Genomic DNA, 144,179 nt, shown 5'->3' on the forward strand with positions numbered 1-144,179 from the left:
TTGAATTTGTTTGGACTGGGTCATTTAGAAACCATTTCAAGTAGTTCTACTGTGAGCATGGGTCACAGTAGAATTCTACTGTGTATCCATGATTGAGAATTTCCGACATACAAAACCCCATTAAATCTCGCAAAAAATATTCCAAAATAGGCGATATGTTTATTTTACAGCAAGGAAATGGATGCCCACAGACATTAACTTTCCCAAGATCACACATCTTGTAAAGCCAAGTTTTCTGCCACTTTACCAAAATGACAGGTTTCTTGAACAGAGGAGACAATCACTCTTACCAAATTAAGGGAGATACTAAACCGAAAAGCAAGAAAGACTGAAGATTCCTACTTAATAATCAAATCCCCTTGGTTGACCTTGCTATCCCCCGTGAAACTTTTCCAGCCATATCAGTCCTTGTTTGTTGATCTCCTCACTTTATTTCTACTACACGAGTAACTGACTAATTTTGATGGTATTCATACTTATCCTTACCATATATTTGTTTCTACATTGGTCAAGTCCTCCTTGTACATTTCCTAGTTGCCAACCTGGTGCCACAGCGGGCAAATCATGGGAACAGCCCTGGTTTTGAAGCCAGACCCACCTGAATTGGCCTCCCGCATGGACTTAGCTGTGTGGCCATGAGACAAGGCATTTTATTCTTTGAATTTCAGTTTTGTAAGCATAAAAAGGGGAAAAATAAAACCCATACTTTAGTAAGGTTTAGAAACACGACACTCAGTAAGTCATAGCTAAGTCACCGTCACCAATGGTAGCCAAGTGTGTGGTGCAGCAGGAAACACATGGAGAGCAGTAAGTCACATCAGACCTTTGGAGTCGATTCCTTTACCGAACTCAAATGCCCTCACATTTAGGGAGAAACAGAAAGAATTAGGACTCATGAAATCGAGCTGGGGCTGGCACTTCTGTCCCTCCCAACAGGTTTCCAGAAGGCTACTTACACACGATGCACTCGCCAAACCACTGGAAATCATTCTACTCTATACTTTTTTCCACCCTGCCTCACGTCCTTGCCCTATGACCGGGTTCCTACCCCAACCTCTGCCCCAACACTTAGGGGAGGAGTTGCGGGCCTCTTTTTACAGTGGATAGGATTCCGAAGGGGAGAGTAAATCAGTAAGGCTCCACCCATTTCACAGGAGGCCTAGAGAGGGCGCTCCCCTTTCCCCTCCCGCCTGACCTGCCAGGAGGTGGGCTGGCGCAGAGGGAGGGCCCTGTCCCTTGTCCCTTTAAGGAGGAGGGCCACGCGCCGGCCGAGAGTGCGGCATAGCCCCCACCCGCCGCGCCCTCACCCCAGAGCAGCTGCAGCCCCAGCCGCGGCCGCCCCTCCGCCAGCCGAGTCAGCAGCTCTGACCCCCGGCAGCAAGTCGCCACCATGGTGAAGATCGTGACAGTGAAGACCCAGGCGTACCCAGACCAGAAGCCGGGCACGAGCGGGCTGCGGAAGCGGGTGAAGGTGTTCCAGAGCAGCGCCAACTACGCGGAGAACTTCATCCAGAGTATCATCTCCACCGTGGAGCCGGCGCAGCGGCAGGAGGCCACGCTGGTGGTGGGCGGGGACGGACGGTTCTACATGAAGGAGGCCATCCAGCTCATCGCCCGCATCGCCGCCGCCAACGGGGTAAGGGATGCGCGGCCCCGCGCCGCCGTGCCCCTTGGCGCGTGTGCGACGTGCGGCCTGCGGCGCCCTCCCTGGCTCGGGGCTGGTCGCTTCCGCGCGGTCGCCCTGGTCTCCACCTCCCGCTCCTCCCCCTCCTCCGCGTTCTCTCTTCTGGCCTGGAGGCCCGACGGAGGTAGCCAGGCTGGGGAAAGCGGCCGTGGGACCCGGCAGAGCTCCTCGCCTGACTCCCGGGGGGCAGGGAGGCACGGGCGCGGAGCCGGGCGTGACCTTGGGAGGCCCGCCCGACCCTCCGTCTCCGCCCGCCGCCTTCCCTCTCCCAGTCCCCCGCCCCTCCCAAGGCCTCTGACATTTGCCTTAACCTTGCCACCCGGGAAGATACGGTTACGGCGCAGAGTGCCGTCGCCTTAAGTAGGAAAGGTTAGACAGCCGCCGCCTCGCCCAGAGCCCCCTCGTATCCCGCCCGCTCCCCTGCTATTCTCGGCTGGGACTGGCGCTTCCCGCTGGCTCGGAGCCCGACACTGTGGGGCAAGGGTGGCGAGAGCACCCATCCCCCTGGGGCGTCAGGCTGGCAGATCTCAGCAGGCGATTGCCAAGCTTCTCTTCCCGCCCCCTAGTTTGCCTTGGTTCCGAACTCCTGCCCTTTACGCGGCCTGCTTGCCGGGGGGCAGGCTTTTGAAAAATCTAGTCTTTGCCCAGTGGTGCCCGGGATCTGTTCCACCGACGGGGCTGGAGCTGAATTTTCATTAGAATGGCAACAACATACCCAAAGGCGCCCTTACGCAAGCAAGCAGTCGTGGCAGGCCAGGAAATGAACGCAACACCTTGGTTCCGCCCCGGGCCAAGGAACATTAACTGACTTGATTGGGCGGGTCCACTCGGATAGGTGAAACTTTAAAAAAAGGTTTTTCAGTAAATCTGATATATGAAAATGTGGGGCCGGGCATGGTGGCTCACTCCTGTAATCCCAGCACTTTGGGAGGCTAAGGCGGGTGGATCTCCTGAGATCAGGAGTTCGAGACCAGCCTGGCCAACATGACGAAACCCCGTTTCTGCTAAAAACGCAAAACTTAGCCGGACGTGGTGGCGGACGCCTGACATCACGCCACTGCACTCTAGCCTGGGTGACAGAGTGAGACTCTATCTCAAAAAAAAAAAAAAAAGAAAAGAAAAGAAAAAAGAGAATGTGGATTGATAAGTTGAGGCTATTCACTTACTTTTGTAAAACATTTCTAAGGAGTCTGAGGACCAAGGTTTCTTCCTATATTTTAAGTGAGATTTGACTTATGGCCAATTCTTCTGGAATGCATCCCCTGAAATGGATATTTCTATTCATTTTAATAGTACTTTGTTTATCTTATATTATTGACATTGAGTACTATTTGCCAAGCACCATGGTAAGCACTTCATTTCTGGGTCTCATTTATCCTTCTGCAGCCCTATAAGGCAGATGCTATTGTGGGTATCTTCAAGTTGCCAACGAGAACACTGAAGCTTAGGTAGGTTAAATAATTTACAAAAACTATAATGGCAGCACTAAGAGTCCACTATAAATCTGCCAATCCCAAGAACTTCAACATCTCCTGAGAATGAAGGGACCCTTGATCTCAAAGATCTGTTTTCCAGGCTCCAAAATCTAAACTGGACCCTATCTACATCTGCCTCCCCGGGCCAAACATTTATAAGCATCAGTGAGGGAAGATTGTCTAGATTTGTCTACTTTGTGCTCCTGAATTTTCGGACAAGCACAAATTCCCATGAAAGAAGGACAAACAGTAGCTGTATCCCAGTAGATCCCTTCATCTCCCCATTACCACCTGTGCTGAATTTGCATTTCATTCATTCATTCAACAGATCCTGTTGAATACCATGTTCAGAGAAATGTGTGGACTAAAAGGATGATGCAGACACAAGATTTGTCCTTAAGGAGCTTACAGCAGAGTGGAAATTTTAGGTGCCAGATGGAAATTTGTCCATTTGGGAGTAGTGTGGGGTGGGAAGGAAAGAATTAGTTAAGACTAAAAAAAAGTTCTTAAAACTTCATCACCCTTTAGCCATTGCCCTATTGGTCTTCTCTCAGCCAACCTTTGTAAAAGCTTTCTGCATTCCTATTTCTCATTCTCACCTCTAGTTTACTCGCCATTTCGCTGCAATCTGGCTTCTGCCCCCTTCACTACTCCAGTAGAATTGCTCTTGCCAAAGTTACTAGTGACTTGCCAGTTGCTAAATCCATGGAATACACTCTCGGTTTTATCTTCTTTGGCCTTTCTGCTGCATTTGGCACTGCTGATTTTGTACTCTTAAAGTTCTTCCTCCCTTGGCCTTGCTTACTCTCCTGATTCTGCTCACACTTTTTGTAAGTTCCTTCATGGGCTGCACATTGACTCTTCCCTAGGTTTCTTTTTTCTTTCTTTCTTTCTCTCTTTCTCTCTTTCTTTTTTTTGAGATGGAGTCTTACTCTGTTGCCTAGGCTGGAGTGCAGTGGCGCTATCAGGTCACTGCAACCTCTGCCTCCCCGGGTTCAAGCAATTCTCCTGCCTCAGCCTCCTTCGTAGCTAGGATTATAGGCGTGCACCGCCATGCCTGGCTAATTTTTGTATTTTTAGTAGAGACTGGGTTTCACCATCTTGTCCAGGCTGGTCTTGAACTCCTGATCCACCCTCCTCGGCCTCCCAAAGTGCTAGGATTACAGGCGTGAGCCACTGCGCCTGGCCTATTCCCTAGGTTTCTATGCTCAGCTTGTTCTCTGATTTTGTTCACTCTGTCTACTCACCCGGGATTTTAATATGCTACTCTTTCTCTTGTGATATGATTCAGTCCAGATAGCATCTTCAGAAAGCTTTCTTGACACCCCATCCCTACTGTTTTGTTTAATTTAATTTAATTTAGGAGAGCTAAATAATTAAACATGAGGCCAAAGTACTTAAGAAAGTGGCAGTCTTTTATTGCAAATATGCGCACACTCTCGGGCGAGGTTCTCTGGTCCTCAGGTGTGAGGGGCCAGGCAAGTCACCCGGGCGCTCTCGGGTGAGGGTCTCCGGTCCACGAATGCGGGGGCCGAAGAAGTCACGTCGGCTCCTGCCATTGGCGGACTTTTATGCATTGGTACTGGAAGGGGGAGGGCAGTGGGCAGGATAAGGGTGTGATAGGGGCGTCTCCATAGGTGTGGCCGGGTAAGTTTCGATCTCTTCGGATTGACGTCACCTGGCGCATGCTTGGTTGATCTGCATCTTCCCGGGCGGGGGCTGCATTTTCCTGCGCACGGGAAAGTTGGTGAGGAAGAACCTGGAAGCAACATGGATTGTGCCTTCTTGTTCACCTTCCTCCATCTTGTCCTTTCTCCCTCACCCAGTCACCTACCACCCTTCTCCACCTATTAAGTGCTCCTTTCCCATAGATAATTCTAGAATAGATATATTAAATTCTAGTGAAATTATCTGTTTACATGTCACAGCCTCCCGCTAGAGAATAGGCTTCTTTAAGACAGACCTGTTTTCCCTGTATCTGCAATGCCTAGGACTATGTAGCATTCAATGAATTCTTGTTTATTTGCTCTGAACGGTGGGTCACTTTTGTATTCTAGCACTTGATTTAAAGCCAGCATATAGTTGGTGACCAATAAATTTATTCACATCAAACATTTATTATGTGTTCGCTTTGTATCAGACATTGTACTTGAGGTGTAAAATATTTTTGCCCTTGGGAAAGACATAGTCTGGGAGGGATGGTAGATAGGAGTCAACAGACAGCACAGTGTGTCAGGTGTTGTGATGGAGGGATGTGCAGGTGTTTTTAATGTCAATGACTACTTGGGAAGGAAAGATGAAGGGAGGGAGGCTCCATAGAGAAGTGGTAGCTGAATTGAGTCTTAAAGAATGAGTTGGAGTTCCCAAAGTGGGTTTGTCGGGTAGGAGGAATTCTCGGCAGAATGAATACAAATTGAGGGAGTTTAGATTAGAAACAAATACAAATTTCTAATCTTTTTTTGTTTCATCCGCAAAGATTGGAATAATACATACCCAGAGAGCCTGTTGTGAGGATTAGATGAAACAACATATTTAGAAGTACCTCACTTGGAAACTGTTCGAATGACAGGTGTGTTATTGTTTTGCTGGTGTTAGGACACTAATCCAACCTGATGCAGGTATTAGCCACCCAGATGGTCTCCCACCTTCCTCTAATCCTCAACAGCCCCAACCAATATAGAGGGGTTCCATGTTAGTCAGAACCCAATTGGGTACAAATGACAAAAACCTTACTTAGATTACTCCAAGTGAAAAAGGAATTTATTGGCCCATGTTACTGAAAAGTCTAAGAGAATCCCAACGAATTCTGTAGTTGAAACTATTCCTGGTCTCTAAAAATCACTTTTGGGTCTAATGATCTGCAAATGACCAGCATTAGAAATTGAGGAGAGTTTAAGCTCACAAGTAAATAAATGTGTGCATATTTTGAAGGATGATTTATCACCACCCTAAGCAAAATAAAATAAATGCCTTTGTGGGAGCTTGTAGGTAGGGTATTCTTTGTTGTTGTTGTTGTTGTCAAGTTACAGGGATTCTTTTGTCAGCGACTCCTTTGCTACTCATTTGTGGAAACTATGGAGCCCCTCCTCAGAATATATATATTTTTAAATTTGAGACATGGTCTTACTCTGTTGCCCAGACTGCAGCGCAGTGGCACGATTGTGGCTTACTGCAGCCTCAGTCTCCCCAGGTTCAGTTGATTCTCCCACCTCAGCCTCCCAAGTAGCTGGGGTCCACAGGTGCATGCCACCACGCCTGGCTAATTGTTTTATATTTTTTGTAGAGATGGGGTTTCACCAAGTTGCCCAGGCTGGTCTCGAACTCGTGGGCTCAAGTGATCTGCCTGCCTTGGCCTTGCCTCCCAAAGCGCTGCGATTACAAGTGTGAGCCTCCGTGCCCGGGCAGAGTGATTTTATTTTTAAGTGAATAAAATACAAAGCATTACAAAGGAAGCAAAATTATATTGAAGTATAATCAAAATGTTAGAAAACTAGATTTGTTATATATCAAGATACATGCTTCTTTACTGACATATTAGATAGCAAGATTCGTGGAGGATCTAATACTGCCTTACTTCAGAGTAGTGGTGAGTATAAGTGATGTTTTGAGACATCTGCAATCTCAGTATTTTGAGATAACTAAATAGGATATGAAAATATAATTTTTATTGATGAGAAATTCCTAGATAGTAGCAATAATAGTAGCAGTAGTAGTACTAATACTGTGGTTTGCTTCCTACATTTATAATAAAAGGAAATGTTAAATTTCAGTTAGATGTTAGTGAAAATAAAGATTGTTTTGTTTATTTTGTCATTCATATTCATGGACCCCATTGAATTCTACCCAAGGACCTCTTGAGGTAGGGGGAGGGGATGTAAGTATCCCAAGTTAAGAACCCCCACACTAAACAATGATCCTTTTTTAATGTCAGGTGATGCCTGCACCAAAATGGGCCTCAAACACATGACCCAGAGGTTGAGGGTCTCATGTTCTCAGAGCAAACTAGTGGGACTTTGCAAACTTCGCCTTATAGTGGAGGAACTCCACTGTCTCCCACTTGAAGTAAACCACCCTTTTCTGAATTTTCATGGGGTCCATCTGCAAACACTGCTGAAGGAACATGTTTCTGGCTATAGGAGTTCAATTTCCTGAGAAGGAGATAAAAGAACACTGAGCAGGAAGGGGAAGGTTTTGGGACTCTTGGGTAGTTGGAGTTAGGTGGAGGCACCTTGCTACCTTTACTTTAAACCTTATATCCCCGGGGCAGGTATGACTTGGCAGAGAAACACCTTCAAGTCACTTTTTTTTTTTTTTTTTTTTTGAGACGGTGTCTTGCTCTGTTGCCCTGGGCTGGAGCATAGTTTCAGGATCTTGGCTCACTGTAACCTCTGCCTCCTGGGTTCAAGTGATTCTTCTGCCTCAGCCTCCTGAGTAACTGGGACTACAGGCGCGTGCCACCATACCCAGCTAATTTTTGTATTTTTAGTAGAGATGGGATTTCACTGTGTTGGCCAGGATGGTCTGGATCTCTTGACCTCGTCATACGCCAGCCTCAGCCTCACAAAAGTGCTGGGATTACAGGCGTGAGCCACCGCACCCAGGCCAAGTTACTTTTTAATATGCTGTAACCACCCCCCACCTTTTAAAACAAACAAACAAAACAAAACAAAAAACACTTTTTAAATTATGGTGGGGCCAGGCACAGCGGCTTACTGCACTTGAGTGGGTCACTTGAGCCCAGGAGTTCCAAACCAGTTTGGACAATATAGTGAAACCCCTTCTCTACAAAAAATAAATAAACTTAGCCTGGTGTGGTCGCGGGCACCTGTGGTCCCAGCTACTTGAGAGACCGTGGTAGGAGGATCATGTTCAGCTTGCGAGGTCGAGGCTGCAGTGAGCTGTGATTGCACCACTGCACTCCAGCCTGGGGGATGGCAAGACCCTGTCTCAAAAATAAATAAATAAATATAAAATGAATTATGGTGGGCTTTGAACAATTGTTCTCCCCTTGTTTACACTTTCTGATTTTGAATCAGCACCGAATGCCAGGATGGATAACCTATTGTCCTTTCCATCCAGGAGCATACAATCCTTTGGGGGAGATAAGACAGAAGAAACACACAGACATACAAATAACAGAATTAGAAAACATGCTGAGCTCAGAGAGAGAGAACATTTTGGATAGGGAAAGAAGTGCCTGCACCTAAAACCAATTATGTCTTGAAGAGCGGAGTGTGTGCTATAGAAGACAGTGGCTGCCCTTCAGGTGGGGGACCTGCCGAGAGAGGTGAGGAAGAGGCAATAGGCAGGACTCTTTTAGAGCCAGGCACTTAGTCACTAAACTATCTTTGTTACATAAAATATTTAAATCAGTTTGCTTGGGAGTTTCTCTTTCTTGGCTTCACTAATGCTCTTGCTGAAAAATCTTTTTCCTTTACTTTCTTTTTAATCAAATCTAATGCCAATGAAATTTTGTAGAATAGAAAAAGCATTCTCCCTTTTTAAGATAAAGAGTTTGTGCCGGGCACGGTGGCTCAAGCCTGTAATCCCAGCACTTTGGGAGGCCGAGACGGGCGGATCACGAGGTCAGGAGATCGAGACCATCCTAGCTAACACGGTGAAACCCCGTCTCTACTAAAAAATACAAAAAACTAGCCGGGCGAGGTGGCGGGCGTCTGTGTTCCCAGCTACTCGGGAGGCTGAGGCAGGAGAATGGCGTAAACCCGGGAGGCGGAGCTTGCAGTGAGCTGAGATCCGGCCACTGTACTCCAGTCTGGGCCACAGAGCCAGACTCCTTCTCCAAAAAAAAAAAAAAAAAAAAAAAGATAAAGAGTTTGTTTTGTTTTGGTTTTGTAAACAAGATAACATACGGAAGAGTGCTCTACTGTTTTAGAAAGAGTGACTCATTCAATAAATATTTATTGAGCACCTACTAGGTTCTGGGAACTAGGGATACAACAGTGAATTGAACAAAGTTTCTGCTCTACAGAGCTGTGGGGTTCTAGTTGATCCTGACAGATGATAAACATGTCAAATGAAGATAAATTCGCTGAAGAAAAATAAAACCCAGTAAAGGGGACAGCATTAGAGGATGGGCTGCTCTTTTTAGTGCAGCACTTGGAAAGGCCTCTCTGATAAACCTCATGAGAGCAGAGACCTGAATCAAGTGAAGGAGTGAGCCATGCACATATCTGTGAAAAGACTTCCAGACACAGGAAGAGTTAGATGGAAAAGATAAACACATATAATCATTTAATATTATAAAATTATGCCTCAGGTATATAAATGTAGCATACATTATATTGTACAAAGGGTCCCAATATACTATGACATTTTACATATAGATTATAAGTATTATTATATTATAAATTTATCTTGGGATAATAAGATGTATAATCAGCATTGATCAAATATTTAACAATAATTTTTTTCTCTCTTGGACTCTAGGGTAGAGAAAACTTTTCATCTACCCTCTTAGGTTATATACTGGGGGGCTTGCAAATTAAATGTAAAAGACAAATTAGCAACAAAAAGACATTTGTGGGAGTTTACAGAAAAATGTGACAGGAGGCAGTTAGACTTGGGGGCCTATATATCATCTCAGTAGGGGAAGGCGGAGGAGGAGAAGAGCATTTGCTGGAAACCATGACTTTAGGAAAGATAAATCAGCCCTTAAGAGAATAGGTAGGAGATATTGTAGTTTTATGCCAGTGTCTATTTAGTTATGGCAATAAGAGTAGATCTTCCCTGGTTGTGAAACTCCAGAGTTCCTTTGGGGCACGCTGCTTTTAAGACAGATGAAGGAGTTTAGTAAAAAGCCCATTTTTAAATGACTGCGGCTCAAAATAATTTTTATGTCACAGTGGTATAGTCTGGACCCTTTCAGACTTTAGAAGAGCTTTTGGGAGAATGATTTGAGTGAGCTACACTTCTAAGAAAGTGAAGCAGGAAAGTTTGAACTGATCGCTTTATTCTCCTCCAAGTTCCCTTGAGGCCCACACAGACATAGCCAGTTATTCTGTTGACTTTGAAGCTGTGTGCACAGTTGGGATCCACCTTTGAAAAATGTCTCCTGAGTGTGTTAAGTAAGTAATGGCTAGCCAAGGGCTTCAGTTGGGAGGACTGTGGAGAAGACTTTTCTCCCCTGGGGTCCTCAAAGGGGAAAGAAATCACAAGGGGGCAGCATAGGGAGTTGTTTGGAACGGGAGAGAAGGCTGTGCTTAGTGTTGGGATATGTGGATGGATATAAGCTGGGTTTTGTTTTGTTTCGTTTTTTAAACTTCAGCTGTTAGAAGTCCTCCTTCCCGTAGCTTCTCCAAATCACCACTGAGCTGATTCCCCAAGGCATAAAGAATTAACACAGTGGGGAATGCTAGTTAAGTCATGCCAATAAAGATTTAATCATGAATCAGAAACCCTTGGAAAATTATGTTTTCATATTGGAAAGGTGTTCTTTTTTTCTCCGTTTGTACCCCAAAGTGTTTTGAAGGTTGAAATGCGATAGGTGGTAGGACAGAAATATTTGGTTGACTTGTCCAGTATGCTAATGGTGTTGGAACAGGGACTCCAGTCTTCTGATATTTCATCTGGTTGGTCTTTTCCATAAATAAATATATCCCAGAGTAAGTACCTCTGGGGATTGTTATAATATCCTAGTTAACAGCATGGAGAAACTGGCTTGGTCTATGTTAAGTAGGAGTTTCAGAGCTTTTAATATGTGAGTCCTGTGAGTTTGTAAAAGGACCCCAAACAACAATTTTGGGAAATACCAATCTATACCATGCTGGGTTGATAGGACCATCTATGCTATACAAGAATCTTCACAGATTTAAGTTAAGTTTCTTCTTTTTAAACTGCCATTAAGGGCATGCAGGGAAGGTGAAATTTTGTTTTCATGTCCATATATACCATATGGTTTATTTTGGCAACTAATATATGAATTTGTTCTTGGCTGCTTTGAGTGCCCGTGAAACACAGCACTCCTTTCCAGTGGAGGCACCCCAAATTCCTTCCAGTTACCCAGTCAGTACTCAGTGTTCATGGTTCTCTCCATCAAGCCCATGTGTGGCTCCTTGTGTAAACTTCAAGACAAATTATCAGGCCCCCTGTCCCCACTACATAACTATGTATAACTATATATATAGGGAGAGAGTTACATAACTCTGTGTGTGTGTGTGTGTGTGTGTGTGTGTGTGTGTGTGTAAAGAGAGGGGATATAGTTGTATATTTACATATGTGGACCAGTCAGTAGCCATAGTAGTGTTACATTGTCGCATTGTGCTGGCCCCAGCCATCACAGTCCTGTCCCGGCAGTGGAGTAGGTCCACAGGGAACCCTGGTTCCACCTTCAGGGAGGAACTCTATCCACCTGCTCGTGTAGCAGTGGACATTGGAGAAGGCCCTAAAAGTCCTTTTAGGGCCGTACAGCTTATGTAACCTGCTTCCTGCTGATGAAAGTTGGAGGATAAGAGGCAGGGGTGACTTTTGCAGGCCAGGCTCGTGGCTCTTTCACTGTACAGTACCTTCACAAATTTAGTAGGCTTCTGGCCTATCCTGACCAGTTCCATGTGCTGGTAATCACAGTGAAAGTTCTCACCTCGATAGTTTTGAAACCTAAAAACTTTGACTTGTATTTATTGGATGCTCTGTCCCTCCCCTGATTTCTCTATTACTGATGGTTACCTTGAGCTAGGTGGAAAAGATAGGCTAGTATGAAGACAGTATCCTTAATCTGATTTTGCTGGTGGGCTAATTCCCATTGTCTGACAGAGAATCCTGGGGAATATTTTATTTATTATTATTTATTATTTTTATTTTTTTGAGACAGGGTCTCACTCTGTCATCCAGGCTGAGTGCAGTGGTGTGATCATGGCTCACTGCAGCCTCGAATTCTCAGGCTCAAGCGATCCTCCCACCTGAGCCTCAGCCTGGGACTACAGGCATGCACCACTACACCTGGCTAATTTTTTGTATTTTTGTAAAGATTAGGTTTTGCCCTGTTGCCCAGGCTGGTCTCCAGCTTCTGAGCTCAAGCAATCCACCCGCCTCGGCCTCTCAAAGTGTCAGGATTACAGGTGTGAGCCACTGCACCTGGCCCTGGGGAAGATTTTAGACACAGCCTTTTCTGCTAAGCCTGCAGCTTACCGTATAGCTGATTTAAATTGGTTCCACAAATAGTTGTCATCTCAACTCTGCGATGCCACAAATTCCTGGATTTGGGCAGCATCATTTGCAGGCCACAGTTAAAAAAAAAAATAAATAAATAAATTCCCTTAGCAGAGCCCATTAAAGCCCTTACCTGCCTTTATTTCTGTCTGCAGAATGGCCAGCCCTTGCCTGAGCTCCCCTTTTTATTGTAGCAAGGGGTAGTCAACAAGCACTCATGTTCTGAGTTCTCCCAACCATTTGTCTCAAGCTACAAATTTGGTTGGCCACGGGTCTGCCTCCTGTGCTATCAGAGGCAACAGATTTTTGCATGCCATAAAAAGCATGCTGATGCCACATGTTTTAGATGCTGTTTTGGTACAGAGTACCAACTTTTCTGTTAAAATATAGGTTTGGCTGCTGTTAGCAGAGTTTCCAAATAAAGTGCTTAAAGGTTGATAGTAATGGAACCCTTCCTTTCCTATCCTGAGTGTGGGCAGTCCAGGGCTGATGTGTGGCTCCATCATGGAGGGGTACCCATGCCCCTGTTCTTCTGTTGCACAGCCTTCCTTGGAGTGTTGCTCTTATCTAGGTCTGGGGTGGCTGCCCACCACCTTACCATCATGCCAGCCAACATGCCAGCAGGGGGAGAAAGATTGAGGAAGGCATACCTTTCTCAGAGTTTGAACATACCCATCGCACTCATGTCCCATTAATCAAAACTTAGCCAAGCTCACCTCTAGCAGCAAGGAGTGCTGCGAAATATCAGTCTTATTCTGGGTGTCATCTGTCAAGCTAAACATTGGGGATTTGACAAACTAAATGAAACGGAGAATTGATGTTGGGGAACAACCAATAGTTTATACTATCCTAAGCATTCCTTCCAAATTTGGTGAAAATCACTGTCATTTTCAAGTGGTAGTGTTACAGAGAGAAGACAGAACTTAATTTTATATGGGCAGCTAGATTTTTGGAAGAGACCTTGGCTGTCAGTTATTCCAACCCCACATTAGAAAGGAACCAAGGCACAAACATTGCCATTGTGTGAGAGTCTTAATAAACTACTTTATTGAGATATAATTCACATACCATATAATTTACCCACTTAAAGTGAATCATTCAATATTTTTTTAGTATATTCACAGAACTGTACAACCATCACCACAGTCTAACTTTAGAATATTTCCATGATCCTAAAAGAAAACCCCTTACATTAGCAGCCAATCTCCCTCGCTTCCCTACCCCTTCAGCCTTAAGCAGCCATTAGTCTATTTTCAGTCTCTACGTTTGCCTGGGTAGATTTTACATGGACCAAACGTCCAATTTCGGTTACAGGCAAGAGAAGTTACATTTACCAAGTGAAAGCACAGGAGCATGAGAAGCAAAGTAAGGGCTGTGTTAGGAGCAGCAGAATTAGTATCCCATGCTTCTGTGCGCCTTGTCCTGAGCATCGCAGAGTTAAAGATGTCCTCATTCGCCAGGAGCCGCCAGTTGAATGGGGAAGATTGACACATACAAAACCAGACAGTAACCATTAGGTGTTATAAAAGCTAACACAAAAGGAAAAAGAGATGGCCGTGGGAGCTCAGGGCCAGACTGGGATGGACGAGTGTGCCTGGGATGGGTGATATGCCTGGCGAAGGTGTCCTGCAGAAGATGAGTGTGTCTTTTCTCGGCAGACTCTCTGTCCACAGCAGACCAGGCTGTCAAAAAAAGGACGCGACATTTCTCCAAGAGAATAGCTTCTTCATTTTCATGAGGGTAAGCAATCAGATTTCTTTTTTTATAAATATATTTGAACTTATATATCCAAATTAGTATCGTACCCTGCCAAATCGCCGCTCTGGGAACCGCGCGTGCACTCCAGTGATGCGTCTAGTGCTGAAAGCATTTGAAACTCCTCTATGGGAATTATCTTTCAGCCAGTCGGTTTATGGGTCACCTAGGAAAACCAGTCACATTATTTTATAGTCATGCCTCATTTTTCACCTAAAGTGATGTAACAAGATTTGATCACCCACTTTATTCATTAGACATGGCTCCAGCCAATTTTTGTCTTTTTCCAAAGTTCAAATCTACTCTCAAAGGATGAAATTTGTCATGACTGAGGACTTTCAAAGAAAGTGCCACAGACAGTAAGAACAGTTCCCCACTAAAAGAGTTAGAGAGATGTCAGCATTGTTTGAATAAATATGTTGTTTCCCAAGGTGATTGTTTTGAAGGAGATAATGCTAATTGAGATGAATTTACTCTGGCATAACTGTTTAAAGGGAGTTAGTGTATTTTATACTGTTCAAGCACGTTGACCTGTAGAGAGGAGCTTAGGAGACAGTTCTTGCCGAGGCAGAGTCCAGCATTCTGCTTTCTGCAGCCTACCACAGTGGTCTGGGGATACAGTTCTCCTCCATTCTGGTAAACATTTAAACCTGCTTTGGTGAGGCATTTAGGAGCTGTACAAAATGGGAAGGTTTGTTAAAATACAAACAGACAAAATGGCCAAATACCCAGCCCAGACTGAGGAAGAGAATCCTGTCAGCTCTAGACCACAGAACCTGAAACCCCAATGCTAAGCCAGTGCCCACCTCGAGTCTGTGAAATTGTCCCCTGACTTCAGAGGCCAGAAAATGGATCTGGGGTGGCATAACTGGGTGGGGACAGGGAGAGGCCTTTTGATTTAGCAATAAAGCTATTAGGTTACACCACCTCCATGGGGGCTTTGAAAAATGCATTCCATGGAACAAGACGAAGTGCATTTTAAAGGAAGATTTGGAAATGAAGCAAAAGGGAAATAAGTGTAGAAAACTCAGATGGGATCAGGGATAAGATTGGCACCTGCCATGAAAGCCCAGCTTCCTCTCTGGGCTGGGCCACACAGTTCACTCCAACTGCTTTGTGTTCAAATCCATGAGAAAATCACTTATCCCACAGTTCGCCATAGATAGCTCCTCCATATGTAGATGTGGTATTCAAAAGAATAATCATAATATCTGCCTTGAAGGATTCTTGTGAGGATGAAATAAAATTTGTGAAGCACTTATTGTAGGGTCTGACCTTGTAAGTGGTTAGTAAAGAGAAGATTCTGATGATTCTACAATTATTGTGATTATTGCAAATACTGAGGCCATTGGAGGGCAGAGGGAGGAGACAAGAAGATGGGCCTAGGGAGGGTCTTTGTGCCTCCTTCCACCCTCACTTTTTGGCTGTCCTATCCTGCCTCTGTCCACCACATTATCCCTTGGACTTTATCTGTCAGGCAGAGGTTCACAGTTGCTGTAAATCTCAGCCACAGGCCCACTGATCTGAGACCTTCACCTGGTTTGAGTCACAAGCTAGCAGTGGCTAGCTAAGGATGGATATTTCAGGATGGATCTGTGGAATGGTTACTGGGCCCAGGCCAATGTCTTGCTGCAGATGGGAAGCTGCAAGAAATGTATGCTGGCATTTCTGGAAACCTCCTGGGACATGTGGATATGTTCATTTGACAAACATTGTGAAACACTTTGTGTGCCAGGCACTGCGCACAGTGGTTGTGGATATAGGATGAGTAAGACAAAGTCCTTGTGCTTAGGGTGCTCATGCTGGTGAGACAGACACTCCATGGGTAGTTACAACAACATGGTGTGAATGCTAGAACAGACAGTCCCTGACTTACCATGGAATGATGAATAACAGTTGTTCAACTTTACAGTGGTATAAAAGTGATACACATTCAGTAGAAACCATACTTCGGATTTTGGATTTTGATCTTGTCTCAGGCTAGCAAAATGCAAGATGATATTCTAGGAGCAAGCCGCACCTCCCAGTCCACCATGCGGTCCTGAGGGTAAACGACCAGTAATGTACAATACAGGGTACTGTATTTAATAAATTACATGAGATCTTCCAACATTTTATTATAAATTAGGCTTTGTGTTCAATGATCTTCCCTAACTATTGGCTAAGGTAAGTGTTGTGGGCACATTTCAGGTAGGCTAGGCTAGGCCATGATGTTTGGTAGGTTAGATGAATCAGATACATTTTTGACTGATGGTATTTTCAACTTACAGTGGGTTCCAAATGGAAGTCAGGCCACTTGGTGGCTACCTAATTTTACCACGTAACTTCAGTTCATAGTAGTGGCTTGCAAGTGAAGACTTTGAGACTTTGCTTCAAATCTCAGTTTCATAATTAACTGTACAATATCATGTATTCTGCTTAACTTATCTAAAACTGTTTTCTCACCAGTAAAGGGGGATTAATTCCAATATCTGCTATATCAGAGAATTTTATGAGGATTGAATGAAATAATGTCATACAAAGGTTTTGTGAACTCTAAGGTGCAACTCAAATATAAATTATTTGGTTGTTTTTAAAACTCCACTATTGCTTCAGGAAACTCACCCCACCAGGCTAATTTAAGCTTTTTGCCAAAACCAAATCTCTACACACAGTTTTGTCTAGTTCTCTCGAGGTCCAAAACTCAGATATGCTAAAGAATAATAAAAAAAAGTTACAGGCATTATGCCATTTTGAGACTCTTACTAGAATATCAAAATTACATCTTTTATGTTAAAATCTATGTTAAAAGTATATATAATCTTTGGTGTGAGATCTGAGTTTGATTCCTGGACATGCTAGTTATTAGCTGTTTAATCTTGGGCAAATTTGCTTGAGCTGCTTCTTTACTCATTTGTGAAATTAAAATAATACGTTGGGGGGTTTTAATGGGAAATACAGACACTTTAAACTTCTTGCGAAAGATTTCCCAGCTATTACCCCCTCATTTTAACTTCTCTTCTTCCCAGATTTGCCAATGACCTGTCAAGATGCTCTACACCTGTTAGCTTATAAATTTCAAAACAGAAATGTCTTTCTTACAGTGAGTGTTTCATGTACAGAGCCTTGGGGGAGGGAGAACTTGTTCTATATAACTTTAGGTTTTCAGTAATATGTCATCAGCCTGATACTCACTTTTCTTAAAAGAACAAAGCAGCCAGCCCCAAAGTAAGCAAAATTGATCCTGAGTGGCTTAAGTACTGGTTACGGTGTTTGGTGTTTGTACGCCAGGTCTACCCCTTATGGTTTTAGGATAGTGGTTCTGGTAAATAGTTGGTTGGGGACACTTGCTCCAGAAACCTCCCTGAATAAGATTTGATGGGGGTACTTTCCATCCCTGAAACATTTACTAAGCATTTCCTTATTGCTCAATACAGTGCTGTGTATTTGGGGCATGCAGCAGTGCGTAAAACAGTCTCAGCAAGTGGGCATTTCAATATAGTATGAGAAGTGCCTCGTTAGGGTGTATTGAGGGCCCTACGGAGGGGAACACGCAGGGGTGGTCAGAGGAAGCTTCCCAGGGGAGATGTGTTTAAACCAAGTCCTGAAGGATGATGAAGAGGAAGCCAGGAAAAAGTGCAGACACGGGGGTATGAAGAAGACATTCTATGTAGAGGGAGCAGCACTTGCAAAACAAGGAGGTCCTTGTAGAAAGTAAAACCACAGCCTTAGACTGTAAAGCAGGACTCATCCTAACTCCAGCATTGCAGGAAGGGAAGAGGGAGGCTGCCAGTGACTCAGCTGCCATCACACAGGTCCTTAACCCCTAAGGCTTTCTTTTATATACAGGCCAACCTAAGGCCCAGTCTGGGAATTATCCTAAGGCCCAGCCTGGGTATTCTCTTATGGCCCAGCCTGGGTATTCTCTTATGGCCCAGCCTGGGAATTCTCTTATGGCCCTGAGGGAAGGAAGGATCTTGGAGACAGGATCAAAAACCTAAAAAGCTATCTGTAGGCCGGGCAGGATGGCTGGCGCCTGTAATCCCAGCACTTTGGGAGGCCAAGGCAGGCAGATCACGAGGTCAAGGGATCAAGACCATCCTGGGCAACATGGTGAAACCCCGTCTCTATTAAAAATACAAAAATTAGCTGGGCATGGTAGCACATGCCTGTAGTCCCAGCTACTCGGGAGGCTGAGGCAGGAGAATCGCTTGAACCAGGGGAGGTGGAGGTTGCAGTGAGCCGAGATCACACCACTGCATTCCAGCCTGACAACAGAGTGAGACTCCGTCTCAAAAAAAAAAAAAAAAAAAAAAAAAAAGAAAATGCTATTTGTAAGGAGGATTGGGTTGAAGTATTTGCCCAGTAACATATTAAGGCTGTCAGGAGCTGGGCATGGTAGCTCATGCCTGGCCTGTAATCCTAGCACTTTGGGAAGCCAAGGTGGGTGGATCACTTTAGGTCAGAAGTTCCTGACCAGCCTGGCCAACATGGTGAAACCCCATCTCTACTAAAAATACAAAAATCGGCCAGGCATGGTGATGCGTGCCTGTAATCCCAGCTACTTGGGAGGCTGAGGTAGCAGCATCGTTTGAACCTGGGAGGCGAAGGTTGCAGTGAACCGAGATTGCGCCATTGCACTCCAGCCTGGGGAACAAGAGTGAAACTCTGTGTCAAAAAAAAAAAAAAAAAAAAAGGCTCTATCAGTTTGCTTTGACTCTTATCTTTCTTTAACCAGCAGGTTACATGACACGTAACACCATCTGTGTGTGACCTCCTCTCTTCACTGGGGCAAGCCTTCTAACTTGGGTCAACTGGCCTGAACCCATATGTAGAATGATTGATGTTCACTAAGTTAAATTATACATTTACAGATGCAAAAAAAAAAAAATAAATTAGACATACAGTGTGGTTGTGTTGTATCCTACTGCTCTAATATTAGGAAAGGGGCTGGGATGCTAGGTCAGCTATGACCCTCTTTTCCTTTTGTTTGCATTGGTCTCTATTTCTCTCTTACTCTCACCACTTTTCTACCTCATGTTGAGTAGCGCCATGAAGATCCCTCCTTCATCACTCTGCCTGCAGATATCCTGGGAAGCAATATAAGCTTTCAGCCTCAACCATGCAGACTAACCAGCTCTACTTCCTTCACTATTGCAGTTTCTAGTTCTGTTCCTAATTGCTGCACAAGACTTTGTGCTATTGAAACTACTTGGAATGCCAGTTCCCAGGCGGAGTGCCCTCTGTTGCAGACACCTTGCGCTTTGGGAATTTGTCTGTGATTAGGGGAGTAATTTTCTATTTGAGGTTGGTCTCAGGGAGGGAAACCACTCCTGACTACTGCCTGAAAACGCGCCTCCGTGCTCAGAAACACTAATTACAGGGGTCCTTTGATGCTCTCACTTAAATATTTTAGTTACTCACACATTTATTGACTATCTATATGTGCCCAACCCCATTCCAGGTACTGAGGTTAAAAATGAGTGAGATGCAGTCTCTCTCCACACCACTGAGCAGAGGAGGAAGCTTGTTTGTACATATGGAGCCATGGCCCATGCAGGGTTATTTAGTGCTAGAAACCAAACACTCTGAAGCAAAGAAAAAGTGTAGGGGGTTGGGGGGCAGGGTAGGGGAATAGTCTACCCAGAGTGCCTGTCACTCAGAGCAGCCACTCTGCTGCAAACGGAATTGGCCTATTATTATTGTTATTATTATTATTTTTTTAGCACTTAGCAGTTTCCTAGGGCTGCCATCTGCCATAACAAACTGTGCGGCTTAAAACAATGGATATTTATTCTCTTGCACTTCTGGCAGCTTAGAAGTCTGGAATCGAGGTGACCGCAGGACCATGCTCCCTCTGAAGGCTCTAGGGAAGAATCTTTCCTTGCCTCTTCCTACCTTCTGGTGGTGGCTAGCGATCCTTGGTACAGTGTAACTTCAATCTCTACCTCTGTCTTCACATGGCATTCTTCCCTATGTATCTCTTCTGTCTCTGTCTCCAAATTTCCCTCTCCTGAATCCTGTCATTGGATTTAGGGCCACCCTAATCCAGTATACTCTCACTGTAACTTGATTACATCTACAAAGACCCTATTTCCAAGTAAGGTCACATCCCCAGGTACCTGGGGTTAGGACTTCAATATATCTTTTTTTTTTTTTTTTTTTTTTTTTTGAGGGGGTGGGAGTAGTGCACCATTCAACCATGACATCTATGCTGTCTCCACCAAATGCAGGTGGGTTTTGTACAGGCACCAAAGCACATATACTTTGCACTTGGGCAATAGCCCTTTGGGAGTCACTTGGGATCTATTTCCTCTTAATTTTCTTCAAGTTTAAACAAATTTGATCGTCCAAAGGAGCCATACATAGCCCGATGATGAGAAACATGAGCTTTGGCATTAAAACTGGTATTGAAGCCTGCCTTTCCAATTTATTGTGAGTCCTTGAGCAACTCATGTAACTTCTCTAATCCTCAGTTTCCTTATCGATAAAATGGGAATAGTGAGAATCCTACACCACTGAGTTGTTATTAAGCCAGCATGGAAACCTACATGCAGTGATATTCACTGTGCTGAGCACTTTACATGATCTCATATAATCTTTCCAACAACTCTTAATTGATTGGTATTTAGACACCTGTTTTACAGATGCAGAAATAGAAGCTAAGTGATTTGCCCAAGATCTCCAAGATACTGAAGAGTATCAAGAGTTGGAATTTGAACCTGGATTTCCACTGTGCTCTATTCCTCAAGACCCTTTTAATAGTTATCTAGCACTATAGTCTAGGGGTTCCTAAACTTTTTAAGTGAAAGTCCAACTTTTTATATCCCTAAAGCCTAGCTCTCACTGAAGCCTTGATTGGGGCCAAGAGAGAATGCCTTGCTGCTGCCCCCACGAGCCACCGTCCATCTCAGGAATTCCCACAGATGTCCACATTTACCCACATGCTGTTTTAAAAGCTTTTGTTTATTGAGTATTTACTATTCACCTGGCTGCATATTACATTACGTGGAAAGTTAGCATGATAGTTACGTGTCTGCGCTCTGGAGACAGACTGTGTATGAGCTGGTGTCTTCTTAGAGCAAGCCTTCTCACTTGGGTTGGCCGAATCAAATCTATATGTAAAATGAACAATATACAGTTCACTAAATCAAAGCCCATCTCCACAGTCTACCTGACCTTGGACAGATGACGTAATCTCTGTATCCCCCATTTTCCTTATCCCTAGGATAAGTGCTGAGAGTAATAAGCCCCTATACAGTTGTTGTGAAGATTAAATAAGTTAATGCTTGTAATGCACTTGAAACATGACCCAGCACATTGTGGCCTACTGAATTTATCTTCTACTATATACAGCAACCTTTGAGCAAGCATCATTGTCCTTACTATTTTACAAATAAAGAAACTGAGGCCAGAAAGGCCATATACCACTAGAAGGTTTGAGCAAAGCCAGGATTCAGACTCAGGCCTGTTTGACTCCAGAGCCTAGTGGTTAGAGCAGGAACTGTACTTGATTCATCTTTAAATCCTCCTTCTGCTACCTGTCCCATTCCCCCAGTGCCTGGACCATGGGGGATGTTTAATCAGTATTTATCTCACAGATAAACCCATTGCATCTGTGCCCTCCTACCTGGGCTTACCTGCTTTCGAGATCAGCGGATGTGTTAGAATGAGGTGATCAGTCCTTATCAATACCTCTTTCTGTTTTTAGTAGTTTGGATAACATTTATTGAGTGGCTACTATATGGCCAGGCATCGTGGTAAGCATTTCACACATACTTTTCCTCATCTACTTTCAGAACCTTTTAAAGGAGGCTTCACTCTCTCCATTTTATGGAAACTCTGGCTTACAGGGACCCCATAGAAAAGCATGTTCCCTCTTTGTGGTCACCTTCATTCATGTCCTTTACAGCTGGACGTCCAATTTTGGCCAGACCATATAATTGAAATGATCTTAGTAATGAGACAGACAGAAAATAACCTCACCATTTCTCTCCTCCTCTTCTTCTTCTTTTTTTTGGAGACGGAGTCTCGCTCTGTCGCCCAGGCTGGAGTGCAGTGGCCGGATCTCAGCTCACTGCAAGCTCCGCCTCCCGGGTTTACACCATTCTCCTGCCTCAGCCTCCTGAGAAGCTGGGACTACAGGCGCCCGCCACCTCGCCCGGCTAGTTTTTTGTATTTTTTAGTAGAGACGGGGTTTCACCGTGTTAGCCAGGATGGCCTCGATCTCCTGACCTTGTGATCCGCCCGTCTCGGCCTCCCAAAGTGCTGGGATTACAGGCTTGAGCCCCCGCGCCCGGCCTTTTTTTTTTTTTTTTTTTTTTTTTGAGACCCAACCTTACTCTGTCGCCCAGGCTGGAGTGTAATGGCGCAATCTCGACTCACTGCAATTTCCGCCTCCGGGGTTCAAGTGATTCTCCTGCCTCAGCCTCCCGAGTAGCTGGGATTACAGGCCCTGCCACCACACCCGGCTAATTTTGTATTTTTAGTAGAGACGGGGTTTTGCCTCAAGGCAGATCACTTGAGGTCAGGAGTTCTCTCCTCTTCTTAAAAGCCCCAGAGTCTCACCATATTTTAATTATTTGATGGAGGGCCAACCACTGCCTGCCACAAAACTTAAAGGGGCACAATTTCCCTTGTGATCTTGGTGAAGGGAGCCCCTAGAGTTGTGCAAGGCAGCTTTGGGCAGAGGTGAGTGAAGCAGGCACTGCTTCAACCCCTTATGAGGCTGCTGGCAATCTTGCTTGTTTTTCCGTTTTCCACCACAAGAGGGAAACATACGACCATGAATGATTTGAAAATAAAGCGATTCCTTAACTGATTCTCTTTTTACCACAGAATTTTAATAATTGTGCTCCTGGTAAGCTAGAATGGGGAGAGTTCTTCTGTTAGCGCCAAGTGAATATTCTTAAGGGATTGAAATTCAGATTGTCTTAAGAAGTCTCCAAAAAGGAAATAAAAGAGACATAGAAAAATGTTATATGAACCATATAAATGGCTGTTTTTATAGGTCAAAATGGTTGAATATGGGTCATTTCTGATAAAACAGGAGACTTCTTCACATGTGCTTTACTTATGAAAAGGGGTTCCTAAGCCTGGCGCATCTTCAAATTGAGGAGGTTGTTTTCAGATGTAACCACATGGGTTCAGAATGGCAATTGTGCAGATGGGGAATGCCTTCCATGGCTTCTCTTTGCCCTCTGAGTGCTCATAGCTCTCTTGCAGGCTTCCAGATGAGTACTTTTTCCTCCATTTTAAAATGATTTGTTGACTTATCTGTCTCTCCTTCTGCACCAAAAGTTTCCTGGCAGCTTGAGTCTTCCTGAGGTGTACAGTGCCTGGTGAAATGAATACAACACATCGGTTTATATAGGAAATGTTGGGTAGATGCATGGGTGAACAGATGGACAGCCAACTGATGCATGCTAAAGGTTGTACACTCTCTGAGGAAGCTGTTTTGTTTGTTTTTATTTCCAAATCTACTTCAGGAGTCTTTGTGTACATGGGATTCTGTAGAGCTCGAAGCCATCTGGCCCTTGTAATTCTTCTGACCTTGTACCTTCTTCCAGTTTTAATGTGTTTTCTCCTTTTCTTTAGAGAACATTTCCTAACTCCACTAAAATGCACACAGCCAATGGCCCGTCCCAATAGCTGGGTATGAAACACGCCTGCATGTTTTCGGATTCAGAGCAGTGCTAAAGGCTAATGCCTGTGCAGGGCTCACAGAGCACTGGAACCAGCTGGTGCTAAGCTCTTTACATTTGTAACCTCTTGTCTCTTTATACAGCAAATCTATGCAGTAGCTACTACTTTCAATCCCTGTTTCAAAGGTGAGAAAATAGAGGCACGAGGAGCCTACGTCCCTTGCCCACGGTCCCCTAGTCAGAAAATGGTACTCGGCCTCTCTGCTGGCTGTGGACTGAGGGAGCTCAAAGGAGAAGGGGAGGAAGTGTTCTCTCTTCCTTTTCTTGCCTGTACGGGACAGCAGGTAAGGCCTGGCTCACAGCTGGCAAACAGGACCCAGGACCCAGCTGGCAAACAGGACCCAGGTTTTTAAACATTTACGGAGCCCTGGTCAGCCCTGTAAAGAGATGTAAGTGGCCATAAGTAACAGAAGCCCAGTTAGGGTTCAGTCAGCCCTCATGAAGCCTGACGCGCAAAGACTGCACACAGAGAGAGGGGCGTCTCCTGCAGCCCTGAGACACAGGCAGTGGGGCAGATGGACTTCAAGACCCTGAGACACATTTTGGGAGACCAGGCGGGCAGATCACTTGAGATGAGGAGTTCGAGACCAGCCTGTCCAACACAGTGAAAGCCTGTCTCTACTAAAAATTAGCAGGGCATGGTGGCACACACCTGTAATCCCAGCTACTCAGGAGGCTGAGGCATGAGAATTGCTTGAACTTGGAAGGCAGAGGTTGCAGAGATTGCACGACTGCACTCCAGCCTGGGTGACAGAGTGACTCTGCCTCCAAAAAAAATAAATAAATAAAAGACCCTGAAACAAGAGGAACCCAGGCAGCGTCTCCTGTTGATCTCAGCACATCTGTTTCATTTTCTTCTCTCTCTGCTGACCCATTTGTCAATGGAAGTTAGGTTTCTCAGTGTGTTATTATTATTTTTTTTTTACAAACTCATTTAATCAGGTATCTATGAATATTTCAAATTTTTAAGTCAAATATTTGTTTTCTTTTAAAATTCCTGGTCTAATAAGGAAAACTTTTCAAGTATTCAAGTTGTTCTCATGTAGTCAAATAATAACAGCAGATCCTTGTACAGGGCATACTGTAGCAGCTCTGGTTTCAGAACTATCTGTAAATTACTTCATTCAAACATGACTACAACAAGTAAAATAGAGCTGCTATCATTATCTCCATCTTGGCAGATGAGGAAATGGAAGCACAAAGAGGTTAAGTAACTTTTTCAAGATCATATTACTAGTAACTGGTGGAATAAGGGTTCAGACCCTGTCTCTTTGGCTTTAGAGTCCATTCCCTCAAGTACTACAGTATACTGTCTGCATCTAATGACTTAAACTTATAAATATAATACAGTCCAAGTTTTCTGGAATGTTCCACTAATGTTTATAATTTTGGTAAAATTCTTCTAATACCTCCTTAAACTTGAAATCCTGTCTAAATAAGTAACACAACCTGCACATTATGAACTGGACCCACACGGCTAATCTTTAGATAAACTCATATCCCACATTTCTTAAATGTATTTCAAATACCAAATATACCTAGTTTTCCCCCACTTATTCCAAAAATATTAATACTATGTTTATTTTATTATTTGTATCCTATGTGATATACTTCATCATCTGTACACTTAATTTTAAGAGAGTATGTTTTAAAATGCCAACTTAAAAAACCATTCTCTCACCTGAAGTGATGAGGGGTTACCTTTCCAGTTGAATTGGGGTGACACCAGCTGGGTGAGGTGTGGCTTGGCCAAGGGTCTGGATGTGGAGGCACCGAGTCCAGAATACCAGCGCCAAAAGGAAGTCTCCAGTGGCTTGTGTTCCCAGCCCCTGTTCCCCGATTCTCAGGTCTGATGAATCTGCAAGCCCCACCTATGTGAGAAGATTCTGTTTCGAATTCTTTTCTGATTCTTCCCGTACATCGGATCCACAACTCTTAGAGATGTATGAGTGATCCAGAGTCGGATCCTGCATAGCTGTCACGGACTCTCACATATTGTCAGGTTAGTAGCAGTTCTGTAGATATTCTCATGACTCAACTGTTCTTGCCCCACAGCTCATAAGTTTACCTGTCTTTCTGGTTCAAGGGCTAACCTAATCTGACTAGTACACTTTTGAGTCCCAATTCTAGATTCCAAGGAGAGAAAACATGAGTGGTCCAGCTTTAGTCAGGTATCTACCCCTTTTGCTCATGGCCTGGAGTCAGGGTCCTGGAGTAGAGACATGGCCCCAGGCCTTCACTCTCATTGAATAGTTGGGGGACAGTTCTCAGAGAAGGGAGGGGATGAATAGAAAGCACAGTATGGAAAAAGGGTCAGAGGAAAGAGGTTGTTCAAGGAGTATCTTCACGGTAGGAGAGAGGAAAAAAGAAATCAGTGCTCCAACTGGGCCAAGAACTCAAAGTTAAAGTTGTATGTAGAAAGCTGGCAGAGGAACAGTGCTGGACGAGATCACATTGACTGGGACCCTCAAAGCCAACCCAGCTAAGGATGGAACCCTTTTTGCAAGCCTTGGTTAATCTTTTTCCGGTCTTCCTTCTCCAAGCTATTCAAGGCACCACTGCCAGCCAGTCAACTTTCCAAAAACATATTGGTTTATATTCTTTTTGCTTGAAAATTTCCATAGCTCTGCAGCACTTACAAAATAAAGTTTAGTACAGTTCACAAGGCTCCATAGACTTGCCCCAACTATTTCTCCAGTCTCCTACCTCTCACTGCAACCTCTTGAGAGCCACAACTCTGTAAATACACCTTCAGGATAGAACCAAGGCCACCACGCTGTGATGGCTCCTTTCTGATGTGAACTTTATGAGAACAGAGGCCCATCCACCTTTGTTTCTATCTCCAACCCCACTCAGAACGTGGAAAAAAAATTTTTGTATCTTTACATCATTTTCCAGTTCATAAAGGCTTTCCTAGACATTCAGTGAGGCAATCTTCACAAAACCCTTGGGAGAGAGGTATGATTTCATGAGGAAATTGAGGCCCAGAGGGACGAGGGGCTGGCAATGATTTACCTTATACCAGGCACGGTATCGGGTGTTTTCACATGTGACCTGTTTTCAATTTTCCGAACAACCTTTAGAGTTTTATAGGCTCAGATGAGTTAAGTAACTTGCTGTAGATTGTACCTCTCATACATTTTACAGTGAAAGATTTGAGCCCTAGTTGTGTCTGGCCACTGAACTTGTGCCCTTTCCAGTAGAATGCAGTGCCTTGCCTGGGGCTGAGCATTTACTACCTGCTTAGTTACTGGTGGCTGGAGAAATGAATGACTGTTTTCCACTCTTGGGGACAAACACTTCAAGCCGTCTGTAACAGGCACCTGCAGCTATCACAACCATAGGGCCTTGAGCTGGGGGGTCTGATTAACCCTGCTGCTTTAAGCCAAATTTCTGCCTTTCTTTCTAGTGCTTATGCCTGGAAATAGGGTTATCAGGTCCATCCCTTATGCCCACTCCTGGGGCATTTGCTAAAAAAGAACTCGGTGTGAAGAGGTGAACCCATTCAGGCCAGCCCTCCTATGGGGCCTGGGACATCATTATTAACTGTCCATTAAATATTTTTTAGAGAAACATAGAAAAGAAAGAGTGAATAAAGGATTGGTAAGTCTACGGTTTCTGCTGTGTTCTACTGGGAAGGTATCATTGCTGATGCGAATGGGAGCTGGAGTCTTTGTGAGGCTGGGAGCGAAGGGGTTCATAACTCTGCCATGGTGAAATTGATTGGGCCCAAGACCAGTATGAAAGTTCCTTGTCTGAAGGGAGTAATCCTTAAATCCCTCATATGGTTTAAATGTAATTTGTGTCATTGTGAAGGAGTACTGGCAATGCAGGCGAATTCATTAGGCCAAATTGGGTTCGCTATGCTCGACAGTAACGTTTCTGAAGATGAAGTTCAACCTTTGCTGGAGAGCTGAAACAAATGAGTTTCTTAATAGCTGCCCCACTTAGTCTGAGTGTCTTAGGAAGCTTAATGTTTTTAATGTCTCTTCTTTTTTACTATACTTCACAGTCCATCTAACATTGCTGCTTCTGGTAATATTTTTATATGGGGTTGAATTCTGTAGTGTTCATAAAATTATGATCAGGCCCATTTTTAGAATAGAAGCTTTTCTAGGGCAAGGATTGTGTCCTTTTGGTGTAGTATTGCATATTGACAAACACCATGCCTGGCATGTGTCATTGCTTAAAATGTTGCTCTCATAGTTCTGCCTTCAGAAAGAACTTCACTGAGAGACTGGCAGGCTGCCAGCAGAGACGATGCTGGAGTGTGGTATATTATGTGGGCAGAGAGGCTTTGGTATGGGATGTGGGAACATCCTTGTGCCCAAGTACCCCCAAATTTACCCTGGGATTTCAAGATCTCATTAAGAAAACTACCAATTACGTGGTTGGTTGCTCTGTTATTCCAAAGAAAAGATTATTGGAGTAATATTTCATAAATCTGGATCTATTATCGAATATGTCAAGACACACATGCCAGCCTAATTTACAAGCCCATATAAAACCAGAGAAAACTTGGCACAGAACTTACAAAATAGGAATTTAGAAAATCATTTATAGTAGAAAAACAGTGGTTATGTAAACTGTTAATAAAGCATGCTTGCTTTTTCAATTAATTTCTAAAGAATTTGACTTTTTAAAACAAATTAAGAGCCCAAAATAAGCTGTAAAAAGTAGTTGTCTTTTGGCTGACAGGTTTTCAACGTAATAGATGTGTTTTGTGAATTGTGTTAATGTTATGTCTCGAGGTATTTCCTGCACATGAGCCAGGCCCATTTGTCATTTGAAGGGGACCAGGCTCCCTTGCCAGTGGCCTACTTTCCACTCGTGAGCCCATTATTCCTGCTGGTCTTCTGCAGAGCAGCCTTGGAACACAGGCGCATTCTTGACAGAGGGCAGTTGGCAGCTACCAGTGCCTGTCTACTTTCAGATGCTGCTTGACAAGTTAGTATAAAAAGACTCAGATTTTGTTGCTCAAGGGATGATTCACTTTTCCCTCGAAAACCTTAATTCCTCAGTGCATGCGTGGTCTGTTGTCCAGGCTGGAGTGCAATGGCACCATCTTGGCTCACTGCAACCTCAGCCTCCGAGGTTCAAGCAGTTCTCCTGCCTCAGCCTCCTAAGTAGCTGGGACTACAGGTGCACGCCACCACGCCTGGCTAATTTTTGTATTTTTAGTGGAGACAGGGTTTCACCATGTTGAACAGACTGGTCTCGAACTCCTGACTTCAGGTGATCTGCCCACTTTGGCCTCCCAAAGTGCTGGGATTACAGGTGTGAGCCACCATGGCTGGCTGAGAACACACATGTTTGTATTTAAATAGATCAGTAATAAAATCTTGGGGATTAAATGGAATTGGATATGAAATTTATTTAGGTAAAATGTTTTTAAACATCCTAGACTCTTCAGATACAAAGGACTTAAACTGCTTCCCTAAAAACATTTTGTTAAAAGTCAAGTACACTTAAAACTGAAAAAACTTTAAAAATTAATCTTATGTTCATATTTTTCTAAATAATAACTTGATCCAAACCTGTGCACTCAGAAAAACATATATATATATATTTTTTCCGTGTTTTGCTTACATTTTTAAGGACTTGGTGCATCCTCATGCCTGCTTTTTTGTATATTCAAAGGAATGACCAAGCTGTTGGTTATTCAGGGCAACTTTGGAGGTATCTGTTTTTCTAGAACTGAACACTGTTTTGTTAAATCTTTGGTCGCCAATGAATAAATCTGTTAGATGATTTTTTTCCTGATAGATTGCATGTGTGAAGTAAAAAAAAATTCTTAGGTATCAAAATGACAGTGATGTAAGAAAACCAGGGGTAACTTGAGCTCCCTCACTTCCATTTTAAGATTGACCTTTAGCTTGCTAGGTGGCATGGAGCAACTCTAGCTGCAGATGGCCTTCTCAGAGATGAATGCCCGGAGAGGCTCTGGTTTAAGGGGTGTCAGGAGCAGTGAGAGCCACACCAGGGTGTCTTGTTCACAAACCTGCTTCGTGGGACTGCTTTTGCCCTCTTTGCCTGGGCTCTGATTGTAGAGCCTGGCAGCCACCTGGTGTTTACAACTGAAGTCGGCTGCATGCAGCACTCCTTGGAGCTATCTCTACCCTAACGGGGAAATGAGACAAAAATAATTGAAGGGTATTTGGCTTGGTTAAGTGGGCAGAAGTGTCCTCATCAAAACAACTTTGAAGACCTGCTGTGTGTGTGGGTGCGAGTGGGTGTGTGGCCCTTAACTTGTTCACAAGGGACAACAACAAGGAATTAACCAAGCTTTCTCATTGAGAGTGATCGTCCAGGCAAACCCTCTATTTTAGTTACTCATACGACACTGTTGCAGCTTCAGGTTGGACAGACCTGTCTTGGAGTCCCTTGACTGCTTTCTGGACACCCTCACTGAGCCAGTCGGTGGAAGTGAAGGATGAGTGATTTTGAAGAATGGATTTCCGGGACGTATAGAAAAATGGAAGAAGGTCCTCTCCCTTTGTTGACTTTTGCTACAGCTCCCTACCACGATCAGAAACCAGGAACAAGTGGATTACGGAAGAAAACCTATTATTTTGAGGAAAAGCCATGCTATCTGGAGAATTTCATTCAGAGTATATTCTTTTCCATAGACCTAAAAGATCGCCAGGGATCATCACTGGTGGTTGGTGGAGATGGGCGGTATTTTAATAAATCAGCAATAGAAACGATAGTGCAGATGGCAGCTGCCAATGGGGTGGGTATATGATAAGTATTGTTATGTTTCTGGCTCTCCAAATAACCTCTTAATTTTACAGAAGTATACAAATGTACAAGGATTTATATGTGGTATACACTTCAATTCTACTAACATCCGGTTAAGTTTCATTGTAACTTCAGTGATTGTATGTTGTGAAAATACTTGAGAAATTACATTAACCACACCGGGATACAGGAATGTTAAGTTCAGCTTCTTAGGTATTATGCTCTGTTCTGTTGCTCGACAAAGTACCTGTTGCTTTTTAGACATTTAAAGCACACTGCAGGTCTTAAGCTGTTTTATCTACATTCTAACTAGCTTCAAGGGGCACCCTGTCCTATGTAAGAGGGCTCTACTGAATGGTGGAGAGAAGAGGATTTTGTTTTCTTTCAATGGCTTTCTTGTTGAAGTTCAGTCACTTGTCAAACAGGAAAACAAAAGCCAGGGCATGCTGTTGTTTATGGATCCTGGTAGTCATGCAGAAATGCTAGGAGGAGGTTGGAAAATGTTAGGTGTGAGCCTTTCGAGAGGACCTGTTACAGGGGCACCTGCTTATAATGACCTTGGACACAAAGAAGCCCTGTGCATGGTGAATTTGTGCAGCAGGGTAGAGATAATAACTCCTGTAAGACTATAGTATGAGGAGGCTCTGCTAAACCTCTGCATCATGGAAAACTGTGTTGGCTGGATTAAGTAAATGAGAAGGAATATTGTACCAGAAAGCATTGATCTTGATAATCTAACAGTTCGCACAGCCCACTGGTTTACAGGAAGGTGGGCATCAGAACATTGATGTTTTTTGCTCTGCAAATTCCTCTCAGGGACCAAAAATATATTTTTAGTGTTTTAGATAATGATTAGCAATTAGTTGGAGCACATAGTCCTTCAGTACCGCAAATTTTAAAATCTGTTGTATTTCTTCTCTGGAAGAGATTCTGATTCTGACAAGATAAAATTTAGTATTGCAACTAAATGTGTTAGACATTCATTTTCAGTGTATTTTCAAAATACGCTGAGCAGGTATGTTTGCGAAAGCCAAATTAAAACAAAGCAAAACAAAATAAAATGTACCACCACACGAAATTTAAAAGTGTTTGTAGATCCTATTGTTTATAATGAGAGTTTTCCTGATACTCAGTTTCAGATTCTGAATGCCTCTCATGTAAAAGTTGCTGATAAAGCACTCAAATATGAAATTATTATGAAGCATACACATTTTTAAGATAAAATGTGACATGCCATAAATTTTTTCTTTGAGGAGAGCTGCAAAGGGAATGGTATTAAGATGCTTTTAATCTTTGGAGAGGGAACGAATGGAACATTATTTCTCCACATATATCTAGACTGTTGAGTGGATCTGGTACCCTGTCCCCTTTGCTGTGATATATTTGGCTCCATTTCATTTTTGTGTGGAGCTGAAGGATGTGGAAGAGGTGGTAGGAATGTGTAATTCAGGCAGACTCTACAGACTTTCTCAGATTTGCCCTCTGAAGGTTTACTAAATAATACATTTAAATGATAATAATTGACTAAATATGGTAGCTGCCTATTTGTTAGAGCTGTTGGCAGCCCAAGAATATTTTCAAGTCTTTTCAAGGTAAGCTTAGAGGTGAGAGCCACCTTATTAAAGATAGCACTGCATTTAAAACAGTCATGCTAACCAACTGAATTGCTTAAAACATTAGTGGACTGATAAAGCACTTCAATCTGATGCACTTTAAACCTATGAAATTTTAAAGGGTTTGATTTCTTCTCTGTCTAACATATCCTACATTCTGACTGTTTTAACATGGCTTTGATTGTGGGTAGGGCTGCAGGGAGGAAATCTAAAGGGAGGATAATTATTGCCACAGATTTTGACAAAAGTCAATGCTCCTTTCTCATCTTCATTAATAGCCACTGTGCCCACAAGCTGATTCTTGGAGGGCTTTTCAGCCCACTGAGCTAAATGGAGATCATTTTATTTTTTTTCCCTTTACCATACTTTATCTGGTGCATTTATGGGTTATAAGTTTCTCTTCATTTTTATTTATATAGAGCTCTCTGCTTTTGAAGGACATTTTATTGCACAAAATAAGATATTGATGGGCCCCTTTTAGAATATTGATATCTCATTCAGTCCCCAGAGCTCTCAACTGAGAGGTAAGTTTAGAGGTAAGAGCAGGACCCACGTGCATGATTACAGGACAAAGAAAATGGAACTTGGTTTTTTAATGAAACCTAAGAAAATACCAAGCCCTGTTTTCAGTTAAAAGGAATATTTAAAGTTTACTCCTTGCCATGTTTGACTGTTAGATGTTTGGAGAACAACGAAGTACCCGTTTTGGTGGGGAGGCATGAGTTTTAAGGAAGGAAGTCGTGGGAAAGGAAGGCAGGCAGGGGAGGCCATTTGAGAATGGACTCTTAGTGCCTGGCTGAGGGAGTTATCTCTACCTTGGGGGCCAGGAAAGGTAAAATATACGTAACATCAGATTTACCATTTTAACCATTTTCAGTGTATGGTTCAGTGGCATTAATTACATTCACAATGTTGTACAACCATCACCACTATCCATCTCCAGAACCTTTTTTAAAAAATCATCCCATACAGAAACTCTGTACCTGTTACACAATCATTTCCCATTCCCACTCCCGCCAGCCTCTGGTAACCTCTGTACTACTTTCTGTCTCGATGAATTTGCCTATTCTACTTCCCTCATAGAAGCAGAATCAGACAATCCTTGTCCTTTTGCATCTGGCTTATTTCACTTAGCATAATGTTTTCAAGCCTTGTCCAGGCTGTAGAATGTGTCAGAATTTTATTCCCGTTTTTTTTTTTTTTTTGAGTTAAAAAATATTTATCCTTATGATCTGGCAGTCACATGAGAAAAAAAAAGAAAACAAAAAATTATCCTATATATGTCCTTCCAGTCACATCCATACCTATAGATTGCAATGTCATCTTAGAGTACAGTGACAAATTCTTTAAAAAGTTTTAATTGTGGTAAAAACACATAATAAAATTTACCATCTTAACCATTTTTAGGCTTCAGTAATGTTAACGAAACATTGTTGTGCAGCATATCTCTAGAAATTTTTCATCTTGCCAAACTGAAGGTCTATGTTCATTGAACAATTCCCCATCCTTCCCTCTTCTGAGCCGCTGGCAACCACCATTGTACTTTGTGTTTCTATGGTGTTGACTTCTTTAAATACCTCATGTAAGTGGAATCATATAGCATTTGTCTTTTGTGACAAATGTGAGCAAGTGTGGGAACAGATCAAAAGTGCCATGGGATGTAGAAAGCACTCTGTAGCTCCATAACAATCATCAGTATTGATTCCACACTATCTACAGGTTCCTATAGTCTAAAAAGCAACCTACTGACAGCATCCACCCCGGTGATTACCATTTCCTGGGGAAGGCAGGATATAACCAATATATTAGGGGAGCTATACCAAAAATTGTTCAGAGATCAACATATGAGAGCCAAGAGGTAACAAAGTGAACCAGCTGCTTCCTGGGAGGCGGTTGGGAGGTGGCTGGTTGGAAGTGAACCAGCTGCTTCCTGGGAGGTGGTTGACAGTTTTCAATGAGCTATGGAAGGGTGGCAGAGCCAACAGTCCCAGAGAAACTCTCCCCAGGAAATCCAGGTATCTCATGGACATTCTCAACATTAGAAACACATCTTCCACCATCAAGTTGTTTCTTCAATCATATTTATCTTGGGTGAAGCAAAAAGAAATAACAAACGGAAAATGTAAAAAAATCCCTGTTTTTTAAGAGGAACTGACAACACCTCAACCTTCTTTTCCAACTTTAGTCATGTTGAAACAGATATAAATTACTGTCATTTTAGCAAAAAAGATTTAGGAGCGGTACTTTACCATCTGTAAGAGCTATGGGAAGGTAAGTTAAGAACGCAACAGAAGTCCCACCTGTTGCCCTTTCATGTAGGTCGTTCTGACTGGTTTACTCAGGAATAACTCCAGCATTCTTGTCTTAGGCCCAGGAGGTAACCCAGGTACACTGTAACAGGAGTATGTGTGTCTTGCTTTGAGGAAACCCACTATATGAAAAAGCCAAGCTTGACTGGAAAGATAAATTGATGAGTCATTTTTCAATAATCTTGCCATAAAATTTGCCTTTTTTACTTCAAAAAGATTTTTACTTTAAAAAAGCCTTGTTTTTGGGCAGAATCCCTTTAACTAGCTAAACCTTTTCTTTTCTCCCGTTGTGGATTGAAAGTATGATTGAATTGGATAAAAATTTGGGTTTTCTCATATTCTTTCAATGTATCCAAATTGTGAACCTGATCTGGAAAGGCTCTTTTTAATGTGCTGTGTTTTCATGCCAGAGCCTTCTAGTGCACACAGACCACACACTCTTCTAAAACTACAAAATCCCAAAAACCATCTGAAGGAATTTGTTCAACATTGCTGATTCTGCTTCAGTAATATGGTGGAGACATCCAAGCTGTAGATTTTTATTAAATAAAATCTTTTCTTGTCCAACAGATTATTATTATTATTATTATTTTGTCCATCTGCCTGTTATCTTGGTGTTGTTTTGAGCAGTGACTCTGGATGTATTGATGTTAAAGAGTGTGTTCTGGATTTCTTCTCCTAGATTGGTCGCTTGGTTATTGGACAGAATGGAATCCTCTCCACCCCTGCTGTATCCTGCATCATTAGAAAAATCAAAGCCATTGGTGGGATCATTCTGACAGCCAGCCACAACCCAGGGGGCCCCAATGGAGATTTTGGAATCAAATTCAATATTTCTAATGGAGGTGAGTTTGCTGTCATTTTGAGGACAGGTAAGTTTATCTTCAGTAGGATACACCAATAGCTGGAGCCTGGGGAGACCAGGGTTTTGGTTCTGATCCTTTGTAGGGGGCAGGGGGGTGCTCTTTGCTTCGTTTCAGTGACAGTGAAATGCTTCTCATTTGACTGTACGTGAATATGAAGAGCCATGTACAACTCATCCCTAACATGATATTTTCTTTTAGAAAAATCCTGCCACTTTGCTGGCTGAATGATGAAATGGTAGATGTGCTAGTGAAGAGGAACTGATGAGCTTTGGATTCTTTGTATTTCCATGTGAGCTGCATGAAGTGACCCACTGTTTGCGGTTTGATTTCCAGGTCCTGCTCCAGAAGCAATAACTGATAAAATTTTCCAAATCAGCAAGACAATTGAAGAATATGCAATTTGCCCTGACCTGAAAGTAGACCTTGGTGTTCTCGGAAAGCAGCAGTTTGACTTGGAAAATAAGTTCAAACCCTTCACAGGCATGTTTACTTTCCTCCTCTTTCTGCCCACTCCTATTTCCACGTTGAGCGATTTTTCTTTCAACGTTTTAGTACAGGGTCTTCAGCTTTGGAAAGACTTCCTTGAGTGGTCTGTGAGCTTTGCAAGTGTTAGTTAATTAACGCGTCTGGAATTAGGTTTGGGAGTCCAGAGACCTGGGCTCCCTGGGCCCTGCCAGGGATCAGCTGCATGACATCGGGTAAGTCATTTCCAACACTCTAGGCATTAGTTTTCATGCCTTGACTAGAAGACCTGTAAGATTACATTCATAGTTAACTTTTATTGACTTCTTGCTACATACCAGGGTCTTTACACACATTAATCCATTTTATTCTCACAGTAGATCTGTCAGGGCAGCACTGTCAGCATTCATTATTACAGATGAGGAAACAAAGACTGAGAGAAGTTAAGTAACAGGCTCAAGGTCATAGTCAATGAATGGCAAAACCAGGACTTCAACTCAGGTTTTAATGATTCGCAAGCCTACATTTTCGATTTTAGTTGTCCTCATTCAGTAAAATCAATCAGACCATTTTGGGGGGACCAAATTGCAACTCTCTACATAGGCAGCTGTGGCTAACATTTTGTTGTTGAATGCCAGGTATTATAATAATTGACAGAATAAACATTTATAAAAGTATTCAGATTACTAAAATGAGGATGAGATGATTGGCAATGGACTTGCATTTTGACTTTGCCCTAACGTGTATTCTTTCTTCTGAATTGCAACTTTATGGAACGCATTTTATTAGTCAGTTAGTTCCTGGCCAAAGGATGGATTGCATTTTTTGTTTGAACCTACTCATGGAAAGCTGACAATTACATACTAACAAAGATAAAGTGCCACTTTGATGCATCTCGAAGACATTCTTGAGGTTCAGAAGATACCACTAGAGAGTTTCTTAAAATCTTCATATTTTGAAAATGTTCAGAACCCCTGAATATCCAACAGTTTTGAAAATGTTCAGAAGCCCTGAATATTCAACAAGAACAACAATACTAAGTTCTTATATTTGCTTTATTCCTTAAGCAGTACATGTGAAAAGTGATTCATTAAAAAATTTCTTTTTCCACTTAGTACCATTAAGTCTTGATGATAATGGACTTGGAAAAAGAAAAGGAACTAAAAGTAGGCATTATATTTTCTGCTCTCTGTAACACCAGAACACACCTCTCAAAATGATGAATGGGGAAGCACTGTGGTGGCCTAGCAGAATTTATACAGCCTCTGTTGAAAATCCCCTGTGTGCCTCATCCAAGCTGTGTGGGCAAGTTTCTTAACGCTTCACACATTGAGTTTCCTCATCTATCAAATAGGACTAATAACATTTACCTCTCAGGAAAATTGTTAGTGTTGGATAACTCTTGGTAGTATTGGATAGTATTGGATATCATTTAACAGTCATATTATTTGAGCTGTTCAATAATTGTCCCTTTAAAATAGCAATAGCAGGTTTACAGCCATATAATCACATCAGAATATAATCTTTCTAAATGTGGTTAGTCCTTCCATCTTTTAATGTTGCTTGTTCTCACAGTGGAAATTGTGGATTCGGTGGAAGCATATGCTACAATGCTGAGAAGCATCTTTGATTTCAGTGCACTGAAAGAACTACTTTCTGGGCCAAACCGACTGAAGATCCGTATTGATGCTATGCATGGAGGTATACAGTCATTTCTTTTCAATTCCCATCTCTCAAGGATAGGAAGTTGCTCTCTTCTGTGTGTATCATGATGCTTTAACAAGCCTTTTCTCAAGTCTCTCTGATGGTTTTTAAATAGAGTTATTTTGCAACCAGAGCAATATTCACACAGATCAAAATCTAATTGTATGTAGCAAAAATAGTAGAGACACTCCTCGTGGTAAGCTCATGTGAAGGTCAGCGTTTCCACATTAAGCATCAGGTTCTGAGTAACATGCAACTGCTGTTGTGGACTCTCCCTCCCCCTCAGAAGATACCTTACATTCTTGCTGCACGCCCCCATGTATTTCTGAGAGGACGGTCATTTGGGAGATGTGGTAAACATACTCCTGAGCCCCACATCCCCACTCACCTGCCCCCACATGCTCCTTTTCTTAGAAGAGGGCAAGAGCAAGCTAAGGATTAAATTCAGGAACATCAGGATGTGTACAGCTCTGTCTTCTTCCTCCGGGGGTTGTGTGGTCAGGTCCATAGAGAGGGCAGCTATCACTGTGAACCAGAACCACGAGGTTTTCTCAGACATGTAGGTATATGAGAATCCCTGAAACTTATACACATACATCTGCCTGCTTGGCGAACCCTTTTAGTGATGCAATTCAGGGATTCCTGTGACACTGCAAACCACAGTTAGAAAGTCTTCTCCTGGTGAGCTAAAATCTTCCATCCTTGGAACTTCTCCCCTTGGGTCCTAGTTGGCCTCTGGACTCCCATAGAATGGATCTACTTCCTTACTCAGACAAAAGCGATTCTGTCATTTTAAACCATTCAACAGATGTGTATTGCAGACCTGCAACATGCATGCCTGGGGAATAGGCAGGAACTGGGCAGATCACTTTCTTCAAAGAATGTGCAATGTTTGGGGAGATGAGGTGGGTAAAAAACTAACCCCTGGGTTGGGTACGGTGGCTCATGCCTGTAATCCCCACACTTTGAGAGGCCGAGGCAGGCGGATCACGGGGTTGGGAGTTTGAGACCAGCCTAACCAACATGGTGAAACCCTGTCTCTATAAAAATGCAAAAATTAGCCGGGTGTGGTGGCACATGCCTGTAATCCCAGCTACTCAGGAGGCTGAGGCAGAAGACTAGCTTGAAGCTGGGAGGCGGAAGTTGCAGTGAGCCGAGATCACGCCACTACCCCCCAGCCTGGGCGACAGAGCAAGACTCCGTCTCAAAACAACAGCAACAAAACAAAAACTCTAAAAAACTAACTCCTGCCAGGCCAACAAAATGAGAGTTGGAATTTCAGGTATTCTCTTTGGAGTTGGAAGAAGGCATAATTTGACTAGGGGTATAAAGAAAGGTTTCCTGGAAGAAGTGGCAGCCAACTCAGTTCTTACGAAAGAAAGATCTAGAGTGATGAAAAATCAAGCAATGGTCATTCTCATGTGGTCGGTGGCTGTGATGAAGGCATGAAGGCTTAAAAATGGATGTCACATTAAGGAAACGAGGAGAGGCCTGAGCTGGCCAGAGAATGGGCATGTGAGGAGGGCATTGGGTAAGAGGAGCTTGTCAGGAGATAAGACTACTTTTCACCAGGTCTTTTGGCTGTTCTTCTAACACTTTTGTTTCTGTATCGCTCACAGCCCTGGCTGCCTTGACCTCATTCTGTGGTGTGTCAGTAACCTGCTTAACAGGTGACCCCTCATAGTACACTTATTCCACAGTATTCTGACCTCTGGGGCATGTACTATATTGGGATTAGTATCATCCTTGATGAAAATGCTCTCTTAGCATTTCAGAGATGTGTGTTCTTGGTGGTTATGTAAAATGTCACCGTAAACATATGTACCTGGCTTCTCCTGTTGTTTGTTGTTGGTGGTGGGTTTTTCGTTTTGTTTTTTTTTGAGACAGAGTCTTGCCCTGTTGCCCAGGCTGGAGTGCAGTGGTGCAATCTCGGCTTACTACAACCTCCTTCTCCCAAGTTCAAGCAATTCTCCTGTCTCAGCCTCCTGAGTAGCTGGATTATAGGTGCCTGCCACCACACCTGGCTAATCTGTGTATATGTGTGTGTGTGTGTATACACACACACATATATATATATATATATATATTTTTTTTTTAGTAGAGACAGGGTCTCACCATCTTGGCCAGGCTGGTCTCAAACTCCTGACCTCATGTGAGCTGCCTGCCTCAGGCTCCCAGAGTACTGAGATTACAGGTGTGAGCCACCGTACCCAGCCTGTTTGTGGTTTTTTAATCAGTTTGTCAGCTAGCTTGTCATAGTAGAAAGATAACAGCTCTGAATCCCAATTCCCACTTTTTCTAGCCATGTAAGTTTGGGCAAATGTCTTTACCTCAGAACACCAGCATTCCAATGTATCTGTAAACTGCAGGTGATAATCATAATGTAAACTTTTGTAACATATCTGCCAGGGACTATTCTCAGTGCTTCATAACTCTTAACTCATGTAATCCTTACATCAATCCTGTTAGGTAGTTAGCATTATGACCCTCATTTTGCAAATGGAAGAGACTGAGGCACAGAGAGTTTAAATAACTTTCCCAAAATTATACAGCCCATGATCAGCAGAGCTGGGATTTGAACCCAGACACTCTGATTTCAGAGTCCAGGCTCTTAAGCTCCAAGCTACCACCTTCTGAGCTTTTCCGAAGGACTGAATGAGAAAGCACAGGTGTACAGTAGGGCCTTCATAATGGTTGGTTTCCTTTCTTTTCCCCACTCTGCCCTTCATGAACTGGCCCCACCTTTTCCAACATAATCTCTCCTTGTTCCATTTTCGAGAACATTCTTCTCCAGTCAGGTGTATCTCTCCACTAGTCCCTGAACACATTTCACATGTTCTTGTTGTTTCTCATGCCATTCTTCTCCCCAGAATGCATCCACCTCAGCCCTGAATCCTCACATCCTTTCAGGACTTTTATTTTCTGATTCTACATACTTTTATTCCACGTTGTATATAGTTGTGGGACCGTATGTAAAGAAGATCCTCTGTGAAGAACTCGGTGCCCCTGCAAACTCAGCAGTTAACTGCGTTCCTCTGGAGGACTTTGGAGGCCACCACCCTGACCCCAACCTCACCTATGCAGCTGACCTGGTGGAGACCATGAAGTCAGGAGAGCATGATTTTGGGGCTGCCTTTGATGGAGATGGGGTGGGTATAAGTGCATTTAAGTGAACTCTGGTGCAGGCCAGGCCTGATCCTGCAGATGGGGAAAAAGGTGGGCTGCTTCTGCCAGACCCTGGGAGTGACTGTTAAGGATCCCTCATTCTGACCCGAGGTCAGAGCTAAATTATTAGAAGACCCTCTTGAACAGGAATAGGAGTCATTGAAATGAAACCCACGCATTTAATTTCAGACATCCATACTTGCTAACAGTGGCATGATGATTAGGTTCTGGTTATGATAGAATGACTGGTATTTCATGAACTGGGTGAGTTCTAGATGCCTGTCTTAAGGTAGGTTTCTGCTCTCAACCAGCAGCTGGCTACTTACTTAATCTCTGGACAAGGTTTTGGTCTTATAATACACCCATTCATTGATTCACATGACCTGAATATTGAAGCTGCAATTTCATGGCCTATATGAAGATGATATTGAGAGAATTAACATTTTAATCATTCTCTACAATTAAAATGTTTAGAAATAAGCTGTTTTATTTACAAGGGTGACTATGTACCGGACAAGGAAGAGATGTGTCTTAGGTTTATATCCCTATATCTCACTGATGGTAGACACTGTACACATTTACTTAGTTGAAAATATGTTTTTGTTGTTACTAGTGTTCTTTACCATTAGCTAGAATCCACTGTTTCCTGAAAAATAATTTTTCCCTTATCAAAATGTTGGGAAATTAAAGGGGTTCCAGCAGACATTATTTTGTAGTACATCTTTGTGATGCAGTGCATGCTGGGAGTGTTTTTTGGCCACCCTCCCAGTTACTGTGGTACACAGACTGTGGTACACAGTTTACCCAGTAGACCTACCAAACTATGTAAACAACCAATATTTCTTCTCTCATTGCGTTTTCTCCTCCCCTGGGAAAAAGATGATTGGTTCCAGAGTCTGGAAAAAGTCTAGGAGGTTAAAGTGAGCTGGCCTCTGGAGGGAGAACAGAGGACTCAGCTCAAAAGGAGGTTGTGCTTGGACTTTAATTGAAAACAGTTTTAACTCTTTGGCATGGAGGTGCCTTTGGCCCAACGGTACTGTATAAACCCATTGAAAATAAAACCCAGTGTTAAAAAAGCAGTATGGAAAAGAGATCAATTTCAAATTTTATGGTTTTAAATTTTATAAAACCCCCATGAAAGATAGTTTGATTTCTTCTAGTTTGATTAAAAGGTCTTTCTTTGATCCTCTCTTCTCCCCAAGGATCGAAACATGATTCTGGGCAAGCATGGGTTCTTTGTGAACCCTTCAGACTCTGTGGCTGTCATTGCTGCCAACATCTTCAGCATTCCGTATTTCCAGCAGACCGGGGTCCGTGGCTTTGCACGGAGCATGCCCACGAGTGGTGCCCTGGACCGGTAGGTCTCTCCATTCCCTTGACCTTCCTGTCTCGGGTCGTCCCAGTCTTCACTGCACCCTTCACTGTGCCTGGAACACGTGTCCTTCCCTTTCAGCATCGGCATCTGATGCATAGAGTGTGCTGAGCGATTCCTGTGTGAGGGGATGGGTGGCTTTTTCTGGATTCGATGCCCCTCTCCGCACTCCCTTGGCACCCTGGGCCTCCTCCTCCTGGCACTTACCACACTGTGTTCTAGTAGCCTGTTTTCTCTTTGGCCTGCCCTGCTAGACTGTATACTTCTGCAGAGAAAGGACTGCCTTGTTCACCATCCTGGACTCTGCCTGACCATAGTGTGCCTGGCACATGGTAGGACAAACACACACACGCATATACTTTTTTAAAGTGAATGAATAGTTGAGTGTTAATGAATAACAATGGAAATACTCAAAACATCATTTTGGAGGATCACTTTCCTTTTGCAGTGTGTACAGAGTGTGGGTGAAAGAGCAGTTTGAAGTATTTTTAGAGTTTCAACAGAACTGGATCGCTCATGCCCACACAAACACAGTGAATGTTTATATATCACTTCATTGTACAAAAGCTTTGAGGTGGCTTGTTAGATCATACTTAAAAAATTGAAAAATAAAAGTCATAACAGATGAGGACCAGGAAAATATTAGTTAGAATATGTCAGGTGTGCAGGAAATGTTTGATGAATAAAAGGTAAAGAATGAATGAATGAGTAAAAGGTCAAGGCCAGAGAGGAAAGTAGGCTGTGATATATATCTAGGCTCTTATAGTAATAGCTAATATTTATTGAACATTACCTTGTTGTAGACACTAAATATTTTGCATGTTTTAATTCATTAATTCTTAGATGAACCCCATGAGATAAATCCTATATTTAACACCATTTTTCTGGTGGAAACACCAAAGGACAAAGAAGTAACTTACCTGAGGTCACCCAGCTGGTACATGGCTGACTCGGGATTTGAACCCAGAGCCTTTGCTCCCACCCACTGGGCCAAGCAGTTTTTTTCTGTAGAGGAGAGATGGTTATAGAATTGGTGCTGACTTTGCTTCGGCTAACAAGAAAATAGCCACTAATATCCATATAGTGGTTTGTAGTTTGTATAGCGTTTTTTACATTCACCATCTCAATTGATCCTCCCAGCAGACTTCATTTTAAGGAAGAGGAAATGGAAAGTCAGGGAAGCTAATAGTCTTGTCCAAGACCTCACCAGCAAATTAGAACTAGCATTTGAGCCCAGCGTGTCTACCACCAGGTCCTGCATTTGAAATTATGAGCTGGTTTGAGGTCACACTGTCATACATTAGGCCTGTCAGGTCCTGGAATACCTTCTGTGTCACGCAAAAACAGTGTAATTCCAATTTTTGGAAAAATTGATAATCCACATATAGAATCATAACTGAAGTACCTCATTACCCAGATAAAAGTTTTTTGTACTTTCATAGTTTTCAAAATCATAGATTTGATTTTTTCTTCAAATATCAGAACACAAAGCTGACATTGCTTTCCTGGAAATAAGGCAAACGTTCTGGGAAGCAAATCTCACTCAAACAGTGAATGGAACTTATCAGGTAACTTTTCATGTTCAAAGGGAAAGGAATTTTTTTTTCTAAGTCACTCAAAGGTTTTAAGTAGTCTAAAGATACCTAGAGAGAAATAAAACACATGTTAGAAGGGAAGGGGAACCACTAATCAGTGTGGGTGAAGCCAGTACATAGGGGAGACCCCACTGGGCGTTTCCCCTGGGGCGACTTCTTATGAGACAAAAGCAGCACTCACCGGGCAGCTGAATACTGGGCGGTCGGTCATCCTGGCTTTGTGACCTTGGTCTGATCACATAACATTCTGGGCCCTGTTTCCTTCTCTGTAAAATGCTAACTGCCCAGACCCAGTATGTCATGATTCTGTGATTATGGGTATATTAAAACACCATTATTCTCTTCTTTATAGATTGTAGAGATGCAGTCTGTATCCAAAATGTGGGTTTAAACAGCCTAAACAGCAGCCCTGAACATTTTACTATGGATGCTTCTTCTAAAATATTAAACTCCGTGATCTGAATTAATTCTTTCTTCTTCCACCTTCTCTGAATCCACATATAATAGCCCATTGTGCACAAGGTTTCTCTTATGATTTTCCACCAATCTTAGATTTATGTGTGACTGCGCAATGCTAAATGGGACCCTTGATTACAATAACTGTTGCCCTTTTCCGTCCCTCACATGGCTACGCTGACAGTCCTGCTGTGATGTAACTTTGATTTCATGCCTTTGAAGGGTGGCTAATGCTACAAAGATCGCTTTGTATGAGACCCCAACTGGCTGGAAGTTTTTTGGGAATTTGATGGATGCGAGCAAACTGTCCCTTTGTGGGGAGGAGAGCTTCGGGACTGGTAAGTCACACTCCTGTGCTAGCATTTTCCTCCCTGTAACCACTATTTCCAGTAAAAGCTTAGACTGCTAAGGTAGCACTGAAATAGCAACAATAGCTGATGTGTCCTAAATCAAGGTACAAATTATTTATAACAACCCTGGTGAAGTGTACACATTTGAAAAGGGGTGAGCACATTCAGCCAGAAAGGCTGATTTTACTTTCAGAAGATCACATGGACTCAGACAGGAAGCTGGGGGGCCTCCTCGGCAGCGTGGTCATTGAGTCTGTAGGGATTAAACAGAGTGATAAACAGATTTTTCTTCCTTCAGTGGTCAAAGAAACCTTCATAGATGTTTTCATTTCTGAGAAGAAATACGGTGGAGCAAGCCAGTTTTTTGTTTTTATTTAAGAAGAGGTTTCAGCACAGCATTAAATCTTTCTCTTTTATAGGCCCAAGTTTTCTATAGCAGAATAATCAAGGCTAAGTGAAGGAAGACCATGAGGGTGGAACTAAGTTGCTAGGTGATCAAGAAATTAAAAATACATCTTTGTGCCTGAGGATGTATGTGTAATTGTATTAATATTCAAGTGAAAGAAGAGTACATAGTATTCTCGGGGGGTGACCCAAGACCCATAGACCCCACTCTGTGCGCTCTTCTTCCTCCTTTCTGCTTGTCCAAATATTGACCCGAACTCCCACCTCTTTCATGACCTTCTCTGCTACCTCATGCTGCCTGCATCAGTCTCTCTTTTCTAAACATCTGTTCAGGTGTGTGGCCCTGTCCCATGTATCAGTCTCCGGCCAGGTTCTAAGGTACTTAAATGACTACATCTCTTCTCCTTTTATTCCCTCTACCCGATATTTTTAAGTAAATGCACTGACCTTGATCCTATGGTGCTCTATTGTCATGCTCTAGTGAAGAAAAGAAGATCAAAACCAAGCATTCTCTCAGCTTTGCAACTGAGTTGTAGTTCATGCCAGGTTAAACAGAACAGAATACTGATTTCCTTTCCTTTCCTATAAGTCTGGAGGTAGAGCGGGTAGAATGAGCTGCTAAATTGGAGGTACATATTTACAAAGTTCTAAGCAACTTGGTCTTTTTGAGAGTGGTAATATTCCTTGGCAATGAACTGCCTTGACAGAATTGGAAGGTATGAAGTAGGCTGGATGAGTCTTGGGGTTGAACAACTTCCACAACAAAGGCTAGACAGTTTCCCAAAGTTGTAGGTGCTTAAATCAGAGATTACAAGGCCACTGCTTAGTCCTTTTCTGCTTCATATAATGTGCACGGTGCCATGCTATTCTGAGGGTTACTACGTGAATGCCCAATGAGCCTATGAGGTGGTCTTCTCCCATGAAACTCCCCACAGTGTCATCTAGTTCAGGCCTGGCATCAGTCATTCTTTATGAATGAAGATGTCTTTGAAGGCAGCAACTGTGTCAAAACCTTTGGTTTCCTGTTCCCATGTACTTTTATCAGTGTGGAGCCTAATGAAAAGATAAAAGTCTAGAGTCAGGTTTCCCAGAGCATGTGGGTATGCGGAAGAATACTAGTTCCATGAGAGGGTTCTAGGGGTCAAGAAAAAGTGGGGAAATTGGACCACACTTCTCTATTTTGGATATTCACAATGATATTAGCATTTGAAGATTCCAGAACATTCTGCCATAAAGAATCCTGTTAGTACAGTTTTGCCTAAACATAGTTTACCACTGTATATAATAATATGATGATATTATATAATATCATCACTGCAATAATGATAATTATTATCATCATCATTTCATAGTAAGTACAGTAACTTTTTTTTCCACAGACTCATGTGGGAAGCCTTGGGCAAGAGGGATCAGAGCCCCAGAGATAAGTAGGAATCCCTGGTGCTGACCGGCAGGGAATAGGCCTAAAGACAGGATGGCACAAGCTGCTCCTCTTACATGACAGGTCTTCAAATACAAGAAGCAGCTCTCAGGTCCTTCCTTCCTCAGGCTGTCCATCTTTGTTTCCTCCAGTCATTGCTCGTTTCACATTGTTTATAGACTCAGCGCCAGCCTCTAGGTGCTTCTGAGTTTACCAGTGCCACTCTTGGAAGGTGATGCCCAGAACTGAGCCCAGATCTTCCAGGGTTGGCCTGGCAAGTGAAGAGTAGGGTAGGATGATTATTTCTAGTGATTGGGGCACTGTATTTTTCTTGACATAACTTTCCTTTATGTTAGTTTTTAGGAAGTTGCATAATACTGTTTAGCCCATGTAAGGTTGTGGGTAATTAAACCCTAAAAGTTTTTACCTAGAACTATTTGCCAAGGGAAGTCTCTCATGTTATGTTTGTGGAATTGATTTCTTTGAACCAAAGTATTAGACTTTAGACTATTGTAAAAGTTTGTTCTCATTTATTAACACATTCAACAAATGCCTAGTACCAATCATGGTTTTAGCTTCTCCTTGGTATATTTCATATCCAAAGAGAGAATGCACTTCATTATCATGAGGATAATCACAAGCTCTTTCTCTCTCTCTCTCTCTTCAAAAAAAGAAAATTGTTGTGTAATATTTCTCAGATAAACATTTAAACAGCCAGGCTGCATAGCCATGGATCTCCACTGTTGTGACCGAGTGCAGCTGGGCTTACTTAACTGAACTCCTGATCTTCTTATTTATAGAGGAGTTAATTTTTAGCTACCGTGTCCCTTGCTAGTGAATGTTTCCAACAGTTCTTTCATAGTTTCTCAGGGTAGACATTAGTGACTCTATGAGCTTTGAAACATTTGTATTCTATAGCTTAATTGAGCACAGAGTGCTTTATTTCTGTATTTTTCCAGGCAATAGCAGAGAAAATTTCTCAAAAACACTTCCTTGACCTTTCAGGGTGGGCCAAATCCCCTGATTATTGACTCTTGTGGCACCATGTACCTCTTCTTTGTTGTATTTGTTGCAGCTGTGATTTTACAATTACTTACGATTATTTGATTAGTGTCTGTTGGCTCCACTAGACTGTATGTGCCATGAGGACAGAGATCTTATGTGTCTTATCCTGCATTGTATCCCTTGAGCCTCCCGTAGAGCCCAACATAGAACAGGTGCTCAATAAACTCTTGTTGAATGAGTTCATGAACACTGTTCACTTGGCACTTTCTATTTAGACAAACAGATTCCTGCTGTTGGAAAAGAAAGAACTTTAAAAGGTATCTGATGTAAATTCCTGTATGATGCTGGAATCACAGTGACTGGTCAGTGCTTTCCAGCTTAACCACCCACCTCAATGGGGAATCCACACCTCACCTCTTGGCGTAGTCTGGGACTCTTGAAATGATTCAACACCACTTCTACCCCACAGTCCAGGGTTGGGAACCCCAAGTCTTTGTGGGAGAAATGCACTTTTGCAAAAGAAAAGAAGTTTGCTTGCAAAGAGGTGCAAAGGAGTCTAACTTCAGGACTGGCCCACCGAATAAAACAAACCACTAGTGTCTGAAGAACAAGCTTGCAATATTACTAACATTACCAAGTATACATTAGTCTGTTTGTGCTGGAGGAGCAGCAGCTTTCTCATCTGGATATGGTAACCACAGAAGCTAGGACACTTCTTCAGAGATCAGCATTACAAACACCAGGGATAAATAGGGACAACTAGACAGGATGAGCCTGTTGTTGTTAGTTGATCTCATGGTACAAAGCTGTTTTTCCTTCCAAACCGTGGATGATTATGTACATGTTTATACACAATGGCAGAGGGCAGACTGTCAGTTCCATCCTATCTTAGAATTGTTGGGACATTGAAAGTGAAGTCACTGAATAGTATAGAATACAATGCATTTGAACCCTTCCTCAGGAAAATAGGGGGCTTGGGAAAGATCGATGGGAAACCAGGTTGATGATGAACTTGGTATCACTGGAGATATGTAAGTTATGATCCGGTCAGGTCTAGAGGTTAGCAATATTTTTTTCCCTGCCCTATCTTTAAAGGTTCTAGTGCTAATGCATCATACAGGAGTGATAACTTGAAGAAATGTGGCATTAACGCTTTGCAAATTTCTTTTAATTTTAGTTTCTTATGAAAAGTCCTTCATGTTTGTACATTTTGCATTGATTCATTCCTCAAATATTTATTGAACTTTGACTTTATCCTGGATACTGAGTTAGACTCTGGGTCACATGGTGAACAAGGCCTTCTCATAGAGGGCTCCATGAATGACAAGTGTGCAAAGCAACAGAAGGTGAAGTACAGGGGTACTTCGGTAGCTTTATTCTCAGGGTGCCTAACTTGGTTCTGTGGTGTAGGAGATCAGATTTTCTTTCTGGTTTTTCTGCCCATTCTAACTTGCATAGCTACTGAGTACATTTCCCTGCAGGCAAAGCCCACAGGGGAAGATTGTAGCACCCCATGTCTGGGCATAGCCTAGACAGAATACCCCAGTAGAACTAGGCTTATACACTAAATATAACTGACTCAATTAAACTGTTATCTGCCTGTCTTCCTCACCTATATGTTTGTTCTCATCTGTGAGGGCAGGAGACACACTTATGCATCTTGGTATCTTCTTATGTGCTTGGTACATGCTGGCACTGATTCACATTTGTTGAGTGTAAAGTGAAGTTTGTATTAGGACACAGTTTCTGCTTATCAGACACTTACTACCTTCTTCCAAAGGCACCTTATGGAAAGGAAACCAAATTCCAGGGGCAGTAATGAGGCAGGTCAGGCCTCATTGCTAAGTGGAAGGCCTGACAGTTCCTGGGGACAGCCTCCTGGGAGCTGGAGTGGTATGGAAAAGGCTTTCTTTCCAAGTGAAGTCGTTTCTGCAGTGGAAGGCCAAGAGGACAGGACTGTAGACACAGCAGGTCAGCTGAACCTCCCAGTCAGTCAACTGGGTCCCGGCCATTCTTTGGGCAGACTGTCTTAACAACTGACTTTGGGCCAACCCCTGTTGGGGAAGTACAACTCATAGTCTAGGGTGGGGCGTGATCACAGGGAGTGGTATAAGCACAGAGGGCATGGGGAGTGCATCCTGGATAAGACTGAAGTTGAAAGTAATTGCAGAACATGTTAGCCAGGCTAGTAGGTGTATCTGGGATGGGCTTTCCAGGCAGTGAGAACTGTATGTTCAGGGGGCTGGAGGAGAGAGAGAAATTGACAGAAAAAGAAAGAGACAGACAGACACTGGTACTTTCAGAGAACTCCATGCAGCTGTTTTTCAGCTGTCATGTCCCCATCCTCAGGCCTGTCACCTGGCAGGGGCTGGACAGCTCCTGAGATGCCCATAGTGGTAACTGTAACCCAATCCCTAAACGGTTAGCTCTTGGCTCCCTCAGGAATGGTTGACATTTTTCTTGGCTGAGACCCAGGATGTGCCCTGACTGAGTCGAATTTATGCTTATCACAAGGTGCTGATTAGGCCAAAGTAAAGTGACAGGTGTTTGAAGATGCTGAAAGGGTAGAATTCCTGTCCCTGAGCGGAGCAAGGGTGAAGAGATCCAGTGCAAAACCCACCACTGTCTTTTGTGCCAGCTGGGACTAGCAGTCCTTGCCTACAGTGTTCTCCCTTTCTCACAGTTAAATGAGCTTGACTTCGTTTTCTTTCTAAAAATTAAAACATAATGAAACAAGTATTTTATGTTCATTATGAAAAAATAAGGAAGGAGGGAAAAAACACTGTAATCCCAGTGCCCAGAGGAAAGAGCATATTAGGTTATATTCTTCCATTTTCTTCTCCAATATGTATAATCAAGGAGCATTATTTTTAAAAGCATAATAAAGTCCGTGGAAAATGTAATAATTTTCCATAAAAGCCTTTTATTTTTCCCTTTATTCAAAACAGTATCTAGTAGTTACATCACACCTCACAGTTTATAAAAGATTTCTACTTGCTTTTTCATAGTAATTTCTCACAGTTACGAGAGAGAAGTTAGCGTTATTTCTGTTTTGCAGTTGAAGAAACTGAGGCTTAGAAAATGTACATGATTAGTCCAAATTCAAGTAGCTTACAAGTAACAGAGCCTCAAATTCACGTTTTCTGATTCTTAAGTATCAAGCTTTATCTACTGAGCCACGACTGCAAAAAGAATAGCTTTAGAAACACGTACATGCACCATTGGTATTTTCCACTGGAAACTTGGCGTCATTCATCAGAACCCTGAAGAAAATGAAATTTGCTCCACCTTCCTGAGTATTAATAGAATTACCTGGACCTTTTGATACATCCAAGGTGATTAGTGATGAACCAGAATATCCAAAGAGGCTGAGGATTATACAATTGGAATCGGATATTTGTTTATGTTACCCAGGGCAGGTATTTTGTTTATAATATTAGGTGTATGATTTAGTTATCTCCAAGTAACTTGGCCAGAGTTGGGTAAGACTTTTATATTTTATTTCCATTTCCACACAAAAGAAAAAATCAAATTCCTTACTTAGGTCAGGAAAAGCACAAAGGAACACCGCCTTCTATACTTTCAGTCTAGCCAAAAGAGAAAAAAGAAAAAAAATTAAGGAAAAAAATAATAAAAGAAGGAAGAAAAACAACCCAGTGGAGCACAGACAAATTCCAAGCTGGTATACTGCTGTCATGAATTCCCAGTGTATTGGGGAAGCTGCCAGAGTCTTGCTTCTCAGGATAAACTGTTGCCAAAACGTATCATTTGCAAAAGCCGTAAGAGCCAGAGAGCTTTTTGCTCCTTAAAATAGCAGTAAAGGCAAATAAAAGTCTAAAGATAGTAAAATTAGGTAAACATTTTTGAAATATGTTATATAAAGCACCAAAAATATTGCCTACTCTCACTAGTTTTGCCGGCATCCAGGTTTTGAGCACAGTTAACTTCTAAAAGTAGTATCCCATTGAAGAGAAAAGTCTTTTGAAAGAAAAAGTCATATGTTTTAAGAACCAAAAATAGAAAGAGAAAGTGTTGGAATACATTGATTGGTTGATTCATTCACACAGTCTTTCATAATTAGTTATTTACCATATTCCTTGTGCTATGCTAGCCACCAGACTTAATTACAAGGATAAATAAGAGGTGCCCCTAAGAAGCACACAGTTAGTGGGGAGAAAGGCCCAAAAACAGATGGTTGAGACTCAAGGAGGCTGATGTCACCCCAGATGTTCTGTGCAGGTTGCTATAGGAGAAGAAAGAGAAGGGAGCTCATGACTGCCTAGGGAAGTTGGGAGCTAGTCTTAAAAAAGAGCGGACATTTGAGCTGGGTCTGAAAAGATGAAGAGAGAAAGGAAAAACACTTAACACGTGCCTCCTGCATACCCAGCATGGTGCTAGATACTCTGACAATTCCAAGAAGAGTAAGACCCAGCGGGAAGTACAGTAGGGCAGGCACATAAAGAATTCAACATAAAATAATGTTAAAGCATGATTATAGAGCAGTTGTATACAGTTCTATTTAGAAATCAGAAAACAAGGCTCCATGTAGACTGCTTTCTTTCAGAGTAAGGAGTTTAAGGGCAAAAGAATGAGAGTTGTGTTCCATATCAAGCTCTTGGAAAAGGGTGTCCATGCATATAAGCACAACCAGAGAAGCCCATTTTAAAATTTTGTTAAAGATTTTAGCAAGGACCTTAGCAGAAGACAAATGTATCAGAGTTTGTTTAACCAAACCTTAATGGTTAAAGAACAGTGTCTTAGAGTTGGAATTGCTGGATCCATGAGTAGGTCCAGTTTTAAGGCTTTGATACTTTTTTGCCAAATTGCTGTCCAGAAGGATTGTGCCAGTGTCCACTGCCACCAGCTCTATGGTGGAATCCTGTTTCCCGTTTATCCTCCTGGCACTGGCTGTTTGGATTTTTACACTTGTGGATTTTTATACCTTTTGTCAAGCAAGTAGCAGTTTCTCATTGTGGTTTTAACTTTAATTTTTCTTCTTAAACGTAACACCAGCTTTTTATTATGCTAATTGGTTGGGGGTGTGTGTGTGTGTGTATGTGTGCTGTTTGGCAAATCGCCTATTTATATCCTTGACCTATTTTTCTATTGAGATTATTTTTTCTTATTCATACATAAGAATTTTTTCTATATTGAATGTATTAAACATCTGTCTTAAAATATATCGAATGTGGCCAGGCACAGTGGCTCACACCTGTAATCCTAGCACTTTGGGAGGCCGAGGCGGATGGATCACCTGAGGTCAGGAGTTCAAGACCAGCCTGGCCAACATGGCGAAATCCTGTCTCTACTAAAAATGCAAAACTTAGCCGAGCGTAGTGGTGGGCACCTATAATCCCAGCTATTCGGGAGACTGAGGCAGGAGAATCGCTTGAGCCCAGGGGGTGGAGGTTGCAGTGAACCGAGATCATGCCACTTCACTCCAGCCTGGGCGAAAGAGCGAAACTCCATCTCAAAAGATAAAAGTATATATATATAGTATTGAACATCTACCTTAAGTGCTATCCACTTTTAAACAACCATATCTCTTTAATTTTTTAAAGTTTGTCAATGGGCTTTTAATTTTGTCCATAGTAGTTTTACAGTATAGAAATGCTAATTTTTAAGTGGATAAATACATCAATGTTTTCTTTTATGAATACTGAATTTACATTATTTATCACCCCTAAGATTTATATATAAATATATAAAAATACATGTATATTAAAATAATATATACTAGTATTTAAAAGCTTTCAAGTTTCACATTCAAATTTTTATTTCAACTGGAATTATTTTTGTTATGGTGTTTTATAGGGAAGAAAACAATATTTTTTGTTGTTGTTGTTGAGACGGAGTCTCGCTCTGTCGCCCAGGCTGGAGTGCAGTGAGGCGATCTCGGCTCACTGCAAGCTCCGCCTCCCGGGTTCACGGCATTCTCCTGCCTCAGGCTCCCTAGTAGCTGGGACTACAGGCGACCGCCACTGCACCTGGCTAATTTTGTTTTGTATTTTTTAGCAGAGACGGGGTTTCACGGTTTTAGCCAGGATGGCCTCGATCTCCTGACCTCGTGATCCGCCTGCCTCGCCCTCCCGAAGTCCTGGGATTACAGGCGTGAGCCACTGCGCCCGGCCAAGAAAACAATTTTTTAAAGCTATTTATCCAGTTATCCAAACGCCATTTAAAAAGTAATCCACTGTTTTCCCACAGCCTCCAAGTGAGACCTTTGTCATATACTCAAGCCTCATATGTGCTTGGATCTTTTTCCAGATGCGCTCTTTTGTTCTGTTAAGCTACCAGACTATTTGAATTATTGAAATTTTATAATGGTCATGTTCTTTTGCTGTTTGTTCATTTAAGATCTACTGTGTTTTTCCTTCACATTAATACTTTATAACTGATATATCAAATTCTACCTAATTATCTCACTGACATTTTTATTGACATTTGCCTTAAATTTCTAAATCACTTTGGGAAGCATCAATTTCTTTTCAGTATCATGTTGCCTACTTAATATGTGACTCCTCCTGTGTACCCAAGTTCTCAGTCAGGCTGTGTGATTCCGTTAGTGGGGTCTGCACACCTACTGTTGAGTCCTGTATTAGTCTGTTCTCACACTGCTCTAAAGAACTACCTGAGACTGGATAATTTATGAAGAAAAGAGGTTTAATTGACTCACAGTTCTGCAGGCTGTACAGGAAGCATGGCTGGGAGGCCTCAGGAAATGTATATCATGGCAGAACAGTGAAGAGGCAGCTGGCACCTTCTTCACATGGCTGCAGGAGAGAGAGTGTGAAGGGGGAAGTGCTATACACTTTTAAACAATCAGATCTCATGAGAATTCACTTACTATCATGAGAACAGCAAGAGGGAGCTTTGTCCCCCATGATCCAATCACTTCCCACCAAGTCCCTCCCTCAACATGAGATACGGGTGGGGATGCAGAGCCAAACCATGTCAATTACCTTCTCAGGTACTGGGAGAAAGCACGTTTCTCACAGCAGCTTGCTCTCCCCTTGCCAGGTTCTGACCACATCCGTGAGAAAGATGGACTGTGGGCTGTCCTTGCCTGGCTCTCCATCCTAGCCACCCGCAAGCAGAGTGTGGAGGACATTCTCAAAGATCATTGGCAAAAGTATGGCCGGAATTTCTTCACCAGGTGAGCCACAGCCCAGCTAGGGGACAAGGTAAAGTGGGGAAGTGGGCAGAGAGAATTCTCATGCATCCACAGCCTCTCCTGTCTTAAGTGATAGTAAAACCTAATTCATCCAGCCTCTCCCAATTGGAGACTTTAAAAATAATTTGGTCAGGGATGAAATGAAGTCAATTTTTATGTCAGCCATAAAGAGTGAGGCTTTAAAAATGTAGCTAACATAATCAAAAGAATAAATGCTTTATAAGCATTTTAAATGTGCCCATTGGGTGGACATGATCATAACATTGGATTTGGATTCAGAGAAATGGATTAGAATTTTATTTCTTCCCCTTACTAGACTGGGGAACCATTTAGCTTTTCTCTGTACTCAGTTTTGTCATCTGTAGAAATGGGAATAACAGTCCAGCTGTTGAAAGAATTAAATGAATAATGAGTCTGAAAATGTTTTGTAAACTCTGGGGTACTGGAAGCCTAGAAACGTTTTTTCATAAATTATAGAAACAGTTATGCTTAGTCCACATCAACTTTTCTGCCTTGTGAAATAGGTCCCCAGGGGCTATATGCTTGTCAATATTTCTTTCATTTATTCAACAGATATTGACTGTATACCTGATTTCCATCGGGTACATGGAATTCAGCAGTGAACAAAATACTTAGAATACTTAGTAATTATTCTTTATCATGCATACTTCTATTTTTAAAAAGCATTCAAAAATGTGTTGACAGTAGTACTTTTCACTAATTCCAATTTGCCTTTCCCCCAGTTAGTGTAAAAATCTAAGAATTTTTCTGGACCTCAGTATTCCAATTATAGAAAGAAAATATGATAAAAAGGATATTAGATGAATTCTTTATGTATAAGAAATGAATAGGTATAATTTCTCTGGACCTCAGTTGCCTGTTCTACAAAATGGGTGAGTTAGACTAGATAATTTAAAAAATATATCCCAGATTTTATAGTCCATGATCTCTGTATAGCCAAGAAAGAATTCAACTAAGTAAATTAAGCTCCTTAATCAGAATTCTTTTATTAACTTTGGACGAGTCCATTGATCTCTTTCTCTCTCACATTATTCTTTTGTGGAAGGAATAAGTACTAACTACCTGACACCACACAGTAGCCCTGGGAACCAAGGCAAAAAAATCTCTACTTTATAACAGACAGAAAAACCTGGTCATTCAGAACAGCAGTCATGAACTCTCTAGAATCTAGAGTATCATAAAAACAGGGCCATGTCTGTTTTTGTGCCCTAAGCACCCAACTTATAGTAGAGACTGCATAAATATGTTTTGAATAGATAAATGAATGAGTTAACAGGTGAACAATAGCCAGAGTAGAATAAGATTAGGAGGGGTTGTTCAGAGAAAGGCTCACACCCTTGAATTAGTCACAAACCTCCATATAAAAATGATTTTAACATATTTTTATTAATTATCAAATTAACTGCTAACCAAGGATTACAAATCAAGTCCTTAGTACCTGCATTTATGATTAGTTAAAACTCCATTATACCTTCCACTTACTGAACAAAAGTGCTAGGCACTTTTGCATGCATTGTCTCACTTTAGCCTCAAAACAGTTATTGATAAGGTAGCTGAGATTCTGAGAGATAGGGCAACTTGCCCTGTAGTCACACAATTAATAGCCAATAGAGGCTGAATTCATAGCTCATCTGTCTGATTGCAAAACCCAGACTCTTTCTATTCCACCCCTCTGTGCCTAGGGTTTAGAAAACATTTCTCTGGAACACCCAGAGGTCAAAAATGTAAAGCACAAACACCTGGTTGTAATTTCTTGTTGTTTATCATGTTAACTGGGGGAAAGAGCTGACTTTAAGATTAAGGGGACTGTTTGGCCTTTGATTCATAGAATCCTGGAGCCAGAATAGGCTGGCCTTAATTCCCCAGCATTTCTCATGTCTCAGAGGTGTCATCTTGCATATATCGTATCTATTTCACGATTACAAATAAACATAGACTCTGCTATCTTGAGCTTCTAAAAAATAACTCTCTCAAGAGGGTATATGCCACTAGGTCAAGAAAAGCCACCTGTACAAGTCTTTAACATCATAAGAAAGAAGTCAAAAAGAATTCTTGAAGGAAAACTCATCTTCATAGAATTTCATTTGTGATGCACGTTTTTCCTTGGCCCTTTTTCATCCACACTGGGCCTCCTCTGTCAGGGTGAACCTAAAGGACCTTGGACCAAAATCCACTCCCACTGAAAGGAAGGAGGCAGAACTTAAAATAAAACAAAACTAAAAAAAAAAAAAAAAACATTGAAAGAGCATCAGGATAAACAGCTAATGCATTTGGGGCTTGATACCTAGGTGATAGGTGCAGCAAACCACCATGGCACATGTTTACCTATATAACAAGCCTGCACGTTCTGCACATGTATCTTAATAAAATTAAATTTAAAAAATAAAAGAGGCATTTTAGGTATAAAGAGTCAGTGTTTGGCATCTTCATCTGGTCGGTGAAAACTTGGCCCTGCTTTGGGAAACTCTTGTAGAGCTGGAACTCTCCTTAGTAAAAATCTCAGCAGCCTAAGGCGGGCCTCAGGCTGGGAGCAGGCCCTGCATTCACCCTAGAGAAGCCCAGGGAGCTTGGAGAAGTGCCTGAGTCACTTGCTCCTTTCAAGGGAGCTCTCCAGAGATAACATTGCTTTTCATTTTACGTCCTCAGGATGTGGTGATTAAACGTTAGATAGCATCTTTCAAAAGCCTTTGAAACCTCTTAGAGCTTTATTCTGTAGAAATGCCAAGATGGGTGTTTTCTGCTTATTCAGAAGCTCATAACCCTTCCCTGAAATCCTCCAAACCCTTCCTTTCATCCCTGGCCTGTTCCATCCCCAGTGACTGACAGGCCTGTATTTTTTTTTTTTTTTTTTTTTTTTGCCAGCTTCTGAAGTTAGATAGTTTTGAGGGAGGGCCAAACAAATGGTGAAGAAAGTGCTGACTGATAGGCCTTGGTGTGATCTGCAGTCAGCCCGTGGGTCTCAACTTCGTGACTTCTTCCAGGTATGATTACGAGGAGGTGGAAGCTGAGGGTGCAAACAAAATGATGAAGGACTTGGAGGCCCTGATGTTTGATCGCTCCTTTGTGGGGAAGCAGTTCTCAGCAAAAGACAAAGTTTACACTGTGGAGAAGGCCGATAACTTTGAATACAGCGACCCCGTGGATGGAAGCATTTCAAGAAATCAGGTAGAAACAGACCTGTGTGTAAATGGGGGAGAGACCTCAGAGCTTCATCTCTGACATCTCAAGGCAAAAATGAAAAAGTTCCTGTTGGCCATTTTTCTTTTGCTGCCGTGTTTTTCTAGGGTGGCTGTTCTTACCTGGTTTTCTGCTATCCCACGTGACTCTCACATGCACTCGTTGGGACAGTGGTTTATTCCCTGGTTCTATGCACTGTCCGGTACCCTCATTCTCGGATCCTTAACCTGAACTCCAGAGGGATTTTTGCCAGATATATGCAAGATGATGTGTCCATTGTACATGCAAAAAGGAGCCCCAGAATCTAAGAAAGAGGGAGAACTGTGGGAACTTAGATATCAACTCCTCTCTTTTCTGTCAGCAGGTTATAGCAGAGTGACAGCATGTAAGTGGCATTATCCTTATATGTTTCTCTCATATGTTCTAATTTCTAAAGAAGAGAAAAATAGATGAGGCATTCCCAGACTTAGAAACGTTGCATCGTCATTCGCAGCACATGACTGGCACCCCACCTGACACAGCAGTACCTGGCAAGATGCCACAGTTTAGGACCCGGAGCATCTCTAGATGTGGACAGGATTGTTAGTGCTTCCCTTACTGCATACCGGGTACCCTAGGCTGCAGGCTGGGTCAGGTTTTCTCCCAGCTTCTTACGCCCAGGGTTCTCTCACCTCTGCTTCTGTTGGCTGTTTTTGTCACAGAGTAGACTCATCTCTCGTAATTCATAATAGAATAGAGGGGGATGAAAATTCTATTACAACTTCCCAGTTTACTTTTTTCCAGTAGACCCAGATTTTTGGCCTGGTCCTTGTCAAGGCATCGCATCGGGTTCAGAAGGGCCGGGCTGTGGGATTTACTGGAAGCTTCCCTCTGGGGAGTAGGCAGTGAATGGATGGATGGGCCACAGCGACCCTCAGTGCCTGGAGTCTCCCCTTCTCAACTTTTAGCACAAGTGGTTTCTCATCCTTGTGCTTGTTTGCCATCTTTAAGAACTTTGGGTCCAGTTTGGATGATTGTAAATTATGCCTGAGGTAATTAGAAGAGAGATCTGTGGTTGAGGAAGAAAGGGATGTGGAAAAGGAGAGAGTGGAGCTGAGGGATGGCAGAGTGGGACAGAAGTTTGTGTAATTAAACCTTCAGAGACAGAAGGGAAATCCAGGAAAAGGAAATGCCAGCCCTGCAGTGCCTCTGGCATCTGCCCGGAGGGAGGAGAAGTGCAAAGGCGTGTATGGGAGGCAGTGGCCTAAGCTCGAGGGCTGCTCTCTGTGCTGTAAAGAAAGCAGCTGCCATACTTTCTGTCGGCAGAAAACCCAAGCATTTAGATGTGAGACCAGATAGAAGGGAAAAATATGATCCAACATATGTAGATAGAACTTCTGCAATTTAGTGAAAAGAATTTTAGAGTCTTCAAGTTGAAGCTGTGGGGAAAGGAGACCAACCTTGGTGTGTTTCTACAAAGCGAGAAATGGTTAGTGAAAATGGACCGTATCCTTCCCGTGGTGACTAACTGCAGCATGCCCTCTGTGTATTTCTTCCGCTGTCTTCACTAATCAGAGCTAATGAATAGCACCATTAAACACCAGATGGGGATTGGTGATGAACAGCAGGTGAGGAGCAGTGTCTCTCTGGTCAGTCTTTGGCGTTATGCAAGGTTCTCCTTTTTAGGGAGGATGGGTAGACTCATAAAGACTGAAGAGTCCTCAGGCAACTGTCTGGCCCAGCCTTCTTCCCTCAGGCTGGGAAATATCTGCCCCAGAGATCCCACACTTTTTTCCCCATGTGAGAAGATAATTGATGTCCAGAGATACCGCTGGGGAGAAAAAAGGAGGGCAGCAGAGAGAAGGATGGGCTTGGCACTGCACACGGACCTCGCTTTGAGTCATCAGAGATCAGCAGGAGATTGGCCACTGGTCCCTGCTTGTTAGGTTGGGAATAGCCAGTCTCTGCCATTTGGGACCTCTGGCTTCCTATTCTCTTTTGAGGACCTTTGCTGGTGGTTTGTAAGAGTCCTTCCCTTCCTCTGCCAGAGACCTCTTCTGCTCTGGTTTTAGCTCCTTTGGTCCATGTTTCCCTCTTGATCTGGGGGTTGAATTTCTGCATCTAGCAGCTTTATGTGCTTCATTATTAAGCTTCAAACTGGAATGGTTAGTCCATAAATCACAGGGAAGTGGGGAGAGGAGGGAAGCCCTCACCTCACCCAGCATCACTGAGGTCAGGTCTCCCCTGACCCTGGAAATGCTTCTCCCCCCATAGCTAAGCCCCCATCAGCTGGATGCAGAGAGGGTGATGGAAGGCAGGCTTACAAGGTGCAGCTAGTGCCATTTATCAAGGATTTAACCCTCCAATTGATCAAGTATGGATGAAATTACATCACCAAATAGACCCCTCATAATTTGCCAGCCTTCAATCTCCCAGCATATAGGGAAAAAAATCTCTGCTTATATTTTCCAGGGCTTGCGGCTCATTTTCACAGATGGTTCTCGAATCATCTTCCGACTGAGCGGCACTGGGAGTGCAGGGGCCACCATTCGGCTGTACATTGATAGCTATGAGAAGGATGTTGCCAAGATTAACCAGGACCCCCAGGTAATGCCCAGCCCTGTACCCTGGTTAGTTCATTCTGTTCAAGGGAACGATGGTTTGAGCCTGTGTTTCAATGCCTACTTCTCAAATGACTCAACAAGGTACCAGCTGTGCTCACTTACCTCCATGTTTCTTTCTCCATGTCCGCAACATTACAGATAATAATTTATAATAATAAAAATAGGGAGGCTGAGGTGGGAGGATCATCTGAGCCCAGGAGGTCAAGCCTGCAGTCAGCTGAGATCACACCACTGCACTCCAGCCTGAGCAAGACTGAGACTTTGAATCAAAAAAATAAATAAATAAATAATAAAAATAAACAATTTTCTGAGCATTTATGGTTTGCCAAGCTCTGTTGTAAGCCCATTATGAAAATACTCATTTAATTCTCAAATAACTTAGACTATTTTTCTCCCTGCTACAGATAAGGAAACTGAGGCACAGAAAGTTAAGCAACAGTTCATAGGTTTACGTGCCTAGAAGGATAACTAGTCTGTCTCTTTTTTGGGAACCAGGGGTGATCCCTCTGTTCCAGGCACCAGGGAGTGCAGTGGCTGCCTGTCTCAGCTCACTGCACGGCCTCCCGCCTTCTGGGCTCAAAGCAATCCTCCCCACCTCAGCCACCCCTAGCTCGCTAGGATTACAGGCACGTGCCACCATGCTCTGCCCATTTTTTTTTTTGTAGGGTAGGTCTTAGTACATTGCCTAGGCTGGTCTTGAATTCCTAGCCTCAAGTAATCCTCCTACCTCAGCCTCCCAAAGTGCTGGGATTATATATGTGAGCCACTGCACCCAACCCAGGATAACTGATCTTTTAAGTCAGCCCTCGTCTGGTGTTCTGCTCTGTCACCAGCCTTTTGTTGCTTTGTTTGGTCTGGTCACCTGCTTGGGCAGAACACACACTGGTTCTTAGATTTGGTGGGGACAGGGAGAGGCATAGTTTCATGTGTCTTCACAGAACGGTCTGCAGACCTGCAGCCTGGTGAGCTGGGTTCCTCAGCCATTCCCCCAAAAGTCTTCAGAAGTATATCAGAGTAAGGAGGGACTCTGGGAGCAAAGGGTGGGACAGTGAACTTGAAGGACAACCCCCAAAAATGGAGGAGCCAAGGGGAAGCAGTGAAGTACAGGAGTTTAAGTGTTTTTCACAATCCTCATCTCAACCAGGGCTCCATAGCTAGAAAAAAGTTGGGGAAGTGTTGTGGTACGTTAGCCCCTTCTCAGTGATTCACAGCATACAATGCACCATAAAGGCTCCAAGAATTCGGACATGGTGGCCTACACCTGTGGTCCCAGCTACTCAGGAAACTGAGGCAGGAGGATCACTTGAGTGTAGGAGTTCTGGGCTATAGTGTGCTATGCCTGTAGGGTGTCCACACTAAGTTTGGCATCAATATGGTGGCCTCCCAGGAGAGAGGAACCACCAGGTTGCATAAGGAGGGGCTAACAGGCCCAAGTTGGAAACAGAGCAGGTCAAAACTCCCATGCTGATGAGTAGTAGGATCGCACCTGTGAATAGCCACTGCACTTCAGCCTGGTGACATAGCAAGACCTCATCTCTAAAAAAGAAAAGGAAAGAAAAAAAGAGGGTGCCAAGAAGACTTGCAGTAAAGGTAACTGTTTAAATAGCATTTACTGAAGGACATTTCTCCAAAGAAAATATACAAATGGTCAACAGGTGGTCCACATCACTAATCATCAGGAAAATGAAAATCAAAACCACAGTGAGCTGTCACCTCACACCTGTTAGGATGGCCATTCTCAAGAAGAGGAAAGATAACAAGCGTTGGCAAGGATGTGGAGAAAAGGGAACCCTCAGACACTATTGGCGGGAATGTAAGTTGGTAGAGCTATTTTGGAATAACCAAAAGTATGGAGGTTCCTCAAAAAGTTAAAAATTTTTTGGTACTACTAATATATGATCCAGTATCCCTCTTCTGGATATATATTCAAAGGCACTGAAATAAGTATGTCAAAGAGATATCTGTTCTCTCTTGTTCATTCAGTATTATTCACAATAGTCAAGATATAGAACCAACCTAAGTGCACATCTACAGATGGATGAAGAAATTGTGAGATATATATGTGTGTGTGTGTGTGTGTGTGTGTGTGTATACCACAGTGGAAAACTATTCTGCCTTAAAACAACAAAAACAAAAATCTTGCCATCTTGCCATTTGCAACAACATGGATGAACCTGGAGGACATTATGCTAAGTGAAATAAGCCAGACACAGGAAGGCAAATACTGCATGATTTCACTAGTATGTGGGATCTAAAAAAAGTGAAACTCATAGAAACAGAGTAGAAAGGGGCTTACTGGGGCTAGTGGATGGGAAAAATGGAGAGATGTTGGTCCAAAGGGTACAAAATTTCAGTTTTGTAGTATGAAGCAGTTCTAGAGATGGAATGTACAACATGATGGCTATAATGAATAACACTTGAAAGGTACTAGGAGAGTAGATCTTAATTGTTCTCACTAGCACCACCACAACAAAAAAGGTAAGTAGGTGACAAGATTGATATGTTAGTTGACTTGACTCTAGTAATCAGTTCACTATGTGTTTGTATATCAAGACATCATATTATATACCTTAAACATAAACAATTTTTATTAAAAAATTAAAAGTAAAATAAAATAAATAGCATTTGCCATGCTTATTTTTCCACAAAGCCTTTTTTCTTCTAACACCTAATTAAAATCCTGTGAAACTCATTTGGAAACCCCTGGCAAAGTGGTTTTGGGCAAAGGTTTTGGGGTTAGAGAGCTCTTGTTTTAAATTCTATTCCTGCCACTTAATAACTGTGTGTCCCTGGGTAAGTCATTACAATGTTTTGAGTCTTGGTTTTCTTGTCTGTCAAATGGCAGAGTAATACCTACTTCATCCAGTTGTTACTGGGATTTAAGGAGATAATAAATGCAAAATGTTTAAACACTGTGGCTGGCATATACCGTTAACTTTTCAGAATAAGCAGCTCTCATAGTTATTTTAGTCTAATTTTAAGCATAACATAAAATTTGCTATTATAGCCACTTTTAAGTATACAGTTTAGTAATGTTGTACATATTCATATTGTTGTCCAACGTATCTCTAAAACTTTTTTTCCCCAAAACTAAAACTCTATACCCATTGAACAGCGCCTCCCCACTTCTCCCTTCTCTCAATCCCTGGTACCACCTTTCTCCTTCCTGTGTCTGAATTTGACCACTGTAGGTACCTCACATGAGTAGTATAGTTGCTTTTATTACATAAAGCGGGAGATGAGAGAATGCTTCACTTTTACATTTTTTCCAGTGGGCAGGCCCCAGTTTCAGTCATCACCAGTACCCTGTTGTGTTGTAGGCATCCCTAAAACTTCAACCAAAGGCAATGGGGTCTGCATTATAGAGACTTAATAGCACAAGAGAAAAGGAAGAAGGAAATTGTGTTTACTTGTCTTTTGATCATCAAGATAAATGCTTGGCACATGGTAGATTCAAAGAATGAAAGAAATTTGTTTCCTCTGAACCACAGTCCTCGGGAGGTGGGATGGCAGTGAATGGTGTGAGGATCCCACAATGCCCAGGTGTATCACCATCTAGCCAGGGAGCTGCCTTCCCTTATTCTGCAGTTGCTAGGCCATCAACACTTTGTGGGGACTGCCCAAGCCCTAAGGGGAATGGCACGTGGCAGTTTCAGCAGGTGGAGCTGATTCTCCTCATCCAGGTATAATGAATTGGTGGAGATTTAGACAAGAAAAAGTAGCAGTCAGCAGTAGAAAATGTACTACTCCTAGCTCTGCTATTGAGTCATTTAGTCAAATTACTTCATCTCTTTGGGTATCAATTTTCTCATCTGTAAAATGGGCAGTTCAACTAGATTATTAGTTTTTTTTTTTTAATATTGAAAGCATTTATTTACTTAAGCAACACAATTCTTTTTTTTTTTTTTTTCCTTTAAGCAAGAAGTAGATGTGGGGAGGGGTTGTTGCATTTTTAAAGATTCCCGTATTAGGCTGGGCACAGTGGCTCACGCCTGTAATCCCAGCATTTTGGGAGGCAGCAGATCACCTGAGGTCGCGAGTTCAAGACCAGCCTGACCAACATGGAGAAACCCCGTCTCTACTAAAAATACAAAATTAGCCAGGCATGGTGGCTCATGCCTGTAATCCCAGTTACTAGAGAGGCTAAGGCAGGAGAATCTCTTGAACCTGGAAGGCGGAGATCGCGGTGAGCCAAGATTGCACCATTGCACTCCAGCCTGAACAAGAGCGAAACTCTGTCTCAAAAAAAAAAAAAAAAAAAAAAAAAGATTCCTGTGTTAGTCTGTTTTCACACTGCTGATAAAGACATACCCGAGACTGGGCAATTTACAAAAGAAAGAGGTTTAATTGGACTTACAGTTCACATGGCTGGGGAAGCCTCACAATCATGGTGGAAGGCAAGAAGGAGCAAGTCATGTCTTGCATGAATGGCAGCAGGCAAAAGAGAGAAATTGTGCAGGGAAACTCCTGTTTTTAAAACCATTAGATTTCATGAGACCCTTTCACTATCATGAGAACAGCACAGAGAATAGCCACCGCCATGATTTAGTCATCTCCCACTGGGTCTCTCCCACAACACTTGGGAATTATGGGAGCCACAAGATGAGATTTGAGTGGGGACACAGAGCCAAACCATAGCAATCCCATTGGGTACAGTGTGGGAAAGAAAGTGGAAGATATACAAGTGGATGTGGAGGCACTCAGTGCTCCAGGTAAGAGAGAGGATATTGACTTGGCAAGAGTTACAGCCGGAGAGTGGAGAGAAAAGGGGGCCGTGGAGAGAGATTTAGCGGAGAAAAGTCACTTAGGCGTGCTCATGGACTGGGCATGGGGAAAATGCAGAGGAAGATGTCAGGAGCAACTCCTACTTGTTCACTTTACATGAAAGACAGTAGTGTTGATCCACTGAAATAGAAACTGCTGGAACTAGGTATTGGGGGATATAACATGTGTTTGTTTTTGGACTTCTGGAGTTTGAGGAGCCTTGGAGACCTGGAAGTGGGCAGTCAGACATATGCTTTTGGAGCTAAGCATCCGTGTTTAGAGGAAGTGATGGAAAAGCTTCTCTCTATGTCTTCCTCAGGTCATGTTGGCCCCCCTTATTTCCATTGCTCTCAAAGTGTCCCAGCTGCAGGAGAGGACGGGACGCAGTGCACCCACCGTCATCACCTAAGAAGACAGGCCAGATGTTGTACGTCCCTCCACCCCCGGACCCATCCAAGTCATCTGATTGAAGAGCATGACAGAAACAAAATGTATTCACCAAGCTTTTTAGGATTTGACTTTTCCACTAACCAGTTGACGAGCAGTGCATTTGCAAGGCACTGCCAAAGATGATGCCCTTGGGAGCTATGAGGGAAAGAGGACCTGCTGGCTTAGATCAATCTCAATTCCTTTTCATGCCTTTCTGCATTGCTGCTGTGTGGGTATTTGTCTCCTTAGCATCAGGTACAGTTTACACTACAATGTAAGGTGCAGATGGAGCATCAGCAGCGAGCAAGGCCATTCTTCATCCTTAGGATGTGGCAATGAAATGACGGTGCAAATTCCTTTCTCTTTCGTGAATCTTTCCCCCCATTTCCTGTTTACATGTAACCCAACAAAATGCAATTTCTGGTGCCTTCTGTCCAATCAGTTCTTTCCTCTGAGTGAGACGTACTTGGCTACAGATTTCTGCCTTGTTTTGCGACATTGTCCCATTCGCACAGATATTTTGGGATAATAAAGGAAAATAAGCTACAATTGCTTGTCGTCTTTTTTTCTTAACTGCAAAGTACTTTTTTGATTTTAGGAAGAAAAACGATTTTTTTTTTTTTAGAAGGAGGGGAGTATTGTATTTTGTTTTCATGTCCTAGCCAGAAAATGAAATGGTCTCTGGGCTAGGTTGCAAATCCTTAGACTCAAGAATTGTAATTTTTTTTATTGTCCTGAATATTCTAAAAAGTAACATAAATTTTAAGAGAATTGTAATTTAAAATCTTAGCAGGGTCACCTGAGCTCTGGATTCTTCCAAGGTAGACAAATCAAGCTTGACATGGTTAACTTGGAACAAGGGAAAGGAAGAGTGATTTTCCTCTTCCTAGTGCTTCAATAGCAAAGCACTGGTACGTGCTCTGCAGTACTGAGATGCCTTGATGCTTATTGAAGGGAGGCAGAACCCTCAGAATCTGAGAGCAGAGTTACTGGCATGTGGCCAAAAATCTGAGCCCACTGGCATCTTATTCAGCTCAGAACACTTATATTCCATCCACAAGTATATTATAGTTAAAAGCATAGACTTGAGAGCCAACAGACCCAAGTTTGAATCCCACTTGAGACCGTGAGTGACTTTTGAATATCATTATCCTTAAAGTGGGGAAGAAAATAGTTCTACCTTTATGAATTGTTGAGTACCTTAAGTGAGTACATCTGTGTAAAGCAGTGAGCACAGTGTCTAGTGCATGGTACGCTGTTAAATAAGTGAAAACTAGGATTATGTTTATGATACCATTTTTAGATTTTAAAGCACTGTATATACAGGAAAAACGAAAACTATAACACTAATATTTGTAACACATTTTACATTTCCAAGGTACTTCCACAAAGTCACCTTGCCGTATGGGCTATTCCAGAAAGTCAGCCCAGCTCTGTACCCTTCCCCTACACAGTGTGGACTCCCTGGCACAGGTGGCAGGATCTTTATCTAGGGTAAGATTTCCATTGTTGCCAGCTCAGCAAACTGTGCTTTGACAATGATGACAATAATGGGTGTGGTGGTGATGAGTTTGTCTGGAACGTTAACCCCATGCCAGGCACAATTCTGAGTGCTTTCCATATACTCTTTACCTTCCCGACAACTCTGAGGTAGTACCCTGAATATTCCCATTTTACAGATGAGGTTCAGTTACTCACTCAAGATCACACTGCTGGGGAGTGGTAGATGCCCCCAGCCAGTGCAGCACCAGCCCTACACAGTTCAAACCACTTCAGATTTCTTCTACGGACTGGCTACTTCTAGGCTACACCTAACATGTGGAAGAAAGGTGTGCAAATGCCCCCGTGCTTAACGCATTAAAGGGGGATACTATGTGCTCTGAATGCCAAAGACTTTGTTATTTTGGCATTAGATTAGCTCCTGCAGAGATCTGGATATCTGGATATCTGGATGTATCAGTCAGCCTGGAAATATGTATTGACCGACATTAAGTGTGAGGTGCTTGGGAAGAAGAACTGTATAACAGAGTCCGTGCCGTCAAGCTGCCTGTTAAGACTAGCTGGGGGAATCAAGTCTAGCACAAGTAGAAACTGTATGGGATAAATGTTATGAGTTGTATGGGCAATACCTACATATTCTCCAAGCACCTATTCTATCTCAGATGTTGGGCTAGATGCTTTCCAGTAACCCTCGAAGCGAGACATTATTCTTCTCGTTTTCGAGTTGAGGCAACTGAAGCTCAACAGAAGCTTATTAATTTGCCCCAGGTTCTCAGCTACCATGTGGTGGAACTAGAATTCTGACCCTAAGACTTGTTCATATTTCCTGACCCTTTTCTGCCTCCTCATCTGTTGAATCAGCTGCGGACGCTCCCAGTTCTGTGGCCCCTGGAATGGCTTCAAAAATTTCCTCCTCCTCCTCCCTGATCGTATTTCAACTGCTTTCCCTGCCTCCACTTGGCAACAGCTTGGAAGTTAAAAGCTCAGGGGAGGAAGAAGGAGGTGGCTGGAGCCATGGGGCAGTGGAGGTGGGTGTGGGTAATAAGGATCACTGTCTCTTCGCGTGTGCCCCAGGGAGCACGGGAGAGGAGTCCTGAGAGGCGGGCAGCAGCACCCAGCCAGGCTTCCCCGCCTTCCAGCGTTGATGTGGTCTGTGAGTCAGGCTTGTTTTCTTTGGGGTGTGGTGAGAATTTCAGTGAGAAAATTGGGTTGGAACTATTTGGGGCCCAATTCTGAAATTCCACTTTTCCTCTCCCTCTTGACATTCAGCTATTCTCTCAGAGAAGCAGTTTCCTGTTCAGCGATGTGCCCCAGGCCTGCACAATGGCCAGGCTCCCAGTGGCTGGGCTCTGCCTCAAAGGGAGTGAAAGCAGAGGCCAAGCTCACTGTGGTTCTGGGGAGTGTCATCTCCTTGGCCCTTCGAGACTAGGCTTGGGGACAGGGTACTTCTGCCTCTTCTGCCATGCTGCTTTCTTCCACGTTTCTTGTTGACTCATTATAAGCTGGCCTTGCTTATAAGAATTCTCCAGAAAACATATTACCATGAGTAAGAGGCGCCTTCCTTGTGTTTCTGCATTCCGAACCCCTCAGCAGAAGGGGTTGGATATGAGTATAATAGCCTTCATGCAGGACTCACTGCATGGCCCCTGGGCTTTGGCGGTGGCACCTCATGGCCTTCTGGCCTTCCCACTTGCCCCTTCTGATCCATTCTCCACACCACCAGCTAAGTGCTTTTTCAAATGTTGAAGTGCAGAGGACTTTGTGTAGCCTCCAGGCCCGTGTGACTCCCCTGCCTGTCGCTTACCTGCCCGCTTACCTACCCACTCCTCTCCCTTTACTCTCAGCCTTGCATTCCAAGCTTCAGTCATGGGGAACCACAGCAGCTCCCTCCTGCCTCCAGGCCTTGGAAGCTCCTCTTCTTTCCACCTGAATCACCTTTCCCCTCCATCCCACCCTCCACTACATTCTCCACCTTTCTCCACCTTTCCCCTCTATCCCACCCTCCAAAACATTCTCTGCCTTTCCCCTCCATTCCACCATCTGCTGTATTCTCCCAACTCCTACTTGTTCTTCAGGTCTCAATTTAAACATCGTTTCCTCCAAGAAGCACTTTCTGAGCCTCCGGTGTCTGGTTTGGGAGCTTTTTCTGGTTTTCCTATCACCTCTATTTCCCCCTTCGAGGTGCCTATCCCACCCTATGTTCCTAACCTGTTTACTTTCCATTTCTTCTACTGCCCTGGGAACTCCTAGATGGCAGAGACTGCTTTTTTCACCAGTGTTTACCCAGGATCTAGGCCTGTGTCTGGCACATAGCAAAAGCCTCATTAAATATTTTCAGAATGAGTGAATGAAATCTACTAGTTGCACAGCAGAGTGTTTCATTATGTGGGATCTCCCTGACCTATGAGGCAGGATTATCTCAATTTTACAGGTGACAAGTGATTTGAGCAACTTCCATAGCTAGTCACTGGCTAACCAAGAACTCTTTCAAGAAGTGTTAGAGGCTGTAAGTGAGAAAACACCCAGGAGAGGGGGGCAGGAGGGTACTGGCAACAGATGGGAGTTATGTGTCATGGTCACTTTGAAGAAAATGTTTAATTATTTCCCACTGCTACAAAATCAATTGGGGTGTATACTTGGGGAAGAGTTCTACTGAATACGGAAATGAATTCTTTAAGGAATAGAATCAATAAAACCAGCCTCAATCCCCAAAGCCCCCCTCTGAGCAGATTCATAGAAAGGAACCCACGATGGGTAAAGTGGGTACCCTGGCACTGGGTGTCATGCTGGCAGGGCACACAGCATCTATTTCTGGAAGACTGAGAGGCTCTTCCCAGTTCCCATTTTCAGAACAAGAAGCATTCCCACAAGTCGGTGTGTCATTATCCAAAACAAGTGAGGTCACTGGCGGGAGCATGTCTCATGTCTGTCTGATCATCCTATGGAAACTGTGGAGGGCTTTGGTTTGGTTTTCACCAAATGTGAAAGCTCCACCTACATCCAGTAAGTTGTCATTGTGGGTTTGGGTTAATAACTATTTTCCAGAAAGCATGTCTTATGTGATTCACTGAGTGCAGCTCTCCAATTAACAGAAAGGCTAGTTATGAGTAGCAATCTCTTTGCTTCTCTTGATGGTGTCATTTCATAAAAGCTTCATCTTCATTGGTTTCTGACTTCATTTTTACGTGATGGTAGGAGGGCTATTATTATCCCAGATAAAGAAATGGAAGTTTTGAGAATTTATGTGATTTGTGCGGAGTCCCGCGAATGATGAAGGAGAAAGCTGACCAACCACCTCCAATCACCCTTGGAGGTTTGGATTTTTTTTTTTTTTCTGTTCAACCTTTGCTGTATAACAAAGTACCCCAAAATCTAATGGTATTAAACTTTTGCATGATTTTATGATGCTCACAGATTCTGTGGGTCAAGAAACCAGTCAGGGCACAGTGGAGATACAAGCTTGTCTTTGCTCCACGATGTCTGAGGCCTCACCTGGTATCTTTGTCTGTTTGGGCTGCTATAACAAAATGCTATAGATTGGTTGTTTTGTAAACAGTAGAAATTTATTTCTTACAGTGCTGGAGGCTGGGAAGTCCAAGATCAAGGCACCAGCAGATTCAGTGTCTGGTAGGGGCCCACTTTCTAGCTCATATATGGTGCCTTCTTGCTGTGTCCTCCTATGGTGTATGGGGCAACAGGTCTCTCTCAGGCCTCCTTTAAAAAAGACACTAATCCCCTTCATGAGGGCTCCACCCTCATGACCTAATCACCTTCCAGAGGCCCTGCCTCCCACTGCCATCACCTTGGGGATTAAGATTTCAACATGAATTTTGGGAGGACACAAACATTCAGACCATAGGCTTTGGTTCTATGTCCCCAAATTTCATGTTCTTCTTACATGCAAAATATACTCATTCCAACCCAACAGCCTCAAAAGTCTTAATTTATTCTGTCATCAACTCAAAAGTCTGAAGTCCAGAGTCTTCTCTAAATATCAGCTAAATTAGATATGGGTGAGGCTGAAGGTACAACTCATCCTGAGGCAAATTTGCTCTCCAGCTATAAACCTATGAAATCAAACATGTTATGTGTTTTCAAAATACTGTGGTGGGATAGACATGGTATAGACATTCCCATTGTAAAAGGGAGATATAGGAAAGAAGAGGGGTTACAGGTCTCAGGACCCAGGTCTGAAAGCTAACCGGGCCAACGATGTTAAATCTTAAGACTGAGAATAATCTTCTTTGGTTTACTATCCAACCTGCTGGGCACACTGGGGCAGGGATTGGGACCTCAGGCTCCAGAAGACCCTACCTCCATGACTCTGCTAGGTGCAGGTCATGCTGCAGCTCTCATGGGTTTTAGTCAAGTGCCTACCCTTCTCCCAGGCTGAAATCACACATAGGTGACTCTACTGATCTGACAGCAGCTCTACTAGACATTGACCTAGTGGGGACTGTGGTGGCCCAGCCTTCTTGGCAGCCCTCTGCCTGGGTCACACACCTGAGGCTCTGGGTAGCTCCATCCTTTGAAATCTTGATGGAGGGAGTAATGCCTCCTTGGCTTGTATACTCTGTGTGCTGGTGGAGGTGGTATCTTGTGGACACTCCCAAAGTTTACGCTCTGTGCCCTCTGGAGGAGCAGCTACAGAGTACCACTATGCACTTGAACTCACTAGACCTGAACTTGGGGCAGCCAAAGAGCTTGGCAAAGAGCAGAGCCTTGAAATTGTTCTGTTCCCCCAGTCCCTTGCAGTCTGGACCTGTGAAGTAAGGTGCAGCCTTGATGATCTCCAAAATGCCTTCAGGATTATTCCATTGTCTTGCACAATAGGTCCTGGCTTCTGTTTAGATGGGAGTCTAATCTCCCTATTGTCTGGATGAATAGCTCCTAGCTTTGATTGAGATGGCCCATCTGAACTAACTTGGCCACACCCTTCATGTTCTTTCTCAAACAAGCTTTCTGATTTTTTTTAATATGGGTAGGCTGAGAATTTTCCAAATTTTTACGTTCTGCTTCCCTTTTGATTAACAGTTTCATTAACTTTAAATCATTTCTCTCTTCTCATATTTCACTATAAGCACTCAAGAGAAGCCAAACAGCACATTTATACATTGCTTGGAATTTCTTCAGTCAAATATCCAATTTCATTGCTCACAAGCTCTACCTTCTACAAAACACTAGAACATGAACATAATTCAGACAAGTTCTTTGCCACTTTATAAGAAGCATGGCCTTTCCTCCACTGTCCCATAACATGTTCTTCATTTCTGTGTGAGATCTTATTAGAATGGTCTTCACTGTCTGTATTTCTGTAACTGCCTGATGGGTTCAGTTTGCCCCTGCCTAGACAGAGCCAATTTCTCAAGACAGGGGAATTGCAATAGAGAAAGAATAATTCTTTCAGAGCTGGCCGTGTGGGAGATCAGAGTTTTATTATTACTCAAATCAGTCTCCCCAAGCATTTGGGGATCAGAGTTTTTAAGGACAACTTGGTGAGTGGGAGAAGCCAGTGAGCCAGGAGTACTGATTGGTCAAGTAAGAGATGAAATCATAGGGAATTGAAACTCTCCTCTTGTGCTGAGTCAGTTGCTGGGTGGGGGCCACAAGATCAGATGAGCCAGTTTATCGATCTGGGTGGTGCCAGCCAATCCATCAAGTGCAGGGTCTGCAAAATGTCTCAAGCACTGATCTTAGGAGCAGTTTAGGGAAGGTCAGAATCTTCTGTCCTCCAACTGCATGACTCCTTAACATGATTTCTAATCTTGTGGCTAATTTGTTAGTCCTACAAAGGCAATCTGGTCCCCAGGCAAGGAGGTTTGTTTTGGGAAAGGGCTGTTGTCATCTTTGTTTAAAACTATAACTATAAACTAAGTTCCTCCCAAAGTTAGTTCAGCCTATGCCCAGGAAGGAACAAGGACAGCTTAAAGGTAGGAAGCAAGACAGAGTCGGTTAGGTTAGATCTCTTTCACTGTCTCAGTTATAATTTTGCGGAGGCAGTTTCTTTTCTACCAATGTTCTGCCCACATCCATATAGGTATTCTGTAAGAAGACTGAAGCTCTCTCTACAGCTCGCTTTTTTTTTTTTTTTTTTTGAGAGTTTTGCTCTTGTTGCCCAGGCTGGAGTGCAATGATGCGATCTTGGCTCACTACAACCTCTGCCTCCCAGGTTCAAGCAATTCTTCTGCCTCAGCCTCCCAAGTAGCTGGGATTATAGGTCTGTGCCACCACACCCAGTTAATTTTGTATTTTTAGTAGAGACAGGGTTTCTCCATGTTGGTCAGGCTGGTCTCGAACTCCCAACTTCAGGTGATCCACCTGCCTCGGCCTCCCAAAGTGCTGGGATTTCAGGCATGAGCCACTGTCCCGGCCCAGCTCTCCTCTTTTTCTAAGCCCTTACCAGAATTGCCTTTTATAGTTAATTCGTGGTAATGTAAGTATTTTCTAGCATGCAACTCAGAATTCTTTCAGCTTCTGTTCATTACCCAGTTCCAAAGCCACTTCCATATCTCAGGTATTTTTTACAGTAGCACTCCTACTTCTCAGTACCAATTTCCAATCTTGGTCTGCCTGTCTGCTATAACAAAACATCATAAACTAGGTAACTGACACAACAGAAATTTATTTCTCACAGTTATGGAACTGGGAAATGTAAGATCAAGGCAGATTTGGTCTCGTGAGGACCCATTCTCTGGCTCTGGTAGTGCTGTCTTGCTGTGTCCTCACATGGCAGAAGGTGTGAGGGGTCTTTCTTGGGCCTCTTTCATAAGAGCACTCGTCCCATTCATGAAGGCTCTGCCTTCATAACCTTATCACCTCCCAATAGGCTCCAGGTCCTAATACCACCACCTTGGGGCTTAGGATTTCTTTTTTCTTTGTTTTTGAAATGGAGTTTTGCTCTTGTCACCCAGGTTGGAGTGCAGTGGCACGATATTGGCTCACTGCAACCTCTGCCTCCTGAGTTCAAGCAGTTCTCCTGCCTCAGCCTCCTGAGTAGCTGGGATTACAGGTGCCCACAACCACGCCTGGCTAATTTTTGTATTTTTAGTAGAGATGGGGTTTCACCATGTTGGCCAGGCTGGTCTCGAACTCCTGACCTCGGGTGATCTGCCTGCCTTGGCCTCCCAAAGTGCTGGAATTACAGGTGTGAGCCACCACGCCAGGCCAGGATTTCAACATATGAAATTTAGGGAGACACTCATTCAGACCATAGCACCTGGAAACACTGAAACAGCTGGGAATAACTCAAATAGCTAGTGCTAGAATCATCTGGAGGCTTCTTCACTCATGTCTAGTATGACTCAATGTCTTGGGTCAGCTGGGATTGTCAAATCTCACACCTGCACATGGCCTCTCCTTGTTGTTTGGGTTTCTCACAGCTTGGTGCTGGCTTCCAAGTAAGTATCCCAAGCAAGTACACCAAGAGGGTCCAGTGGCAGCTGTATTTTCCTTTCCTTCCTTTGGAAGTCATGCAGCATCACTTCAGCCATATCCAATTGATTACCATCAACTCATTCAGCCCAGTCCAGATTCAAGAGGAGGGGAATTACCCTCTACCTCTTGTTGGGAGTGTGGCAAGGTCATATTGCAGAACAGTATGTGAGATGGGGGCTAGTGTAGTCATTTTTGGAAAATACAGTGTCACAACAGGATTCCTATTCTAAGCATTTCATCTCATTGGAACTGTGTGATACATGGCCTTTTGTGTCTGTGGAGCTCTTATTTTAACACAAGGCAAATGCCCCTAAACTAAGTGCTTTGCTCACTATACCTTCATGAGATGAGTACTGTAATATCCCCATTTTACAGATGGGAAACACAGAAAGGTTCGATAACTTGCTCCAAGTCCCAGCTAGTGAGTGGTGGAGCCAGACTTTGAACCCTTGTCCCTGGCACTGCTAAACTGTATGCAAACGAATGTCTTTTAGAGATAGGGTTTAATCTCCTCTATCTACAGTAAGAAAATGGAAGTCTATGATGCATTCATAGCTATTTATTGAGCCCCTACAATGTGCCAGACACTGCTACATCAGAGGCCACAGATTAGGCAAGAAGAAAGGTAATTAAACCAATAATGGGAAGTCCCGGCACCAGGCATTGGGATGGAGGTCTCTGTGCATTGAGAGCTGTGGGAATAGAGGGGTGAAGGCATCTGTTCAGGGCACACAGCCCAGGGCCTGAGCCAACCTTTCTGTCTCTGCCATTAGCAAACACACCCCCAGATGTGAGCTCTTAGCGTTCATTGCCGCCCTCCTTCAATGCCCCTAGGGCCTGCCTGGGAAAGGTGCCTGGCTTCATCTGGCCTGTCAGGGTCCAGGCAGAGAATCCTGCCCTGGCAGTGGCTGTCAAGGCCCTGCCTTAATCTCTCAGGTAGGCAAGCAGCTGCTTCCTCTGACTGCAGGGCAGGGCAGGGCTGCCAGCCCAGTGTTTCTGGCACACTCAGGGCCTTTCTCTTCTCACAAAGACTGCTGTGTTGGATCTGTTTTTCTAAGTCAGATAGTTATTTGATTTCCACCTCAGATCTCAGTGCCAGCATTTAGCGTTGCCAGCCTCACCGCCACCGGCCATGGTGCGAGAAGGAATTTGAGTTCCTGGAACATGGTCAGAGAATGCACTCCTTCATGCAGGTGGGTGGAGGTCAGGAGTGGCTTCCCACACCAGCGGTCTAACACCTGCCTGACTTGAAGGGGTTCTGGTGTCAGGAGGAGCTCAGGCAGTACTCGGCCATGTCACCTCTGTAAGTTGCCACAGACTGTAATGAAGACCAACCCAGAACATGCTTCTCATTTGTCTGTTCCCTCTGTCTGGGTCTAGTAAGCCGAGCCAGGGTAAACAGAGAGGGCCATCATCTGTGTGGGGTCATGCCTGGATGTGAGGTCATTCCTGGATGTGGGGTTATACCAGGATGTAGAATCCCAAGGCCAAGCTGGGCCTAAGTGGTGGAGAAATATTGTTAGTGGGGGCAGCCAGAGCATCATAACCAAAGGGGACCCCAAACTAGGTTGAGAGGGAGGCAGGAGATCTGAGCCAGACAATGAGACAAATATGAGGGCTCTGGCTGGCTCAATTCAGGCCACAGGCAGGAAGGAGAATCATGAGGACAGAAACCAGGAGGGTCAGAAACAGGTTGGGAGGGGCCCAGGAATGGCCAGGTAACTGGCGGCCAGCTAAAGGTGAAGGGCTGGCTAAAAACACCAGCTTGGGATTGTGGGCATGTGCTCAGCGAGCATTTTCTGTGGGGGCTTGTGCATCCTAGGCGGAGGGTCTCTCTCCGGAGAATTTGTATGTGTGTTTCTCACAGATGCCTCAAGGGTATAGCTAGCCTGGAACCCTTTTTAAAGTTAATTTATTAGCTTAGGGATTACAGGACCCCGCAAGTGGAAGGAAATGTAATCCCAAACCCATGAGAATATTCATGTTTAGAAAGTCCCAAAGGAGATGACTATTCTACCCAGAGCCCAGGCCAAGACACGAATGATCTCTCCATGGTGATGGGTACATTCTTCCCCCGGTCCATCATTTCATCATTTGCTGAGATGCTCAGCTCTAGGTGGGGTTTGGGTAGTGGAGAGAAAGGATGTCAGATCTAAAACCCATGTTATTTAGGCCCAAGACCTTGTCTTGTTTCCCCATGCGACTTAAAATCCAAATCTCTTGGTTACCTAAGAACTTTCTTCTTTTTTTGGGACGGAGTTTTGCTCTTGTTGCCCAAGCTTGAGTGCAATTGTGTGATCTCGGCTTGAGAGAAGAGAGACAGACCCTCTCATATTGTTTTATATTGTTTTATACTCAGAAAAAGAAAGAGAAGTGAAACTAAAGGCAGATAGCCCGGTGCCTAGGAACCAGACCTGAAACCAAGGAACCAGACCTGAAACCAGTCCTGGGCCTGCCTGACCTAAACCTGGTAGTTAAAGATTGACCCCTGACCTAACCGGTTATGTTATCTATAGATTCCAGACATTGTATGGAAAGGCATTGTAAAAATCCCTGTCCTGTTCTGTTTTTTTCTGATTACCGGTGCATGCAGCTCCCAGTCATATACCCCCTGCTTGCTCAAATCGATCACGACCCTCTCACATGGACATCCTTAGAGTTGTGAGCCCTTAAAAGGGACAGGAATTGCTCACTTGGAGAGCTTGGCTCTTGAGATAGGAGTCTTGCTGATGCTCCCAGCCAAATAAACCACTTCCTTCTCTAACTCGGTGTCTGAGGAGTTTTGTCTGCGGCTCGTCTTGCTATAGGCTCACTGCAACCTCTGCCTCCTGGGTTCAAGTGATTCTCCTGCCTCAGGCTTCCAAGTAGCTGGAGGGGGTGGGGGGATTACAGGCTTGTGTCACCATGCCTGGCTAATTTTTATATTTTTAGTAGAGATGGGTTTCTCCATGTTGGTCAGGCTGGTCTTGAACTCCTGACCTCAGGTGATCCAGCCACCTCAGCCTCCCAAAGTGCTGGGGTTACAGGTATGAGCCACCATGCCCGACCTACCTAAGAACTTTCTAAGGGAGCTATAGCTTTAGCTTCTCACTCAACCTTGTTTTCCTGTTTCCACATTATCTTTGGCACATGAGGATTTCTCATACTTTCTTACAAATTCTATTGAGCATTTACAAGGGCCTTTGCTGTGGTGCATGGAGTATTTCTGGGTAACTCATAGATAGCTGGGAGTGTTTCAGTGTGCCCAGAATCTGAAGTCCTTTTGCTTCCACTCATGCCCCTCCATTCCACCCTTACAATAGCCAGTGTCATCTTAAAAAAATAATAATAATTTGTTTATAGTTTTTCACTTGCAACTTTTCAATAGTTTCTCATAGCCTTTTGTTCATTATAATATTGTTTTGTCAGTGTTTTTGGATATCTCACAATCTTCCTCATTTCTCTTCTATAATCAGCACTCCGTTCCTTGAGCGAAACTCCTCTCAGATTCCATGTGGCCCCAGGGCTGTCAGTCACAGTACCTTCTGCTTCCTTTCCTTTCCACCCCCATTCCTGCTACAGGGGCGGGAACGTGGCCCAGGGTAGTCTAATCATTGGACCACATCCCTGTGGACATAGTGATTGGGCCAGTGAGTAGGCATGTGAACCAAGATGGACCAATCAGAGCCTTTCCATGATGTTTTTTCCAAATGGAAGGTAAAGGGGTAACCTTTTTGAATCATAGGTTACAAGGATATAGGCCTGATGGGTATCAGTGACTCTTTTCCTACCAGATTGACAGATCCTGTCAGTGCAGGAGAGAATGAGGTAAACTAATAAATTCAGAAACAAGCAGAGATAATAATAACTTAGTGGAAAAGAAAGTCTTTTTACATTTTTTCATTTCTTTAGAAGATGGGATCTCACTTTGTCACCCAGGCACCATCATAGCCCACAGCAGCCTCAAACTCCTAGCCTCAAGCAATCCTCCTGCCTCAGACTTCTGAGTACTTGGGACCACAGGTGCATGCCACCACATCTGGCTGGAAAATAAAATCTTTTTTTTTTTTTTTTTTTTAGCAGAGACAAGCTTTCACCATGTTTGCCAGGCTGGTCTTGAACTCCTGACCTCAGGTGATCCGCCCACCTTGGCTCCCCAAAGTGCTGGTGAAGCGTCATTGTTGTCTGGGGTAAATACCTGAGATTCGTTGTTTTGTGCCAAGACAATTCAGGACACGGACACACGCAAGGAGTGAGTTGAGGAGCAGAGGTTTAATAGGCAAAAGAAAGAGAAAAGAGAACAGTTTTCTGTCTTGTGAGCGAGATGGGCACCCAAATGGGAATTCTGGCCTGTGGCAGACTGCACCAGATTTTATAGACTGGCTTGAGGAGGTGGTGTCTGGTTTATGTAGGGCCCACAGATAAGTTGGACTGGGCGTGACGTTTACTTAGCAAGGGGGGAAGGCTGGCCACCCCATCCTAATCTTATTATGCAAATGGCCTTTCCACTTGGCCGGCGCCATGTTGTCTGCTTTTTACTGTAAACGTGGCCGGCTAAAAGAAGAGAACATGAAGCTGCCATTTTGAATATGCCTAGTCCCAGGTAGCCTTTTCCTATTGGCACAACTGCTGGTATTCACCCTTGCAATCTTCCAGCTTGCCTGTCTATGTCTGCAGCTCAATTTTACAAGCTGCTCTTTGTTAGAAAAGAAAATGATTTAGGGGCTGCTTTTCGTTAAAAGGAAAACCTTGCTGAGAACTTCCTTACCGTCACTATCTGCCTAAATAATTTCTTCTTAACTCCTATATCCCTGGGATTACAGGTGAGCCACCGTGTGAGCCACTGTGCCCCGCCACGAAAACCCTGGGCTCCTGGATCCAGCCATATCTGGAGCTTCAATTACATGAACCAGTAAATTGCCTTTTTACTTAAATGAATTTCCATGTAACAGAAAGAGTCTTGACCAATGTAGAGCCACATCCTTCACTTGACACTCGAAGACAAGGCCTTGTGTGATCTCCACCCTCACTTCACACTACTATTTTCCTCCTCCCAGTGATCCATCAATACAGAACTTCTTTCAATTTTTTCATTTTTTTTTTTTTTTTGAGATGGAGTCTCACTCTGGCCCAGGCTGGAGTGCAGTGGCACGATCTTGGCTCACTGCAACCTCCGCCTCCCAGGTTCAAGCAACTCTCTGTCTCAGCCTCCTGAATAACTGGGATTACAGGTCCCCACCACCACTCCCGGTTAATTTTTGTATTTTCAGTAGAGACAGGGTTTCACCATCTCAGCCAGGCTGGTGTTGAACTTCTGACCTCATGATCCACCTGCCTCAGCCTCCCAAAGTGCTGGGATTACAGGTGTGAGCCACCGTGCCCGGTGTTCTTTTAGTTCTTCAAGTGGGCCAGGCTCCTTCTTATCTCATGGCCTCCTCACATATTGTTCTTAACTAATTCCTATATATCCTTCAAGTGTCTGCATTAGGTCATGTCTTTAGAAAAGGTTTCCCTGACTGCCTGACTAGACCAGGGTCCCCCTACAATCCTCCTCTACATTATAAACTCCTGCAGCACCCATGCTTTTCCCTCTCAGCACTCGTTGCAGTAGTAATGAATACATTCTTTGTTCACAAGATAATTCCTTGTTTACAGTCCATCTTCACCACTGGACTATAAGCTTCATGAAGTTAAGGACCATTTGTCTTTTTTAAATTGTTATTCTTTTTTTTTTTCAGAGTTTCGTTCTTGTTGCACAGGCTGGGGTGCAATGGCATGATCTCAACTCACTGCAACCTCCACCTCCTGGGTTCAAGCGATTCTCCTGCCTCAGCCTCCCGAGTAGCTGGGATTACAGGCATGTGCCACCACACCTGGCTAATTTTGTATTTTTAGTAGAGACGGGGTTTCTTCATGTTGATCAGGTTAGTCTTGAACTCCTGACCTCAGGTGATCTGTCCGCCTCGGCCTCCCAAAGTGCTGGGATTACAGGTGTGAGCCATTGCGCCTGGCCTAAAATTGTTATTTCTTTTGAGGCAGAGTCTCACTCTGTTGTTCAGGCTGGAGTTCAGGGGTGCAATCATGACTCACTGCAGCCTCTACCTCCTGGGCTCAAGCAATCCTCCTGCCTCAGCCTCCTGAGTAGCTGGGGCTGCAGGTGTGCACTACCACATCTGACTAGTTTTTTTTTTTTTGTAGAGATAGGATCTCACTATGTTTCCCAGGCTGATCGTGAACTTCTGGGCTCAAGTGATCCTCCTGCCTCAGTCTCCCAAAGTGCTGGGATTACCAGCGTGAGAGACCACTCCCAGCCACGCCCATTTATGTTGATCATCCTTGTGTACTCAGTGCCTAGCACAGTGCTTGGCACAAAGTAGATGCTCAGTAAACATTTGTCAAACGAAAAAAAAAGAATAATTGAATGTTTGACGTGGAAACCCATGCTTTCGATCTCCACAGGCTTTGTAATCTAATACACAAACCTAGGCAATCCTGATTCATAACGTGACCACAGAAGTTTCTCTGGGGTGATAGAGAGCCTCATGCATGATTTAGTCAGGTATTTTGAGCTGGGATTCTGTCTAACCAGGCCAGAGTGGACCTTGCTCCCAGGAGATGGCAGTGTTGTGCAGTCTCTGACTCATCAAGGCTCCCACACTGACTGCCCTGAGACCCTGGAAGCTGTAGAGCAGGACCTTGACCTCTCAAGCCATGGACGCCACGTCCCAGGGTCAGCTTTTTAAAGGAGCTGCGTGGGTTCAGAGCAACTGAGAAGCAGAGCCTTTGTTCCAGAGGCTGGCAGTCCCCCAATCCAAGATAAACAACCCTCCTCCCCAGTTCGAATGACGGATCTGGTTTGGTCTTCTGTTCAAGAACTCTCTTTCCAAGAGTGGCTCAGAGGCTCCTTTGCAGTTTTACACTTTACAATCTCTTAGGAGAGAAGACCCAGGCCGCACAGTTGCTGCCTCCTGGTGCTTTGGAAGATTCTCCCTATTCATACCTTCTGTCAAATCCCACAGCTGTTCCTTGCTGTGAGTGCAGACTAGCACAACCACCAACACAGACCCACAGGTAGACCATCCTGTTCAGATCCTTGCTCTGTCACTTACCGTGTGACTCAGGACAAAGCCCTTACCTTTTCTCAATAAAAGGAATAGTCATACCTATTTCGCAGGCTTGTGCTGAATGATTAAGCCAACAGTGCCTGGCACCTGCACCTGGCACTGTGCCTGGAGCATAGTGGGTGCTTAGTAAACATGGGTTCCCTTCCCTCTCCTCCTCCCACACTGTGCTGCGGAGGGGGTTGGGGGAGGGAATGTGAGAAAGGCTCCGAGCAGGATTTCACTAGCAAATATCTAAAAACAACAACCGTCTTCACTTCCCTGGAGCACCTTCCTATCCCCAGTGTGACTGGAAAGCCAGATTAAAAAACGCCCATGGTCACTGGAACTCACCCCAGTCAAATAATCCACGTTACCAGTCCAGTCCATGTGAGCCCGGCTCCTGCTGCTCCCCACTGTGGGGAGCCACGTGCTCCTGGGAATCCTGAGGTTCACCCTGGCCCAGGGGCCTTGGCTCCCTTTCAGTTCGTTGCTTTCTTTTGTGGTGGAGCATCTGGGCTGTAGCACTGGAAGCGTTTTGGCCCTGCTGCTGGGGCCTTTATCTCTGTGCTGTGTGAGCCCCATTCCTGCCATGTCAGAACCCATTAGGGACCAATCTGCTGAGGCTTTTGAAGGAGTAATCAGTTTGTAGAGGGAAGGGGCCGTGCCAAGCCAGGCCAGATGGAGTAAGTAATGAAGGCCCCAGATTAATCTCGCCTGTCTCTTTTTTCCAATATGAAGGCTCAACCCAAGAGCTTGGCAGTCTCAAGACAAATTATACTTGTCAGCTTCAAAGCATAAGTTCCCTTCCAAGCCAGAATGCACTTTCTCTCTTTCTCCCCCATCTCCTTCTCCCTCTCTCCTGAAATACAAAACTGGAGTAAAAAACGGGGTGCATATGAGATGTTGTGACATTTTTGCATCATCGTAATAATAAGAGCCTCCACTGGGCATTTACGATGTACTAGACAACACACTGAGTCCTCTACATGCATTCAGCTTATTTATTTCTCACCATAATTCTACAAGATCTATACTAGTATCCCCATTTTATGGATTAGGAAATCAATGTTCAGAGAAGATGATTAATTCAAGGTCACATAGTAAGTTGTGAAGCAAGGATTCAAACCTAGGTTTGTGTTACTCCAGCCGCTACAGTATACACACCCTGTAGTTAATCTCTCTGACTTAAGTCTTCGCCTGAAGGGAGAGTCCATCTCCGAAGCCAAGAATACAGTATCCTGCTCCTTTCCATTGTTAAAAGTTTTCCCTGCAGTCTTGGGGTGAGAGCAAGGGATAAGGGTTGGGTTCTCAGAAAAACATTTCCGGAGGTTACTTTTGAAAAATCCTAGTCTTTGAGATACAGATACATGGGAACAAAGATCTGTGGTTAAATAAATTTGGGAACCCCTACATATAATTGTTTCTCCTGGAGTCACAAGACATGTAAGCAGGCAAGAAGTCTTAAGAGGTCCTCAAAGTAAAGAAGCCCAGGGAACTTAGTCGTATCCACTGTTTCCCCAAATTATTCGGTCCACTTATGTTTGTCAAGGCACAGCTAGAAGCCCCCATGTCTGTACTATAGCTTTGCTACTTCAAGTACTGTGCTCAGATCAGCACAGCAGCATCGCCTGGGAGCTGGCTAGGAATGCAGAATCTCAGGTCGCACCCCAGACCCACTAACAGTTTCCTTCCTTGACAACAGGGCTGTAGCAGGGAACAAAGGGGATCTGGTAGAGGGAGGACAAGAACATTAATGGATAGAGAGAAACCGTAGGTGAAGAATGGACCTTCCCAGTGTTGCAGTGCTTCAGTGTTGCTCGGAACCAAGCTTGACTCTGCTCTTTGACTTTAATGCTTCCAGCTCATCCAGCTATTGTAGTGCCAGTAGCTCCCGTATGCCCCATTGCGAGCAGTCTCCAGTATCCATTCAGATCAGCTCCCCTGCACTCACATGCAGCACCCCTCCATTGTTCTCTTCCTGGCTTTCTGACTCTCTTGGTTCCAGAGGCCGCCTCTGCTGACACCCACTTCAGGCCACTCTTGTTAAGGAGCTTTAGGACACTTCTCTTTGGTTTTGCCCCCAGGCCCTCTCCTGGACCTGGTTGCAAAGTCTTCCATTACTCATTTCCCCAAAGGCTTATGCAAGATGCTGCCAAGAGGAGGATCAGAATTGTAGGACGATCTGCAAAACACTCTTTTTGGGGAATTTTAACTCAATGTCTCACATGGAGACCTAGGCATTCTAATTATCTTAACTGGCAGGATAAAGTAACAAGCAATTCTTGAATGCCTACTGTGTGCTCATTGCTGTATTTGGGATCATGTGGAAGGCATACTGGTCACTGGACAAGGATGCCAGTGGATTACCCTTTTTTCATTGGACAAAGATTACCCTTTTTTCTAGGTAATCCTTTCTCAAAGAAATTAACTGCCTGCATGCCTGCCTTCCTTTCTTCCCTCCTCCCTTCATCAAATATTTATATGCCAGCTGGGGAATGCAATGGTGAACAGGACATAGTCTCTGCCCTTAAGGAGCCTCAGTCTGGTGAGGGAAAGAAAATACAATTATAGTTAAATGAAAGAGGTACACACAGATGGCTGTGGAAGCACTGAAAAGGGGCTTCTAATCCAGCCTCGGGGAAGGGGAAATAGGGCTGTCAGGGAAGGTATGGAGGCAGTGATACCTGGCAGGGTCTAGGGCAAAAGCAGGAGTTGATAAGGTTAAAATAAAGTTGCAGGCCGGGCACAGTGACTCGATCCTGTAATCCCAGCACTTTGGGAGGCAAGAGGTGGGCAGGTTGCTTGAGGCCGGGCATTCAAGACCAGCCTGGCTAACATGGTGAAAACCCATCTCTACTAAAAATACAAAAATTAGCCGGGCATGGTGGTGCATGCCTGTGATCCCTGCTACTCGGGAGACTGAGGCAGGAGAATGGCTTGAACTCGGGAGAGGGAGGTTGCAATGAGCCGAGATTGCACCACAGCACTCCAGCCTGGGCAACAGAGCAAGTGAGTCTCTGTCTCTAAATAAATAAATAAATAAAATTTAAAAATAAATAAAATAAGGTTGCTAAATTTTTCAAATACAGATACAGAATGCCCAGTTATACTTGTATTTCAGATAAATAACAAATAATTTTTTTAACATAAGGATGTCCCAAATAATGCTAAAAATATTTCCATTATTTAAATTTAACTGGATGTCCTGGATTTTACCTGGCACCATTAGAACTGTTAAGAGATGTGGAAAAAGAGTTCCAGGCAGAGGGAGGAGCTTATTAAATACTGGGAATTAAGAAGACTGTGAGCCAGGGAAACCACAAGATGTTCAGTGTCTGGGAAGAGATGCTCCTATTTCCCAGCCTACAATAAAGGGATCTAATAGCTCCTCGAGAAAAGAGCTCAAATCTTGCTTTTTTGTCTGTGCCTTCCTATAGCATCTACATGGACACCTATGGGCATAAGGAGTCCTTCCAACTTCCACTGCCCTTGCCCACCTTCAGGCCCATCCCATTACGTATCTCCCAGCAGATGCTCTGCTTTAAACTTCTCTACCAGCATCCATTCCTGTCACGTAAGACTGAAGCTTGCAGGGTCACCTTATCATCATAGATGGCTGGAACTGGAAGGGCATTTGCATTTCAAAGATGAGGCAAGAGTGGTTCAAAAAGAGAAAGTGGGTTGTACCAAGGACACCCTTAATATAATGAAGGTTAGTGGCAGAGCAAGCATGAGAACTCACATCTGTGACGCCATCCAGGTTTCCTTCTTCTGTACCTCTCAGCACTCTTCCTGCAGTCTTGCTGCTATGACCCCTCCAAGCCTCACAATGAAATTTGGTCCCCAGTGTTGGAAGTGGGGCCTAATGGAAGGTATTTGGGTCGTGGGGGCAGATCCCTCATGACTGACTGATGCTGTTCTCACGCTGATGAGTGAGTTCTCAATCTGTTAGTTCCTGAGAAATCTGGTTGCTAAAAAGAGGCTGCCACCTCCTTTCTCTTTTTGCTTCTCCTCTCACCATGTGATCTCTGCACACACTGGCTATCCTTAATCTTCCACTGGTGAGGCTGGTGAGCAGCCTGAAGCCCTCACCAGAAGCAAATGCTGACACCGTGCTTCCTGTACAGCCTGCAGAACTGACAGTCAAATAAACCTCTTTAAAAAAATAAATTGCCCAGCCTCAGGGATACCTTTATAGCAACACAAATGGAATAAAACAACAGCTTTACCCATTTTGTCCAAATCTTTCTTATTTCTTCATTATCTCAGGAGACAATTAGACCATCCACTCAAACTTTGTCTTATTCATTATGGATGATTGTATTTTCTCACCTTGACTAGGTTGCTAACTCTCTGAGAACGAATTAAGTATGTTTGGTGCTTGGGCGTCATGCCCTTCCCATGGGAACTTGTGAAGCCCAGGTGAGTTGATGTTAAGTTTTGGGTCCCAGAAGTCAGAATTGGGCACAGAACTCTTACCCCAATCAGCAGGAGTACAAACCACTAGAACAAAGGCTGAGCCAGAGTTCTTGGAATTATCCAAAGATCAAACTGCAGAACTATTATGTTGGTGCACAAGTAATCGCATTTTTCATAATTAATTGTGGTTTTTGCAATTAAAAGTAATTGCAAAGGCTGCAATTACTTTTGTACCAACCTAATATCTCCATGGGTGCCCTGAACAGGAGCATGTGGGGCCAGGATCTGGACAGAAATGGAATGAAATGGATGTAAGTCCAGAACAGAGAGAAGAGGCAGCAGAGTATGCATGGCATTGTGGGATGAATTATATCCTCCACAAAGAAGGTTCTGAAGTGCTAACTTCCGGTACCTCAGAATGTGACCTAATTTGGAAATGGAATCTTTAGAGAAGTAGAGTTAAAATGAGGTCATCAAAGTGGTCCCAATCCAATATGAATGGTGTCCTTCTAAAAAGGGGAGATTTGGACACAGGGACAGAGATGCACACAAGAACAACACATGGACATGAAAGTGGAGATTGAGGTGCTGCATCTATAAGTCAAGGAATACTGAAGGTTGCCAGCCAACCCCCAGGAGCTAGGAGAGAGGCATGCAACAGATTCTCCCTCACAGCCTCAGAAGGAACCAACCATGCCGATACCTGAATCTCACACTTCTGGCCTCCAGAACTGTGGGACAATAAGCTTCTGTTGTCCTAAGCCATCCAGTTTGTCCTGCTTTCTTATGGCAGCCCTAGCAAATGAATAGACACGGAGTACCTTGGAGTGCCCCAGGGTTCTGCCATGGACCCTTGCTGTCCTCTAGGTGGCATCATCCAGTTCCTTGGCTTCAAAGCCATACCTAAATCAGTAAATTCCTAATTTAGATCTCCAGCCATGGGCTCATCCCAGAACTTGAAGTTTCTATATCCCACGGTCCATTTGTCACTTTTTGGGATGTCTTTTAGGCACCTCAAATTCATGGGGCTCAAATAGAAATCTTGATCCCTTGCATGATTATAATCATCTTATTCTTTCCCTGGTGTGATGGTTAATTTTAGGTGTCAACTTGGCTGGTCCAGAAGGTACCCTGATATTTGGTGAAGCATTATCTCTGGGTGTGTCTGGGAGGGTGTTTCTGGGTGAGATGAACATTTGTGTTTGTGGACTGAAGGAAAGTTGATTGTCTTCCCCCTAAAGTGAATGGACTTTATTCAGTCGAGGCCTGAATAGAATAAGAGGCTGAGTAGAAATAATTCTCTCTATATATCTGACTGTCTTTGAGCTGCAACATCATTCCTCTCTTACCTTCAGCCTTGTGCTGGAACTTACCCCATGGGCTTTTCTGGTTCTCAGGCCTTCAGACTTGGACTGGAGCTCTACCATCAGCTCGCCTTAGTCTCTAGTTGCCACGTGCAGATCTCAGACTTCTCAGCCTCCATAATCACATGAGCCAATTCCTTACTGTCTCTCTCTCTCTCTCCGGGGTGTGTGTGTGTGTGTGTGTGTGTGTGTGTGTGTGTGTGTGTGTGTTCTGTTTCTCTGAAGAACCTGGACTAATATATGTAGTTTTTCCCATCTCAACAAATAATCCCCAGGCATCCAGATGCTCAGGCCAAAAATCTAGGAGCTATCTTTCAGTTTTTTCAGTTCAATGTACCTGACAGTGCCATCAACTTGACCTCAGAAATATGCTCTGAAACTCTCCACTTTTCTCTGCTGGTGCCACACAGTTCAAGGCACCCGGATTACAGCAATGGGTAATCCACAGCTTCTGCTCCTGCCTCACCCCCATTCTCCACACGGCAGCCAAAATGAACTCTTACAAACAAAACCACAGCATGCCACTCTCCTTTTAAAACTCTCTAATGACTTCACAACACACTTAGAATAAAAACCAAACATCTAGCCCCAGCTCATAAACATTGCAGGATCTTGCCCTGACAACCTTTCCAACCTCCTCGCCTGGTGCCCTGGCTACCCTGGCCTGTCATGGGTTCCTCACACACTTCGAGCTTCTTTTTATTGAGACAAGGTCTCACTCTGTCACCCAGGATGGAGTGCAGTGGCACGATCTCGGCTCACTGCAACCTCCACCTCCCCGGTTCAAATGATTCTCATGCCTCAGCCTCCTGAGTAGCTGGGATTACAGGCATCGCCACCACATCCAGCTAATTTTGTATTTTTAGTAGAGACGGGGTTTCACCATGTTGCCCAGGCTGGTCTCAAACTCCTGAGCTCAAGGGATCTGCCCGCCTTGGCCCCTTGAAGTGCTGGGATTACAGGTGTAAGCCACCGCTCCCGCCTCAAGATCCTTTTTGATGGACTCTGCACTAGCTGCTTCCTTTTTGCAGAATCCTCTTCATCCCCCGCCCCGTCAATATCCTTATGATGTCCCCATGACCTTCTGATCTCTGCAAATGCCACCTCCTCAGAGAAGTCTTCCCTGACCAGCCATCCTGAAGCAGTTGCTTCCTCATTTACAACCCCACAGTACAATTGTCAGCATGAGTGGTATCTAATGCTATCAAACAAGTTGTCTATGGTTTTGTGTGTTCATTTCTTTATTTATTGTCTCCCCCTCACAAGAGTATACAGTTCAAGAGAGGGAGAAGGTCTGCCTTGTTCACCATTCTTTATTCAGTTCCTAAAACAATACCAGGGCCATGGTGAGTGCCTGACAGGCATTTGTTGAATGATTGCCATGTGGCTTTGAGATGTGTATTTATGGCTCTTTGGACTATGCAGGTAGATCAGCCTGGTTTAAAAATAGAGGATTAGATGGACATCGGCTCCTGGTACATGGTTGATATTTGTGGCAAGCATTCCTGAGGGCCCATGCCACAGGCCCGAAGCCCACCTCTGATTTCAGCTGAAGCTGTGGTGGGCAGTTCTATGCTTCCTGCTCCCTCTTAAGCTCCCTCCTTCCTTCCTTCCTTCCTTCCTTCCTTCCTTCCTTCCTTCCTTCCTTCCTTCCTTCCTTCCTTCCTCCCTCCCTCCCTCCCTCCTCCCTCCCTCCCTCCCTCCCTCCCTCTTTCTGTCTGTCTGTCTGTCTCACTCTGGAGTCTCACTCTGTTGCCCAGGCTGGAGTGCAGTGGTGTGATCTCAGTTCACTCCAACCTCCTTCTCCCGTGTTCAAGCTATTCTCCTGCCTCAGCCTCCCAAGTAGCTGGGATTACAGGCGCGTGCCACCACGCCTGGCTAATTTTTGTATTTTTAGTAAAGATGGGGTTTTGCCATGTTGGCCCAAGCTGGTCTCGAACTCCCGACCTCAAGTGATCCTCCCACCTTGGCCTCCCAAAGTGTTGGAATTACACATGTGAGCCACCACGCCTGGCTCCTAAACTTTTCTTAGGGTTTTTGAAGAGGCAAAGCAAGGAAAAGCAAAAAGAAAAAGGCACAGTCCAAAAGAGTTAGAGTTCATGCCCCCAGGATAATCTTCAACAAATGAGAGGTGGGAGTTTATGGATAAAAAGCCTCCAGTCTTACAAGGAACTACCCAAGGTGTATGCTTCACAATTTCTCGTGAGGGCTCCTGCAGAAGTGAACCATAGTTGCCCATAGTAGTAACTCGCTCACACTCTCCTATTGGCTGTTCCTCCTCCTCTGTCTTCCTCTCCCTGCCCCCTCCTTTCTGTTTTCTGGCTCACCTCCTGAGTAAACTACCTGTGTCCAAATCTTTGTCCTGGGCTCTGCTTTTAGGGGATAAGATAATGCTTAATAGTTTTTGGATGCGTGAATGATTCAATTGTAGAAGACAGTTTCAAAGCAATTTAAGAAGTGTTCTTTGCCGTATACTTGGAAAATATTATTAAAAGCTATTCTCAACTGCTTGTCTAGCCTATAGATTAATATGTTTTTGTTATGCTGTTCCTTTTTTTAAAATAGATTTTTATTTGTATGGATAATATCGATTTACAAAAGGATAATTTAGGTTTACATGCTTGAAGTTTCCAAGGTACCTTCTTTCCCATGGAATTCATTTGCCTGTTAGGCTCTAATTATTCCAGTCTGTATGACCTTGACCTAAACACTTCACTTCTCGTTCTCCCTGCATATAAAATGAGTGAGCTAGATAGATACTTTCTGCGGTACATTTAGGTGCTGAGGTTCTGTAGGTCTATATGCAAGACCAGATTGTGTTTATTGAAGGCAAAACAGTCCTATTTCAAGGCAGGGGCTGCTTCCTATGACCAAAGGTGGATATATCATGAAGCTGGTGAAGCCTAAGCTTCAGGATCCTGCCCTTGCTCTGGCTCCGTGCAAGGCCCCACTGGGAAGCACCCTAGCAATGCGCTCATGTGGTTATATGCTTTGGTAAAATGTGCAATCACACTATTGTTTCTTGTTTTTCTCGATGAAGGTCTCCCTTTTTTATTTTTGGAAACGGAGATTCAGTCTTATTGCCCAGGCTGGAGTGCAATGGCGCAATCTCGGCTCACTGCAACCTCCGCCTCCTGGGTTCAAGCGATTCTCTGGCCTCAGTCTCCGGAGTAGCTGGGATTACAGGCATGTGCCACCACGCCCAGCTAATTTTTGTATTTTTAGTAGACATGGGGTTTCTCCATGTTGGTCAGGCTGGTCTTGAACTCCCGACCTCAGGTGATCCGCCCGCCTTGGCCTTCCGAAGTGTTAGGATTACAGGCTTGAGCCACTGCACCCAGCCAGGTCTCCTATTTCTCTCCTTCTCTCCCTCTCTCCCTCCCTTCCTCTCTCCTTCCTTCCTTCCTTCCTTCCCTCCCTCCCTCCCTCCCTCCTTCCCTCCCTCCCTCCTTCCTTCCTTCCAGTTTTTAGACAGAGTCTTGCTCTGTCACCCCAGGCTGGAGTGCAGTGATGTGATCTCAGCTCACTGCAACTTCTGCCTCCCAGGTTCAAGCGATTCTCCTGCCTCAGCCTACTGAGTAGCTGGGACTACAGACGGCTGCCACCATGCCCGGCTAATTTTTGTATTTTTAGTAGAGACGGGGTTTCGCCATATTGGCCAGGCTGGTCTTGAACTCCTGACCTTGTGATCCACCCACCTCGGCCTCCCAAAGTGCTAGGATTACAGGTGTCAGCCAATGCGCCCCGCCAGATCTCCCATCTCTTATAAGCTCTGCAAGCCTGGATCTGCCCTGTGGCCTCTTCCTGTGCCCTAGTTAAAGTCTGTCATAACTTCCTGCTGTGGCCGCAGTCTAGCTGCAATGACCGCAGCCTGAGGGGTCCACGTGGAGAGATGCAGTCCACTCTTATTTGCTGTGTAAGTAAACCGTGGGTGCATTGAGATTTCAAAATGACTCTATCTTCAAAGTCCCTGAATTGAAATCCTTGCGCTGCTGATCTATCTTTTGGATTTTAGAATCTGGGTGGTTCCAAGCCTTAATTAGCACACTTTAGTCTAGACTACTTCTGTCTCCTTGAAAATGGTTTTAACAAATGATAGGTCATGCTTGTTAGGTAGACTCTTGGCCACAAAAAGACCTCAAATTAATCTGCTCCACAGCATTTATTTATATGTAAAGTTTACTTGTCATTATTGAGTGTTAGGCACTGTGCGTTAAGAGCTTTACAAGCATTGGTTCTCCTCCAAAGAATGTTGTAAAGCATTATCCCCAATATATCAATGAAGAAACCTAGGCCCAGAGAGGTTAAGAAAATTCCCCAAAATCACACAGCTCAGAAATGGGAAAGTAAATTTTTTTTTTTTTTTTTTTTAAATTTTAGACAGATCTCTCTCTGTCACCCCAGCTGGAGTGCAGTGGTGCGATCTCGGATCACTGCAACCTCTGCCTCCCAAGTTCAAGCGATTTTCCTGCCTCAGCCCAGCCCAAAGTACAAATTTAACACAAAGTTTTAAAATCCTCCGGGCAAAATATCCACAGACTCTTGGAGATGACACATTTGAGGGACAACATTGGTTTTCAAGTTAACATCTTGATATACTTTTAAAAAATCACTACTTTTTCTTTTCTTTTCTTTTTCTTTTCTTTTTTGTGACAGAGTCTCTTTGCCTGCCACCCAGACTGGAGTGCAGTGGCATGATCTCGGCTCACTGAAACCTCTGTCTCCCGGGTTCAAGTGATTCTCCTGTCTCAGCCTCTCAAATAGCTGGGACTACAGGTGCACACCACCACGCCCGGTTAATTTTGTATTTTTAGTAGAGGTGGGGTTTCGCTGAGTTGGCTAGGCTGGTCTCAAACTCCTCATCTCGAGTGATCCACCCACCTCGGCCTCCCAGTGTGCTAGGAATACAGGTGTGAGCCACCGTGCCCAGCCAAAAATCACTACTATTTTTGTACTTTTATAAGTGACTATTATGCCATATATGCAGTGACATCATCATTCATTCCTTCATTTATACATCCACGCCTCCATCCATTCATCTACTCATCCATCCATCCATCCATATATCCATCCATCCATCCATCCATCCATCTGCTCATCTGTCCATCCATCCATCCATCCATCCATCCATCCATCCATCCATCCATCCACCCACCCACCCACTCACTCATTCATTGGTTCACTCATCACATTATCCACACATCTATCTATCTACTCATCCACCCACCCCTCCATCCATCTATCCCCCATCCATTCATCCATTCACCATCCATCCTTCCATCCGTCCATCCTTCCATCCACTTGTTCATCCATCTCTCCACCCATCCACCCATCCGTTCATCTATCCATCCTACAATCTTCCCTGTACTGGGTCCTATTCTAGGTGCCAGACATCACACATCCATTTCCATGACACATTGCCTTTCATATTATTTCTCAAACTCAGAACAGCATCCCTTCTCGTCTCTGCCCAGCCAGATATTACCAGCTCTCACATGCAATTCAGATTCCTCATCTGCATTGAAATTTTCTCTTCCTACATTAAACCAAATAATTTCAGTCAAAATCTGGATTTGATGTAATATTAAGACCACAAGGCTGGGTGTGGTGGCTTACATCTGTGTGAGGCATTTTGGGAGGCCGAGGTGGAAGTGAGGATTGCTTGAGCCCAGGAATTTGAGACTAACCTGGGCAACATAGTGAGACTCTGTCTTTACAAAAAAAAAAAAAAAAATCAACTGGTTGTGGTGGCATGTGCCTGTGGTCCTAGCTACTGGGGAGGCTAAGGTGGGAAGATTGCTTGAGCCCAGGAGGTCAAGGCAGCAGTGAGGAAAAAAAAAAATCCACAAGATTTAGAATTTGGCAGATTTGGCTTAAAATCCCAGCTCTGCCCCTTCAATGGCTGTGTAACCAAATTGTTTTATTCTGTCTCTAGTTTCCTCATTTGTTAAATGGAAATAATAATAATAATTACAATAATAATAATAATGGTAATATCTATCTTAAAGGTGATTGAAAGATTCAATGAGCAGTTGAATGTGAAATACATGGCAGGAAGTAGATGTTTAATAAAAGTCATTTTCTCTGTCTCCCTGTTGCTCCTTTCTTCTCCAAAAAACTGACCCAGTGGTCTGTACTGCAGCTGACTCAGATTCAGGTTGTTAATCATTTAATGTGTTTAAATCATTTCTCTAATAAGAAGCCTATTAATTCCTCAGATGCGTAGACTACATCTTATGAATCTGAAGCATCTTTCTCCCTGCATGGGGATCCATATGGTGCTAGGGATATAGGAGATGCCCCCTAAGTAGTTGTCAGTTCAAACTGGATTCAGCGTTTCACTCACTTCCTTCAGTTGCCATGAAAAAAACGAGTGAGGAAGCTCTGCAGGAGGTTCTGGAGGCCCGGAACCGGCCAAGGGTCCCGCATGCCTGCTTGCTCCTAGTCCCCAGCAAGGCTGCTCATGTCTTGAGGGTTTCTATATCAAGACTCTTGTTCTCCCACCCAGAGTCTGGGGAAGGGATGAGGGTCAGGTGGAGAGGCAGGTGGTTGCAGAAGTCATGTCCTGAGTCTGAGTCATGTGCAAGGCTCAGCTTGGCATCTGGCCGTGGAGCCCCACGGCTCTTGTCTGTCAGGGTCTCTTAATGCTGAAGGGAAGGCAGCCCAGACAGCACCAAGAGGGCAGGTGAAGATGAATGCAGGGACAGCCAGGCGGCGGCCAGCCAGGATGCTGAGTTACACAGGGGACCGAGACATCATGGGATTAAATTGGCAAGACGTAAACTAGTTCTCCTCCCGCCGAGGGAGATGGCGACCGTCAGTGGGAATGGAATGAAGCACACTTGCTGGCCCAGGCTAATCTCTGCTGAGTTTTTGTGAAACCCAAAAATTCTTTATGTGTGGGACTCATACATAATCTGCTGAAGTTCTAAAAACCACAGGATGAATGCATAGTTCATGCTATTTGCCGGGAAATTTCTAATTTTCAAAACCTTTTAAAGTGTCTCTTTAAGAAGTCCACTTTAGGAAGTCAGCAAGGAAAACCCAAGAGGGAACCAGAACTCCAGAAAGGGTGGAAATATTGTCGAATTTTCCTGAGCACATATTCTGCTTTAGCCAGTAAACAAGAAGTTGTAATTAGATTGTTTCTGTAAATATATTTATTCATAGGAAATCAGCATTTACTTATGACATTTGTCCATAGGAAATCCCCAGCCCCACTTAATAGCTGTTGAATAAATAATTTGAGAATAATAGCTGATAGCACAGCAAATGATTGGCGCCAGGGTGTGCCTCTGAGGACACAGATGTAGCTCATCTTGAGGGGGGTTTCCTCACACACAGGCTCCAAGACTAAGATTCTAGTGCAAATGGTTTATTTAGGAAGTGTTCTCTGGCAACTCTTGTAGGGGAGTAGGGAGGCAAGGCAGGGAAGGGAAGGAGGCCAGTGAAGAATGAAGTTTTTGATCACCTTACCATCTGGGAAGCTGGAGCTTAACCCCAGTGGGGATACACTGGGAGCTAATGTCAAATACCTGCCTTAGACTTTACCTGCCTGAGGAGTGGGGGAGCTAGAGCTGCCCTGGGGCTGTTAATTCTAAGACTTGTCTGTCCTGTCTTGTACATGGATACAGCAGGTTTCCTCCATTTTAAAAAAGAAAGGCCTTAAAGCAAAGACATATGGATGCTGAGAGTCTGTTGGGCCAGTTTACCCCAAAATGAGAAGACCTTAGGGCACATAGCAGCTCTGCCACCCTGCGGTATCACCAGCCCCTAGCACGGTGCCTGGCCACAACAGGCAGCCTGTGTTTTTCCACTAAATGAATGAATCCACAACAGCACCCATTTTATTTTTATTTACTTATTTATTTAACTTTTTAAACTTTTTAAAAAATTATACTTTAAGTTCTAGGGTACATGTGCACAATGTGCAGGTTTGTTACGTATGTATACATGTGCCATGTTGGTGTGCTGCACCCATTAACTCATCATTTACATTAGGTATATCTCCTAATGCTATCCCTCCCCCCTTCCCCCACCCCACAACAGGCCCTGGTGTGTGATGTTCCCCTTCCTATGTCCAAGCGTTCTCATTGTTCAATTCCCACCTATGAGTGAGAACATACGGTGTTTGGTTTCTGTTCTTGCGATAGTTTGCTGAGAATGATGGTTTCCAGCTGCATCCATGTCCCTACAAAGACATGAACTCATCCTTTTTTATGGCTGCATAGTATTCCATGGTGTATGTGTGCCACATTTTCTTAATCCAGTCTGTCATTGATGGACATTTGGGTTGGTTCCAAGTCTTTGCTATTGTGAATAGTGCCTCAATAAACATACGTGTGCATGTGTCTTTATAGCAGCATGATTTATAATCCTTTGTGTATATACCCAGTAATGGGATGGCTGGGTCAAATGGTATTTCTAGTTCTAGATCCTTGAGGAATTGCCACTCTGTCTTCCACAATGGTTGAACTAGTTTACAGTCCCACCAACAGTGTAAAAGTGTTCCTATTGCTCCACATCCTCTCCAGCACCTGTTGTTTCCTGACTTTTTAATGATTGTCATTCTAACTGGTGTGAGATGGTGTCTCACTGTGGTTTTGATTTGCATTTCTCTGATGGTCAGTGATGATGAGCATTTTTTCATGTGTCTGTTGGCTGCATAAATGTCTTCTTTTGAGAAGTGTCTGTTCATATCCTTCAGCCACTTTTTGATGGGGTTGTTTGGTTTTTTCTTGTACATTTGTTTGAGTTCTTTGTAGATTCTGGATATTAGCCCTTTGTCAGATGAGTAGATTGCAAAAATTTTCTCCCATTCTGTAAGTTGCCTGTTCACTCTAATGGTAGTTTCTTTTGCTGTGCAGAAGCTCTTTAGTTTTATTAGATCCCATTTGTCAATTTTGGCTTTTGTTGCCATTGCTTTTGGTGTTTTAGACATGAAGTCCTTGCCCATGCCTATGTCCTGAATGGTATTGCCTAGGTTTTCTTCTAGGGTTTTTATGGTTTTAGGTCTAACATTTAAGTCTTTAATCCATCTTGAATTAAATTTTGTATAAGATGTAAGGAAGGGATCCAGTTTCAGCTTTCTACATATGACTAGCCAGTTTTCCCAGCACCATTTATTAAATAGGGAATCCTTTCCCCATTTCTTGTTTTTGTCAGGTTTGTCAAAGATCAGATGGTTGTAGATTTGTGGTATTATTTCTGAGGGCTCTGTTCTGTTCCATTGGTCTATATCTCTGTTTTGGTACCAGTACCATGAACAGCACCCATTTTAGAATGGCCACAGTGAAGGCTGGAGAGGTAACCCAACACGCAATGGCAGGGCACCCAAGTGCAGGCATTTCTCCACATCCCAGGCTTTTGGATACAACTGTAAGACAACTTTGACTTGGGGGTCTTGGGTCTTTATTGTGATGGAGATGAAGAAAAGACTTAAAATTGATAAAACCAGCTAAAGCTGGAGAGTAAACAAGATACTCGCCCAAGTCTAGAACACTTCCTACAGATGTCCAGGAAATGCTGCCCCAGACTGATACTGTGTTTGCATCTTAGACCAGAATTAAAAGCAGTCCCTCATTTAGGAACCAAGCCAGTTGGTGTGGGAGGCAACATTTTATCGTATTAGAATTGGATATCAGAATAGGTGAGGTTGAGAATGCAGCCAGAAGAGGCAGGGGATTGAGAAGAAGACCACACCCAAGCTCTTTGGCTTCAGGAAGCTTCCAGGCCACAGTGGGGACATATTTTGGCAATTGGGCACACTGATTAGCTAACCTTGTCTGGATTGTAAATCTAGTTTCATCATCTATTAGCTGCTGGCTTTGGACATTTTCTAGACTCAGCCTTAGTTCTCTCATTTACTCAGGGGGCTAATGCTCATTTCAAGACTTTGTGAGAATAAAATGAAAGAATGGATGGATCACTTTGTTATCCATCCATAATGTCTGCAAGGAACAGTGCTGAACACACGGCTGATGTTATTCTCTCCCAGAGACTCTGATCTGTTGGGCTGCCGTCAGGATCCTCAACATCTAGCACAGTAACTGGCGTAGAGCAGATTGTGAGAAAGAATGTGGAACTGGGTGAAGTCATTTGTATTCTCCTGTATCAATGAACTCATCACCTTCTCACCTTCCATCCAATAATTGGAGTTTACTTCCAATGTCCTGAGCAAGTGAAACTTGAACTGAAAGTTTACATGAAGAAAACTTCATGTACCAAGTACCAAGGCTGGGGACAGATTTACCGATTTTACCTTTGTGCCAGGCACTGTGATAATCACTTTCTATGGAAAGTTTGATTGAGTCCTAAAAACAAGTAGTAGGTTAGAATAGGCCAAAATGGTTTAATATTTACAATTTCATATGCTTGTACTGTATACATGGATTAGGTCTTATTATTTTTTACATTGTACACATGAAAACTGTGAGACATGAGAAAGAAAGCAACATAACCATGGTGTCATGGACGGTGTTTCTCAAACTGTAATGTGCACTGAGGACCTTGTGTAAGCGCACATTCTGATTCAGTAAGTCTGGGAACCATCTGAGATTCTGCATTTCTCCAAGTTCCCAGGTGGTTCCTGCTGGATGGACCACATGCTTTGAGTAGGGGATTTGAATTTTTCTGACTCCCAAAGAGACTCTAGAGCTGAGATGGGGATCGGGTAAGGAGACTACCAAACAAGCATCCTGTAATATGTTAATTTTTTTCATAGAGGAACTTTTCTTTGATCCAACTTTATTGCCTACTATACATTGAGCATGTGATAGGCACACATTTGCCAACCAGAAGAGTCCAGGATCTTTCTCTCTTCCTTCCCGCCCTCCCCTCCCCTTCCTCCCTCCCTCCCTTCCTTCCTTCATTTTTTCATGCTTTTTCTCTCTCTTTTTTTGACTTCTCTTTTCCCTTTGCTTGTTATAAATTCATTAAATTTTTTTCAGATGCAAGTAATGCAAGTAGCAGAAACTGATTTTGGTTTAGTTGAGTCAAAAGGGGAATTAACTGGAAAGTCTTCCAATGTGGGCTCACAAAATTTCCAGAAAGTCTGGAAGACCATGTTTGGAACAGAGGCTAGAGCCAAGATGTATTAGTCAGGGTTCTCTAGAGGAACAGAACTAGTAGGATAGATGTATATATAAAGGGGAGTTTATTAAGGAGTATTGACTCACACCATCACAAAGTGAGGTCTCACAATAGACCATCTGCAGGTGGAGGAGCAAGGAAGCCAGTCCGAGTCCCAAAAGTGAAGAATTTGGAGTCCAATGTTCGAAGGCAGGAAGCATTCAGTGCAGGAGAAAGATGTAGGCCAGAGACTAAAGCAGTCTAATCTTTCCACGTTCTTCTGCCTGCTTTTATTCTGGCTTCGCTGGCAACTGATTAGATTGTGCCCACCCAGATTAAGGTGGCTCTGACCTTCACAGTCCACTGACTCAAATGTTAATCTCCTTTGGCAACACCCTCACAGACGCACCCAGGAACAATACTTTGCATCCTTCAATCCAATCAAGTTGACACTCAATACTGTCCATTACACAAGACAACTCCAGAGGGTCAAGAAGCTGGAGCCCCAACTTTCACTGTCTGGAAGGTGCTATGTCTGGGGCATGGCCTCCTGATGGAAGCATGGAATCTCCAGCCAAGCTTACCCCTGGGCCTGTGCCCCTCACCCCCAAAACTACTACTATAAAATAACTCTAATGACCTTCCAAGTTTCACTATCCCCTCATGAGTCAAAGAATATTCAATTGGCTGATGTTGGCTTACATGCCAGGTCTGTGGCTGCCAGGTGACTAGGAGAAGGAGGCAGGGCACTGTCCCCTTTGTTCCCCTAATGGAAAGGAAGATTGATGCTAGACAGCACAACCTGCAAATGTCCATCACAGCTATGCATGACTAGTTTCTTTGATTCTGCCTTCTAGAAAAAAAAAATAACTCAGCTGCCCTGCAGTTACCAAGAACCTCAAAGAAAAGAGTGAAAAGCACAGCCTGAGAGTCTGAGAGCCTAATCACCTTGATTTAAACGATGTCAGACATTCAATTCTGCTCAGCCACAGGAAAAAGAGGAAAAGGGAAAAAATAGTTTTTTCCCTGATTTTAGAATCTGCTGATGAAAATTCGGAAGCACTTCTTGGTGATGAAACCAAACATGGCTTTCTGCAGCTTGCCACGAGCTGAGAGACATAGAAAATCTTCCTCTCTTGGCCAGGCGGGGTGGTTCATGCCTGTAATCCTAGCAGTTTATTTGGGAGGCCAAGGTGGACGGATTGCTTGAGCTCAGGAGTTTGAGATCAGCTTGGGCAACATAGTGAGACTTCGTCTCAAAAAAAAAAAAAAAAGAAAAGAAAAATTAAAATCTCCCTCGGGAGCTCCCTTCCTTCCTTCCTTTCATGCTTTAATTAATTTCCACATACATGTATTCAATGAACATTTATTGTGTAACTACTCTGTCTCCAGACCTGTGCTAGGTGCATAGGAAACAATGATGAAAAACAGAATTCCTTAGGAGAAGCTCTGATGGAGTGAAATTGTAGGATATGAATATGATACAATGAAAGTAAGAATTGCCATAAAATTAGTCCTGGAGGGCTCTGAGCATTGGGGAAAGGTTTTTATTCAGGTGAGTAAACTGAGCCTGCCACTGGCTGGCAGATTTACTGTTGAAAACAAAATGTTCTTAGCTACAAAAGCAACTGAATATTTTCAAGGCAAAAAGCCTCCACGCCCTCGCCTTATAGAACAAGTCACCTTCCGTTTGTCACCAGTAGACGGCGACAACACAACGGATTAAAGCTGGTCCTTAGTGAAGGAAACCAACAGGCAACATCTAACTTCCTATGTAAGAGCTGGAAAAAGAGTCTGGCAGTAAATTCTTTTCTTTCTTTTTTTTTTCCTTGTACAAAGCTATTTCAAAACTTTACAATCTGTTCTCAGGGAGTAGGCCCTTACGTTAGTGAGGAAGGAAATTCACATAAAGAAATCAGGACCAGTATAAAATCAATGGGACTTAGGCTGCAATAAAAGTCTAGGGGACCAAAAACCTAACAAAAATATTCCTCATTGTTAAGATATAATGTGTCTCTATGCACCAATTGATTAACGGTATTTATAGAGCAACTACTTAGTGGCGTTCTAGGGACTCAGAGGTGTTCAAAAAAGGTAACCCTTCAAGAGAAATATGGATTTCAAGGGTTTTTTTTTTTCTTTTAAGCACATGACATTTTTATTTTGGGCTGTACTTTATAAGGTATGAAAAGTAAATGGGATTTGCAATCACCATTTCTGCAGTGTAACTTTGGGCTGCTGGTTGATACAAACACCTCCATACTCAAAAACATGCAAAATTATTTCTGTAGTTGAGTCATCTTGTTAGTCAACCATTTAATCAATACAGCATAAGCACTCATGTGTTGGGATACTGAGGTTTTGAAGGCACATTTTCTGTCCAGAAGGAAATTGCGATCCAGCTAGAGAAGAAAAACATGGGAACAAACATATTATTTAATAACAAGTAAAGGGCCTGGTGTGGTGGTTCACACCTGTAATCCCAGCACTTTGGAAGTCCGAGGTGGGCGGATCACACAAGGTCAGGAGTTCGAGATCAGCCTGGCCAATATGGTGATGGACTGAGACTGACTCAAAAAAAAAAAAAAAGAGAGAAATAATATGAGGATTGCCACTTAAAAGGCACTCCAACATATTGCAAACCCTGTGAGACCAGAGACCATTTTGACTTGTTCATCAAACACATTTCGAAGAGCTGACATTTAGCATAAGTTCTAAGCATATTTACAGAGTCAATGAATCAACACACGAATGAATACCATCTAAAGGGTAAAGAATAATTCATTAATGAAATAATATAAGGGCCAGTCTTGGTGGCTTACACCTGTAATCCCAGCACTTTGGGAGGCTGAGGCAGGTGGATCACTTGAGGTCTGGAGTTCGAGACCAGCCTCGCCAACATGGCAAAGCCCCATCTCTACTAAAAATATAAAAATTAGCCAGGCGTGGTGGTGGGTGCCTGGAATCCCAGCTACTCTGGATACTGAGGCAGGAGAATTGCTTGAACCTGGGAGGCAGAGATTGCAGTGAGCAGAGATCGTGCTACTGCCCTCCAGCCTGAGCGACACAGCGAGACTCTGCCTCAAAACAAAAACAAAAACAAACCAAGAAAAAAATCAAGTGAGTGGTGGTTTGGATGGACAGTTGGGTGATGGAAGGCTGTCTAGGGCAGGGGGTGAAGCATGGGCTTTCAGATCAGGGAGTACCTGGCTCCACCTGTGCTTGGGGATGACCCTGGGCAAGTCATCATCCTCACTGAGAAGCCAGTGGGGCTGGGTTTGATCCTGGATGCATGACGTAATCTCTATGAGAATTTGAATCAGTTCACCATTCTGAGCCTCAGGTTTCTGGTCAGTTCAGTTAAAATGATAGTAACAGTGCCAACTTAATGGGGTTGCTGTCCTCACAGGATAATCTAGATAATCCATGGAAAGAATTTAACCCACTGTCTAGTACACAATTAGCTCTTATGTTGATGGGGATTTCATTCCCTCTTCTGAAAACTGGGGATAACAATAGCCCACATTTAATAGGCCTCTTGTAAAGGTTAAGTAATAAATGTAAACATATTTTACGTGTATTACATGTGTTACATATAAATAATGCATGAATGTAAATTGCCAAGCACAGTTCTTAGCATACAATAAGTATTCAAGAACTGCTGCTAGTGAAAGTAAAGACCACTTATGCCAGGGTAGTCAGGGGAGGCTTCTTGGAGGAAAAGAGGCTTGAAGGATGAATCATCTTTGGAAAGAATACAGAAGCAGGCATTCTAGCGGGGTCCCAGGCATATAAGCAAGTCATGGAGATAGAAATATGAAAGATGTGTGCTCGAGAAAAAACAGAATCCCTAAAGGAAGCACCTGATCAAATCAGAAACTTAGAAAGGTCATTAGACTCAAGGATGGTCATGCTTGCAGCAGCCAAAATTGAGACTGGGTCATGAGATGAATCACTTCAACAAGCCACTTCCTTCTCTGGGCCTCAGCTTCTGGGTTGGTAGAGTTAGACAGGAGTGGTTCCTCATCAGGGACTCTCTCAGTGCTAACATTCCGTAAATACAAGTTTGATCCCACAGTGCAGTGTGAGCACACATGTTTATGCAGCCCCGGAGGACTTTAAAATTGATGTGTGAATGTCTTCAGTGCTTACACCATGGAGGCTAGGTTTCCTTCAAGCCATTCATTCATTCATTCATTTTTCTAAATATTTACTAAGCTCTGACTATGTGCAAAACACTATTCTACATGCCAGGGCTTGCTTTCTAAAACCAATATCTGACTGCATCCCAGCCCTGCTTACTTACTTTCAATGATTTCTGGTTGACAAGCGCAAACTCCAGGCCACATAAACTATGTCCTTCCCTATTGCCATGCCTTGCTTTTGTTTCTGCAGTTTCCTCTAGATTGTCCCTCCAAGTCGTCTAGACTGGCCAGTATCTAACGATCCAGACTCCTTTAAAATTTCCCTTCCCTTCTGAAGCCATCACCAAATCTGCTTGGCCCTTGTCCCTAACCCACACTGGTGTAACGCTTTCTTCTCTGTGCTCACACAGCACTTTGTATCACCTCTGGTTACTGTGCTTGTCACTTTTTCAGTTCATTGTTCTTGTGGCTTTCTTTCCTGCTAGATTTTCAAAACAATGAGGCAGGAACAGTGTTTTATTCATCTTTGAAACCTCAGCACCTGGTGTACTGCTTGGCACATGAGCAATAATTAAACATTTGATGAATGAGTTTGTTGAAGCTTTGGAAGTGGATGAGAATGGTGATATGAATAATATGACAATAATAGTGACTATTTTATATCATGTACTTCTTACACACCAAATTCTGAGCCAAGTGCTCTACATTCATGATCTGTTTAGTTTTAATCCTCACAACATGCTGTGAGGTAGGGCATAGGGGGTTGGTGAGACATCTGTCTCTGAAGTTACAGAGGCTAGAGTTTGAATTCTGGTTCCATGAGTTCCTTGTACACTCTTGTACTTTGTGCCTTGCAGTAGGGGACTTGGTTAAGGAGACGAGTGGGGCTAAATGCTCCCTCTGCTTACCAAACCAAGTACTCTGAAATGGGGTTGCACCTGCCCAGAGGAAAGTTAGTGCCTGCCCATAGGCTGCCCTTTTTGGAAGTAGATGAGAATGGTGATTTCATATTTGAAAAAGGGCACCCTATGGGCAGGCACTGGTCTTGTCTAGCTCCAACCCATGCCAGCTGTGTGGCATTGTACAACTTACTTAACCTTGCTTTTTGCCTAGCCTTTCTCGTCTTTATAATGAGATTATGACACCACTAACCTCGTCAAGTTTTTGTTAGGGTTAGGCAGGATAATGCAGGTGGTATGCTTGGCACTTGTCTCAGATACATATCCCATAGATGTTAGTTTTTATTATTAGTAGCAATAATAGCCCTATTTGCCAAATAAGCACATTTAGAGAGAAAAGAGTTGGCTGAGAGCAGAATTTGGGGGCACTCCTCCATTTAGAGGCAGCAAAAAGAACCAGGGGAGAGAAGGGCTGAAAACATTGTGCGAGGGTAAGTTAGAGGAGAGGCAGGTCAGGTATCAGGAACTTCTGAAGGATTAAGCTGGAAAAAGCTTGCGAACAGTCCCCTGGACTTAAAGTTAGAGATCACTAATGATCTTTGAATGAGAAGTGTCATGACAGCAGTGGGAGAGGAAGCCAGATTGCTGTAGGCTAAGGTGTCAATGAGTGGTAAGGCAGAAATAGTAACTCTGACCTATTCTTCAGAAATTAACTTGTGAAATGCTTGTTTCTGTGCCCCCAAATTCATATGTTGACATCCCCAACCGTAAGGTGATGGTATTAGGAGGTGGGGCATTTGGGAGGTGATTAGATCATGAGGTCGGAGCCCTCATGGATGAAATTAGTGCCCTTATGAAAGAAGCCTGAGGCTGGGCGCAGTAGCTCACACCTGTAATCCCAGCTACTCAGGAGGCTGAAGCAGGAGAATCACTTGAACCCGGGGGAGTAGAGGTTGCAGTGAGCCAAGATAGCACCACTTCACTCCAGTGTGGGTGAAAGAGCGAAACTCCATCTTAAAAAAAAAAAAGAAGCCTGACTGAGACAGACCTCTTGCCCCTTCTGCCATGTGGAAGGTGCTGTCTGTGAGCCAAAAACTGGGCCCCCACCAGACACTGAATCTGCCTTGATCTTGGACTTTTTCAGCCTCCAGAACTGTAAGAAATAAATTCTTGTTGTTTATAAGCTACTAGGTTATGATATTTTGTTATAGAAGCCCAACCAGACTAAGACATGAAGGGTCAGAGGCAAATAGGTCAGTTGCTTTAGGGGGATTCAAATTGATAAACACCTTCCACATACTTTATTTCTTTTTTTAAAATTTTATCCACATGCTTTGTTTTAGGTGATAGGTATCCCCTTCAAAGGACCAGATCAAGGGAGCTCTAGGGAAACATGGACCCCTGCCCAAACCCCATATCTATCTGGAGAATCTGGCCATCTCTCCATCTCTCCAGACTCCTGAGATGATAAGAAGGATGATTTATCTCAACTACTGAAACACTGAATGGGACTCTCTTGTATTTAAGGAGAGAAGAGAGCTGAATGTATTTTTTTTTTTTTTTTTTTTTTTTTTAGGCAGAGTACAGTCAACAGAATACAAAGCGATAGAAGGATGATGTCAATGACCCAGGTGGATGGATTCATCCTGATGGGTGGTGGGGATGGAGAATGCAAAGGAGAAGACAAATAAACAAGTCAAGGATGCAGCAGAAGGAAGATGAAGGACTCTCTGATGGTCTGTCTTTCTTGGAACAGAAAAAGGTAAGGTCTGCGGAGAGTTCAGGGAGCAAAAGGTAAAGGGCCATACACTGGTCAGGACAGGTTAAATGCTGCAACAAACAATCCCCAAGTTTTAGTGGCTTACTATAATGAAAGTTTATTTCTCTTCATATCAAATCCAGACAACATGGGGTTGGCAGGAGCCTCTGCTCCATGCAGTGATCAAGGATCCAGGATCCATCCATTTTATGGCTCCCTCATTTTGTGGGGCCTCAAAGTCCTTTTCCGAACCTTCTTCATCTGCTGGCAAAAGCAGGAAGAAAGAAAACGTGGAGGATGGTGTAGGAGATTTTATAGGCCACTCCTGGAGGTGTCGCACATCACTTTTGCTTATGTTTTATTGGCTAAGCTTCAGTCACATGATGAATCTTAACTGCAAGGGAGGCTAGGAAGCATCATCAAACAGTGTGCACAATACCATCTTGTCTGTGTCCTCAGTGCCCAGTGCCTTGCACAATGTCTGTGCAATAGTGGATACTCAGAAACATCACTGAATAAGTACATAGGTGAACATGATCTCATTTGGTCCTCACTATTCTCTCTACTGGTACCCTGCTTGAGGTTCAAAGACAACATAGACCTAATGTTCTAGATATGATCTAAAGGTTGGGCTTATGCTTAGAGCTGGTCTTCCTATGATGCTGATGTACTGCAGGGATCCATTCATACTCTTTGCACTGGTATGTTTGCTAGCTGGGGTGAGACCTGAAGTCTGTAGTTAGTGAATCTGGCAGAATTATACTGCCTTCCTCTCAGGGAAAGAAATATCAGATCTTTTCTTTCAAAGCGCAGCACTATAACAATTTGAGCGAATGTTTCTACAAGTACATTAACCAACTACAATTTCCAGTCCAAATATGAGATAACCAGCCCATGATTTGGCTAACCAGATCCTACCTAAGCCATCCAGCCCCTTGCTAAACTAGCAAGTCCCAAGATGAATGGACATGTTACTGACTGAACTAACAAGTCCCCATTTAAGCTAACTAGTTCCCGCGGCCACAAGGTACCGCTGATTCGACCGTGTCCTACAGAGAAAGTTTAAAACCCAGGACTGGGGTTAATCTTCTCCATGACCTTTATACTGATGCTTTTTATGGATAACATGCACTCTAGAAGGGGAAGGAAAGCTGGTGATGTGAGTCATAACTTTTCTAAAGGTCAAATAAAGGGCTCTTTATCAGGCTGGCGAAGCTTGCCTGCAAGTGCAGCATGATGTGGAACCGTGTCGGGCAGGGAATGCCAAGGATATTTTTATAAACAACTCCAGAGCCATCAACAATGTGGGTCTGGTGCAGAGATTCCCATATTTGCAGATGATATTTCATGAGCTAGGGTGCCTGTGAATGAGAGTGAGTGCCAACAAGCCCAAGAAGGAGAAGGAAGCAGAGGCAGGCAGTTCTAAAACAAGTCGGCGTTTCAGGCCTGTGGAGACACAGGGGCTGAGGCTGACATCTCTAACTCACTCAGCCTGGTGTGAAGTCTGTAGCAGTAGAGGCAGTGCTAGGTAGCAGGGTGTTGGGTGGATGGGAAGTGGGTAGGGTGTCCTAGTGCCAGGAGTCCTGCCCAGACAGTAGAAGGCAGCTGTGCCCTTAAGGATAAGAGTTCTGATGGCAAGGAGACAGGCATCCCATTCAAAGGGCAGATCCGTGGAGCCCTCAGGGAACCTGGACCACCCCCTGCCTAAACCCCAAGTCATCTGGAAAATCTGGCCATCTCTCCAGCCTCCTGAGATGACAAGGAGGATGAATTTCCTCAACCACCCAACTCCAGACAGGATTGTGTCCCGTCTCATGATAAGGCAACTCATTTCAAAGCAATTTAAGGTCCAGGCTTTGGAGTCAGTGGGTTCTAAGTCCCCAGTTACCACCTAGTAGTTATGTGGCCGTGGGCAATTCATTCAACCTCTCTGGGCTTCAGTTTCCTCTTCTATAGAATAGGGATACTATTTTGCAGGTTAGTGAAGATTTATTTAACAAGATTGTGCATGAAAAAAGCGTAACCAACTGCCCAGAAAGCAGTAGGTACGTAATATTCAAGTTTGATTTCCTTCCCCTCAAGCCTGGCTTAGCGCTCTCTGGACCAGGTTTAGGCCTTCCCTTGTCACAGTGGAGCCTTGGATAGGCATGTGGCATCACTTCTACAGTGCCCACTTTGACTGCCTGCCCAGCAGACATGGGATCCTGCCTTGCTTCCCTGGCCCATGTGGGCCTGCTGATGGCTCCAACCTCCCTGGCAGGAGTTCTCAGGCTATGATCATTCTGAGATCATTCAGGCTTGTAGAGACACAGCAGGTAAGGCCTCATTCTCAGGCTATGATCAGGACTCATGCCCAGCATACTTATTCTTGGAAATAGCACAGTACAGGCAGGCAAGGTACTGGCAGGTATGGATCAAGGCTGGGAACCTCTGCCAGACTTCACGTAAAGAATTAAATCTTGCTCATGAATGAAGGCAGTTGTGGCTGGGCTGATCTCTCCCCCACGTCTCTTTCTAACAATGTCCAAATTAATGTTCTCCAGCTCTGCAGAGGAAATATTCTAAAGCATAGTAGTTTGACCTAAAGAAGGACTAAAAGTCAGACAAAAGTTCTACCATGTAATTTATATGTGCTGAGCTGATGTGGATGGGAATATGTTGGTGGTCAACCAGGGAGCCTTCTACATTCTTGAGTCAAATTGGAGTGGTATTTATTGTGGTCTAGGGAACTCTTTGGACAGGCAAGACTCCAGGCCAGTGTTTATAACAATGGGGGATCTCTAGATCACCTTTCCCAGGACATCCAGGGATGCTTGTGCACATGTGCACACTACATTTTAGGAACTCTATCCTTCCTTCTTTTTTTTTTTTTTTTGGTTTGTTTTTTGTTTCTTGAGATGGAGTCTCGCTCTGTTGCCCAGGCTGGAGTGCAGCAGTGTGATCTCAGCTCACTGCAACCTCCACCTCCTGAGCTCAAGCAATTCTCCTGCCTTAGTCTCCCGAGTAGCTGGGATTATAGGCACATGCCAGCACACCTGGCTGATTTTTGTGTTTTTAGTAGAGATGGAGTTCCACCATGTTGGCCAGGCTGGTCTTGAACTCCTGACCTCAAATGATCTGCCTGCTTTGGCCTCCCAAACTGCTGGGATTACAGGCGTGAGCCATCGCGCCTGGCCCATCCATCATTCTAGACTCCATCTCCATCCTTCTCCACTCACTCTGCACCAGCCACCATGGTCTTCCCAACTTGAACACTCTAATCATTACCCTTGGAGCCTTTATTTTCACTCCTCCTCTTGTCTGAGAACTCTTTGTTCCCTCATCTCCTTCAGGACTCATCAGAGAGCGTCTCACTGACCACCCTTTATAAAATGGCACCCCCGCAAACTACTATTCCCTTGTCATGGTGATGTTTCTTCTTACAACTTAGCTTCAGACCTATTACTACTTATTTTTTGTTTACTCTCTGTCTGTCTCCTACAAAATCAAGCTCCATGAAGACAAGTTTTCATTTTCATTTTGTTCACTGCCGTTTACTCAGTTCTTAAAACAGCCAGGCCCCTAGTAGGCCTTTAATACTTGGTCAATAGATGTGGGACTTGACCTTCAATTTGGCCTGTTGTCCATATATAGTGAATTAGGTAGAAAGCTATCATTAATCTCTTTACACAGATGAGGAAACTGAAGTTCAGAGAGGTTAAGTGACTTGCCCAGGGTCAGTAACTAGTTAGAGAGAAGGTCATAACCAGAACCCAGATATCTTGAATCTCAATATTATGCAAATGATGTGAGTCATTTGTGCCTCCTTAATTCTTCAGCGCATTTCCCAAAGGACATCATATTGTGTTGCCTTAAAGACTGCCTTTAAATGGAGCACTGACTCCATTTAAGCTTGATTGATTCTGCTCACAGACTTCTCAGAAATTGGAATGTAGAGGTAATAGGCAGAGACTAGTGCTTTTTAGTACAAACCACTTTTCAGTTTGTCCAGCAACTACTCTGAACTCTGTTTATTCCAAGTCTAATGCAGAAAATACATGCACTAAAAAACAAATTAAAAATAAATGATAAGTGAGTTAGAAACTGCTTGGGGCTGTCAGGAACTTATGCACCATGCTCTGTGGGTTTTGAGTAAATATTTGCTTTGCAAGTCAGGAAGCAGTATGTATTTATCGAGGCAGTCTCCGGCTGAAGGGCACACATGCTACTTCTGGGGCTTAGCGCAATCTTTCCAGAGAAGTGTGCACGCGGGCCTAAGCACCACGGCCTTCTGCAGAGAGGAGGCAGCTTGGCATCAGAGACCCAGGTTCTCGTTTGAATTCTGCCCCTCTCTTGTTGGGCAAATTTGGGCAACTTACTGCTCTCTCTGGACCTTTTTGCCCTTAGCATCCCATGACAGGCCTGAAATACAGGCCTGAAAGACTTTTATCAAAATAAAAATAGTTAGAAAGAATAATAAGACCTAGTATTTGATAGCACAACAGGGTGACTGTAGTCAATAATAATTTCATTGAACATTTAGAAATAATAAAAAGAGTATAATTCGATTGTATAATTTTGCAATTACACAATACAATTACACAGATGAGGAAACTGCAGTTCAGAGAGGTTAAGTGACTTGCCCAGGGTCCCCAACTGGTTAGAGAGGAGGTCATAAGCAGAACCCAGACATCTTAACACAAGACGTAAACACTTGAAGGGATGGATACCCCCTTTTCCATGACGTGATTATTAAACATTGCATGCCTATATTGAAGTATCTCATGTACCTCATAAATATATACACCTACTATGTACCCACAAAAAAAAGAAATAGTAAAATAATTAAAAGTAAAAATTAAGAAATCGTTTTGTGGTCAGGAAATGGTTCAGATGTGAGGGGCGGGGAAAAGGTTGTGAGTGCTTTTCTGTCTCTTTCTTCTTCTAGCTTTTCCATTGAGTTAACTCTTTTCTTTCTTGTTTTTACTCTCAATTCAAGCATCTCTTTCTCTAAGCACTTGTAACCAGTGCCAGAACTTCCTGAGGGCCTTTGCTGTGTTCTTAAACAACAGCTAGTACCTGTGCCAAAAACAATCTGTGCTTGCAGGATAAGTGTTCGGCTACGTGGGGTGATGCGGTGGGCAGCGCCTAGAGTTTCCTCTGTCTAAAACATCACTCATCAGATCACACAGTGGGAAAGATGCTCACTGAACACGTTCACTCGGCAGCTGCATATTGAGCTCCTTCCAGAGGGATATGTCAGCCAACAGAGCTCAGCCTGGCCCTAGCGAAGCATAAGGTCTGGCAATGGAGAGATGGTTAGGGAATCAGCCCTAGTTCATGCTCCCGTGAAACTACTACAGGGAGCTGTAGCCACAGGAGGGGCAACTCCTTCCAGCCTCAGTCTTGGCAAAAACCCTGGCGAACCTTTCCAAGGTATAATATGTGGCCTCTAAAACAAGATCTGAAATTATTCAGATAATTTCAGATAATAACTTCAGAAAGCTGAAGTTATTCAGGCAAAGGTGAGGCGGGAGAAAGTGTTCCGGGCTGAAGGTATATGTGTGTGTAAATGCAGAGGCCAGGCTGGGGGTGGATGAATTCAAAGAAGGCAGAGAGCAGGGGGCTGGAGTGGGAGAGCGGGGCAGGAGATGAAATTAGAGAGGAAAGGGGATGGGCTGGGTCTTGCCTAGAGCCTTGTGAGCACTTGAAACAGTTTGGGCTGGCCGGGCACAGTGGCTCATGCCTATAATCCCAGCACTTTGGGAGGCTGAGGCAGGTGGATCACCTGAGGTCAGGAGTTCAAGACCAGCCTGGCCCACATGGTTAAATCCAGTCTCTACTTAAAAAAAAAAACCAAAAACCAAAAATTAGCTGTGTGTGGTGACACATACCTGCAGTCCCAGCTACTCGGGAGGCTGAGGCAGGAGAATCGTTTGAACCTGGGAGGCAGAGGTTGCAGTGAGCCGAGATCGTGCCACTGCACTCCAGTCTGGGCTACAGAGCCAAACTCCATCTCAAAAAAAAAAAAAAAGGTTTGGGCTCTGTGCCCAGGGCAGTGGGCAGTTCCTGGAGCTTAGGAATGTCACATTCAGATTTGTACTTTAACAAGGTCACTCCCCACCTCTGCAGAGTGTACAGCCCCTCTCTGGAGGGAGGCAAGGCTGGAAAACCAGAGACTGGGTGACCGGGTAAGAGAAATCATAGAGCAGAGGAATCTTTTGACTCAAGAGCAGGTCCAGGCTGTGGAGCTTCCAGAACAGGTTTTGTCTGCTGTTCTTTCTCAAACCCCCATGGTTCCTTTTCTCCATGTGGCCACAGCATTCTCAAACTTGATTTTAATACATTCTGGGGTTTTGTCACATTAGAACAATGGGATACAACCCGTTTGAGCATGAGAACTGTTTCTTAACGTAAAAGACTTCACCCCCACGTCACCGTTCTGGTACTTTTAGTGTCTGTTAATTGAGAAAATAACTAAGGAACAAAGCCTCCAGGAGATGGAGGCACACTTGAGAATTACGCCCACATCTGTATGGGAGCCAGGATTTAACCAGTCTGTTGACATGGCTGTTGTAATGTACGCATCCCTGGAGCCATCTGAAAGAACTCTGCATCCCCCGCCCCCAAGGGATTGGGAACCATTTTGCTGGAACATGTGTGTTAAGAAGCCACATAGACATCTGTCCCCAGAGTGCAGTGCATGGCTGCCTTCTCTGTAAACCGTGGGGTGCATAAACTCAGCTGGTTCTAATTGCACAGGGCATGCCATATTGTTGCCCGATGTAATGTCAATTTTTATTTATTTGTGTTTGTGAAAAGCAGGGCTGATTAGACCACTTAAAACTACACAGGCTGGTTAGAGCCAGGCTGGCGTTAGTGATTTCAGCTGCCCTCCCCAAAGTCATCAGTGCTCCCAGCTCTCAGCCTCTCTCTGAGAATGTAAACTAGGGGCCTTGTGCTATCATGATTTCTATTTCATCTTGACTCTTATAAACTACCATATAAAAAGCAGCCGCTGATGGTTTTTTTACATTTCAATTTCATTTTGAGGCTTGGAAAATCACAAAATAAAAATAGCCCTGAGAGTGGAAAGTTTGGGGGAGTTTGTTTAGCTTTCTTTGAAATATACTTTGTGAAGAAATGTCAGTCATGAGATCTCTCTTGGTGGAGTGCTTTACTGTTGGTGTACTTTTTTTACATCGCCTTCTCCTGTGTAATCCTAAGGGAGAGGCTGTGAGGTGTAAATGATTACTATCCTCATTCTGCAAATGAGACAGAAGCTCAGAGAGATGAAAACTCTGGCCTGGGACAAGATGGCATGACCGGGAATGGCAGAGTCAGTCCAGGTAAATCCTTACCCCAAATCCTGGCCTCCCCTTACAATCCTACGTCTCTCCATGCCTGGTTCCCGCCTTCCTCCTTCCTCAGGTGTCCAGACCGTGTCTGGACAAGCATAGGCTCTGGCTTAGTCACCGGGCAACTTCCTCCCTGCCAAGAAACTTACTGCTCGGTATGAGACTATTTACTTACAGACCCTCTGGGTCCCCTTGCAGGTGGCCAGCTCCTTGAGGACAGGGCATTTGACTTTTGTCACCCCTGTGTCCTTAGGACCCAGAACAGGGTTTAGTACATAGTAGATACTTGGTAAATGTCCTCCAAATGGAAGCATCATTGAATAAGGAAGGGTTTTTTTTTTTTTAATCCTTCTATTTCATTCCATTTTGGTCCTGATTATAAATTGGCCATTAAGAGATTGATTAAAGTCTTGAGGTTATTACTGGGCTTATCATTTTCCAAACTGTGTTTTGAAGAATGTTCTGAGACATGTCAATAGGCATTCCCCTAAAATTAAAATTTTCATGGTCATAGAAGTTTGGGGAATGCTGATTAAATTCAGCAGGTTTTTTAAATTGCAGATGTTCTCAAAGCATAGATCCTTCTCCAGGTCTGGTTCCCTTCGAGATCTCCCCATCTGTATGAGTTGGAGGCATACTTCTCCATTCTCACGGTTGTTTAATGAGTAACTTTTAAACACACACATCTGTACTTGTACACAGAACTCTTGTCCTGAGCGGCCCATCGTTTTCAGGGCTGCTTCTCTCACGGTATCACCAGTTCTCAGCAAAGCTGCGAGTGTGTATGTTTCTCTTCTTTATCGCCTTCTCTGCCTCCATGCATAGCCAGGCCATAGACCTCCTAGTGCCTGAAAAACTCCCTTCCCTTTTGCCTAAAAAGTACTAAAGTCTCCTTCATTTAAATAAATATTTCCTTGTTCATACTGCTTCCTCAGGCTGTGGCTCCCTTTTACTTCTGCTCTTTGACTTCAAACTTTCTTGAGGAGTTGAGCACATCCAAAGTCACAATGCCTTCCTGAGGGCAGTCTGCCTCCAATGAGTAGTGAATGCAGAGGAGTCAAGCCAGCCTCTGCCCCAAGTCAGGATTACTCTGCAGGTCCATCCAAGCTCCAGAGCTCCACCTGGGATTAGCTGAGACCTTTGCTTCAACACGCTAACTTCTTCCCCTGGCCAATTCTGTTCCTTCATGTCTGTCAAGGTATTTATTCCAAGAATGCTCCCCAGTTCCGATATGCTTATGTCCATCTCCAAGTCTGCTTCTCGGGAAACCCAGCCTGCAGCAGATGGTTCTCAGAGTAGCCAAGAATGTAAATATTAGTGGGAAAATTTTAAGCTGCATTTTGAGCTGGCAATAAGAACGCCATCATTGGTGGTAGATGGAATAGAGATGGCTCCTGGCACGAAATAGCAGTTCAGTTGTGAAAATTGTCATCATGGTGAACTGGAAAGGTATATACATTTAAGGAATCTTGTGGTGGGTCAGGTGTTTGGGTAATATGGAGTCATAAAGAGAATGAAGTTGGATGGGTATGTCTGAGAGTTAGTTATTGATGCTTTTGAGAAAGATAATGAAAGGCTGAGAGTAAATATTTAGCAGCATAGAAAGAAATTCTCATCTCCTGAGATCTGGAATAGAAAGAGCTGAGGATCAGGCCCAGGATTTAATTATAAGAGAAGTAGAGCTTCTAGACCCAGACGGGGCTATTCCACCAAGGTTGAGTCCCAACCGGGAAGAAATGGAACCCTGTGTTATGGCAGGAGCACATCTGGGTTGATGAGCTTCAAAATCTTGAGTGTCCAGTTTCCCCTGAATTCTTCAGGCTGGCAGAAGTAGCCCCCCACTCCCTCTTAGAGGCCAGTGCTTCCCCCTTGCTTGTAGACAATGTAGAGACCATTACCCTGCAAGTGAACACATGACCTCCCTCTTTACCCACCTTTTTGCCACGAGACAAAAAAAGATAGAATTAAATCAAAACATATCCTTGCCAGGAAAGTACTGAGCCTATTCAGGGAAGAAAGAAACTAGATTTCAGAGAAGCTGTAGGACCTAACCCACAAGTACAGAAGTTGGGAGAGTATGTGTGGGCCTGGACTCTGAGAGTGCTGGATCAAGGGGAGACCGACCATACAACTGGATGAGGGAGAGTTTATAGGTGTGGCAGCAATCTCCCCGCCTAGGACCCTGGGAGGCAGTGTTAGCACACCTCCAGGTGACTCTTAGAAGGTTGGAGAGGGCTTTAAGCCGCAGAAGTGAAGTGGAAATACCAGAGTCACTATGGAAGACATTGAAAGGAGAGACTGAATGGCTCAGAGAACTGTGCATACCAGAATGAATAAACTGTGTAAGGCTGGTAAATCCACCAGAAGACTCTGTTCCACAGATGGGCTCCGAAAACACTTCGTTTGCCAAAGCAATAGGCAACACACTGACAAAAAGACCATCATCATGGAGAAGCTCAGTGATGGCTGCTGTCTATAGACCAGAGTTAATGCTGGGAGATTTGGGATCCTAATAACATTAGATATCAAAAATAGAGGCCAGGTTTCAGCATTTAACTGTGAGAAGCAAAGGACGTGCAATTATCATAGTAACAATAGGAATGATAAGATCTCAATAAGAATAGGGACGATAAAATCTCAGAAATAGAGGCCAGGTTTCAGGATTTAACTGTGAAAAGCAAGGCTGGCACAATTATTATAGTAAATTATTATTATATGGCACAAGGTTCCATTTCTTCGTGGTTGGAACTCAACCTTGGTGGAATAGCCCCGTCTGGGTCTAGAAAAGCCCAATCTGCTATGGAGATGGTGTAATGTCCCCAGTAGGTCAAATACGCAGGTCAAGGAACCCAGGGGTTTGTGTAGGAATAGCCCCTTTATCATCACTCTCAGTTATTCACTTGGGGAATTTGTGCTTCATTTTCACAGCCCTGGTTTCTAGAGGTTTAGCAGTGTTGGCTCACAGGGAGAAAATGCTTCAACCAAGGGACACAGCAAGAATCCCATTAAATGTTAAGCCACATCTTTCTCTGTAGTCCTTTCAGGCTCCTGGCAGGAGAAATTGATCCTGACCATCAGGAAGAGGTAGCACTGGTGTTACACAGTGGGGGCAGGGAAGAATATGTTTGGCACCCAGGTGATCCATCTGAGTGTTTCTTGATACTTTTTGCCCAGTTTTGATGGTAAGTAGGTAAGTGTAGCAGTCACTGCCTAAGAAGGGCAGAGGAGCAAGAGTTCAAATCCCTCAGATATGAAGGTCTGGGTCACCCTCACCAGGTAAGCTATCTGAACCTGCAGAGGCAGTAGCTGAGACTGAGGGGAGTGATAGGAGATAAAGAAGATGCTGAGTATCTGGTTTGTCCTTGGGACCAGGTGCAGCAGGCAACACATTAGTTTACAGCATTAACCTTCCTCTTTTAAGTTTCTCTAGAAAAAGAGGTCCACTAGAATCCTGAAAGATCTGCTTTCAGGACACACACCAAAGGAATGGATCTGAGCCACATGAGGTATGGACTGGTGTGGATGCTGTGGTGCCCCAGCCAAATTCTGTCTCCCCACTCCCAGGACCAAAGCACTCATTCCCCCAGCTACTAAGAGTGTTGGCAATTGACAGCGTATGGCTGAGTCCAGTCCCAGAGGCTGCCCTCAGCTGAAGAGAGTTGCCTTGCTCAATGCCACACACCTTCCTTAAGGGCAGCCCTGAGCCTAATGGGTCATTGCTGCGCAGTCATAAAAGCTCAGCCCCATTGCCCCAGTTAGGAACAATGCTTTAGGGCCCTTTGAACACCAGAGCTCTCTATGGAATGGGATGAGGGCTTTTTTGTGACTGCATCACAGCCCAGCTCCACTCTGTGCCCAGTCCTATTCCTTTGCTTCCTCCATAGATCCCAGTTCTGAGAGCCCTCCTGAGTGAGTTTTCGGCATGCTAATCTTTTCCTCAGAGTCTGTGTTCCGGAGAACAGGGAGGCAATACAAAGCAACGCTCAGTTCCAAACAACAGTAAATTCCAAGCTGGATAATAAAAAAATAGGTATATGTATATATGTGTATACATTAATATATGTGGAGAGAGATATATATATATAGGCAAATCATGGCAAAACTTCAGAAAATCAAAAAGATATTTAGAGATGGGAGGAAGGAGAACATAATGTCAGAAAGACATAACTTTTCTCAAAAGAGCAGCAATTTTTCTGAGGGCTGACTTATCTAGAGAAAATATTGAAGCCAGAAAAGGGTGAAATGAAATTGTCAATGCAGTGACATAAAACAAGCTAGAATCTCATACCCAGGAAAAGAACCAGTCAAAAATAAGGGCAAAATGCAGAAATTTTCAGAAAAAACAAAAATGCAGTAAGTTTACAAACAGCAGACACTTAATAAAATGTTTGTTAAGGATCATATCTCAGACAGAATAGATGGAGGGTGCAAGGACCTATGGTGAATGTGTATTTTGGTAAATTTGCAGATAAAACTTAAGAAAACATTTAATTTATGAAATAATAATAATGTCTAATATCTGTTGGGGGCAAAGAGCCTAGAATAGACAAAAGTAGCATGTGAATTTAGAAGAGTGGGAGATCAGATTTAAGGCATTCTGAAGTCATAGCATATTTGGAGAAAAAAATACTATTTAAACTTTGTTCAAAAGAATGAAGCACTTTAATTAATAAATTCCAAACATGTAGGGGGAGAATTAGGACAGGGAAGAGAAAAAATGCAGTCAATCCAAAGGAGGGAGGAAGGGTGGGTGTAAAACAGGAAAGGCAGAATGAATAGAAGGATAAACAGTAATAAGAGAGTAGAGTTAAATCCAAACAAGTCAGTAATCAAAATAAGGGAAAAAATTCTGGGCATAGTGGTGCACCCTTGTAATTCTGACTACTTGGGAGGCTGACGTGGAAGAATTGCCATAGCTCAGGAATTCAAGATCAGCCTGGTCAATATAGCAAGACCCCATCTTGAAAGAAAAAGAAAGCAAGAAGGAGGGAAGGAAGGAAGGAAGGAAGGGAGGGAGGGAGGGAGGGGGGGAGGAGAAGAAAGGAAGAAAGAAAGTGGGGGAGGGGAGAGACAGAAAAAGAGAAAGGAAGCGGGGAGGGAGAGAGAAGAAAGAAAGAGAGAGAGGTAGGAAGGAAGGAGAAAAGAAAGGAAAGGAGAGGAGAGGAGAGCAAAAGAGAAAGGAACATGGTGGCTCACACCTGTAATCCCAGCCCTTTAGAGGCCAAGGTGGGCAGATCACGAGGTCAAGAGATGGAGACCATCCTGGCCAACATGGTGAAACCCCGTCTCTACTGAAAATACAAAAATAATAATAATATTAATAATAAGCTGGGTGTGGTGGTGTGCATCTGTAGTCCCAGCTACTTGGGAAGCTGAGGCAGGAGGATTGCTTGAACCTGGGAGGTGGAGGTTGCAGTGGGCCAAGATTGCGCCACTGCACTCCAGCCTGGGGGCAGAGTGAGACTCTGTCTCAAAAAAAAAAGAAAAAAGAAAAAAAGATAAAGAGATAAGAAAGAAAGAAAATAAAGCGAACAAGAAAGAAACAGAAGGAAAATGGATTAAGCTGTCCTGTTAAAGCACAAAGACCCTCATACCGCGTAGAACAAACTCCAGCTATGTCCTTTCTACAAGAGTCTAACTAAATAAAACACAAGGAAAAAAAAAAATTGAATGTCAAAACCTAGAAAAAATATGTCAGGAAAATATTAACCAAAAGAAAGCAGGCCTAGAAAACAAAACAGACTTTGAGGAAAAAAGCATTTAAAAAGATAAAGAAAATCACTACATAATGCTAAGAGGTTTGATTTGTTAGGAACATAACAATTGAAAACTTATATTTACCTAATAGTACACCTTCAAAATATAGAAACAAAAACAGTTTGATCTATGAAGAGGCATTAACAAATCCTTCACTATTTTAATACAGCTTTCTTGGTTATTGGTAGATCAAGTAGAAAACAATGTTGGCAAGGATATTTGAGATTTGAACAGCATCATTTAAAAGCTTTCAGGACACTGCTTTGGTTTACCATCTCCCCCAGGTCTCCACTTCACCCCATATACACTCCCATCGCTCTTGTCCTGACTTTTTCATTCACGCATCTCAGGGTAATCCTTGATTTGTGTCTGCACCACCAGTTTTATTATCTGCCTCTGGTTTGTGGCTTTCCTCATATTCTCAATTTTGTCTTCATAGTTTCTTAAGCAAGATTTCTCTCTTCCAGTATCTTAGCCAAAGAGAAGCCTAAGCAGAGCTAGACTTAAACCCCCTTGTCTTCCTCATATTACAAAAGGAGTCGGGGGACAGGTTCAGACATCATATAAATGTTAGTGCTTGGCACATGTTAGGTAAGTGCTCATAAATGTATATAGAACAAAAGCAATAAATATTAACTTATTTGAAGGATTTTTCTCCCAGTATCATTTATTTCTAGATCAAAGTGCTTGGTCATATCAGACCCTAATCCCTAAATGCAGACAGCTTTATCCATTTTCCTTCTCCCAGCCCTGCATCCCTACACATTCCAGGTCTTTATCTTTCTTCTCTAGTCCCTATCTCCTACCACTTAGTGCCAGCCACAGAATGAGAGAGGCTGGGAATGGTTCTTCCAGTAGAGCTCATGGCAGAGACAGCAGTGGTATATGGAAACTACTTCATATGCAGCGCTCTCCCAGCTGATAGCCTTCTTAGAAAATCAGAATTCATCTGGCAATAAATAATAAGGGCTACAGAGTTGTTCCTACTCTTTGACCTAGTAATTCCACTTCTGGGAATTTTGTCTAAGGAAATAACTTAAGGGAGAAAAAATCCATCTGTCTAAAGATGTTCACAGCAGATCAATGCATAAGAAAGGAAAACTGGAAACAATCCAGATTCCCAGTATTGGGGAAATGGCAGGCAGATTGCGACACAGTATCACAATGGAATACACTATAGCTATTACAAAGGACAGTTATATGCACTAGGCCAATTCTTGGAAGTGTACTTGTGAAGTTACATTCTGAGAGAGCAGCTTACCAGAAAACTCACCATTTATTGTCTATTGCTTGTAAGACACTCCAAACCTGGTTCTAAGGATGAGGAAGATGAGGAAACTGAGGTTCAAGGTGTTTATTGCCCTGCCTGGAAAGAAATTGGAATTCAAGGGTGGATCTCTCTGATCCCAATGTCCGTGTCCTCCTGTACATGTAGCTCCCAGCTGGTCTAATTTTCCAGCAAAATAGAAAGGGAACAGAGAGTGATCCAAGCAGATTAGAGTTCTGTTTTTTGATTTTTTTTTTTTTGAGACAGAGTCTTGCTCTGTCACCAGGCTGGAGTGCAATGGCGCAATCTTGGCTCACTGCAACCTCTGCCTGCCGAGTTCAAGATTCTCCTGCCTCAGCCCGCTGAGTAGCTGGGAACACAGGCGCCCGCCACCACGCCCAGCTAATTTTTGTATTTTTAGTAGAGACGGGGTTTCAATATGTTGGCCAGGATGGTCTCGAGCTCTTGACCTAGTTATCTGCCCACCTTGGCCTCCCAAAGTGCTGGGATTACAGGTGTGAGCCACCACACCCCGACTAGAGTTTATTTTTAATTGTCTTAATAATGAGAAATGTTTAAATTTTTTTAAAAAAAGGAATAAAACAGATCTGTCTCATGAAGACCAGGCCCGACAATAGCTCGATCCAAGGGTCTGTGCCATGTAGACACCCACATTAACTATCTCTCCATTATGTACCCAAATAACCTAAGGGGCTTGTTCAGTGCACACATGCTTTCTTCCCTGAACCCGTACTCTGCACTGAAACTTTATGTCTATGACACAGTGAGCTACTGCTCGTGGCAGAAATATGGATATTTATTTTTGGTTTGGAGCCAGAAAGAAAGATTGAAAATCACTGATTAAAGCATTGTCCTCAAAAGGTCCCTGTGAAAACCCAGGAGCTTGTGACACAGATGAGAAGAATGAATGTTTTCCAGTTTTCGACATATGACTTGATATAGGCACGTTGGGTAAAATGGAGGATGCTTGGGTGTTGTGTGAATTTTGGAGTAAGAGAGATTTAGGTTCAAGTCTTGGCCCAGTTGTAATTGTGGGTAAGATCTATTTTATTTTATTTTTTAAAATATTTATTTATTTTGAGATGGTATTTCACTCTTGTTGCCCAGGCTGGAGTGCAAGGCGTGATCTTGGCTCACTGCAAACTCTGCCTCCCGGGTTCAAGCGATTCTCCTGCCTCAGCCTCCCGAGTAACTGGGATTACAGGCATGTGCCACCACACCTGGCTAATTTTGTATTTTTAGTAAAGATGGGGTTTCTCCATGTTGGTCAGGCTGGTCTCGAACTCTTGACCTCAGGTGATCCACCCACCTTGGCCTCCCAAAGTGCTGGGATTACAGGTGTGAGCCACCGCGTCCAGTCAAGATCTATTTTAAACACACACACTCCCCCCCCGGCATTTGCCCTTAGAAACAGTTAGAATAGCATGTCTACCTTGCCCTTTACTCTGATATCATTGAATTTTGCCACTGAGAAAATGTCATGGTTCTTGGGCTAATGATGTCTCAATGAAATGTAAGGATTAGAAATACTTTGTTTCTAAAGATCTTCTGTTCTTTAGCTGATGCCTGCATTTCTGTTCCTTGTCCTTCCCTAGTACATTCACCAACCAAAGCTGCAATGGCAGGAGCCTTTCTGGCTTCTCTTAGGGCCACCTGTGCCTCCCTGCAGTCCGGATGGCTGACTTCCCCACTTCCTCCTTCATTACCTCTCATTAGAGAAGCAATTGGATCACAGGTTGGACTGACCAATGAATAAAGGGCAAGGGGCCACTTCGAGGTATTTTTAGTCTTAAAGAAACTATAAAACCAACCCAGACACAGCAATGGGAGGACTCCAGGCTCAAAGGCAGTAGGCCCAGAGGACAGCTTGGCATGAGTGCATCAGCTTCAGAGTTGTGCTTCTTGGCTGTTCTTCGGAGTGAGCAGTTGTTCCCTCAATGACTTCGCAGAAGTGGCAAGATGAGGTTGGTGGGGAAAGACAAGTGGCATGGGTTTGTAAGACCCTTGCTGTCAACTGACCCACCCGCCCTGCTAGGTCCCTGCTGCCATGACCACATCCTTCTAGTTAAAAGTAATACTTTTCTTCATATTTTATGGCAGATAGTTGGGATTTTTACTTTGCCATTTCAAATACACAGAAAGGAAACAATAACCCCAGAGGTGAGGAGCGGGCAGAATAATTCAAGATATTAAAGTCAGAACTGGGTCACTGGGCAGGAATTACAAGAGGGAGCTTGTGCTGTACAGACCTCTAGGAACTACCAGCAAATACAGTGCTTACTTGCACTGTGACTTTGAGCCAGGTGCTTAACCTCTCTGACCTTGAGATTCCTTATCTGTAGAATGGGCTAATCCTTCCCATGATGCAGAGTTGTTATAAATATTAGAGAAAATGTGTCCAACATACCTGGCTATTAGTGCCCAGAGTGACCTTAATATGGAAATAGCATCTGGTCAGAACGAAGGGTCCCACCCTCCATGTGCCCTGAACACATAGATAGTATAACTACAACCATGCACTATCCCAGCATATTTTAATGGCATGCCGCCTTTCTCACTGGTGTGTAAACTGTGAGGAGAGACTGAGTCAGATTCATCTCTGTGTCCTCAGGGTGTGGCTGGTACCTGGCACCATGCCAGGCTCAGAGTGGATACTTTTGTATTTTGAAATTGTAAATTAGTATTTGGATGATGAAAACACCTCACTGTTTTTCTCTTTCCTCTGCATTTGCCTCTTTTGTTTCTTAAATGCAAAGGAATTTAAACCAAATAGGCTTTTTGTGATCAGATTGTGCTAGGCTGTGTTTCAGTAACAGCCCACTCTGAAATCTCAGTGACTTAACTTAACAAAAGTTTATTTCTGACTCATGCAAAGTCCCCTGTGGTTATGGGCAACTCTCCAGGACAGCTGTTCTCCATACAGTGGCTCAGAAACTCCAGGCGCCTTTGATTTGGTGGCTCCATCATCTCAGCACAAGGCAAAGCAAGAGCCCATGGAGAGCTGCACCCTCCAGGTTGTGCTTCAGCCCAGAAGTGCTACCTGTCACTTCCCTGCAGAGGCCCTTGGCCAGACATAGTCATGTGGCCACATCTAACTGCAAGATAGCTGGGAAGAGTAGTTTTCAGTGTGCCCAGGACGGAGAGGTGAGCTGGGAAGTGAGCTGGAAGTTTCCGTTTGGTTAGAGAGGGTCAATGAAGATGTTATACAGGAGGTGACTTAATAGTCTAAAGTAGAAATTAAGAAAGTCAGCGATTAAGATAAAAATGTTGTATGTATTATCTATTGCTTTATAACACAATACCCCCAAATTGTGGCATAATCCGTATTTTTTTATTTCTCATGATTCTGTGGATTGGCTGGGCTCTGCTAGACAGTTCTTCTGGCACATCTGGCATTAACCAGGTCACTTGTGTGGATACATTCAGCTAGGAATCTGGAAGGGCTGAATATCCAAGATGGCTTTATTCCCATGTCTGGTGCCTCACTGGGGGTGGCTGGAACATCTGGGGGACGACTGGGCCTCTCTCCCTCCCTGTGTGAGATCTCTCCTCTAGTCTAACTTGAACTTCTTTACATGGTAGCTGAATCCCAAGAGAATGCACAAAGGCTGCAAGGTCTCTTAAGAACTGGAAGTTGGCCAGGTGAGGTGTCTCACGCCTATAAGCCCAGCACTTAGGCAGGCTGAGGCAGATGGATCACCTGAGGTCGGGAGTTCCAGACTAGCCTGACCAACGTGGAGAAACCCCATCTCTACTAAAAATACAAAATTAGCTGGGCGTGGTGGCACATATCTGTAATCCCAGCTACTCGAGAGGCTGAGACAGGAGAATCGCTTGAACCCGGAGATGGAGGTTGTGGTGAACCAAGATCGCACCATTGCACTCCAGCCTGGGCAACAAGAGTGAAACTCCAATGAGATACCATCTCACACCAGTTAGAATGACAGTCATTAAAAAGTCAGGAAACGACAGGTGCTGGAGAGGATGTGGAGAAATAGGAACACTTTTACACTGTTGGTGGGACTGAAAAATAGTTCAACCATTGTGGAAAACAGTGTGGCAATTCCTCAAGGATCTAGAACTAGAAATACCATTTGACCCAGCCATCCCTTTACTGGGTATATATGCAAAGGATCATAAGTCATGCTGCTATAAAGACACATGTGCATGTATGTTTATTGTAGCACTATTCACAATAGCAAAGACTTGGAATCAACCCAAATGTCCATCAGTGGCAGACTGGATTAAGAAAATGTGGCACATATACACCATGGAATACTATGCAGCCATAAAAAAGGATGAGTTTGTGTCCTTTGTAGGGACATGGATGAAGCTGGAAACCATCATTCTCAGCAAACTATCGCAAGAACAGAAAACCAAACACCGCATGTTCTCACTCATAGGTGGGAACAGAACAATGAGATCACTTGGACACAGGAAGGGGAACATCACACACCGGGGCCTATTGTGGGGAGCGGGGAGGGATAACATTAGAAGATATACCTAATGTAAATGATGAGTTAATGGGTGCAGCACACCAACGTTGCACATGTATACATATGTAACAAATCTGCATGTTGTGCACATGTACCCTAGAACATAAAGTTGAATAAAAAATAAATAAATACATAAATAAAAAAGATTATAAGTAGCACAAAAAAATAAATAGTATGCTATAAAAAAAAAAAAGAGTGAAACTCCATCTTAAAAAAAAAAAAGAAAAAAAGAACTGGAAGTCACAGGATTATTTCCACTGCATTTTATTGGTCAAAGCCAATCAAAAAGGCAGCCCAAGGCTGGGAGCAGAGGCTCATGCCTGTAATCCTAGCACTTTGGGAGGCTGAGGTGGGAGGATCACTTGAGCCCAGGAATCTGAGACCAGCCTGGGCAAGATGATGAGACCCTGTCTCTACAAAAAACAAAACAAAACAGAAAAACGGAGCATTGTGGTGTGCATCTGTAGTCCTAGCTACTTGGGAGGCTGAGGCAGGAGGATCCCTTGAGCCCAGGAGTTTGAGGTTGCAGTGAGATTCAAGAGGAGGGGAAACAGACTGAACCTGCAATTCTGTCCTGGCTGGGAGGAATTTTTGGAGGCCATGTTTTCAGATGATCTATTAATGCCCTGAACATTAACAGTACAGTAAAGCAGGTGTGTCTGTATGCTTCCATGCTACCTTCTCCCCACCATATGTGCCTGTGCAGAAATCACTAACTGATTTCAGCACACTTACCTGCTGAGCCTAGGCTCTTTCTCAAGTCAGTACCTCAGGTAGATTGGCCAGAGTTGGGGCAAGAGATGAAACTCATTTGCCATCCCAACCAGAAAGAAATATAGAAACCACCAAAATTGTATCTCTGGTATGATTATACTGACTATAGCTCTTGGGTCTGCAAATGAAGAAGGATGGGGACAAGCAATAAGATTGTGAGTCATGCTTTTTGTCATATTTTTGTAATAAGTAGGCAGTTCTAGATGCCCAGGGGATATAAACATTAAAAATATTATATTATAGGGCAAAGATATAAAAAAGAGAAAAAAGCTCTCAACAAGGGGATTGAGTGGAACCAGCATGGCTGGCCCACAGAGAAAGGAATTTTGAGGGACCCAGAAAGGGCAGCAGGTGACACAGGCTTGTCAAGGGGTTCTGGAGTGAGCAACTTTGGTCTGAACAGGAAACTGTACTTGGTTTCCAGCCAGAATGAGCTTGGCACTCCAAAGCTCTGAGGTTTGGGTAACTAGTCTAGTTGGGCTTAGAGATATAACGGGTTGGAAAGTCAGGGCAGCTTTATGTGTCCAACTATGCTAGCTGAATTCTACAGCAAGGTTCAGTGCCTGCATTTGACCTGTTTCCATGGGGTTGGAATCCCCAGATGTGTCATAACGTGTTAAAATCAGTTTTGTGCTCTAAACTGCTGAGAGTGTTATATTTCAGGTACCTCATCATAAAAGAAGGTTACAGAAGTTAGGGCTGCACCTGTAAGGACAGAGGTAACATAGAAGAAGTCTATGTTATTGCTTTTGGTGGTGGCGGCAGCTGAATTAACTAAGCTCCAAAGCAAGGGGGAAGGCGTCTTCTGAGAGATTGGACATATGGCATCTCCTGAGCCTTAAAATCATAGATTATTTTAGCCCTACCTCTTCAGCAAAGCAAAATCCTCATGTAGAGGGACCATGTGTGATATAAGGCAAAATGTCTTTCCCTTTCCCCCAGTCAGGGGTGATGTGGTGGGAAGTATGTTGGATTTGGACTCAGGAGGGGGATTACCTAAACAGCAACTGTAGTGCATAGTGGGTTTTGGTGTCATCTAGACCTGGACTTGAAGCCAGGTCTGCCATTTCCCAGCTGGATAACTGGCATGCCTTAGTTAGCAAGTTTGTAAAGTGATGGTAACGATACCTACTTTTCAGAGTTGTTGTGAAGATAAATATCTTCAAAGTACTAGTGATAAAGGAATAGTATTTGCAGAACTCTTGTCGTCTGGTACCGTCTGTCATCATTTTATTAGTGCTTATCAGCCTGCAGGCCTTCAGATGAATGACTTTCTTTCTTAGCTAAAGCATTTGTATTCAGCTGCAACTTAGAGGGAGCTAATCCAGTTGCCAAATGGTCCCAGAAGTAGTGGTCCAGATCCTCTCCCTAACAAGCAGAGGAAGATGCTTTTGTGTAGTGGCTGCAAATCAGACTATTTGTGAGGCCAGGTCACTGTAAGTTCTGGAATTCAGGGAAAAACTTTTCCCCAGATAAAATAGAAAATTGCATTTCCTGACATCTCAGCAACCATCTGGGTTTCTTTCTACATCAAGTATCATATTTTGGCTACTGTACCCTGTTAAAACATTTACCATAAACTCTCCCTCAGGATATTTCGAGGACCTTCCCCCACCATAAAACTTCCTAACCAGAAAAACCCCTTTGGAATACAAGGGATGGTCATGGATTAGGAGCGGGATCAAAACACTTCAATTCATCACATAGCAAATCTTCTCTGGTGAGGCCTTCACAAGGATATTTTATGGAGAGATTCCTTCTTTTGTTTATTATCAATGTAATGTTGCTTAACACCAAAATATTTCTCTATTGCCATGTGCTACAGTGTTTGTCTGATTCCTATCTGGGTGAGGCTCAAGGCTTAGTTCAGATTCCCTCCTAAACATTCTAGAAATGCTCCCTGTGTTTCTGGTTTCAGGGTATTTGCCACTAAGTTTCCGTCTTGCAGCTGCTCATGTGTTCTGGTGGCAGAGAGAAGCTGGGGGGTTATCACATTCAAGCAGGTACTGAGAATCAAATACAAGCCAGGCACTGTGCTAGACAGTGGAGTGAGGAAAGCCATGAGACAGGCTCAGCCCTGGGGTGTTCACAATCTGACCAAGGGCCTTTCCTGTTCTCAGAAAGCGTGGGTAGCCTATGTGTAGTGTACCTTATTGGTTTAACTGACCATCTTTGAGGTGGAATGAATTATTCCACAATAACCCAGAACTTTGGCACTTTGGCCTCATCTGCCATATTTAGTTAAGATAGTGCTAGATGTCGCAATACACCCCCTAAATGTAGAATGAATCAACAGAGTAGAAGTTCATTTCTTGCTCACATTAAGCCCAAATGCATGTTTCCAATTGCCAAGCTGCTCTTCTCCAAGCAGAGACCCAGCGACCGAAGGAGCCCTTGTTTTTCCCAGTTGCTGGGGAAAGTGGTTAAAGAAGGTGCCTCACTTCTGAAACACTCCAGCCCAGAAGTAACAGGCATCACTTCTGCTCACCTTCCACTGGTGAGAACAAGTTACATGGGCACACCAAGGTGCAAGGGGAAAGAGAGACCCTGGCCTGGCAGTCTCTTTCTGGTGACATCTCTCCACTGTGAAAGGGGAACATGAACCTCTGTCGGACAGCTAGCTGTCTTTATCACATCTACCCCCCATTGGTAGGTAAAAATCTTTGATTACTTCCCTACCGATTCACTTGTCTGCCTCCTTTTTGCATCCGTGGTCATGTATCTTACTCAAGGATCTTCTAATTCTCTTTCTAGTATGATGTGATTAAAAGAACACTGAGCTAGAATCAGAAGACCCGAGTTCTGGAATTATTCACACTTCCTCACAGGATGATCTTGAGCAAATCATTTTCCCTCTTGAGCAAATCATTTTCCCTCATGTGTCTGTTTCCTTATCTGCAAAATAAAGGTATTAATAGCTGCTATACAGGGGCATTAGGAAGGTTAAATATGATTCACATCCAAAGTATGTAGTACAGTGCTTGACAAATAAGAGAAACTCAACGTATATTTAGTTATGAATTGAGTGAATGATGAAAGAAACTTTTATCGGTCATTTTCCTACCACCTTCTACTGGTCCCTGTGGCTGTGTATATTGGCATTATTTAGGTATATGGGGGCATGGGGAGGTGATGGGAGGGGAACTGGAGTTTTCCCAGCTACTCAATAAAGTCACTGAAGGCAGGAACTGTGTGTGAGCTCTCTTTTATAGGTCCCCCTTCAGGCACATGGAGCGGATGCCTAGTAAACTGGTGAATGCATTTTGTTGAATCATGGATAAGCGTTTACACCTTTGCCTCCACGGGGCTGAATACTGAGGCAACCACAGTTATGACTGTACCCTAAAACTGGAGCTGCCTCATCTCCAAGAATCAGACTCTGTTTGTTCTTCTGGTTCCAGGGTGAAAGGCAATGTTTCCAAGGTGGGAAGGTCAGTCCTGGTCCTTTCCTGACTGAAAATTGAGAGGACCCTTCTGTTCACCAGGCAGACAGCTTCTGGCCTCTGAGCTGACCTCAGCATTCAAATCGCCCACTTGGGTATTGAAAGCAATAAGTCCTTCTAGCAAACCATAGGCAACTGCGGTTAGGCTGGAGTTTGATATTCAAACTCAAGTCCTGAATGGGCCACTAACTTAACAGGGCTGAGCGGTCAAGTGAAAAGAGCAGGGTCTTTGCAGTTCCACAGCGCTGGCTTCAACTCTGGGCTTGGCAGGGAGGCTTTAGGCGACTTCTTCAGCCATCCCAAGACTCAGTTTCTTCATCTGCAAAATGAGTACCACCATCCCGCCACCCTCTCTTCCTTTCTCCTTCTCGTACAGGGTTGCTGAGAAGCAGATTCATATTAAGGTTGAGAGGTTAGGCTCTGGAGGCAGACTCCTAGTTCATGTGATTGTGGCACGTTACCTGACCTTTCTTTGCCTCAATTTCCCTGTATGTAAAATGGGTCAATAATACTTCCTCTATATATACTTGTGAGTTAATTTATATGAAATGCCTAGAGTAGTGCCTGGCAATCAATAATAAACAATCAACTAAAATAAGTAATTAATAGCTACTATTATTTTTAAATCATTTATTTTATTTTTTAATTGACAAGTAATTATTGTACATATTCATGGGGTACATAGTGATATTTTAATACATATATTGTGTTGTGATTAGATCAGGGTAATTAGCATAGACATCATCTCAAACATTTATCATCTCTTAATATTTCAAATACTCGATATCCTCCTTCTAGCTATTTGAAACTAAATATATTATTGTTACCTATAGTCTTCCTACAGTGCTATAGAACACTAGAATTTATTCCTCTTATCTAGCTATAATTTTGTATCCTTTAACAAATCTTAGCTGGGTATGGTGGCTCATGCCTGTAATCCCAGCACTTTGGGAGGCCAAAGTGGGAGGATTGCTTAAGCCCAGAAGTTCAAGACCAGCCTGGACAACATAAGAAGATCCTGTATCTACAAATAAATTTTTTAAAATTAGTGCATCTCTGTAGTCCCATCATGTTGGGGGGCTGGAGTGGGAGGATTACTTGAGCCCAGAAATTCAAGACCAGCCTGGACAACATAAGAAGATCCTGTATCTGCAAATACATTTTTTTAAATTAGTATCTTCTGTTTAACTTTTTACTTCTGTGAGGTTAACTTTTTTTTTTTTTTTTTTTTTTTTTAGTTTTCACATATGAATAAGAACATGTGGTGTTTTCTCCTGGCTTATTTCACATAACATAAAGTCCTCCAGTTTCATCCATGTTGCTTGGAATGACAGGATTTCATTCTTTTTATGGCTGAATGGTATTCCATTGTGTATATGTACCACATTTTCTTTATTCATTCATCTCTTATTGGGCATCTAGGCTGATTCCATATCTTGGCTATTGTGAATAGTACTGCAATAAACATGGGGGTGCAGATGTCTCTTAATTGCTCTTATTAGAACTATGATTACTATTAGGAGAATTCAGTGAATGTAGCATTGTTTGATAACTCTGATGTCACAACCCTTAGATTTTATTACTAAAGCAATAGGTCTTCCCTGGTCCCCACCGAGTCATGCTGCTGCTCCAGCCCTATTTTCTGGTGTCTTTGCACTTGTGGGAAATTTCTCAGCACCAATGGGGGCACTTGCTTGACTTTTGTGCTTCTCTTTGCTGTGGCTGAGAGCTGGTGGGCTTCTTCCACGTCTGGGCCTGTGCTCTAGTGTATTCTACCCTACAGTGCTTAGAATACATGTTCCCTTCAGTACAACTCCTAATCACACTCACTGAAGCATATCTGTGTGTTTATACTACCCCTGGAGTGAGAGGGAACTGGCCCCAGGCCAGTATCACAGACTACAGAGGGGAAACTGCGATGCCAGGGTCTCTTTTAGTGTGAACCATCTTCTGATACCCTACTCTGGGAAACTGGGACATGGGGTTAGTGGAGGGAAAGACCATACACCTGGAGGTTAAGAGGGTGGGGCTTGGGATCTAATGAATCTGCATTGGAATCTGTTTCACCTTTCCATAGTTGAGTTATGTTGGCTCATTGACTTCACCCTTCTGAGCCTCAATTTCTTAATCTAGAAACTGGGCATAATAATACCTACTCCATAGTGGTGTTGTGGATCAGATGATTCAGTAGCTGGCATGCAGCAAGTGTTCCACTAAAGCCAGTAGGCTTCGAGTCAGCAAAACCGGGTCCGAATAAATCCGCTACAAATGTTCTGCAAAGCACTGGGCAAGTCACTTAACATCTCTGGGTCTTCATTGTCTTCATCTTTATACCACGTCAGTTTAGCTAAGCTGGAATCGTGTTTCTCAGAATTCCTTTTCCTGTGCGGATCTGATTTTAGAGTTGGCCACAACACAAATCTGTGCTAGATCTGGAAGGTGGAAGTGAAGCAGCAGCCATTGTTATGCTGTGGCAGCATACACACTGTTGCTAATCTGCTTGCTCAGCTTGGTGAGTAGCTGCCCGGGTCCCACAGCCCCTTCAGCTCCTGCAAGATCCTTTAGCCTTTTCAAGTCCCATGCCAGGGTGTATGCAGTTGCATGCTGTATTAGTCAAGGTTCTCTAGAGGGACAGAACTAATGGGATATATATATATATATATGTAAATGAGTTTACTAAGTATTAAGTCACATGATCACAAGGTCGCACAATAGGCTGTCTGCAATCTGAGGAGCAAGGAGAGCCAGTCTGAGTCCCAAAACTGAAGAACTTGGAGTCCAATGTTTGAGGGCAGGAAGCATCCAGCATGGGAGAAAGACGTAGGCTGGGAGGCTAGGCCAGGCTCATCTTTTCACATTTTTCTGCCTTCCTTGTATTCTAGCCATGCTGGCAGTTGATTAGATGGTTCCCATCTAGATTAAGGGTGGGTCTGCCTTTCCTAGCCCACTCACTCCGATGTTAGTCTCCTTTGGCATCACCCTCACAGACACACCAAGGATCAATACTTTGCATCCTTCAATCCAATCAAGTTGACACTCAGTATTAACCACCACACATGCGAAGGGCACAGCTTCTCCTGCAGGTCCTACACAACACTGAGGGTGGAGGACATGGTAGACAGATGCAGCTTCCAGTTTACCTTCATGGGTTCCTCATTTTCCACTAAGTTCCAGTTCATTCTTGGTCTCCATCACTTCATGTCCAGCTGTCCTTCCTGACTTCCAGCCTGGCTGACCTGTGTGAACTTCAGGCACAACACCCTACACAGACACTTCAGCAGCCAATGCAGTTGCGTAAGATCTAATTTCTAGAATACATTCCTTATGCTACGTCAGTCTTAGTGAATCTACTTCTCTGCTCAAACTCTTAACACATACAGTGGGGCTAGTAGCAGCAACCTCACAAGGTTACTTGAAGGATCAAATGAGATAATGGATGAGAAACTGCTTTGAAAAGTATAATGTGCTTTAGGTGTGCCTAAATTTAAAAAAATTGCATATAGAAAAATGTATTAATGAAACTCAAAAGTTTAATTCTTTCAGCTATTTTAAAAGCAAAACAAAACTGCAAGCAGAACTCCTGGTCTCCCTAAGCCCTGCTCCACTATCTTCTCTCCAGTTGCTCAAGCCACAGTTCCTAGATGACCTTTGACACCGTTCTCTCCTACACACCCTTGCTCATATTCGGAGCTTAGTCACATCTCATGGCCTACACTGCTAACACCCTGGTACAAGCCACCATGCCTCTTGTCAGGTTTATGGCAACAGTCTTCTCCCTGGCCCCTTGCTTGTACTCTTGCCCCAAAATGATCTGGTAAAAACTCGAGTTAGATTATCTCATTCTCTGCTCAAAGCCAGTCAGTTTCTTCCCTCTTGGAGGAAAATCCAAATTCCTCTTGATGACCTGACGGGCGCTTGGCTCTTCCTGCATCTCTCATCTCATTTCCTACCGCCTTTTCCCTCGCTCACTTGGCTCACCATACTGGCTTCCTTGCTGCCCTTAAACAGGCCAAGTGTGTGCCACTTCTTAAAACCCTTTTTCCTGTTTTTCAGAGAGAAGGAATCATACCCTGAAATGATGTGTCTCTGGTGTGACTATTGGCTTAGACACATCTGGGAACTTTGCTTGCCACCCGTACACAAGTACTTACCAGTAAACTATGCAACCACAGATGAAAGCTGGATGTCATTCTGGAAAATGCTTTTTACCAGGAATTAAACGGGAAGTGAGGTTGCTGTTAGTCTTATGGTTTAGAGTGACAATTTAGATTTTAATTATTACTATCCACAACAACATCTTGCATCTCTGTAGCTATCCAGGGTTTTCAAAATGCTTTCACGTCTATTATTTACTTTGGTCCTCACAACAGAATGAACAATTGGGTATTATTTTCCCCTGTTTTACAGATAGGAAAACTAAGGCTCAGAGGAATCAATTAACTCCAGAGTCAAAGAGATAGTGGTTGACAAGATTAACTTTCAGGCGGATTTGCTGATTCAAGGCTCTGTACTTTTTGTACTACAATTAGGAGCTTGCCAGAAGAACTTTATTTGTAAGTAGGGTCAGATGCAACGCAAAGAAAGTTACTCTTGCCATTGCCACTGCCCATGATTCAAAATGCTCCCAGCATGCTGAAACTTTTGAAAATTTTACACTTCCTTTCCAATGCAAATATCCCTGGAATTTGTGTGCAGCGTCAACCATTTTGCTTTCCTCCTGAGATACTGCCACAGCAGAAATGGCCTTATTTATGAATTAGCTGGGTGTGGTCGTGGGCATCTGTAATCCCAGCTACTCAAGGAGGCTGAGGCAGAAGAATCACTTCACCCAGGAAGGTGGAGGTTGCAATGAGCCAAGATTGCACCACTGCACTGCAGTCTGAGCAGCAGAGTGAGACTCTGTCTCAAAAAAAAAAAAAAAAAAAAAAAAAGAAATGGCCTTTTTTGTTTTATGGGAAATTGAGGAAGAGAGAAAGGAGAAGTGTTAGGTGACAAAAAATTATTTGCTTAATGAGACTTTAATCGTGCTCCTGAAACTTTTTCTAGGCCCATCTGTACACTTCCTTACAAAATCCAGTTTTAACAAATACCCTGCTAAGTCATTTTAGCAAGAATGCCCCACCCTTTGTATATGATCAGGTTTCTCATCCTCCACCATCCCCCAGGTGACCTCAGAACACCCTGGCCTGCCTTCAGCAAGAATCCTGTTAGGTCTGTGTTTTGGTCAGTTCTTGCACTACTATATACAAGTACCTGAGAATGGGGTATTTTTAAAGAAAAGAGGTTTAATTGGCTTACAGTTCTGCAGGCTGTACAGGAAGCATGATACTGGCATCTGCTTGTTTTTCTGAGAAGGCCTCAGAAAACTTACAATTATGGCAGAAGCTAAAATGGGAGCCAGCATATCACATGGCTAGAGCAGAAGGAAAGAGAGGGAGGGGAAGAGGTGCCACACATTTTTAAGCAACCAGGTCTTGTGATCACTCACTCACTATCCCAAGAACAGCACCAAACCAACAGGATGGTGCTAAACTATTCATGAAGGACCACCCCATGAGCCAATCACCTCCCACCAGACCCCACCTCCAATGTTGGGGATTACAATTCGACATGAGATTTGGTGGGAACATAGATCCAAGCAATAATAGTCAGTTTAGCCAGAATTCTCCTTACTAATTTCTTAGTAATTTTCCATCCACCCACTCCCATCCTGCTTCTTGGCTATAAATTCACACTTGCCCATGTTATATTCAGCGTTAAACCGAATCTCTCTCCCACTGTGCAAAATCCCATTACAGTGCTCCCTGTACCTATTGCAATGATCACGAATAAAGTCTTCCTTACTGTGCTTTAGCAAGTATTATTGAATACTCCCGTTTCTTTAGCATAGGAAGTATATCATTCAGGTAAGTGGAGTAGGCATATTATCCTCACTTTTTGATTGGGCAATATGATTCAAAGTGCTCAAAACAAGTTGTCAAAGGGCAAAATCATATCATGTTGTTTCCCTTGTAGAATGAAGGGTATTGGATTAAGTACTGCTAAATTTATTTCTGACATCCCATGAGCCCAACTTGCTGAACTTTTGCAGCAAAGTTGTGATGAGGGGGCTGCAGAGAAGTGTATCCTTTATAAAAAGTTAGAAAAGGTCATATTTCTCAGCACTACAGGCATGCCCTATAAAAGCAAACAAGTGTTTCAAAAAATATAGGATTTTCTGTCACTCAAGTAAGAACCTTGGTTATACCGCTGGGACATTTGTCGCAGACTCAGAAGTGCAATGTGCTTTGCAAAGTGGAAAAGATTCTGGAATTTGGAGCTAAGAAACCCTGAGTGCATGTGTCATGGTTCTCATAGTTATTGTTTATTACTAATACTATTGCTATTTTTTTGGACACCAATACCAGTATTTTGTATTTTCCCTGCATTTTCTCACTTAACTAATCCCACCCCCCAGCAATTCTGTTAGGGAGATGTTATTACCTCCATTTTATATATGAAGAAATGGAGGCTTAAGATCACAAAGCTGTTATGTGTAAGAGCTGCGATTTTTTTTCTTATTTTCTTTTTAGAGACAGAGTCTCATTTTGTTACCCAGGCTGGAGTGTAGTGGCATAATCATAGGTCACTGCAGCCTTGAACTCCTGGGTTGAAACCATCTTCCTGTCTCAGCCTCCCAAGTAGCTGGGACCACAGGCCTGCATGACCATGCCAACAAGGGCTGGGATTTTAACATGGGTCTCTCCCACTCTCAAATCGATGTTAGTCAGGAGTTTTGGGGAGGGCACAAAACTAGAGGTGATTGCTTTAATTGAATTTAAAAGATTTTAGGTAAAGTCCATTTGAATCCTAAAGGTTGCTTACTACTATGAGATACTGCCTCCTTTGCAGGATTGTTTTGAGATTAGAGAAACCCATTGATATGGTTTGGCTGTGTCCCCACTGAAATCTCATCTTAAATTTCAGCTCCCATAGTCCCCATGTGTCATGGGAGGAACCTAGTGGGAGGTAATTAAATCATGGGGCTGGGCTTTCCCAGGCTGTTCTCATAACAGTGAATAAGTCTCATGAGATCTGACGGTTTTATAAGGGGTTGGTCCCCTACACACGCTCTCTTGCCTGATGCCATGTAAGACGTGCCTTTGCTCCTCTTTCACCTTCTGCCATGATTGTGAGGCCTTCCCAGCCATGTGGAACTGTGAGTCCATTAAACCTCTTTCCTTTATCAATTACCCAGTCTCAGATATGTCTGTATAGCAGCATGGAGAATGGACTAATACACCCATACAAAGGACCCAGCATAAGGCCTGGCACATAGTTGGTACTGAGTAAATGGAACAGGAGGTGGTATAGGATGGCAATTGGGAACCTTGCTCTGGAGTGAGACTTAGGGACTACAAATCACTTCTTCCACTTAGTAGCTGTGTGACCTTGGGAAAGTCATATAATCCCTCTAAGGCTAACTTTTTTTCACATATAAAATGGGGATGATAACCAATGTATTCCAAGGATTAAATGAATGAGCTGATATGCATGAAGAACCTAGAACTGTTCCTGGCTCATTGTTGTCATCAGGAAATTTTTACTGTTATTGTTATTAATATGATTATTTTTTTCAGTCTCCACCTGTGCTGCTCACTCCAAGAACAAGGATGGTGGCAGGAGTTGTGGTGAGTAGTGAATGGGGAGGGAGGTGGATATGGTTTGGATGTGTGTCCTCTGTAAATCTCATGCTGAAGTGTGATCCCCAGTATTGGAGGTGGGGCCTGATTGGAGGTGTTTGGGTCATGGAGAAGGTCCCTCATGAACATCTTGGTGAGGTCCTTGGGTAATGAGTGAGTTCTCACTCTATTAGTTACCGTGAGATCTCATTATTAAAAAGAGTCTGTGACCAGGTGCAGTGGCTCACACCTATAATCCCAGCACTTTGAGAAGCCAAGTAGGGAGGATTGCTTGAGCCCAGGAATTCAAGACCAGCCTGGGCAATGTGGCAAAACCCCATCTCTACAAAGAATAAATATTTTCTCAAGTATGATGTATGTGCCTGCAGTCCTAGCTACTTGGGAGGCTGAGGTAGGAGGCTCACTTGAGCCCAGGAGGTTGAGGCTGCAGTGAGCCATGGTTGTACCACTGCACTCCAGCCTGGGTGATAGAACAAGATCTTCTCTCAAAAAATAAATGTATAAAAAGTAGAGTCTGGGGCCTTCCCACTCTCTCTTGCTTCCTGTCCTACCATATTCCATGCCTACTCCCCCCTTGCTTTCTGCCATGAGTAAAAGCTTCCTGAGGCCTCACCAGAAGCTGAGCAGATGCCGGTGCCATGCTAGTACAGCCTGCAGAACTGTGAGCCAAATAAACCTCTTTTCTTTATGTTACCCAGTCTCAGGAATTACTTCATAGCAATGCAAAATGGACGAACACAGAAGTGAACACCCCACATTTCTTTGGGGCCTCCTCTTCAGCAAGCTCCCTAGCATGATGAGAAGGCCTCCAACGGTCTACTGGACCCATTTCTCCATCTTCTATCAGCTCAAGCTCCCTTGAGAGGCTTGGATAGGGGGCACCAGTGAACCTGTGAGGAGAGCAGCTTAGGCCCTGCGGTAGGGGAGGGCAGAGAGTGAGGGGGTGGAGGCAAGCAGGAGAGGAAAGCGCTGGCGTTCCTAGGAGGTAGGGCAGAGACACTGGGAACCCCAGGCTAGGTGTCAGATTCCCAAGATGTGGTGGTTTTGTATTTACATCCCTGTGTGGGCAGGGCAGGGGGCCAGGGACTCAGACAGTGAAGCCTCAGGCTGACTGTCACAGGTGCAACACTGGCAAGCAGGGGCTGGTAGCTTGGTTTTTCCAAGGGAGCAAGGGCACGATGGACTATCTAGAGGTTTTGTGCTCTTTTTTGTGACAAAGTGACTAAGACCTCCAGCCTGCCCAAGCCTCAGGTCAGCGAAGGTAAGAGTAGGTGTGGGGTGTGTGGTGTGGAAAGGCCTGCTCCTATCAGATGAGGATGCTTCTCCTGTTGAGAGGGCTTGTGTGTGACTGGGGCCATGGAGCTGCCCAGAGATGAGTGACCAGCACTGCTCTTCAAGCAGTTAAAGCGGCCTGCTCTCCCCAGCAGAAATGAACATGAAACCTCCAGACATCAGAACCTGCACTACCTCCTGCCTCCAGGATATCCCAAGAGGCCCCGGGGGCATCACCTCTGGCCTCAAGAACAGAGTTTAATTTTGGGTGTTTTTCAGTTGTCTTTATCTTTTCTAATGCTGGAAATATAAGCTGTTCATACTATTTGGTGAAAATGGAGAAAAGATTGTGTCTACCACAATGACTACCACAGTGGAAAAGAGCACGGTGTCTGACCTGTAGTTGCTGCTCAATAAATATTTATTGAATGGCTGAATGAAGCTCAGACAGGGAAAAAGACTTGAAGGAAAAAAGTTCCTCTAAAACGTTGTTATTGGTTGGTGGTAGGATTAGTGGTGATTTTTTACATCTTCTCTAGCGTCTGGAGTTTTGTATTGTGGTAATAAGATTATTATAATAACAGGTAATTATGACCAAAAGGAAATTAGAGCCAAAATTAAGTGGTCATTTTCATATGAAGCACAGGCCTGCTTGCAGCATCAGCAGTTCAGCTGTGGGAACCAAGGCCTGTTGAGGGGACACATTTTTACATCTATTTCAGGTCATGTATTTCCACCTCTGCTCTTCCTCTTCAAAAAGAAGGAAATCTATCTCTACTCCAAGTGAACACATGCTGACCTTCTTCCTCCCTAAACTAGTGGCTCGTCTAAAATCCTGCCGAGATTCTAGAGCGGCAAGGTTTTATAGTGGTTAAGGGGCTTTAGGATAGACACATCATCTGGGTGCCTTATAATGTACTGCTAATTCTGAAAAAAAATTTCCTCATGGTATATATTTTTTCCAAAAAGCATTTTCTCCTTATTTTAACACCGCATTGCAACCTAAAGTTGGCAGTAAACAGTCTGTCCCTTTACTGTGAACTAGCACAGTCCTAAAGATTGTTGTCCAACCAAGAACAGATTAGATTGGGGGAAACTCACTCCCAGGCCTCCCTGTTCTTTTATGAGGAGTTCATCCTAAAATATTTACCCATTGTCTTCCAACCCCATAACCCCCTAGGCTAAAGTGAAGCCTGCTAAGGTTGCTGTGGCCATTTGAGGATTAGGCCAGAAGAGCTGGCTCCTGTGCTATCGGGTGACAAGATTCAGAGACAAAATAGAAGCACCTTCCTCATCTCCTGAGACCTAGTCGCCAACTCTACAGGAAAGTTACGGTTGCTATGGTGACAGGCTACATAAGGCACACTGTCAGCAGAAGTGCCATTTTAAAAATAACTCCACCTTTTCTTTCTGCTTTTCTTTCCTTTTCGTTTTGAGACAGGATCTAGCTCTGCCACCCAGGCTGGAGTACAGTGGCACCATCACAGCTCACTGCAGCCTTTACCGGGCTTAAGCGGTTCTCCCCACTCAGCCTTCCAAGTAGCTGGGACTACAGACATGCACTACCACGCCCAGCTAATTTATTTTTATTTTTTGTAGAGATGGAGCCTCATTATGTTGCCCAGGCTGGTCTCGAACTCCTGGGCTGGAGGGATTCTCCTGCCTCAGCCTCCCAAAATGCTTGGATTATAGGCATGAGCCACTGCACCTGGCCCTCCACCTTTCCTCAAACTTTTCAGAAACCCTCTTTGACAAAGGGTCAGGTTAAGATGCTTGAACTTTTGGATAAAGAACAAGGCCGGGAGCCGTGGCTCATTTCTGTAATCCTAGCACTTTGGGAGGCCAAGGTGGGTGGATCGTTTGACTTCAAGAGTTCGAGACCAGCCTAGACAACATGGTGAAACCCAGTCTCTACAAAAAATACAAAAACAAATTAGCCAGGTGTAATGGTGTATGCCTGTAGTCCTAGCTACTTGGGAGGCTGAGTGGGGAGGATTGCTTGAACCCGGGAAGTTGAGGCTGCAGTGAGCCATGGTGGAGCCACTGCATTCCACCCTGGGTGATAGAGCCAGATCCTGTCTCAAAATAAATAAATAAACAAATAAATAAATAAATAAATAAATTTTAAAAAATGAAGAAGAAGAAAAGAAAAGAAAAACATCGTGTCTGAGAATTCCTAATAGAGATTTATAGAATGAATCCTGAATTCCTAATCAAGATTCCTGGAATGCATCCTTCATACCAGGGAATTTCCATTCCTCTCTTACTGGGCAATGGTTATGGGGATCTGGATTTACTTCTGGCTCTGTCACTAACTTTTTGGGTAATTCTCATTCAAGTCACTTTGCTTCTTGAGGCCTCAGTTTCCTCATCTGTAAAATGGGAACAATAATCCTCACCTCATAGGGTTGTTGTGCAGATGAAATGAGATGAAATATGTGAGAAGATTCCCTTCCCTCCTTTCTCTACAAAATGTCAGGACTGCGCCTATCACAGGAGAACAGTAATCTTCTCCTCAGTGCAGATTGTCAACCGCTGTACCAACCTGTGCTAAGTCTGTCCACAGAGACTACCTGAGTCAGAGCTTTTCATTAACGCCAGGGGAATTCCAGCTCAGCTCCGTCGTCAAGGAGTTCTGAGTCATGTTTCAATCAAGGATTTACTGCAGGAGTACTTGGGGAAAGAAGGACGTGTGCTGCTCTGAGGAATTGGGACCACACCCTGGCGCTTGGGAATTGGTAGCGGTGGTTGCATTTTGTTGTTGGCTTGTTTGTTTTAAAATATCCACATCCTGTCCCACAGCTGGAGCATAAAATCAAGCTTTAGTTGTGGGATTTTTGTTTACTTTATTCACTAGTTGGGCTGGTCAGGAGTTTAACAGAGGTCAATGCCTTTAACATTGCTTGGATTCTGTAAAGAGAATTCTAGCAGTTTTTGGCTACTAAATATCCAAGTGTAAAAGAGGAACTTAAAAAAATTGACCCACATGGTCTGGTTGCTTTTAGGAGAAATTAATTTTTGTGTTGCTTGCAAAAATAATAACAACTTCTGAATGTTTGTATGTTTTCATTTTGCACAGGAAGCTTTGGCAATAGAAAATGTTGGTAGAAAAAGTAATTAAAGAAATAAATGCGGCAACTCTCACAGCTGTAAATCATTGATTTAGCCCCATTTGTCCCACCCCTCCACCCCCCTAAAAAAGAAAGAAGACAGAAAGAAAAGCGGGAGAGGGAGAAAGACAGGGAAAAAAAAAAAGAAAAAGAAGGAAAGAAAATTAGCCTTATTGCCAGAGGATGATTCCCTGTCAGTTTTCAAAAATCTTCCTCATGTCCCTTCTCACAGAACATTTCAGAGATCTGGAAAGTATTTGATTTGTAAAGATGGAGAGTAGACAAAGTAGAGCTTCTTAAAAATATCTTTCAAAATTGAGTAACACCCTGTGCTGTTTTCATGATGAACATAATACTTGTTTATTCAAGAAAAATGAGAAAATATTGAAAAGCAGTAAGAGAAAGAATCCCTGTGCCCAGCTGCAACTATGACTGACATTGGGTGTATTTTCCAGCAGTCTTTTTACTTTACCTGTGTCTCCTCACTTGTTTTTGATGGAGATAATGATGGGGCGTATGTGCATTTGCACTCTGGGTCTTTCACGTAACGGCAGCATTTGCTGAAGGCTTGCCGAGGGTGGGTACTGTCCGCCACTGCTCAGGGCCTTTAAGCCAGGCTGACAATCTCATATGTCCACTGGCTCATTATTCAGCAGCAGCAGAAGTTACATAACCATAACTCAGTTTCTCTCTGTTTCCTTGGCTCCACAACATGTGAAAACAGCTGGATAAATTTCATCCAGTTTGAAGGGTATTTGAAGGTGGTTTCACTTCAAATATGGGGTATATGACAACAATTTCACCACGGGAAGCCCAGGGTGAAGGGGAGCCTCGGTTTTTTATTTCCACCCAGAGGGAGGACTGTGACACTTCATTCTGAAGATTTCCCTCAGTTCAGACATTTACCTTATTTAAAGTTTGCTATAATTCTATGAATGGGGAAGCTTCTCAGGTTCATTATATTTCCAAAACATTACTTTCCCTCAGTGGGTGCACATAAGAAATTATACCTTACTGAAACCCCTTTCAAGGCATTAATTCAATGTCAGGAAGAATTTTTTTCAGAAGAAAACGTTTTTAAAGAGTCTAAAATGTTAGAATGGGAAAGATGTTTGAGGCCCAAAGAAGAGACATGCAATGAGATTTCTTAGGGCAGCTGACCGAGAGAGACACACTTTTCCAAGGCACCTGGGGAAGATGTCTGACCCTGGCATGTTGAAACACCAAGTCGATGGGTGTTCATCCTCTGCAGCAATGAAACTTAGGCACAAAGAGGGACCCTTATGATGCCAATTGGGAGATACAGGTCATTGGATTAAGCTGCCAGGGTCATACAAAACCAACGGTGGTTTCAAATATGAGGCTTAACCCAAAATTCCTCTTAGCAGATACTCCACAATGTAACAATGAAGCTGTTTCTCACATGGCAGCTCCGTGGACTCTTCAGGGTGAGACGTGAAGATGTTTGTCCATATCCCAACAACTAAAGTGTGTATCCAGGCATTTTTTTTTTTTCTTTTTACTGAGCTGAAAATTATTAGAGGTCTCTTTGAATTATTCTCTCTCTGAACATTGATTTTCAAGGAGTTTCTATTAAACTTGATGATTCTTCTGAGCAATGATCACTTGGAATTATAACAATGTCTATTTTTATGGAGTTAAACACTCACTAATACTCAATTAGAAATATGCTAGATGCTGTCCTTAGTACACTACATGCTTCATTTCAAATAATCCCTACAGCAATTCCAGGAGATAGGTATAGGCACACCTCATTTTATTAAGCTTCACTTTATTTTTATTTTATTTTAAACATTTTTTATGGATACACAGTAGGTGTATATACTTATGAGTTACATGAGATGTTTTCATACAGGATACAATGTGTAACTATCACATCAGGGTGAATTTTAGGTTTTCCCATTTATTGCCATATAGTCGCTCATAGTGACCTCTAAAAATCCTTTGAATTTCTGTAGTATCGGTTGTAATATCTCCATTTTCATCTCTGATTTTATTTATTAGGGTCTTCTCTCTCTTTTTCTTAGTCTGGCTAAAGGTTTATCAATTCTCTATCTTTTTTAAAAAACAACTTTTTGTTTTGTTGATTTTTGTCTTGTTTTCTTCATTTCAGTTTTATTTATTTTTGCTTTTATTTTATATTTTTATTTTTATTTTTGAGTTGGAGACTCACTCTGTTGCCTGGACTGGAGTGCAGTGATGTGATCTCGGCTCACTGCAACCTCCGCCTCGCAGGTTCAAGCAATTCTCCTGCCTCAGCCTCCTCAGTAGCTGGGACTACAGGCGTGCGCCACCACGTCCAGCTAATTTTTGTACCTTTAATAGAGATGGGGTTTCACCACATTGGCCAGGATGGTCTCGATCTCTTGACCTTGTGATCTGCCCGCCTTGGCCTCCCAAAGTGCTGGGATTACAGGCATGAGCCACCATGCCTGGCCCTGCTTTGATTTTTATTATTTCTTTTGTTCTACTAACTTTGGGTTTGGTTTGCTCTTGCTTTTCTACTTCTTTAAGATGCATCATTAGATTGCTTATTTGAAGTTTTTCTTTCTTTCTTTCTTTTTTTTTTTTTAAAGGCAGAGTCCCAGTCTGTCACGCCCAGGCTGGTATGCAGTAGCTTGATCTTGGTTCACTGCAGCCTCAACCTCTTGGGCTCAAACTGTCCTCCCACCTCAGCCTCCTGATTAGTTAGGACTACAGGTGCATGCCACCATGCCTAACTAATTTTTTCTTTTTTGTATTTTTGGTAGAGACAGGGTTTTGACATGTTGCCCACCCAGATTGAGGGTGGGTCTGCCTCTCCCAGTCCACTGACTCAAATGTTAATCTCCTCTAGCAACACCCTCACAGACACACCCAGGGTCAATACTTTGTATCCTTCATCCTAATTCTTTTTTCTGCTTGATTAATTCTGCTAATAAGAGACCCTGATGCATTCTTCAGTATGTTGACTACATTTTTTTAACTCCAGAATTTCTGTTTGATTCTTTTTAATTGTTTTAATTTCTTTGTTAAATGTATCTGATAGGAACCTGAATTCCTTCTCTGTGTTATCTTGGATTTCTTTGAGTTTCCTCAAAACAGTAAATTCTCTCTCTCTGGAATTGGCCCCTGGTGCCTTATTTAGTTCGTTTGTTGAGGTCATGTTTTCCTGTATGGCCTTGATGCTCGTGGATGTTCTTCAGTGTCTGGGCATGGAAGAGTTAAGTATTTATGGTAGTCTTCACAGTCTGGGCTTGTTTATACTTGTTCTTTTGGGAAGGTTTTCCAGGTACACAAGGGCACTTGGGTGTTGTGATTTGAGTTTTTGGCCACTGCAGCTTTACCTGCATTAGGGGGCACCCCAAGCCCAGTAACACTGTGTTTCTTGAAGACTTGTAGAGGTACCACCTTGGAGGTCTTGAATAAGGTCTGAAAGAATTCTCTGGATTACCAGGCAGAGACTCTTCTCTTCCCTTACTTTCTGTCAAACAAACAAAGTCTCTCTGTCTGTGCTAAGCTCTCTGGAGCTGGGGAAGGGATGACACAAGCACCTCTGTGGCCACTACCACTGGGATTGCACTGGTTCAGGCCTGAAGCTAGCATGGCGCTGTATCTCACTGAAGGCCCACTGTAAAACTACCTGGCTACCGCCTATGTTCTCTCAAGGACCTAGGGCTCTATAATCAGCAGATAGCAAAGCAAGTCAGGCTTGTGTCCTTCCCTACAGGGCAACAAGTTCCCCTAGGCCCCAGGCGGGTCCAGAGATGCCATCCAGGAGCCAAAGCGTGGAGCTAAAAACCCTAGAAACTACCTTTATTCTACTGCAGCTGAGCTGGCACCCAAGCCACAAGACAAAGTCCTTCCACTCTTCCCTTCCCTTTTCCCAGGCAGAAGAGTCTCTGCCTGTGCCTGTCATCATCACAGGCTAGTGGGAAGTACTATCAGGCTACTG

At 43.6% G+C, this 144,179-nt stretch overlaps 1 protein-coding gene and 1 long non-coding RNA gene across 3 annotated transcripts in view; both read left to right on the forward strand.

Moving 5' to 3' along the window:
* The first annotated feature begins 1,120 nt into the window (after positions 1-1,120).
* On the forward strand, positions 1,121-65,942 carry PGM1 (phosphoglucomutase 1). 2 transcript variants are annotated; one of them, XM_003891988.4, is made up of 11 exons: positions 1,121-1,636; positions 35,108-35,270; positions 35,625-35,771; positions 37,329-37,454; positions 40,416-40,606; positions 41,825-41,979; positions 44,268-44,383; positions 54,246-54,381; positions 57,402-57,585; positions 60,049-60,183; positions 65,284-65,942. In XM_003891988.4, the coding sequence occupies exons 1-11, from the start codon at positions 1,391-1,393 to the stop codon at positions 65,371-65,373; spliced, it is 1,689 nt and encodes a 562-aa protein (XP_003892037.1). In that variant the 5' UTR covers positions 1,121-1,390; the 3' UTR covers positions 65,374-65,942. The 2 variants fall into 2 exon arrangements, with proteins under 2 accessions (XP_003892037.1, XP_003892038.1); XM_003891989.5 differs by lacking the exon at positions 1,121-1,636 and adding an exon at positions 29,793-30,495.
* Positions 65,943-131,622: 65,680 nt separating this feature from the next.
* Positions 131,623-144,179, forward strand: part of LOC110743965 — a 20,134-nt gene continuing 7,577 nt past the window's right edge. Inside the window, exons 1-2 of the long non-coding RNA XR_002523854.2 lie at positions 131,623-132,713; positions 135,780-135,830. This is a non-coding gene — a long non-coding RNA (uncharacterized LOC110743965). The remainder of the gene's footprint in view (positions 132,714-135,779; positions 135,831-144,179) is intronic.

Source organism: Papio anubis, chromosome 1 (genome assembly GCF_008728515.1).
Source record: "Papio anubis isolate 15944 chromosome 1, Panubis1.0, whole genome shotgun sequence".
Lineage (NCBI taxonomy): Eukaryota > Metazoa > Chordata > Mammalia > Primates > Cercopithecidae > Papio > Papio anubis.

Excerpts from the sequence above, each read along its gene's own strand:
- PGM1 (XM_003891989.5), top strand. The coding sequence starts at position 30,196 with ATGAGTGATTTTGAAGAATGGATTTCCGGGACGTATAGAAAAATGGAA. Across the intron at positions 30,496-35,107 it reads AGATGGCAGCTGCCAATGGG|ATTGGTCGCTTGGTTATTGG; the intron begins GTGGGTATATGA and ends TTCTTCTCCTAG. Across the intron at positions 40,607-41,824 it reads CTGCCTTTGATGGAGATGGG|GATCGAAACATGATTCTGGG; the intron begins GTGGGTATAAGT and ends CTTCTCCCCAAG.